The sequence below is a fragment of the Schistocerca cancellata genome, chromosome 1 (genome assembly GCF_023864275.1).
Source record: "Schistocerca cancellata isolate TAMUIC-IGC-003103 chromosome 1, iqSchCanc2.1, whole genome shotgun sequence".
In the NCBI taxonomy this organism is placed as follows: domain Eukaryota; kingdom Metazoa; phylum Arthropoda; class Insecta; order Orthoptera; family Acrididae; genus Schistocerca; species Schistocerca cancellata.
The window spans coordinates 307,179,295-307,323,473 of record NC_064626.1 but is presented as its reverse complement, the minus strand read 5'-3'; the positions used below and the strand labels follow the sequence as shown (position 1 = coordinate 307,323,473).

General features: G+C 43.6%; 1 protein-coding gene and 1 pseudogene across 1 annotated transcript; one reads left to right on the top strand and one right to left on the bottom strand.

Moving 5' to 3' along the window:
• Positions 1–43,143: 43,143 nt before the first annotated feature.
• LOC126172668 (alpha-1D adrenergic receptor-like) lies at positions 43,144–115,707 on the bottom strand. The gene is made up of 6 exons (XM_049920903.1): positions 115,557–115,707; positions 99,629–99,765; positions 68,915–69,058; positions 57,807–57,839; positions 57,489–57,731; positions 43,144–43,671 (listed from the first exon to the last, which is right to left on the bottom strand). The coding sequence occupies exons 1-6, from the start codon at positions 115,705–115,707 to the stop codon at positions 43,144–43,146; spliced, it is 1,236 nt and encodes a 411-aa protein (XP_049776860.1).
• Positions 103,237–103,354, top strand: LOC126100617 (5S ribosomal RNA; annotated as a pseudogene).
• Positions 115,708–144,179: the final 28,472 nt, after the last annotated feature.

Below are 144,179 nucleotides of genomic sequence, written 5' to 3'. Positions count from 1 at the left end.
TTATCATTTTGTGTTAAATAACAACTACGATCTGTTACTTTGAAGAGGAAATCATGAATACGACGAACTTACTACGTGCATTACCTATCTGACGTAATAATGAGAGTGGCAACGTTTCAGGTATGTCATTTATTGCAATAAATGTGAGCTTACAAGCCTTAAGGACAGTCTTATCTGTGATAAGGTGTTCCCTGGTATTTGTAGTATCGTGGTATTACTTTACGTGTTCAGTTATTGCGATACAGAGCCGAGTTTTCTGGTGGTGACTTGTTGGAGCCATTTCAATAGCCAAACGACTGTACCAAGAAGCGATTAGAGGACCTGCTAGACAGCTGCGTTATGTGGGTTGCATGCGAATCAGGCGAAATGCAATTCAGGTCGTTCGTGGCCTATGGACCCCAATAAAGATTGGAAGGAAAACTGAAGTCATCTGCCTAGCCTTTGACGATGACCTTGCAATTCTGACCGACAGTGAAATGCAATACATCAAATAGAAATACTCAAGGACTGCGCCGAGGAGGCTGGCTTGCAAATTTCTTTTGAGAAAACGGAATTTATGTGTACACTTTAAACATTCAGAATCTCACCACAAAATATGGACGGATAAATTGAGTTCCACATTTTAAATACCTGGGGAAATTTTGGAACCCGCTGGACTAGAAAAAAATCTCAAGAAACTTGAGCACAGAAACTAAAGAGAGCCTACGGTCGAACACACCAATTTTACAACAAAAAGTGCATGTCTATGCATGCAAAAATCAGGCACTGCAGCTCTGTCATTAAACCCGCGGTGCTATACGCAACAGAAGCCTTGTCACTCCATAACAAAATGCTGCTACAAAAGCTACAAAAAGAAGAACGAAAGATCATTAGGAAAATCCTTGGACCACGAAAAACTGAAGCTGGATATAGACTAAAAACCAACAAAACTACAGAGAATATTTCAAATATTGCTGCTGACATTAGAAAAAGACGCCTAAAATTCTATGGACACATACACAGACTCCCTGAATATAGACTCACACGCCAGATACTCACAGCCACTGAACACCTTAATGGTAAGGCATGGGCCAAACAAGTACAAAGAGACCTTACTGATGCTCAACTCACCATCACGACACTGTAGACAGTAACATCTACAGAAGAAAAATAGACAAGTAGGAAGTCCCGACAGAGACAAGAGCCGAAAAGACCGGTACAAAGTTGGCGGGTGAAAGAAAGAATGCCATGAGCGAAAAAATGAAGGTCTCATGGAAAACCGAAGGAGGAACTGTAGAAGTTTCACGTGATCCACAAAGGGTCTATTACGTGTATAATAAATAAATAAATAATAATCATCCATATAAATTCCTTTAAATGATGATTTTTTTCTGAGCCATCAATCTTCTGACTGGTTTGATGTGGTCCACAACGAATTTTTCTCATGTGCCAACCCTTTCATCTCGGAATAGCCCTTCCAACCGTCGTTCTGAACTATTTGCTGTATGTATTCCAGTCTCTGTTCACCTCTACAGATTTCATCCCCTACAGCTCCCTCTGCTATAGTTCGCGCAGGATATGGTGGCCGACGCTCAGTGTCCAATTTTCGTCCAAAGCGCTAGGCGAGTTAATTCGTTTGTTCGGAAGGAGAAGCCGGCAAGTGTTTGCCACATTTTGGCCGGTTGGCGGTGACAGAATCGAGGCGCTCGCTTTGAGCTATTTCTCAAACGATTTTACAGAAACTATTTGGTAAAAAAAGTTCATTTTTGCGTTACGTATAGCTTTAGGTGTCAGGTTCATGATGAAGGTCCTATCTTTTCGTTAACGGTCATAGTTATTGTGATATTTACATGGAAGTTACAAACTGGGCGAAATTCGAAAACTTTGAATTGAGAAACCGAGGTCACTATGATTTTTGCGTTTGGTGCAAATTATACAGGGTGGTCCATTGATCGTGATCGGGCCAAATATCTCACGAAATAAGCATCAAACGAAAAAACTACAAAGAACGAAACTCGTCTAGCTTGAAGGGGCAAACCAGATAGCGCTATGTTTTTTTTTTTAAATAGGAACCCCCATTTTTATTACATATGCATGTAGTACGTAAAGAAATATGAATGTTTTAGTTGGATCACTTCAAGCTAGACAAGTTTCGTTCTTTGTAGTTTTTTCGTTTGACGCTTATTTCGGGAGATATTTGGCCCGGTCACGATCAATGGACCACCCTGTATAATATGTTGCTGTTTATGAAATGTAGCTAACATATCGAATTTTCCTTTAGACGTATCTGTCACCAATCTCGAGAAAACTGATCTGGTATAGCACACTCATTTGCAATCTCGCTGCGCCAGACATGAATCCAGAATGAAATACCCACAACATTCCTCATGTTTCATAAACGGTTTGAGATATCGACATGAGATTTTGGAAAAAGATAGCACACAAAGAGGAAACTATTTTACTGCATGCTATTTACGCAAAACTTCGTTACCTACCTTGTTGATCCACTAACAACAGACATTTTCAAGAAAGAATGTAATTTTTAGGGACGATCGATAGCTGCTGAAACGAGAAAGGCCATAGGTTTTAGTACAACATAAGTGAAGACAATATACGTTTATTTTGTACCAAGGATGTGCTTTTTTATAAGCTAGTGAACTTACTTCCCTGAGTTCTACGCTTAATAAACTTAATAAACCACTGTTACAGAATTCTCGCGCATTTGTGTCTGTACAACATGTTGAAGAAGCGATACTGTGTATTCCCGCTGTGTTTTGGCGAAAGAAGCAAATTTTAACAAGGCAACCAACGAAATATTTAGGTTTTACTCAAAATTAGCCACTCATGACGCTTCTCTGAAAGTTACTAGTGGGTAAGAAGCCAAGTGAAAATAAATCGCTGCATTATCAGTCCATCTAATTTTCAAAATTCGTCTGTTGCACTTCTTCCCAAATACTTCGATTCTCTTCTGTTCCTGGTTTCTCAAAGTCCATGTCTCACTACTATACAATGCTATACTCTAAACGTATGTTCTCAAAATTTCTTCCTCCAGTTAAGGCCTATGTTTAATAGTAGTTGACTTCTCTTGGACAAGAATGCCACTTTTTTTTAGTCAGCTTTTTATGTCCTCCTTGTTCCATCCATGCTCCTTGCTGCCTATGCATCTTGACGTTAAGTTTCAGCGGATTCTGTAATTCTTTTCCACTTTCACTGAGGACAGCAATTTCATCAGTGAATCCTATCTTTGATATCCTTCCACCTTTAATTTGAATCCCACTCTTAGACGTTCCTTTTATTTTCGTCATTGCTTCTTTGATGTATAGATTCAGCAGTATGTACGAATAACTATATCATTGCCTTACGCCCTTTTTAAACCACGCGCATTTGTCTTCCACCCTTATTGTTTCCTCTTGGCTCGTGTGCAGGCTGTCTATCACCCGCCTTCCCCTACAGCTTAAAGCTATTTTTTTCGAAATTTCTAACATCTTGCACTATTTCATAGTGTCGAACGCTTTTTCCAGGTCAACATAGCCTATGAAAGTGTGCTGATATGTCTTTAGTCTTGCTTCCATTAGCAGCAGCGATTTCAGGACTGCCTCTCTGGTGTTTTTACCTTTCCTAAAGCAAAGCTGATCGTCACCGAAACATTCTCAACTCTCTTTTCCATTCTTCTGTATATTATACTTCCAGTGATTTTAGAATTTCCGACAGATGCTTATCTATTCTTGAAACATGGACGATAACTAGTTTGGACAAGAAGAGAATAGAAGCTTTCGAAATGTGGTGCTACAGAAGAATGCTGAAGATTAGATGGGTAGATCATATAACTAATGAGGAGGTACTGAAAAGAATTGGGGAGAAGAGGAGTTTGTGGCACATCTTGACTAGAAGAAGGGATCGGTTGGTGGGACATGTTATGAGGCATCAAGGGAACACCAATTTAGTATTGGAGGGCAGCGTGGAGGGTAAAAATCGTAGAGGGAGGCCAAGAGATGAATACACCAAGCAGATTCAGAAGGATGTAGGTTGCAGTAGGTACTGGGAGATGAAGAAGCTTGCACAGCATAGAGAAACGTGGAGAGCTGCATCAAACCAGTCTCAGGACTGAAGACGACAACAACAACGCTTATCTATCCCTTCTGCCCTATTCGATCTTAAGCCTTCCAAACCTCTTTTAAATTCTGATTCTAAGACTTGATCCCCTATCCCTCCTGTATCGACTCCTTTTTCTTCTTCTATCACGTCATTAGACAATTCGTCCCCTCATAGAGGCATTCAATATATTCTACGTACCCGCTCTCTCCTTTCGTTTCACTGTGGAGTTCCCACTGCACTCTTAATGTCATCACCTTTGCTTTTCATTTCACCAAATTTTGTTTCGTGTTTTCTAAATGCTGAGTGATTCCTCCAGACAATCATTTCTTTTTTGATTTCTTCACATTTTTCATGTAGCCTTAGCTTGCCTGCACTTTCTATTTGTTTCATTCCTAAGCGACATGTATTTCTGTATTCCTGAATTTTCCTGAACATATTTGTACTTCCTTCCTTCGCCCATCAACTGAAGTATTTTACCTGTTACCCAAGGCTTCTTCGCGGTTACCTCCACCTTCTGAAATTGCCCTTCTTAGATTTGTACGTTCCTCTTCAACTCAACCGGTTACTGAGCTTTCCTTATCGCAGTACCTATAGCCTCAGAGAACTTCAAGCAAATCTCTTCACTCTTTAGTTCTCCCGTACCCCCACTTCTTTGTGCACTGGTTCTTCATGACTAATCTCTTAAACTTCAGCTTATTCTTCATCAGTAATAAATAGTGAATTGCGTCTATATCTGCTCCTGGGTACGCCTTGCAATTGAATATTCGATTTCGGTCTCCCTATTTGAGCAACTGAACTCTTCGTATATCTCCCAGACTTTTCGAAGTATACATCCTCCTGTTGTGATTCTTGAAGACAGTATTTGCTATTTCTCGCTGAAATTTATTGCAGAACTTAATTTGCCTTTCACCTCTTTCATTCCTAGTACCAAGCCCATATTCTTCCATAATCCTTCCTTCTACTCCTTCCCCTACAACTCCATTCCAGTCCCCCATGAATATTAGATTTTCATCTCCCTTTACATACTTAATTATCCGTTAAATATCCTCACATACATTCTCTATCTCTTCATCTTCGGCTTGCGACGTCAGATTGATACATGAATTATCATTGTCGGTGCTGGTTTGCTGTCGATTCTGATGGGAACAGCCCTATCACTGAACATATCGCAGTAGCTCACTCTCGGTCCTACCTTCCTATTCACAACGAGTCCTACTCCAGTTGTACCACTTTCTACTGCTGTTGATGTTACCCTGTACTCGTCTGACCAGAAATCCTTGTCTTCTTTCCCTTTCACTTCACTGACCCCACTTCATCTAGATTCACCCTTAGCATTTCCGTTTCCAGATATTCTAGCTTTCCTACCAGGTTCAAACTTCTGACATTCCACGCCGCAACCCATAGAACGTTATCCTTCGGTTGGTTAATCGAACTTTTTCTAATGGTCATCTCCCCATTCGCAGTCCCCTCCCGGACATGCGAATAAACGACTCCTCCGGAATCTTTTGCCAATGGAGAGATCATCATTACACTTTTTCAATTACAGGCCACTTGTCCTGTGGATCCACTTAACGTGTATTTAATGAAGTAGCTTCATTGCGTTTCGCATCCTCATGCCATTGATCATTGCTGATTCTTCCGCATGTAGGAGCAGTTACCTACCCCACCGCCACTTTAACTCTACCCCAAAAAAAACTAACTATTCGAATTCAGGCGTTGCCACTAACTATCCCCTAGTCTTCTCCAAAGGTGATAGGCTCCACGGGTCTATAATTTCTTCCTTTTTATTTATTTATTTATTTATTTAGATAACTATTAGTAAATATGTTCGAATAAAAATAGAATGTTACAATAAAAATATGGTTCAAAGTATAAACTAAAATAGCTATGTGTATTGCTTGCGCTACTTCTTCAAGAAATGGTGCTACTGGTGTTTCCATTTCCAACAATACCATCTAAAATATCTGCAACAGACTAATGCTGCTTTGCTAATGTCTCAATGGATGTAGCTTACCTTGATTTAGCCAATCGCTTTCATTTCGCTCTGCTTGCGATTCGTGTCACTCTGCCTTCGATGTGATGCTGCGCGGTATGTTATGCTGAGTCTGGTTGTTCCCAATTAGGGGGAGGGGTTTACGAAAACACTGCGTAAATAATTCACAATAATTCCGTTCCAGAGTGTTGTGAGGGTTTTCCAGGTACCACCAGAAGTCAAGCTCCACTTTCTCCCCTTCAGCGAAGATGCAGTCGATTGTCATACGGTTGAATCATGTGAGCGCATGATATTTAGTGAGGGGAAAGTAGTAGTCATCCTGACACAGAAGGGAACGAGGTCAGTAGTGTCAGGTGTGTTACGGAGGTAACAAGGTAAGATTTTCTGTGTCAATCGGCACACATCGGGCGACGACCCGCACTTCAAGAGATGTTCATCGGTGTCCAGGAAGTGAGAGTATGGGTTGGGAACACAGAAAAAGAGCAACAGTGTATGTCCAACCACATTCTTTTTTGTATTCAGAGTACCTTTCTACACTGTGAATGATTGTTCGATGTTGACGGAAAATTTACAGTTCTATGTATTTGTCGATCACAATGCAGCAAAGCGTAAACTGTAAGGAATTTTCTTCAGAAATGCTTCTCTCCATCTTTTCTAAACACTACAGTAGTTTAATGAGCGAATATACTAACCGAAACAGCCTCATACATTTACTTTGCGAGGCATGTCACGTGTAGTGTAGAAGTGGTCTGCGAAACATGTTGTGGGTGGCAGTTTCGAGGGTACTCGCATCAAAGTGCTTCGTTACTATTTCGCGTCGTGTAAAGGAAGTTTCTGTTTGCGTGCGAGACAATAAATCAGGAGGAAAGCATCCACATCACCGAACTATACAAAAACTATTCACATTTGTGGGATTCCTAAGTAAATGTGTCTGGTAGTAGGGACAAGATGGTGGATGTGTCGAAGGAAATGAGTGTGAGCTTTGAAATAAAAAATGAAACGTCTGTTGGGAAGCTACAGAAGTGAAATACAGACGGAAAAGAGAAGCATGGATATTCAATTCAGTTTACAGATCATGTATGCGTACTTATTATGTATACGCATAATGTATATCGGCAATGACAGGAAAGGTGTCTCTGAAGAAGAGAAATTTGTTACCATCGAACATAGATCTAAGTGTTGGGGAGTCTTTTATGAAGATATTTGTATGGGGTGTGGCTACGCTTGAAAGTGGAAAGTGGACGATATATAAATTAGACAAGATGAGAATAGACGTTTTTGAAATGTTGAAGATTCGACGGGTAGATCGAGTAACTAATGAGGCAGTACTGAATAGAATTGGGGAGAAAAGAAATTTGTGGCACAAGTTGACTAAAAGAAGGGATCGCTTGATAGGACACATTCTGAGACATAAAGAGATCACCAATGAAGTACTGGAGAGAAGTGTGTGCTGTAAAAATCGTAGAGGGAGTCCTAGAGATGAACACAGCAAACAGATTGAGAAGGATGTACTTTGGGATCGTTATTAGGAGATGAAGAGGCTTGCACATGATAGAGTATCGTGGGAATTCCATCGAATCAGTCTTTGGACTGAAGACCAATACGATAACATAGCATTATTTTATAATTTTATAGAATACATGTCTATTAATTTTTATGACTTACTTATTAGTAAAAACGAATCTTGGTTACAGGTAATAAGAATCTACATGATTCAAATGCAAGCACTTCTGTTTTTTAAAGGACAAGGTGTACTGTGTCAAGATCCTGGAACTTTCACAATGTTCTAATCCCCTTATTCCCAGCTAAGTGGTTGCAAGTGAGAAGATTTACTAGTAAAGTAATATATATTAATTTAATTTAAAATTCGATCGATAATTTTATTTATGTCTTATACTATTATGTGTAACATAGAATAAATTTCTGATTTTTCACGTTGATCGGACGAGCGACGTAACATTTCGATGGCTGTACCTGCAGACATTCACGCTGAGCAGCCACCGCTACAACTTAAGCGGCAGCCAGCGATTGCAAAACACCCTGTTATTCAGTGTTGCAGACCTCCAACTCAATTTTGTTACTTAAATTTCAGATGTAATGAAATAATGTCTGAATGACTAATATGAAACACGTTGTACGTTATGTCAAGCTATCCACTTCCTTGTCTGCCTCACGAATAGTACACGTGGTGTCTCAGGAGGAGTGGTCAATTTTCTGCGTTATGAGAGCAGTTATCACTCGAGGCAAAAAGACAAATAAATAGCAGCTGTAAAATGCAAACCTGAAGAGCTACGAGCATTTCAACATCTTTGCTTCTGTGACACACATCTCATCTAGTGAACAAGTGTTTACAGCTCTTAATGTACACAGTTTAGAGCCGAGGTTAACTAAACAATTTTTTCTTGCTTTGGTTCATACTATCTCCGCCCAAACCATGCAAAGCAAAGAGCTTGCAGTACAAGAGATATGTTTCACAGTGTCGAAGATAAAGACGTTCTCATAACTCTTAAGGTATACCTTTTACAGCTCATCTACTAGACATTTTTGCTCCGAATAACCGTTCCTGTCATATCCGTGAACATTGACCGTTCCACCTGAGAGACCTTCTGTATATACAGTGTGCCAGCTGAGACATTTCACCCCAAATACACCCACAATGAATAAATATGTAGAGATGCGGCTGTCCCCAAGTTATAGTGCATAATATTACGAATTTCGTGACGTTCGCAAGTAAATTTTATCTTCTATAATTGCCGAATTACAACGCTGATTTTCTTGTTTTTTTTCTATCTGTTTGGTTTCTAATAGGACTATACAGGGTGGTCCATTGATAGCGACCGCACCAAATATCTCACGAAATAAGCATCAAACGAAAAAACTACAAAGAACGAAACTCGTCTAGCTTGAAGGGGGAAACCAGATGGCGCTATGGTTGGCCCGGTAGATGGCGATGCCATAAGTCAAACGATATCAACTGCGATTTTTTAAATAGGATCCCCCATTTTATATTACATATTCGTGTAGTACGTAAAGAAATATTAATGTTGTAGTTGGACCACTTTTTTCGCTTTGTGACAGATGGCGCTGTAATAGTCACAAACGTATAAGTACGTGGGTGGTATCACGTAACAGCCGGCAGGGTTGGCCGAGCGGTTCTAGGCGCTACAGTCTGGAACCGCGCGACCGCTACGGTCGCAGGTCCGTATCCTGCCTCGGGCATGGGTGTGTGTGATGTCCTTAGGTTGGTTAGGTTTACATAGTTCTAAGTTCTAGGGGACTGATGACCTCAGATGTTAGGTCCCATAATGCACAGAGCCATTTTATCACGTAACATTACGCCAGTGCGGACGGTATTTGCTTCGTGATACATTACCCTAAAATGGACCGTTTACCAATTGCGGAAAAGGTCGATATCGTGTTGATGTATAGCTATTGTGATCAAAATGCCCAACGGGCGTGTGCTATGTATGCTTTCTCGGTATCCTGGACGACATCATCCAAGTGTCCGGACCGTTCGCCGGATAGTTACGTTATTTAAGGAAACAGGAAGTGTTCAGCCATATGTGAAACGTCACCAACGACCTGCAACAAATGATGATGCCCAAGTAGGTGTATTAGTTGCTGTCGTGGCTAATCCGCACATCAGTAGCAGACAAATTGCGCGAGAATCGGGAATCTCAGAAACGTCGGTGTTGAGAAAGCTACATCAACATCGATTGTACCTGTACCATATTTCTGTGCACCAGAAATTGCATGGCAACGATTTTGAACGTCGTGTACAGTTCTGCCACTGGGCACAAGAGAAATTACGGGTCGATGACAGATTTTTTGCACGAGTTCTATTTATTAAGCGACGAAGCTTCATTCACTAACAGCGGTAACGTAAACCGGCATAATATGCATTATTGGGCAAAGTAAAATCCACGATGGCTGCGACAAGTGGAACATTAGCGACCTTGGCGGGTTAATGTATGGTGTGGCATTAGGGGAGGAAGGATAATTGGCCCCCATTTTATCGATGTTAATCTAAATGGTGCAATGTATGCTGATTTCCTACGTAATGTTCTACCGATGTTACTACAAGATGTTTCACAGCGTGACAGGATGGCAACGTCCTTCCAACTTGATGGATGTCCGGCACGTAGCTCGCGTGCGGTTGAAGCGGTATTGAATAGCATATTTCATGACAGATGGATTGGTCGTCGAAGCACCATACCATGGACCGCACGTTCACCGGATCTGACGTCCCCGGATTTATTTCTGTAGGGAAAGTTGAAGGATATTTGCTATCGTGATCCACCGACAACGCCTGACAACATGCGTCAGCGCATTGTTAATGCATGTGCAAACATTACGGAAGGCGAACTACTCGCTGTTGAGAGGAATGTCGTTACACGTATTGCCAAATCCATTGAGGTTGGCGGACATCATTTTGAGCATTTATTGCATTAATGTGGTTTTTACAGGTAATCACGCTGTAACAGCGTGCGTTCTCAGAAAAGATAAGTTCACAAAGGTACATGTACCACACTGGAGCAACTGACTAAAATGTTCAAAAGTACCTACGTGCTGTATTTTATTTTTAAAAAACCTACGTGTTACCAACTGTTCGTCTAAAATTGTGAGGCATATGTTTGTGACTATTACAGCGCCATCTATCACAAAGCGAAAAAAGTGGTCTAACTATAACATCCATATTTCTTTAAGTACTACACGAATATGCAATAAAATAGGGGTTCCTATTTTTTAAAAAAAGGCAGTTGATATCCGTTTTACCTATGACAGCGCCATCTACCGGGCCAACCATAGCGTCATCTGGTTTACCCCTTCAAACTAGGCAAGTTTCGGTCTTTGTAGTTTTTTCGTTTGACGCTTATTTCGTGGGATATTTGGCCCGGTCACGATCAGTGGACCATCCTGTATAATTTTTTCTGTCGCATTTGAAATACGCTTCTAAGAGAACTTCAACGACATATCGTGCATGGGAATTGATCAGCGTCGCAGACGAATCTTGCACTTTCGGTACAAGAGATTCCACAAACGTCTGCCCTATTACACCAAACGTAGCTAAGCACGTAATTCGGATACAGTTCATGCGTTTAGTATTACGGCTGTCATACGAAGTGCTCGAAACGCTGATCTTGAGCATTGCTCGATGTTATAAAGTGGTTCTGAAAGAAGATACTGCACGTTGAATTTCATCTGAAGTTAACAGCATCACAGACCCATATTATAATTCGTTTCATGTTCTCGGAAGTCGTCGGTGTTCCACAACAAACTTCTTGTTTTATTTGTCGCCACAGATGAAAATACAGAAGCGTTATGTCTGGCGAGTGTTCAGATCATCTTGCATTTCCTGAACGACCATACCATTTCTCTCCAAATGTTCTCTCAAGCGGGTCTGTCATTACATGTGCAGAGCGGGAGGGACATACGTCATGTTGGTACCACACTGACTGTTTCACGTCCAGTGAGATGTCTGTCAATAACTGCGGTAGCAGCATATCTTACAAGTGAAACTCCCCGTCGCTAATCCCACAGATTTAGTAGTAAGATGGCACACTGGGTAGTCCGTCAAAAACTGAAGACGGATCAAAGATGAAAACAGGAAGAAAGTTAACTGAACTGTGAAAAAAGAAGCAAAATAAAATAGAAACAGTGAACGGTCCAACCTCAAGATGTGCAAAATAGAACGAATCTGAATACCGATAGCATCGTGGTTATGTTGTCACGATTTTGGACTGCGAATGGGGAGATCCGTTTTCAAATCTTCCTCAAGCTCCATATATATTCATTGACATTCGCTGTATTCAAATTTATTCAATTATATTCTTAACAAATGACTCATATTCTATAACCAGTGTGTACTATGACAAATGGCAAACTACAGAACAAGAACAGACACGTCAATGACCGGACGGAAGTTCATAATTTAATAAAAAAAAAAAACGGGGTCACGAGGAAGGTTTGTAGACGGATCTCCCGCTCTGTAGTCCAACACGGTGACCGCAGAACCACAACGCCTTGGTTTCTTGCTTTTCACTCGTTATCGCACATCCTAAGGGTGGACCGTTCACAGTATGTGTTTTGCTTCTTTTTTCACAATTCAGTACAGCTTCTTCTTGTTTCCATGCTTGATCTGTGTTCCTTTTCGGATTAAACCTGAGAATGGTCCGATGGGGAGTTTCCCTTCTTAGAAATTCGAGATACCTATTTTGACTTACATCAATAAAACAGGGACCGATGATGCGGGCCTTGAAAAACATGCACCAAATATTGACTGACCAATAATATTGTTTTTACCCTCCCCATCTTTGAGTCAGCATTCTCAACTGAAGATTAGTTCATATTGCGAAGATTGATTTGCCCGTGGTTCGTAAAAGACGCATCTTCCTCAAACAAAACTTTGCTTACATGCACCGCATCAATCTTAACTTTTCGTCGATAACATTCGGAGAGCCGTAAGCAATTTTGGAACTCATTGCCATGAAGATTTAGATGCAGCGAAATGTGAAAAGATGAAATGCTATGGGATCTAGTGTTCGCAGAATACTCGTTTGGTTAATCCATCTCGAACTTTCCGAGTGCCTCTAGTGGCATTTGTATGGCGTGCTGCGAAAATGTTAGTTTCGTTTCTTTTTGCTTTGTGTATTTGCTTCTCCACACAAGCTGTTTGTATAACATCTGTAGCGGCGGGCTGACCGCTAAGGGGGACGGTGGTAGCGAGGAGCGAGGTTGGAAGGACTTGCGCGAGCGGCATGGAGAGACGGTAGTCACGTGTCGAAGGAGTGAGCAGAGCGGTTGATCGTTGGCTCTGTTTAAATTTGTGCACCGCCCACGCCATCTGTCTTGTATAGCGGCGTGTTGTCTCGCCCTTGTATTGACAACCGTAATTAAAATGCTTGCATGTCTTCTTCTTGTGGGCCAGGTCTATTTGATCCAATGAGTAATTTAGTTTCTTTGAAAACCATTATCTTGAGGTTTCAATATCTTCTTTTAAGGCTAACTAATATCAACTCAGCAGTAGGCATTGTTACCGTCACAGTTTTAAACCGTACTTGCTTCCCTAAAGGGTGCCGCACATCATGTCCAGCTAGTGTATTATTTGGGACTGTTTCAATTTAAGGTGTTGTGCTTTCTAAATCCTGTTGTGACATATGTGACATCTAAGACATATTCTATCTTTTGAGTGTGTTTAATTAAATTTTTGTTTTCTTAAAAGTGGCATACGTTACGCTTAAGCTATAATATATCGTTGGATCCTGTTTAAACATATTTCTGTTTTCTTAAAGGTGACATATGTCACATTTAGGCATATTATACCTTTTCATTCTATTTAAGTAAATTTATTTTTTTCTTAAAGACGACGAACATCATATTCGATCCAGTCTCATTGGGGTTGTTTGGGGGAAGAGACCAAACAGCGAGGTCATCGGTCTCATCGGATTAGGAAAGGATGGGAAAGGAAGTCGGCTGTGCCCTTTCAAAGGTACCATCCCGGCATTTGCCTGGAGCGATTTAGGGAAATCACGGAAAACCTAAATCAGGATGGCCGAACGCGGGATTGAACCGTCGTCGATTCAGTCTCAGTAAGTCTTCTCTTTCTCTAGTGTGACATACGTCATGTTTTTCTAAATCGTTCCGTTTAATGCTGTTCCAGTTAATGCCTGTTTTCCGTTTTATTTAAGATGATACACATCACGTCTGAACTTTTGAACATTCATGTATGCTAGACCTTCGAAGACTTTGAAGTCAATGGCCTGAAATTATTGTAATTTTGCACTGTTTCAACGGGTTAGCGTGATTAATGTATTATTTGTGAATCATTACCTTCCCTCTCCCCATACGACTATCCCCTCATCACTACCATGTGAAATATCAAATGTTAGCAAAGACAGATCGCGAATTAATGGCACGATATGGATACTCTGCAGCATACAACCACACCGCTGCTCAAATAGTATAGCGATGTTCGCTATAAACGATGAAAGCTGTGTGTACATAATTTTATAGGTAATTTTCTTGTTTTTTGACGTCTTAGGACGTGCGTGTTTTTTTTTTTTTATGCACGCGCCACCTAGTCACAGATGCCGCACTGCCAACAGCCTAATTACATCACATTGGTTCTGCGAAGATGCGCAGATGTTTAGTGTTGATCGCGAGGAGAGGAGATAGAGTTGTAGTGGAGGTCGTGGCAGTGATCTTGTACAGAAAGGAAGCAGGACTTGCTCCCGTTGAGAATTATTTTATTGACCTGATGGAAGATGTTATAACAAATAGATTGTTATCTTAATGCATTAAGTGAGATGGATTTACTAATGTAAATACTATTTTGAGAAGACTAGCATTTAAGGTAAGGATTAAACATGCTTACGTTATTGCGGTCGCATTTAGTTAGATATTTTTGGTTCAACACAGACATCCAAATCAGGAATTTCTTTCTACTTTTATAAAGTGTTGTCACAGTCAGTGCTAACGGATTTGAAAAGACTGAAACAATTTAATCATTTGTATGAGGACTTTCGTATTAAAATAAATTTCCATGTTGAGTTACGTTTTTTATTTTCTCCAGTGTTGATCTTATGTAATTGTAATCTGTAATTAAATTTTTTTTGTTTGCTAAGCCCTCAACGGTGAAGTTTTGTAAATGGAATAGTATAAAGTAATTTTGAGACGAATTTTTTCAATATTGTTTCTTGAGAAGAATTTTTTCTAGAGATTAACTCAGATTATCCTACTCCATTTTCCAGCTTCCATTACCTAACGAACATTCTTTTTTGTGACGGATAAATGTTACGAAAACCTAGTTTGCATTGCATGTATTAAAGAGATCGCATTGCACTACAGCGATTCTCTGTATTAGTAGCAGTTCAGAAATTGAGACGTGCGTTTTCTTCCTTTTCTACAAGAGTAGTTGCATGGTGTCTTCCATTGCGACACAGGAAAGTCATCTACAGGAGAGAAGACTTATCAATTTTACACGGTCAATGAATAGTGTCGAGTTTAATTATACTCGTTAAAGTTCAGAGAGACAATTTCCTTTAAAAAAAAGTTTTGGTTCAGTCGGGTCATATTTCATTTACATTCTCACAGTCAGATTTGCTCTTCCTTCTCGCAAAAAAATTTAGTTCTTAAGTGTAATCATAAAGCTAGCTTATGTACAAATTCAATTAATGGAATTTTTTGGTAGTTAACAGCTTACATTAATAAAGAGACAATACATTCGGAAATAGACAATCCAGGAATAATGCAAACAGGTTAAAGTTTACATACTCTTCTTTATCTTTTTTATTTATTCAAATAACTTTCAACGAAATTCGCTTTTTCGACCGTCGCGTAGATTGTGAATCTCTCAATAGCTTTACTGCTGTTGCAGCAATCAGAACAAACAATTATGGGTGACAAGCGTACAAGAGTCATATCTGAGTTACGTGTATGATTACTTTTGATACAAAAAGCCTAGATCTGTTGAACCTCTTCCCCTGGCGATTAAAAAAACGATAAAGATCACTTGAGAACACCAGAAAATTGCCCATATTGTCCGCTATAACGATATACATGGTGAGTCACTAACTATTGCCATCAAGAATAACTCCGAAAGTATGATAGGAGCTCAAATGTTTGTGGGACAAAAGTTGCTTAGGGCAACGGGGGCCATAATATGACGTTGGTTTTTTATTTCTAGGTGGGCTCGCTTCAGAGATATGAAGGTCAACTTCTTTTTTTAATGGGATGCTATAGTTTGGTACGTATTTTCCGAGAGCGGCTATCGAGACGAATCCAATGATATATAACAGTAAGGTCTTTGAAGGTCATCGAAGGTCAAAAAGGTGGCATGAACGTCCATGTACAGAAGGTGTTCGAAGTGATGACAATTGGTATCAATACAGTGATACAGTCTTCTTATCATGGATTGAGTGGAATTCCTCATCACTTCGGTACTTATCGAAGCACAGGCTCTGACAATTCTCTCTCGTATATCGTGCAAGTAGTAAATATTGGCGGAATACAGCGTATCCATCTAACGTGCCATTGGCATGTAAACACCATTCGACGTTTTCGCAATACAATACTAATAGGAACGGTAAGACTAGTATTTTCTCATCAAGCGAATTTGAATGATGTGTTTCTTTGAAGAACAAGTCGATATGCTTCTCATTTACGGAGACTGCCAACGAAATTCAGTGAGAGCTACAGACTTATACGCTGAAAGATATCCTCAACGTACTCAGCCTACACGTCGTAAATTTAAATATGTGTATAATAAATTGAGAACAACTGGCTCTTTAACGCATCGGAAGCATATGCAGCAAAGGAAAGTTACTAACGAGGAAACGGAAATTAGTACTCTTGTCACTGTGGTTCGAGATCCCTGTGTTAGTTCGCGTCAGATCGAAAGAGAATCCGGTGTAAGCCAGGGTAGTTTTGTTCGTGTTCTACATCGATATAAATATCATACTTACCATATCAGTCTCCACCAAGAATTAACCGGTACGGATTGTATGTGTCGCATTGAATTCTGCCGATGGGATCCTCTACTTCATATTCAGAGAGATGATACATTTATTAATTTGATTTTATTTACTGACGAGGCTACATTTACGAACCATGGAAATGTTAATTTTCATAACATGCATTAGTGCGTAACTAAAAATCCATGTTGGCTGCGGCAAGCTGCATGTCAAAAAACGTGGTCGATTAATGTATCGTGTGGGATTCTGGAGGACAGAATTACAGGACCCTATTACATCGAAGGAACTCTTAATGGTAGGAAGTACACCACATTCCTGCAAGGAACATTAGATCTGTTATTGTAAGAAATACTTTTAGGAACAAGTAACAGAATGTGATATCAACACGATGGGTGTCCGGCACATTTTTCACTGATGGCGAGAAATGAGTTGCAGAGACAATTCCCAAATCGGTGGATTGGACGCGAAGGAGATGTTCATGTCTCTGAGGCGACTCCAACTAGCAACAAAAAACCAATGTCATACTAGTATTGGCCCCCGTTGTCCCTTGCAACATTGTTCCCACAAACTTTTCAGCTACTATCATAATTTCGGAGTTATTCTAGGCAGCAATAGTTAGTGACTCACCCTGTAAATATTCATTTTGAATAAGCTCACTGGACAAAAAATTAGTTACCCTAGCGCGCACGCACAGATGGATCGTTAAGCGATTACAGACGGTTCAGCTATCGAGTCACGTGCTCAAGTGCACTTGCTCTGGCTCTACTTGAGCGGCAAGGAGCGAATAGTGAGACATTTACGATTCAAGTTGGCATTTTACTTAAACGTGGGTACAGGTAAGGATGTGACAGAGTGGTAAAAAGGGAAATCGTGTTTTGTCATGCCCAAGGCCATATGGTTTGTGAAGTTGCTGATATTTCTTAGTGGATGACGACGATGATGATGATGTTTGTTTTAAGCTCATCTGCGCGGTCATCAGCGCCCGCACAAAGTCCCAATATTTACACAGTCCAACGTAGCCACTGACACGAATGATGATGATGAAATGATAAGGACAACACAAACATCCAGTCCCCGGGCAGAGAAAATCCCCTGTCCGGCAGGGAATCGAACGTTGGACCTCGTGAACCAGAGGTATCAACGCTAGCCACTAGACCAGTTTCTTAGTGGACCGTCCAGCCTTACTGCAAGAGGCGGTGTAGCACACGTAATCATGAAACACGAATTGTGGTCGGAGAAAGACCCTGGCCGCGCGGGATTAGCCGAGTGGTCTGAGGCGCTGCAGCCGTGGGCTGAGCGGCTGGTCCCGGCGGAGGTTCGAGTCCTCCCTCGGGCATGGGTGTGTGTGTTTGTCCTTAGGATAATTTAGGCTAAGTAGTGTGTAAGCTTAGGGACTGATGACGTTAGCAGTTAAGCTCCAAAAGATTTCACACACATTTGAACATGTTTGAAAAACCCTGACGGAGAGGGCCGGGAGATGCGTTTCGCGGCTCGTGAATCAGAATCGCCTCCAAACTCAACAGGAATTGCTGCAGGCAGTGTATGAAGATCCAACTCCACCTGTTCCCAAGAGGACATTGCGACAGCTTCTCGTTCACTGATGCAGAAAAAATGCTCCTTCCCTACCTCACGCTCTTAGGCGCTGATTTTCTTTTTACTGCCTAAAAGCCCCTATGTTCTTACTCATGGTAAGCTATCTGAGTACTAAATTTAATTGCTATCGGCTCAGCGGTGTAGTCGTGAAAATGTAACAGACGGAGTTACTTTCGCAGTTAATAATATATATTACACGTTGATCATTGTATAAGCATTGTATTGAACCGTATTACGTATAATTCATCACTCAATAAAAGCATTTTTTTAAAATGATGAAGCTCAAAAGTGAAAGAGTAAGTAGTTTTCACAAAGAGTAAGCATTTTCGCTAATCCGCGTAATATTCTTCAATCAATGAATATCCTGTACTCAAATGGTTCAAATGGCCCTGAGCACTATGGGACTCAACATCTTAGGTCATAAGTCCCCTAGAACTGAGAACTACTTAAACCTACCTAACCTAAGGACATCACACACACCCATGCCCGAGGCAGGATTCGAATCTGCGACCGTAGCAGTCCCGCGGTTCCGGACTGCAGCGCCAGAACCGCTAGACCACCGCGGCCGGTACTATACACACTTTCTAAATGAGCCTGCATACCAGATTCGTTGAGACAGGTATAGCGGTTTAGTCGTCAACACGTAAGAGACAAACATAGCGTCATGTTTATAATATTAGTATGGATATGAGGATTTTAATTGATTTATTTAAGATTTAAATTCATATTGAGGCAATATATGCCTAAAACCTTAAAGAAACATATGATGAAATTAAATCATTTTCAAAGTATATATATAGCGAGCTTATAAGTTCAAACTAAATGCTTGAAAAATTTTAGCAGCGTGTTATCACACAGTGAATGGTTACATACATGTTACAGCGGAAGGAACCTTCTTTTTGCTCATTAATGTGTACAAAGATCTTACGAAATCGATAATATTATAAACTATAATTCAAAGAGAAGTCTGCACATTGCCGATCAGAAAATGGGTGGAAAAAATTGTGACCTACATTCTGGAGGAAGTTAATATTCCGAGCACGGTCATAGCAAGAGTGATAAACAAGTTTTTGGAGACCCAAATGTGTCACTACAAGGAATAACAAGAACGCACTTGACGGAAGTATCGCCATGAGACAGAAAGAATATGCACCAGCCGGAGGTAGGTCAGGGCACGCTGTCGTATTTCCCTCTTCCAAACGGCCACCTCGCTTTACAGCAACGAACAAGTGTACTTCGAAGCCAGTCATGCGTACTGTAAAGGCACCTTTAGAAGCTCACAGCGTATAGGTCGCGAGTGAAACGAAACATAAATAGCCGGAAGCTAACCGAATGCAGAGATTGAGAGTGGAAAAGGCTGGCAGCCACCAGCATAGAGAAACAATATTGTCGGTGCACGGTGACTTCCACTGAAACAGAAATTGGATGTTGCGAGACTTCATTTGAAAGTAAATATAAACAGTTCGAACGATATACTGGTAGTTTAGTGCCGTAAGGTTGACACAGTTTCTATCCAGCAGTATTTTGTCTTTTCCTGTCTCAATGTGGCAGTAAATCATATAGTTATCAAAATATGAAATATATTTTACCACTTACGATAAAGTAAGACAAACGATTAGATTATTCTCTGCGCATTCTCTTGTACCTCGTTTGAAACACCGAGACGATACAGGACAAGTTAGTTCTAGTTTGTCATTGAAAGCAATAAGATGCTTTGTGTTTACAGGGCCGCCATTATCAGATATCTGCAACTGCAAGGACAAAATCAAGAAGCGGCGGCGTAATTAACTTTACTATAAAAGAAGACATGTATTTAAACGCAAAAACATACTAGGAATAATATTATGAAGGAAGGAAAATAAAAACACTAAGGCAATTTGAAAAGTTATTCTGTGTCTTCTATCCATTAACATAAAAGAGTTTTATGTTCCCAGAAACATATTCCTCTCCATAGACCGAACGAGGTAGCGCAGTGGTTAGCACACTGGACTCGCATTCGGGAAGACGACGGCCATCCTGATTTAGGTATTCCGTGATTTCCCTAAATCGGTTCAGGCAAAGGCCGGGATGGCTCCTTTGAAAGGGCACGGCCGACTTCCTTCCTCATCCTTCCCTAATCCGATGAGGCCAATGACCTCGCTGTTTGGCCTCCTCCACCAAATCAACCAAACCCAACCTCCCCATGGACTACCACCCTAACGTAGGAGGGGAGGTTTGTATGTCTCAATGATCCATTGCGCTACACCAGTGGGTACTATGCTCCTGCTAGGTACACTCAGGCCAGATTGGTCACTAGGTGAGAAAGCAGACAAAGAGTAGGCCCCCAAGGGGCCTCCCTACTTGAGAGTATGTAGCTGACAACCACATGGGCCCTTATCTGAGACTGACATTGCTTCCACCTACATGTGTCAGGCTTCTTCTGTTTGCCTTCTGTTAGGTTTAGAGGTTTGAGGATAGCCTCTGTTTTCCTTTTATAACACCGGAGGCAGAGGGGAAGATGGACTTTGGTGCAAAATCAAGGGCAGAAGAGGAGATGTTCCCAGGACGTTGGCTACAAACACCATCTGACTCATACTGAACCGCTGAATTCGGCCTGGACAACCATCTACGGGATACTATCAAGAAGCACATCGTAGCGCTCTCTTTGTATACGAATCCAGAAGCTAAACTTCCATTTAACTGGGTCCCCGGGATGGGGTTATAACTAGATCAACTACAGAACTTTTCAAGAAGAATGAAGAGGGAAAGAGAAAGAGGGAAGGGTAGTTAAGGATTGGAGCATGGAATGTGCTCACACTATTGCAGGTTGGCTAACCGGAAAACGCCAAATAGTAAATGAAGTACAGACTGGATATATTAGATATGTGTGGAGTGAGATGAGGGAGTAAGAGACAGCTGGACAGTGGTGAACACAAATTATTTTACTCAGGTACAGTGAAGATTGGTAGCTATGGTGTGGCAATTATCATAAGAAATCGGCTGATGAAAAACGTACTGAAAGTGGAGTACACAGATGAAAGACTGATGATGATGAGATTAAGAGGTGACAAGAAGGATGTCATTTTAATACAAATGTACGTGCCAGCAAGTCATCACATGGCTGGTCAAGTAGAGAAATATTATGAAAAGACTGAAGAGATTATTAACAATGTGCAATTTGAATGCAGTGGTATGAGTGGGAAAAGAAGAGATAGCGGTTGGAAGATTTGGATTGGAAAACAGGGTGAAAACGGCTGGTTCATTTCTGCAGAGAAATTTCTATTGTGATGGGAAACACACTGTTTCAACACCACAAATGACGAAGATATACGTGGATATCTAGGGTGAATGACGACAGATAACAAATTGAGTATATCATAATTCAAAATAGGCTCAGAAACTGCCTAAAGAATGCCAGAGTACACCTTGGAGCAGACAAAGATTGGAAGAACAACTTTGTGGTTGCGGATGTGCAAATAAAGTTGAAGAGAGTGAGAGGAGGAAAGCCAAGAGAGAAATTTGATCTAGAAAGTCTAAAACAAGAAGACAAGGATACTGAGTTGGAAAACACATTTATGTTAAAATGAGATAGAGGCTGCAATGAAGAGATTGGAAACAAGAAATAGAAGAGAATGAGAAAAAACCTTAAGGAATCTGCAGAAGAAATTGCAGGAGTGAGGAAGTTCGAAAGAATAAGGAAAGAATAGATAACAAAGACAGTGCTGGGTAACATGGAAAAAAGAAGGTAATCGAAGACAGTAGGAACGGAGTAAGGAGACAGAATGTACAGGAAGCAGAATAATGAATTGAGGAGAGCATCAGAACAGGCAACGGAGGCATGGATGAAACAGAGATGCAAAGAAATAGAGAAACTAGAAACGGAAGGTCAATATGAAATTATGTATAGAATAGTTGCTGAACTAGTATTTGAAGCGAAGGAAAGCGGGAGAAATATGGGAATAAACAGAAGGAATGTTCAAATGTGTATGAATTCCTAAGGGACCGAACTCCTGAGGTCATCGGTCCCTAGACTTACACACTACTTAAACTAACTTATGCTAAGAACAACACACACACACACCCATGCCCGAGGGAGGACTCGAATCTCCGGCGGGAGGGGCCGCGCAATTCGTGAAATGGCGCCTCAAACAACGCGGCCACTCCGCGCGGCTGAAGGGATGGTACAATGGTTCGTAAAACAGACAAAGTGCTGGGACAGTGGCAAGAATATGAGCAGTACTCATATGAGGATGATCAAAAACCAAGCGATATTGAATTAGAAGAGGTGATGAGGGTTATAGAAGAGAACAAAGGATGATGCATCTTGGAAGGAAGAAGTAGAAACGATTTTAAGAGAGATGAAAATCTAAAAGCATTTTGAACTGATGAATTACCAGCAGAGTTGTTGAAGGCCTTTGGGAGAGTTGATGTTAAAGAGTTAACTTATCTATGTAATAAGATATTTGAAAAAGGTGAATAGCCGGATGACTTTCTTTTGGGATTAATGATACCGATTCAGAAGAAAAGAAGTGCCAAGGAGTGTGAGGATCTTAGAAACATGAGTTTAATATCTCATGCAGAAGAAGTCTCACTAATGACGATAAATAGAAGACTTCACGGAAGATTGGAAAAAATTATTACAGAGAAACAATATGGAGTTAGGAAAGGGAAACGTATAAGTGATGTGATTGGACTGTTGAGAATCATACTTGGAGAAAGCCTTTGATAGAGTACGGTGGTATGAATTAACGGACATTCTAGTAAGGAGTCCACTAGAGGGACAGAAGACTGGGAAAACACGGCTGGAAGGGGAGTGAGGCAAGGCAGCTCTCTACCCCCAGAACTGCATAACGTAAGTTTGGAGCCATCCCTAACCTCACACTAACTCGCCTCACAGCTCCATCAAGGTGTGGTCGATCATGACACCGGAACCGCTCAACGAAGTGTACGTTGGTGCCATGAGTCAGGGAAGCTATCTTGTCTAGGTCACCACCTATTTCATAAGTCCCATCCCTGTGTTTCCCGCCCCACCCACTATCACTACATGGTCCTCTTTTGTAAAGTCCTTACATAAAGACTCTTGGTCCTCTATCACATGACTTAGCCCTGCATTTGGCTTGAAGATACTGCTGGCCTGGTACGCTGCCCCTAAAGTTTCCTGTAAATAAGGGCCTACACCTAGCCCATGGCTACTACCTAGCAGCAGCACTTTCTTCTTCCTAACACTATGTACATTCCTAGGCTTCTTGGCCTCGGTTGAAGTGTGCTGCACATTTCTTGCTCCTCGTTCTACCTGAGGCTCCTCCCAACTTAACTCTGGCAGTTGTAGATACCTGTTTTTCGTGCTGATGATAAAACTGTCAGACCGCATTCTCTTTCTTCCTATCCTCCTACCAGCGGCCAGTTCCCAACCACCCTCCTCCCCCCTATCTTCCTTGATCCTTATGAGTTCTTTCCTTGCTTCCTCCAACTGTGCTTGAAGAGCACAGATTTTCCTTTCCTGTTCCTCAATCAAAATGTTCCTACTGCATGCTCTGCAGTTCCAGGAGAGAGCCTCTTCTGTTCTCCAAACATTCTCCCCACTGCATCCTCCCCCAGTGAAAATATTTCCTACAAGATTGGCAAAAAATCCATCTACTCACTACCCTACAACAGCGCCCATATTTCTCACTCATTGTTAGTTTTGAAAGAATAATTAAGCTTAAAGAATGTTTTAAATTTGTCAAGGACGCGAGATTGGCAGTGTGTAAATAAAAAACGACACAAAAATCTTATGTGCGGTGGTTTTTGTTTTTGTACTGATTTAGAGATACAATGACAAAAGAATGAATTTGTAATTACTTTGTTTTTAGAGAATTTACATTATCATGCGCGTTTGGTGAGGTTTTTAAAACGTTTATAACTCGGAAATTTTAGGCCCAGATGGCGTCTATTTAACTAGTAAACAATACAAAATGTGAAACTTCCTGGCAGATTGAAACTGTGTGCCCGACCGAGACTCGAACTCGGGACCTTTGCCTTTCGCGGGCAAGTGCTCTACCAACTGAGCTACCGAAGCACGACTCACGCCCTGTCTCACAGCTTTACTTCTGCCAGTATCTCGTCTCCTACCTTCCAAACTTTACAGAAGCTCTCCTGCGAACCTTGCAGAACTAGCACTCCTGAAAGAAAGGATATTGCGGAGACATGGCTTAGCCACAGCCTGGGGGATGTTTCCAGAATGAGATTTTCACTCTGCAGCGGAGTGTGCGCTGATATGAAACTTCCTGGCAGATTAAAACTGTGTGCCCGACCGAGACTCGAACTCGGGACCTTTGCCTTTCGCGGGCAAGTGCTCTACCAACTGGGCTACCGAAGTACGACTCACGCCCGGTTTCACAGCTTTACTTCTGCCAGTATCTCGCCTCCTACCTTCCAAACTTTACAGAAGCTCTCCTGCGAACCTTGCAGAACTAGCACTCCTGAAAGAAAGGATATTGCGGAGACATGGCTTAGCCACAGCCTGGGGGATGTTTCCAGAATGAGATTTTCACTCTGCAGCGGAGTGTGCGCTGATATGAAACTTCCTGGCAGATTAAAACTGTGTGCCCGACCGAGACTCGAACTCGGGACCTTTGCCTTTCGCGGGCAAGTGCTCTACCAACTGAGCTACCGAAGCACGACTCACGCCCGGTCTCACAGCTTTACTTCTGCCAGTATCTGTGGAAGATAGGTCTGAAGATGACCACAGTAGTGGTCGAAACCGGTCACCTTGTTAAATAAATCGTGATCAAGACTGTTTTTAATAGTAATCATTCAATAAGTGCCATATAATGTCATAAGTTGAAAAAAAATTTGAATTATTCAAGAGTTTTTTTTACTCAGATACATGGATGTTGTAAAATTCTAATGCAGAATTATGAGCTATAATCCTTGTGAAGATATTCATCGATGGAGTAGAAGGAGTTGGCCAACAGGAAGTTCTTTACTTCACTCTGAAACCGATTTTTATCACTTACAAGACCTTTGATACGCTCTGGTAAGTCATTGAATATATGAAAACCCATGTATTTGGCTCTTTTTTGTAATAATGTTAAGCTTTTATAGTCCTTATACAGATTGTTGTTGATTCTGGTATTATAATCATGTATCGCACTATTTTGTGTAAAAAGAGACGTGTTGTAAATGACAAAGGACACCAATGAGTATATGTACTGAGAAGGAGTAGTTAGAATATCAAGTTTCTTAAAGAGGTCTCTGCTTGATGATCTAGGCCTGACACCAGATATAATTCTAATGAATCATTTACGAATTTTGAAAATGTTTTCTTTGTGAGAGGAGTTTCCCCAAAAGATGATTCCATAACTCATTAGTTAATGGAAGTAGATGGAATAAACTACCTTCTTCATTTTTAAATCACCTATTTCTGATATCATGCTTACTGCAAATGGAGCTGAACTAAAGCGTTTCATTAAGTCTACAGTGTGAGTCTTCCAATTTAGGTTCTGGTCAATTTGTAGGCCTAAAAATTTAACACTGTCTACAGCTTTAATTTCATTGTTTGAATACACTATACTTACAGGGTCAGGTGCACTTTGGGAGGTACTAAACTGTATGTACTGGGTCTTGTCAAAATTCAGTGACAACCAATTTGCTGTGAACCATCCATTGATATTTCACTAGCTGATTGCTCAGTGAGATCACAGGTACTGTTTTTTATAACAGTACTTGTATCATCTGAAAATAAGACACAATTTGCAAGTCTGTGACACTGCATATGGAAGGTCATTAATATATAATAGGAACAACAAGGGAACTAAAATAGAGACCTGGGAACCCCTTGCCTGATGGTTTCATGTTTTGAATGACTGTTGTTATGTGGTAAGCCTGATACAGGCTTTCTATTAGAAAGATAAGATGAGACCCATGAGCCTGCTACTCCTGTTATCCCATAATATTTTAACTTTTGTATAAGGACATCATGCTTAACACAAACAAAAGCTTTAGCCAGATCACAGAATATTCCAAGAGGTAATAACTTTTGATTTATTGATTCTAATATATCATCTGTAAAACTGAATATAGCTTGATCAGTTGACAATCCTTTCCGAAATGCAAATTGATTGCGAATGAGAATATTTTTCTGTACTAAGTGTTTATAAAGTCTATTGTACATAACCCTTTCAAACACTTTTGAAAATATTGCCAGTAATGAAATGGGACAGAAGTTTTCCACTGATGATTTGTCTTCTTTTTTGTGTAATGTTTTGGCAATAGCATATTCAAGCCTACCTGGAAAAGTGCTACTGTGGAGGGATTCATTACATAAGTAACTCAGTTTGTCACAGAGGAGCAGCATTTAACTATGGTAGTGCTGATTTCATTATATCCACTGGAATTTTTGTTTTTAAGAGACCTAATAATATTAGAAATCTCTTTCGGTGGGATAGGATATAGCTGAATTTTGTCAAACTTCTGTGGAAATGCATTTTTTAAATATTTTAAGGTGTCTTCTGGGGAACTATGCAAACATAACTTGTCTGCTACAGAAAGGAAAAAGTTGTTGAAAGGGTCCAATTTCGGAGGCATCTCTAATCAACTCATTATTTACATTTACATAATTGCCTCAGTTGCCTGATTAGTTTTTTCACATTTTACTATGTTCCATAGTTTTTATCTTGTTATTAGAGGCATTTACTTTTTCTTGAAAATAAATATATTTTGGGGTTCTGATTACTCTGTTTAGAATTTTACAACATAATTTGTAATGTGATTTAGCTCTGTAGTCATCGTTTTCCCTTGACATTAAGTACAGTCTTATTTTTTGTTTTGCAAGATACTTTTATTCCATTTGTAATCCTGAAACATTTAATCTATTTGCTTAAGGCAGCAGTTTCCAATGTGACCTAAGACTGTAGTAGAGAAAGTTATATTTTTCATTTATCCCAGGTGAATTGTGTGAGGTAACGGGCGAGTTGTAGCGCCCTGGAAATATGTTCGGAGTTGCGGCGGCTTCACGGGCCGCTCGGCCAGCCGGGGCCCGGAAGCAAACATGTGGTGGCGAACGTTAGCCGGACGAGAGGGGTAGCCCCAGCGCACGGTCCAGCCGCGTGGCTCAGAATTCCGCTGTGACGAGGACGGTGCTTTCTGTCGGTGAAGGAGATGTCTATGCGCGGAGTGCCAAAGATGACGGACTTTGTGAAACCATAATCGCAGACATTTCATAGTTCGTACAGAAATTAAAAGTAGCCAGGTGAATCATGATACCTCAAAAATATTTGCACGACGATTATGATGGTGTAATCAGATTTTCAATATCTTTATTAGTTTAAAGTTTAGTATCTGACGGTAAATTATGCAAGTAACAACCAGCAACGAATTTCCAAAATATAAACGCTTCAAACGATTTTGTCGATCACCATGTCTTTAGAAAGCTATTAGTGTAAACCTAAATTGGTATAAATTACAGGCATGTAACTTAAATAGTACATGATTTATTGGATGTCAAATTGGTCAATTGCTATCGATCACGTCAGGATATAAGTGCTCCACAGTTACACGAAAAAACGGTAGCAGCATGCTTATAAATTTATTCATCTATGTCTTTGTTTATATCCGATATATACTATTCATGAAGAAATTGGTTAAATATTTACTGTGTTTTAGAAAGCACAGAGACATAAGGCTACTGACCTACCTTTTGCTTCTTTTCTTTTGATATATGTTTATTTAAATGTTAATGTATTTAATAATGTGTGTTAGAGTGTGTTTATGGTCCAGCCTTAGGAACATTTAATTAGTTTCAAGTATTTAAATGTAGATCCAGTATTTCTAATACGTTTCATTGTGTTTGTGCGTTGGTTTGAAAACAAGGTGAGAGCGCTCTAGCCAATCAAATCGATCGTTGCAAAGGGACACGTGGAGAGTCTATGTGGAAGTGGGGAGGAGCATCGTTTCCGGAGTTCTGAGCAGGGTGGCAGTTCTGGACGGTACGGCACAGGACAAGGGAGTGAGTGTTGGACGCAGACAGTACAGCGCGACGGACGCACAGTCGGCGGAAAGACTTGGAGTGTGGAGAGGTTTGCGCGTGGTCGCAGCATATAGAAAAAATTCGGAGTGCCGACTTGTGCACTTGTGAGCCTTCCGTGGCTTCTACAGTGAAGACGTAGTGTGCGTTTAGAAGTGAATATCTCGCGAGCTATATTGTTGTTCATGACTAATTACGTGCAGTAGGACTCTATTGTTTCCCTGTTATTCAAAAAATGGCTCTGAGCACTACGGGCCTTAACATCTCAGGTCATCAGTCCCCTAGAGCTTAGAACTACTTAAACCTAACTAACCTAAGGACATCACACAAATCCATACCCGAGGCGGGCATGCGACCGTAGTGGTCGCGTGGTTCTGGACTGAAGCGCCTAGAACCGCTTGGCCACCACGGCCGGCCCTGTTATTCAACTTATACACTCCTGGAAATTGAAATAAGAACACCGTGAATTTATTGTCCCAGGAAGGGGATACTTTATTGACACATTCCTGAGGTCAGATACATCACATGATCACACTGACAGAACCACAGGCACATAGACACAGGCAACAGAGCATGCACAATGTCGGCACTAGTACAGTGTATATCCACCTTTCGCAGCAATGCAGGCTGCTATTCTCCCATGGAGACGATCGTAGAGATGCTGGATGTAGTCCTGTGGAACGGCTTGCCATGCCATTTCCACCTGGCGCCTCAGTTGGACCAGCGTTCGTGCTGGACGTGCAGACCGCGTGAGACGACGCTTCATCCAGTCCCAAACATGCTCAATGGGGGACAGATCCGGAGATCTTGCTGGCCAGGGTAGTTGACTTACACCTTCTAGAGCACGTTGGGTGGCACGGGATACACGCGGACGTGCATTGTCCTGTTGGAACAGCAAATTCCCTTGCCGGTCTAGGAATGGTAGAACGATGGGTTCGACGACGGTTTGGATGTACCGTGCACTATTCAGTGTCCCCTCGACGATCACCAGTGGTGTACGGCCAGTGTAGGAGATCGCTCCCCACACCATGACGCCGGGTGTTGGCCCTGTGTGCCTCGGTCGTATGCAGTCCTGATTGTGGCGCTCACCTGCACGGCGCCAAACACGCATACGACCATCATTGGCACCAAGGCAGAATCGACTCTCATCGCTGAAGACGACACGTCTCCATTCGTCCCTCCATTCACGCCTGTCGCGACACCACTGGAGGCGGGCTTCACGATGTTGGGGCGTGAGCGGAAGACGGCCTAACGGTGTGCGGGACCGTAGCCCAGCTTCATGGAGACGGTTGCGAATGGTCCTCGCCGATACCCCAGGAGCAACAGTGTCCCTAATTTGCTGGGAAGTGGCGGTGCGGTCCCCTACGGCACTGCGTAGGATCCTACGGTCTTGGCGTGCATCCGTACGTCGCTGCGGTCCGGTCCCAGGTCGACGGGCACGTGCACCTTCCGCCGACCACTGGCGACAACATCGATGTACTGTGGAGACCTCACGCCCCACGTGTTGAGCAATTCGGCGGTACGTCCACCCGGCCTCCCGCATGCCCACTATACGCCCTCGCTCAAAGTCCGTCAACTGCACATACGGTTCACGTCCACGCTGTCGCGGCATGCTACCAGTGTTAAAGACTGCGATGGAGCTCCGTATGCCACGGCAAACTGGCTGACACTGACGGCGGCGGTGCACAAATGCTGCGCAGCTAGCGCCATTCGACGGCCAACACCGCGGTTCCTGGTGTGTCCGCTGTGCCGTGCGTGTGATCATTGCTTGTACAGCCCTCTCGCAGTGTCCGGAGCAAGTATGGTGGGTCTGACACATCGGTGTCAATGTGTTCTTTTTTCCATTTCCAGGAGTGTATTTTATTTAATTGCTGTACCATCGACACCAGTCAGTGTTTTGCAGAAATACACCGCATTCTCAAAAGTACTTCAACTGCCGTACTCATCATTTAAAGTCCTTAAGACAGTACCAGCAGATTTTCAAAAATGGTTGAAATGGCTCTGAGCACTATGGGACTTAACATCTATGGTCATCAGTCCCCTAGAACTTAGAACTACTTAAACCTAACTAACCTAAGGACAGCACACAACACCCAGCCATCACGAGGCAGAGAAAATCCCTGACCCCGCCGGGAATCGAACCCGGGAACCCGGGCGTGGGAAGCGAGAACGCTACCGCACGACCACGAGATGCGGGCCCGCAGATTTTACTTAACTGCAATCTTTCATTTATAAAATTCACAATTGCCGAGTGATAGGAACCTTCGAGCATTAGATCCATGTGTGTATTCTTATCGTATACTGTAGACTCAGCAGTATTTGGCCTGTAATGCGGCAACAGGGTTATTTGGTAACCGTGATAGCGTTACGGAGATGTTTAACCAACTCAAGTGGCAGACTCTGCAAGAGAGGCGCTCTGCATCGCGGTGTAGCTTGCTCGCCAGGTTTCGAGAGGGTGAGTTTCTGGATGAGGTATCGAATATATTGCTTCCCCCTACTTATACCTCCCGAGCAGATCACGAATGTAAAATTAGAGAGATTCGAGCGCGCACGGAGGCTTTCAGACAGTCGTTCTTCCCGCGAACCATAAAGGACTGGAACAGGAAAGGGAGGTAATGACAGTGGCACGTAAAGTGCCCTCCGCGACACACCGTTGGGTGGCTTGCGGAGCATATATGTAGATGTTGATGTAGAACTGCGTATCCCAGCCCCTAGACAACGAAACCAGCCAAAACTTTTAATATTGCAGCTCTGAGTCTGAGGGAACGTAGTTGAGGGCGACCACACCACACCAACATCATTCCATTTCATTACTATTATTCTTATCTGAAAGCCCGCAATTGTATATATCTTTCCAGTCTGTATTCCTCAAACAGTTTTTCATACCTTCAATTCCTGTTTCATTTATTGTTCATGTAGTTTCCCACTTCCTGTTATTAGTTGAATCAGACCCCACTCTATTAGATGTAAGCAACTGAAAGACCAATGAATATTGGATTTATACTATGATTTGCTAGTGTGGTAATATCTATGAAAATGTTATCAACAGCAGTGCTGCTGGTACCCATAATCCTGATTGGGAACTTTACTAAGGGGATGAGATAATAAGAAGTGGTAAGAGACCCTAGTATGGATCTTGAGTAACTACCCTCCAGAAATTTAAATTAAAATCTCCACTTAGTATTAGTTCATTATTTTTAGAAGTTAAGAAATTCAATACTGCATCAAGCTGTTTAGCGAATAGCTGTAAATTACCAGTTGGAGCCCTGTGTATATAATTATTTTTCTTTTGTGTGTTTCTACTTATGTGGCACACGCTTCAAAATGCTGACCACTACAGTATTTAAGAATGTCATTGTTTTTATAATTGTGACCCTTTCTAATGTAAGTGGCAACTCCTCCTCTCTCCATCTCTTTTCTACAATACTTTGATGCTAAGGTATACCCTTCCACATCAAACATTTCAGTTTCACTACCTAAAAGATGTTCAGAAATATAAATAATATCAACAGAATTTGTAGACTGTAGTTCAAATAAATGGATCTGAAATTCATTAACTTTGTTTTTTAAACCTCTGATATTTTGATATAATAAATTTACTATTAAATTTTTTGTGTTCACAAGTATTATGCTTAACATTTTCAGATACATCTTGTTTCAATATTGAATGTGTAGATAATGAGCTTAACCTAAAAAAGAACTACTTCCGTGAGTTGCAGTGTCCCCCCTTAAAGAATTTGCTATCAACCTATCCAATATGTCTTTCCCTATTCTACTGAGATGCAGGCCATGAGAAGTAAAGCCCCACCTATCAATAGTGTCAACAAGAACCAAACCAATCCCTGACCCATCACCAGCCCGAAGCAGTAAATCCAACTCCGTATTGACCCTTTTCACAGAGCTGTTCAACTGGGATCGATCGTACCGCTTGTAAACAGGCGCAAACTCAACATTAGTATGCTTCGTTGCTAATGCTATTTTTACCAGGTCACTCTCGATATTGTAGCCCTGGTCCCTATTGATACTGTTCCCTGCTCCACCATTATTACAACATGATCCTCCTTGGTGAAACCTTTACACAAATGTCCTATGCCCTCTATCACTTGGCTGAGAGTTGCACTAGGTGTGAAAAAGTTTGTGACCTTGTAGCTGTCACCTAATTTTCCCTGCAGAAGTTGGCTCACACCTCTTCCATGACTGCTACCCAACAGCAGAATTTTCTTCCTACCTCCTATTTTTTTTAAGTAAAAGGCTTCTTAACTGAATTCTGCTGTGCATCAGCTACATCTACATGAGGCTCTTCATTACTTAATTGTGGCAGCAGGGCAAATCTGTTTTTTTGTGCAAACGATGAAACTGTCAGATACTGTCCTCTTTCTGTGGCCCCTGTTCCCTGCTACCACTTCCCACTTCTCTTCACCCTTCTATCCCTTTAACCTAATTTGTTCTTCCCTAGTTTTATCCAATTCAGCCTGAAGGGCTCTAATCTTCCCCTCCCGTTCCGCTATTTTCATATCCCATGAACACATCCTAGTACCTAGGAAGAGTCTCATTTTGTTCCCCAATTTCCATGCCACCCGCAGTGAAACTGTCTCAACAGTTGCATAGCACCCCAGAATTAACTACAGCAGCTAAAACACATCACAGTCACGGTTGTTTACAATATAGGCCTACGTTTTAAGCTTTCGCTAAATAAAGATAATTTACTATTTACAATGCACTCTAGTGCTCTAATATAAATATAATATTAATGTACTTACGTAATTACACTTCTAATCGCTTAACTTTCGCGCACAAAATTTAGGCCTAAAAACGGCTGTTAAGCGGTAACGGTTTTATGCTATTTTCTTTAAAAATGCGGCACAGAACTTAAAATCTTCACTTCCCCGTACAGATATTACACTACTGAGCGCAATTAAACCTAATAAAATCTAGACAGTGCACTTAATACTGACAAAAACTTCAAAAGTAAGCGCACACGGAGTAGGCGTAAAAACGGCTGTTAAGCGGTAACGGTTTTACGCTATTTTCTTTAAAAATGCGGCAAAGAACTTAAAAACTTCACTTTCTCAAACAGTTATTACACTACTGAACGCAATTAAACCTAATAACACCTCGACACTGCACTTAATACTGACTAAAACTTCAAAAATAAGGGCACACGAAATATCAACATGACCGGTCTGTCCAAAGAGCTTAATCTAGAGTGCAATACGGTCCCTTCCAGGACTATTAGTCCTTCTATTCATGAAGGAGAACTTCTGTGAAGTTCTGAGGGCACTGGCGAAAGTAAGGCTCTTGAGTCAGTTTTGGATAGCTCAGTCGTTAGAGCACTTTCAGCAAAGTTTCTGGTTTCGAGTACATGTAGAACACACAGTTTTAATCTGTCAATAAGTTTATTTTAATTTATTTCTCTGAGAATGTAGTCCATTAAAGTTTGTGTGTGTGTGTGTATGTGTGTGTGTGTGTGTGTGTGACGAAATATTTAAACATTTGGGTGTGGGGAGGAGAGGAATTCACACACACACACACACACACACACACACACACACACACACACCTATCGCAAGATTTACTACGGTTAACTTCGGGGTTTAAAGCACCATTGCAATAAAACTGAATTAGCAATAACTTTAATGATGGTATGCGGAGTCTATGATAGGAAAACGGACAGTTTTAACAACAAAGCGAAGAGTCGAAAAACAAAGTGAACAGAGATTGACTAGGTATTTATTGACCTCAAATGTAATATCGTTAACACAAAAATGCTCTCAGGCATTATGAACTAAAGGGATATCCACTTCCACAAATAAGTGCATGAAAGAGTTTACACAAAACACACCATTCTCTGTAGAAATAAATGGCAAATAGACAAATTCCAACACATTAAAGAATGGAATCAGAGAAGACTGTAGCGTATCATCCACATTTTTCATACACTCGCATACACACACACACACACACACACACACACACACACACACACACAACAGCAACAGCGCCCTGTTTCAAAGTTCCTTTTACAAGCAGGCGATTTTACTCTGTTGAAAGGAAGAAAGAGGACTGCTTACAAAAAGGAATCTATGTCCTGTGGAAAACTTTTAAGGAATGTTAAATGAAAATATTAGCGAAACCGAACTATAGAACAAGAAATAATTTTTGGGGAATAACGAATGTTGTGAATAACCGAAGTATAGAAATTATTATTAATAATTATTATTTATTATGAAACTGACTGAAAATGACTACGACAAACGGCTACGTAGAAAGCTCCAGAAGGTCGCAAATATCGCACTCTAAAACGTAAAACACGGATGAAAACAGTCGTGGTTATTATTTTATATGTAAACGAATTAAGAGTCACAAATAGATAACCAAGAGCATCAGAAATATTTTTGAGTAAGGTGAAAGAAAACAAACACAGCGAGATTAGAAAAGAAGTCAATTAATGTAGCTGTAAGGCGGAGATAACAAAAGAAATCTGAATGAATACATGGTAATAACATTAAATATGAAAGACTGCTTCTCAAAGTCAGGAACTACAAATCAATAGAACGCATCATACCTGCAGTGAAGGATAAGAAAAATAAATTCTAGATCAGTAAGCGATCAGATACAGTTACTGAAACATTTGACATTAAATGTAGGACATAATCATAAAAAGATAGACGACATGGTTGACGGTATTAATCAGTATATCACACAGACTGACAAACTGAATGCAATGAAGAAAACATATACAATATGTTGCTTAGAACGTTGGTAAGGTTTATAAAGCAACAACTTTTCACGAGGTTACATAACGTGAGCGACTTTTCTACTAACTTGTCACTTGGGTGGGAGGGGGGGGGGGAGGTGCATGTCGTATTTCACGGGAGATTTCATGCGTCGTTGCTATGTGGCGTACCTTTGTCAACGATCAATCAGAATGAACATTCCCGCTCGTTCTATATATGACGTCAAAATTTCTTTTGTTTTTATAAAGCCGTTTTACAGCTCGTACTGTAGAGTGTAAGCTTTCTAGTTTTTTATCTTGTATTCTAGGAAAGTGATGTGAGCTTTATATTCTCATTGGACGTTTATACTTCGTATCTGTACACTAAACATTTTTCAAAAAGTAGCTTAAATAGTCGATACACTATGTCATCAAAATAATCCGGACACCCCCAAACACATACGTTTTTATAATTGGTGTATTGTCCTGCCACCTACTGCCAGATACACCATATCAGCGACCTCAGTAGTCATTAGATATCGAGAGAGAGCAGAATGGTTAGCTCCGCAGAACTCACGGACTTCGAACGTGGTCAGGTGTCTGTACGCGAGATTTCCTCACTCCTAAACATCCCTAGATCCACTACTTTCGATGTGATAGTGAAGTGGAAACGTGAAAGAAGACTTACAGCACAAAAGCGTACAGGCCGACCACGTCTGTTGACTGACAGAGACCGCCGAAAGTTGAAGAGGGTCATAATGTGTAATAGGCAGGCATCTATCCAGACCATTACACAAGAATTCCAAAGTGCATCAGGATCCACAGCAAGTACTATAACAGTTAGGCGGGAGGTGAGAAAGCTTGGATTTCATGGTCGAGCGGCTGCTCATAAGCCGCACATCGCCCCGGTAAATGCCAAATGACGCCTCTCTTGGTGTAAGGAGCGTAAACATTGGACGACTGAAGAGTAGAAAAACGTTGTGTGGAGTGACGAATCACGGTACACAATGTGGCAGTCCTATGGCAGGGTTTGGGTATTGCGAATGCCCAGTGAACGATATTTGCCGGCGTGTGTAGTACAAATAGTAAAATTCGGAGGCGGTGGTGTTAGGGTGTGGTCGTGTTTTTCGTGGAGGGGGCTTGCACGCCTTGTTCTTTTGCGTAGCACTATCACAGCACACGCACCTTCATGCTTCCCACTGCTGAAGAGCAGTTCGGGGATGGCGACTGCATCTTTCAACACGGGCGAGCGCCTGTTCATAATGCACAGCCTGAGGCGGAGTGGTTACACGACAATAACATCCCTGTAATGGACTGGCCTGCAAAGGGTTCTGACCTGAATCCTATAGAACCCTTTTGGGATGTTTTGGAACGCCGACTTTGTGCCAAGCCTCACCGATCGACATCGATACCTCAATGCAGCACTCCATGAAGAGTGGGCTGCCATTCCCCAAGAAACCTTCCAGCGCCTTATTGAATGTACGCCTGCGAGAGTGGAAGCTGTCATCAAGACTAAGGGTGGGCCAGCACCACAATGAATTCCAGCATTACCGATGGAGGGAGCCACGAACTTTTAAGTCATTTTCAGCCAAGTGTCCGGATACTTTTGATCAGATAGTGTGTTACGCCACAGAGGTTCTGAAAAGATACATTGGCAGTGGTATTTTCGTTGCAGTAGGCATTCTAAGCTAAGCTAATGAGAGAGTCGGGTGTTGGCTATGCTACTGAGCCGATGAAAATAGATTCCAGAGCAAAGACATAAGGAAACAGAGGATGAATAGAATCACGTGAAGATTAGTTGGGCATGTGAAGAATAGAGGTTATTGTTGTTCGCTATTTGTCGAAAGTAGACATTTTGAGAAACGTGGCTGTTGTACTAAGGTTTATAATTTATAAAAGAACAGCTACCAGCCACATGTATTGTTGTTGCTGCATTGCTTGCTTGTGCGTAATTGTGATGTGTTTGAAAACCATAATATCCTATTGGTTTAGGTTAGTTAGTTCGTTGTTCAGACAAGAGCAGGTAAATTTATCAGTTCACATGGCCAGTACTGAGAGATTATAGATTTTACTACTCCTTTACCATTTCCAGAAATTAAAAATTAATTGCTTGACACAAAGAAATTGTTGTGAGAGATAAACTTTTGTAATGATGGTTGTGAGAGTTTGACAATGTGTTTCAGTAATACCATACAGTTTTTTAAAGCTCATTTACTTCAATTATTTAGCTAATTCAGATTCCACCAACGTGTCCTCATAAAAGAATTTTCGCGTTTTCTGTTTATGCGTGTCGCCGCATTGCACAGAGCAGAACAGTTTCTTATAAAGTAAAGCATGATTTGTTTGTAATAGTTGCACGTCCTTGCATTGGACTGCGGAAAGCTTCTTCTTCTCTATTTACCTTGCTTGCTGCTGTCATGCATATTTTATGTTCATCACCCCAGCAGTGCTGAGGTCCCTTTGCGACAGGTATGACATATGAAATTTCTTAGAGCCAGTTTTACATTGTAGTCAGGTTACAGTTACATCATTCAGTTTGGTTTGCTTTCCAAATTACGTTATCAGGTCAGTTTAGGTAAAATTCAGTTCAGATTTCACATGCAGACAGTCTTATTCTCAAATTCCAATGTTATATTTGCGTGTGTATTATTCAGTATTTGGAAATTTAATTAGTCGGCTTACGAAAAATTTACAGAGCATTTTTATGAAAACATTTTGGTGATTTATTCTTTAAAAGTTTCATCAGTAATTCTATAGAGCATTTTCTTTCTTCTGTTAGCTTGTTTGTTGTAACTGCAAGTCATGTATTGTGACGTCATGCATTGAAGCACTGCTCACGCCTGCAAAATACGTAGTTACACAGTATAACTTATTTACTTTACAGGTTTGTTTCCTAATCACTTGGGCGAATTTAATTAAAAATACGGTTATATAGCCTCAGTTTTAGCGACTCATTTATTAAACAGAGTTTCCGTAATTGCACTATTTGCGTCGTTTAGGATTACAGGAAACAAAAAATAGCAATTCAGTTCACAAAAATAGACAGGTTGAAAAGGTACAAGGGATTAGCATGTCCCTTCTCTCTCTCTCTCTCGCTCTCTCTCTCTCTCTCTCTCTCTCTCTCTCTCTCTCTCCCCCCCCTGCCGCGAAGGGTAGCCGCACGGTCTGAGGCGCCTTGTCGCGGTCCGCGGGACTACCCCTGTCGAAGGTTTGAGTTCTCCCTCGGGCATGGGTATCGTCCCTAGCGTATGTTACGTTACGTTAGATTAAATAGTGTATAAGCTTAGGGACCGATGACCTCAGCAGTTTGGTCCCATAAGACCTTACCACAAATTTCCAATTTTCTCTCTCTTTCTCTCCCTCTCTCTCTCTCTCCAGTAGTGGTAATACTCAACTCCTCGGGAAGAAGATGTGTGTACAACAGTGTCACCACACCTTGAATTTTTTTTGTGTGTGTTTTTACAGATTGATACTGTCCTCTTTCCTGCTCGTTCAGTTATTGGTTTTGTATCTACGGAAGCAGTGTTTACTGAAGTACAATGAATCAGATCGGCGTTCGCGAATAAAAGACGGTGCGTAACAATTCAATCAACAGAAGAAGCTAAACCCACACAGTTTCTTCCATCTTAGTTAAGTTGTTTAAGAAGCAAACGTGAGATTCTGACAGTGATCCGTACCTCGAAAGCTGCATCCAGTAGTTGCTAGAGAGTAACTGCTGAACACAATGTGTCACATGAAAGCGACGAAATATTACGTAGAGAGATAATCTGGCCGGTATTTGAGAACTTAACTGAACATAAATGGCACGACCAGTTCAGACGCTTTGAAAAGTCAGTAACAGCTGAACGCAGCTTTACCAATTTCGGTATCGCTATCAGACAGCAGTATGGAAATCGTGACTATTGGCACCCGACCGATGGCGCTAACAGTGCGAGTCTGCAACCGCCGCAGCAATAGTCGCTATTGCAAAGACTTTATATGGCATAAACCAGATCTAAACCGACAAACTTTCAGAGGTGGTGGTGTGAACCAAAACAGGACATAGATGTCTAGTAAACATGGGCTCGAAAGAGCACACTTAAAGAGCTAAGAGCATCGTTGTTTCAGAGGGCGTACTATGGACCAAAACAAGAAATAATTGCCTAGTAAACACGGGAGCACTTGTTCACGTTCACTGCTGCGAATGATATCTCTTCTACAGAAAAAGTGTCCACAGCTCTTGAAGTGTGCACTTTACATCCATGTTTTCTTGACTTATTTCCTTGTTTTAGTCCACACTACCGTCTCTGAAAGTTTGTCTGTGGCGTTCCGGTTCGGCCAGTATGCAGGCCCTGTATATAGGCATGTCTCTGATCTGTTTTGGAGACCTCTGGCTGCGACCTGCTCAGCAAAGCTCCGGTTTTGCATTGTACAGTCTTTTAAGCGAAATCATCTCTAGGTGTTACACTCTCCAAAGCTGATACACTGTATATGTTGTCATAGTTAACACAAGCACAGGAATCGTAGCCAAAATCTGGCTACCCACTGCTACCTCAATACCAATAGTGAAATCAAAGTTACAACCACGAAAAAGAGCAGGGCCTTTAAATCTTTATTTATGTAATATTTAGTGCTGCTAATAAACCAAACCTTCAATCTCGTTAGCTCCTAAGAAGCCATGAGGATTAGGTCACTTCAAGTCTAGTAGTATGTGTCACTTTATACATGAAGTATGATCTCGTATTCCTGCGTCAAATGATGTTCAGCAGTCGGAAATTAAACATTCCATAAAACAATGTATAGCTGTAGTCGATACGCTATAAAGCGTATCCCTGACAGCTCGCAGCGCTTGACCCAGCTTTTAGTTACGTGGCGCAGGTGAAACAGTAGGCATTGCCGTAGCCACGTTTACGAGATCGCGTTACGTCATTGGTTGAGGTAGGCCCGCGAAGCTGCCGCGCCCAGCCCACTTGCAACTGTCAGGGGTCTACTTACGCCAATCAACTAATGAATTACTGTTTCCACTGTTACGTTGTAGAGTCCACTGGAACTTTCTGACAAGAAATTCTTTTTTTGCTCTCAGTGTGGTATGAACACTTCGTCAAGAGGAAAGACTTTCTGGTATGACATCGGTGGTTCGACACCAATAGAGTGACAATGTGTAAACATCTAACATCTCATCCCCCTCGGTTACATCAGGAGCCATTTTTCCTGGAATGTTCCTGGAGAACACGGCTGAAGATGCCCGATCCCTGTCTGTCAATTATACTCAATGTCCTCGACTAGCCGTTTGTGAGACATCATAGTCTCTTGACCACCTTCATCGTTAGAAAGGCCTCATATTGATCTTGTCATAATTCCTTGTGATTTTCCTTCATCCGCAGCAGTCGTTGGAATTTGCTAGTCCGTAATATCTGATGAAATGTTTTAATTGCACTTACTTCCCCTTTCTTGGTCGACACTCCCTGTATTTTGTTTTTACTAGTTTTAGACCATAAATATGGTATTCACTAGAGTATCAAGCAAGTACCACTTTTCTTCATTATGGATTGTACTACATACAACATCTGATTTTATACCCATTTGCTGTCTAAATCCAATATATTGACCAGATTCAACAAAATATGGTTAGGTGTGTCTGTCAATGAACAATATATATTACCATATAGGGTGGTCAGAAGCAGTCTGAAAAGCTTGTAAGGGTGTTACAGGGTACATAGTGCAGAGGAAAATAGTTAAGAAAAAAATTCAATACGTTGCGCCCTTTCCAAGTTAATTAGGGTTGAAGTTCAGGCAGTCACGCGCAAAAGTTCAAGCGGTCCGCAGATACAATTAATGTCAGTTGTTCTCATAGAGTAGGTGATAACACACGAGACTGCTCAGCCTTTGGCTAGGGATTTATCTTTACTACGTCGCGTGTCCAAATTTTGTATGGCTCTCTTGCTCGGTTCTAGGAAACTAAGCTAAGCACGCGTTTGTTGACACTATCTCTGGCAGGCTGCTTGAATTTGCGCACACAACGCTAGTTTACTCGGAAACGGAGACACGTATCGAAGTTTTTTCTTAACAATTATTACTCCGCGCGATCTACTCAGCAGCGCTCGTAAGCTTTTAAAACTGTTTCTGATCACCCTATATGAAGGCGAGACGTTGTTTAAGGTTGTTATCAAAAATCTCGTAAAGTTACTTACCGATTTACTTCAAATTTCCACACGATACTCTAGTAAGCTTTCCGACCGACACCTGATACATATTTTAATACATAAATACATCTATCTATCGGTTTACTTAGAATTTTTACACAACGCTCCAATAAACATAGACAGACACCAGCTATACATTTTTAATATGTTTATAAAAGTAAAAGTGTTTATTAGAGCACACTGCGAAAATTTGAAATACGTCGGTCAACAACTTCACGAGATTTTTGTTAATAAACTTAAAGTCTTGCCATCATACAGGCTGATCAGATACGGTCTGAAAAAGAGGAGTTGTCAGAAAAAATATCGAAAATTTCTACACCGATTTATTTTAAATTTTTACACCATTCTCTAATAAACGATTCGACGAACGTATGTAACATATTTTAATGTAAATCATACATACAAATAAAGAGGAAATACTACTAGAAAAATCTCGTACAAATCGTTATCAATTTACTTCAAATTTTCACACCATACGTTGATAACCATCCGGACGGTACCAGCTGTTTATTTTTAATATATTTAACATGTAAACATGTATGATATATATATATATATATATATATATATATATATATATATATATATACATATATATATATATAATAGGGAAGCTTTGTTAGCAAAAATTGGAAAAGTTCTAGACCGATTTACTTCAAAATTCTACACGATATATTGATGAACATGCAGACGGGTTTAGGCCATATGTTTCTTTAAGTAACAATGTGTAGGTTTTAATTAAAAGTGACTGCGAGAAAGAAAACACTGTTGTGCTGTGAAATGCTCGGTTTCGTGTTCTTTCTCGCGGGTTAGTTTTAACAACAGTAACAGGACTTTTCAACCAAATTGTTTCTGCTTATATATCCTACCCTGTGCACCAATGATCCCAACCGATTTATCCATTCATTTTAAGAGTTCAAATTCCAATCAAGGTTTCGTTTGCAATAATAATAAACAAGGTCCAGCGTCAGAGTGGGGGGGGGGGGAGATGGAGAGAAAGGAGGAGAGGGGAAATGGGCGTAGATAGAGAGCCTGTATAGGGAGAGAGTGGCCAACCGGACGATACGGCGGCCATTTTTCTGCCAAACTGCGGGCGGGACTTTTGAATGGCCAGTAGTGGAGTACACACTCACCGAACCAAAAGCACAAGACAATATGGCGAAATCATTCGTTAAATGCCTTTGTTTATAAGAATAATGTGTTACAATAATTTTCACACAGCCAATTTACAGGTCTGTTTTCAAATTTAACTATGTATATTGCAAGTTGTTTTATATGCAGTGAAAAGCAAAAACGACTTACTTCGCATAGAGTACTTGGTTGGTTTGCACAAGGCTCCTGTTTGATTTATGTCAGCCCACTGCTTTCGTCTTTCTTCATTGCGTGGAAATGCTAACATGCGAAATCCACCTTCGCCTCTCTTGGAACAACCAAATGCAGCACAACCTGGCATCGTTTACGAACGTCTGCGGAACGAATTACAGATGTCAAAAACAGTACTGTACAACTACTGACGTGTTTACTTCAAACATGTAGGCCTACCGACTTCATCACAAAACGCTTCGTTATTTCAACTCGTATTTAAGATCGCAAACGCTAATTACGTACTAAAAACGATATACAACTAAATCGAACATGCATACACAACGCATAACAAGTCTCTCAATAATTCAAATACCTTTTAATCGTTTCCAAAAGTCCTCTGAACTTCAATTCAACTCAAAAGCACGGCGAACATAGGAAGAGCGAGAGACGTTTGGCGTCATTTTTCTGCCAAAGCTAATCAAACAATCACGGGCAATTTCACCTATGGCCACTCTCTCTGTATACAGGCTCTCTAGGCGTAGAGAGGTGAAGGAGGAGATGGACGGAGAGTGATGAATGAGGAGATGGAGTGAGAAAGGGGAAGGAGATGACGGACAGAGAAAGGTGGTAGAAGGAGATCAGGTTGTAGGGCTATATCCATTCTCCATACATATTTATAAATTGCGAAGCATTGTCGGGTTTGCTAGTTCTGCATAATTACGCAGCATATGGGGTATGTACCGTAAGAAAGATGTATCATCCCTTTGCAGAAGCTTACTCCAGCTCTGGAGTCAAGGGAAACAACCCCTATTACGTCATCAGTATCAGTGAATGAACTCAAAATCCATATCAGTGAATGAACGCTCGAAGAATAACCGTGGTTGCTTTGTGGTATTACAAGAAATGTTCATATGTAAAACGACCAGTGAGGAGGGCGGCCGGCCTACCTTGCCGTCGGCGGCGTCGTGGGCGGCGAGGGTGCCCCTGCGCGAGCCGGGCGCGCCCAGGTGGACGCGCAGCGTCACGGCGGAGCGCGTGGTGCGCTGGCCGGCCTGCAGGAAGGCCTCGTGGCGAGAGGCGGCGCGGTACACCAGCGCGTACAGCGCCAGGATGACGAGCGCGGGCAGGTAGAAGGAGCCGGCCGCCGAGAAGATGACGTAGCCCAGCTGCTTGTTGACGTGGCACTCGCCGCTGCCGCCGGCGGAGGCGTCGCCCTCGCGCCAGCCCAGCGGCTGCGCCACGCTGATGGCCAGCGCCAGCAGCCACGTGGCGGCGATCAGCGCGCGCACGCGCCGCCGCGTCAGGATGCGGCCGTACGACAGCGGCCGCGACACGCCCACGTACCGGTCCACCTGCGGGGCACGGCGCACGGTACACACCTCTCTTTTCTTTTCTTTTTTTTTTTGGGTCATTAGTCTATTGACTGGTTTGATGCGGCCCGCCACGAATTCCTTTCCTGTGCTAACCTCTTCATCTCAGAGTAGCACTTGCAACCTACGTCCTCAATTATTTGCTTGACGTATTCCAATCTCTGTCTTCCTCTACAGTTTTTGCCCTCTACAGCTCCCTCTAGTACCATGCAAGTCATTCCCTCATGTCTTAGCAGATGTCCTATCATCCTGTCCCTTCTCCTTATTAGTATTTTCCACATATTCCTTTCCTCTCCGATTCTGCGTAGAACCTCCTCATTCCTTACCTTATCAGTCCACCTAATTTTCAACATTCGTCTATAGCACCACATCTCAAATGCTTCGATTCTCTTCTGTTCCGGTTTTGCCACAGTCCATGTTTCACTACCATACAATGCTGTACTCCAGACGTACATCCTCAGAAATTTCTTTCTCAAATTAAGGCCGGTATTTGATATTAGTAGACTTCTCTTGGCCAGAAATGCCCTTTTTGCCATAGCGAGTCTGCTTTTGATGTCCTCCTTGCTCCGTCCGTCATTGGCTATTTTACTGCCTAGGTAGCGGAATTCCTTAACTTCATTGACTTCGTCACCATCAATCCTGATGTTAAGTTTCTCGCTGTTCTCATTTCTACTACTTCTCATTACCTTCGTCTTTCTCCGATTTACTCTCAAACCATACTGTGTTCTCATTAGACTGTTCATTCCGTTCAGCAGATCATTGAATTCTTCTTCACTTTCACTCAGGATAGCAATGTCATCAGCGAATCGTATCATTGATATCCTTTCACCTTGTATTTTAATTCCACTCCTGAACCTTTCTTTTATTTCCATCATTGCTTCCTCGATGTACAGATTGAAGAGTAGGGGCGAAAGGCTACAGCCTTGTCTTACACCCTTCTTAATACGAGCACTTCGTTCTTGATGGTCCACTCTTATTATTCCCTCTTGGTTGTTGTACTTATTTTATATGACCCGTCTCTCCCTATAGCTTACCCCTACTTTTTTCAGAATCTCGAACAGCTTGCACCATTTTATATTGTCGAACGCTTTTTCCAGGTCGACAAATCCTATGAAAGTGTCTTGATTTTTCTTTAGCCTTGCTTCCATTATTAGCCGTAATGTCAGAATTGCCTCTCTCGTCCCTTTACTTTTCCTAAAGCCAAATTGATCGTCACCTAGCGCATTCTCAATTTTCTTTTCCATTCTTCTGTATATTATTCTTGTAAGCAGCTTCGATGCATGAGCTGTTAAGCTGATTGTGCGATAGTTCTCGCACTTGTCAGCTCTTGCCGTCTTCGGAATTGTGTGAATGATGCTTTTCCGAAAGTCAGATGGTATATCGCCAGACTCATATATTCACACTAACGTGAATAGTCGTTTTGTCGCCACTTCCCCCAATGATTTTAGAAATTCTGATGGAATGTTATCTATCCCTTCTGCCTTATTTGACCGTAAGTCCTCCTCTCGTATGACGTACCATTTCCTGACCGCTACTGTGTGCTCGTCCAGTTCGTTGCTGTGGATGTCAGGAGCAATTTCGTTAGAAGGGGCAGGTGGATTTTATCGACATGGAGATAATCGACCCAATCTTTCCCTAATTTTCTTAACTGGGCTATCTGTACGTCCATCTTTTTAGAGATGGTTGCGGAACTCAGCTGTTCGATACAGTATGTCAAATTAAACACCTTCCAGCAGTCTAGATATTTCAAAAAAGGTATCGCTATAGCAAGTATCTACTAATACCAGTATTGCTGGCCCCTGTTTAGATCATGGCCGAGGTAGAATCTCCCTACAGGTCGGTCAGGGGCCTGAAGATGGCGTAGTATAACGCTGAAATTGATAGCCAAATAAAATAAGTTTGGAAACTAGACAGCTGAAAAGTGTTTAATTTGACGAGCTGCAATTGGGTTACGGTATCAGCTTACTAAGCTGTCTTAAGGGAGAGAGAAGGTCCCCGACCCATGCGCAGCTCGTGTTCGTGCCGTTTATTGTTTGTCATCTTCTCGTACGGTACCGCCGCATCGTTTTCTTATTCCATTTAATGGCGTCACTAACTTCCTGCCTTACTTGCCTGTGAGCGGCAGCAGCAGCGCGTATCGATAAGTGCACTGTCGTACCATGTCTGGAGCGACCGATAGTATTTCCGGGTCGTCGTGTGTCTGGAGTTCAGTCGGGACGCAGCAGCAGTAAAGTCGGGGAAAGAGCTCCTGTGAGGCACGGACACAGTGCTCACCGACTGCTGGCGACACACTTCAACTGTCCGACGGAAGGAAACTGGAGCCGGAACGACCGTTGGTTGGTCGTTCGATCAGTCGCCTCATCGGCTGACGTGTATTTGTCCGTTTCCGGGCCTAGGCAGTCGGTCCGTTGGGGTAGAGTAGCGAGGAAGTCTCCGTGGTGCGTCGTCAGGCCAGATCTGCTGGCGGTGTGCACGGGCGGTTGGAGTTGTGAGGCGCTGCTTGCGAACGTTACGAAGTTCGTCGCCCACCGATCCTGGACACTAAAGTTGAGTGCTCACTTAACCTACTATCAAGCCTCAACTGCTATCACATCTCTTCGTTTGATCCGTGTTGTCGCTATCTGGGAGATTCTCGCGAGCAATAACGTGTGTGCGTTGAAGCTGGCTAGAATTGCAGCCATCTTTCTGTGTGGCGTTTAACTTAATTTAATTCATTCCTTCATTAATGAAGTGTACCAGCGGTATCTTCTGCCTTGTGGCCATTGTTTTCGTTCCGGAGGCCAGCCCTGGTCGTTGACGTAGTTTTCGGCAGTGTATTTTTCTCGTCGTGCTGCTGCTGTCCAGCACGGCGTGTAGTTCGACAGCTGAGGCGTTGTTGGTAGTTTTAGGCGCTTAATCTGACTTGGCTCTATAGAGCACCAATATCCAGAACGTTGTGCTATTGACATTTGTCGTTTTGCTGGTCGGGTGGAGCAGAACCTTGTTGGTTGGTTCGTCGGCTGGCTTTCGGTTGGGTTGCCTTCCGATTAAGAGGTTGTCGGTCTGGCTGCCTGTCTCACTTAAACGTGCGTTAGTGTTACCTTCCCAGGCCGGTCCTGGGAACCTTCTGAGCGTCGCTCCTTGTGTTTTACACAGTGATTTCCTTTCTCTGTGTGGCCTTCAGGCGAGTTTTAGCTTATCAAAATTGCAAGGCTTTTCTTCTTAGGCCTTAAGCCGTGAAAGAAATTGTTTCTTGTTCGGCATATGGCCATCAGCCGAGTTTCAGCCTTTCAAAATTAAAACTGAAAATTCCTTGCGCCTAGGCCTTAAGCCGTAAATTGGTTTCAAGTTGGTATGTGGCCTTCAGCCGAGTTTTCAGCCTTTTCAAATCAAAAGTTGGATAATTTTGTCTAGACCTTAAGCCATAAGAAATATTTTCTAGTTTTATGTGGCCTTCAGCCGAGTTTTCCAGCTTAAATTAAAAACTGAAGATTTCTTAGTCTGGGCTTTAAGCCGTGAGATTATTTGGGTTTCGTATGTGGCCTTCAGCCGAGAGTTATGTGAAGCATTTTATGATAAAGCCTTTAGCCTATTTTAGTGGATATTTAGAAGCTCTTCTCTTTAGGCCTTAAGCCGTAAAATTGTTTTCTGCATGGTGTGTGGCCTTCAGCAGAGTTTTAATCTCTCTTAAATTAAAACTTCAAAATCCTTGTCTTGCTCTTATGTCATAAGATTGTTATTCTTTAGTATGAGGCATCCAGCCGAGTTTTACACGAAATATTTTAAGATAAGGCCTTCAGCATTTTCAAATTGAAAGCTTTCTACCTATGCCTTAAGCTGTTAAATTATTTTGTTGATATGCGACCTTCAGCCGAGTTTTCAGCCTATTTAGATTAAACTTTGAAAATCTTTGTCTCGGCCTTAAGCCGTAGCACTGTTCTTGAATAATGTGAGGCCTTCAGCCGAGTTCTATAGGAAAAATTGAAGCTAAGGCTTTCAGCCTATTTATATTGAAGATAAAAAATTTTTTTCTAAAGAAGTGAAACCTCCAGAAGAACTCCTGTACTTCAATTCCTTGCTTAGGCCTTGCATTTTCGATCTGGCCTTCAGCCGATCTAACTTAAATCAAAGGAGGTCTTTCGTTAAAACCTTTAGAGTTTTGATTCTTGCTTGTGTGACTGTGTATTTTAAGAAATAAAGATTACATGTTGAGTGCAACTGACAGTAACTTATTTTGGCCCCTTTCCACAAACATAACCGCATCTGCTGTGTCCTGCTAGCCCGGGGATTTCAGTCCCCTCATTCATGGGTTGACTGGTCTGCTGTCCCATTGACTTGTATATGGGCGATGAGCTCACGATAGTTTTCACAGTTCGGGTGTTTCGTTTCCACCATCCAGCTCCTACCTCTTACAGTTCCAATACATACGCGGACTGGTCCGCCAACCGACTCTTCAAGCAGGTCAGCTCAGCCCCGACCTGGTCGCCTGTGTATTTGTGATGGGCTCATGGCCAGGTCCGTGGTCCAGGTCTGTCGGCTCCACTGGTGAGCCTTTATGTATTGTGATGACTGTTACAAGCCAGTCAACACCTCGTCAGTACAGCCAGATAGAATTTGCCAAGTATTCGATGGTGTCCACATAACGCCAGACAAGTTGCGACTGTGGTTGTAGAGTGAATCAGTGGAACAGACAGGGTGTGACTGGATGCTTTTACACTGACTGCTACCTACCAAATTACACTCTGTCAGTACAGCCAGCTAACGTGCATGAAGTGGTCGCCAGCATCCACACACAATCAGACAGTTCGTGGCTATGGCTAGCGAGTGGGTCGCTCGACCTGTGAGCCTGTGAATTGGTGCCGTAAGTGTCCCACGATGGCTGGCTTTTTTTCTAAAGAAATTCCAGTAAAGAGGGCCAAAAATGCCAGTGGAATTCTATTCCTAAGGGTGATTAGCTGAAAGAGCCAAATAATTTCTTGGAATTATCTGGATGCGATATAGAGGAGTCGGCCTGCAGTCGGCGCGGGATTGAATTAACAACTCGTTATCCATGTAGGGCAGAGTCGGTGTTTTGTTGTATTCAACTGAAGTCAGGAGCCGTGGAATTCTGTTAAGTCCTCCTCCGACTTTCTAGGCGATTGTTGTCTTCCTGTGAACGAAGAGGTATCTTGCTTCAGAGCGAGCAGCCGTTAATTATCTGGAGGTAAGGTTCTCTGAACAAAGCCAACACGGAAAGTTTTAATTAACGCTAATGAATTCTATTTTTTCTGTGAAAATTTGAATAACGTGTTTTTGATAGTGTTCTAACCTTTTGAATTTGAACTGTATTCCTACTAAGGTTTTGCCAACATTATCGGCGAGCCGTTTAGAGCCAAAAGAACGTGGTATATGAGATGTTAGCGATGCACAACCTGATGAAAAGTATCTATGCACCTATTAGAAGACATTAATATGAGCTGTGCACTCTTCGCTTTGTGAGGGCTCAGAATCTGATGGAGATACTTTCAGCAATGTGTCTCAATGTCTGAAGAAGTGAACCAGAGGAAAGTGATGTAGGACCCTAGGGTCAGGAGTGTAGTCGACGGTCCAACTCAACCCAAAGACGTTGAGCTGGCTTCAGATCAGGAGTCTGGGCAGGCATGTCCATTTGAGGAATGTTATTGTCCACAAAACGTTGCCTTACAAATGCTGCTTTAGGCGCACAGTCATTTTTACAGAAGCAGTCATCACATTTGAGCTGTTCCTCTACTGTGCACAGTACACAGTGCTTTAGAATCTATTCATATCCTTGCGCTCATAGCGTTTTCTTAAGTGCGGTAAGAGAACCACACTCTAACTACGAAACACACCCCCATATCGTTACACAATTTCCCCCATACTTCACTGTTGTCACTACACATTATGGCACGTATCGTTCTCCAGGCAGACACCAAGTTTCTCGTTTTCAGTTACCCACTGTCCAGAGACGTCAGTCTTTACAACAACTGTTGCGTCGCTTAGCACTGACGTAAGAAATGTGTGGCTTATGAGTAGCTGCTCGACGATTGCACCCCGCCGTTTTTAGCTCCAGACACAGTCATGTGCTGTCTGGGCTGTTGGTAGAAATTTGGAACTTACGAGTTATTACTTCCACTGATTTCATGCGACTTTTAACAACCACCCGCCGCGTTGCCTGACGGTCCCTGTCCTTAAGAACATGAAGTCGACCTGGTGTTAATTTAGCCCCAGTTGTTCCTTCCTGTTTCGCATCACATCACGTTACCAGCAGCCGATTTAGCCGTCTGTAAAAGGTCTGAAATGGAAATGTTTCTTAGGTGTCATCCAGTAATAAGCCCACGTTCGATATCACTATCATGTCTGCGCAACCCGGTCTAATTTTACTGCTTCTCCGCTAAGAGCACAACAGCCCCTGCAGATCTTTTTATATTGGCAGCTCCACCACTTGTGGCCTTTAATGGTCAATCAGTTCGAGCAGTACAAAGTGATGTACCGATACTTTTGATGAGATAGTGTGTTCCACTCCACTGGTAAAATCCTACAATCTTTCTGAAAGTTGATTGGTTGTTATGGAGCATTAATTATTGATTATGGCTTCAAATGGCTCTGAGCACTATGGGACTTAACTGCTGTGGTCATCAGTCCCCTAGAACTTAGAACTACTTAAACCTAACTAACCTAAGGACATCACACACATCCATGCCCGAGGCAGGATTCGAACCTGCGGCCGTAGCGGTCGCGCGGTTCCGAACTGTAGCGCCTAGAACCGCTCGGCCACATCGGCCGGCTATTGATTATGGAATAGTGGGAAATTTGCTACTGTCCGGGAGCCAAAGAGAGGCGGTTGACCCATCCTTAGACTGATTAGATAGTGCGCTATTGCAGAAAATTTGTCCGTATCCGCCAATATAAGATTAAATATGCCTATCAGTAGTTCGCGTAATTCTTTTCGCCCGCCACACACCGCCGAGAGAGCGTGGATTCTGGCCGACATCGCGACCTTGACTCGGGGAGACGTGAGAGAGGCTTCTAGGACGGACGAAATGAACGTTCTACTGTTAATGTTAAAAACTACATAATTTTTTAAGCAAATATCGAAAGAAAATGAGATATTTGGCAAAATTTTGGGGCCGTTCTTATCAACGTGTAGTAGATAGCGTTTCGATATGTGGAGAAACACCTTCTGCAGAAACCACGGGCAACGAGCAGACGAAAATTTTTCTTGCGTTTCATTTTTGGTCAATAGCTTATTCGATCATCAACGTCAAATGGTTCTCGTTTATAGGAATGACCTTCGGAAGCCTCCTGTAGTTGGAACAGATAATCGGTACAATTTAAGGAAGGGGCACACCCTAAATTCCCATACAAAGAAAAGTATGCCACACAACCTCAAACTCATTCGCCAGTTACCGCTGCTTGGACAAAACCAGAGGAAGTACAGAGGTTCCATCGTTACCATCAGTTTTCTGTTGATTCCAAGTGAAAACTTTCAGCATGTTCTAATCAATGTGATTAGTTCAGATAATGCGGCTCTGACGAAACTTTTCATATGAAATCATTTTATGTATGAATTAATTCGTTTAATGTTCTTCCGTCTTGTCGTTTATGTTGGTCATAAAAGTAACTTTAATCGATGCATATAATAATTTATGTAAAAGACAGTGCGTAACTTCAGTTTCATTCAAAATTATCTATGCATCATTTGAGATTCTATACAGATCAAAATATCGCTCTGTATGTTACAAACAATGTTACTATATTCAACGCTATGTTTCGGAGCTCTTACGGTAGCAACATTTGTAAATAAAGTTACTGGCTTCAAGTCAACCTGTTATGCAATCAACTGGTTTTTATATAAAACCAAGAATGTTCCAGGCTCTTTGTGGCATCCTCAGTGGTTTCTTTTATTGTGTTCTTAATTTTTTCTGTACTTCTATATAGGACCGTCTTGGTTGTCCGGATGGTGTTTTGGACCAACAGAGTATCTTTCAGCGCTAATAAAACGATTATCAAGTTAATATTGTCGCAGAAGAAGCTGAGTAGCACCGTCACTGTGGTGTAGCGGTTACGTTCCTAGACTGATGCATGGAGGGTCATTACTCAAAACGTATCTAAATTGTAAAATATTAATCTCTATATTCGGTTCGACGACATTCTATAAGTATCCACAAATGTCAAGAATCATTGTACTGGAATGTACTGTAACAGTGTATATACCGTATGTGTTCTGGCCGGAGGCAGGTCGCTCCGCGCTCTTGTATGTGCAAGCGCTGAATCAACCTTCGTTAAGTGAAGTTAGTGTTCGTCATTCATCTAAATACGTCTTCTTCTAAGTGACATTATTCTGATGGAGGCGCTGGGTATTGGAACTTGTGATAGCGCACATTATCGACGACACAGTGGCTCCCATCAGGCCACGACAGAGCCGCAATTTACGTGGTGAGAAACTCGAGTTTGAGCCATATTCAACAGATCGCAATCTATCGGAGACAGAAGAAGAAGAGGACATTATGATGACAGCAAATGTGTGCCACCACAAGCGACATCCTTCCGGGTTCTCTGGTGACGATGGTCAAGATACAAACAAGAGGCTGAATGTATATGAGCGTATAGCCAAATTTAACAAATGAGTCCATTTCGTCTAGTCAAAGTAGTTTGAGAGTTGATGTATCTTTATCGAAGTTTTAATTAATTAATATCAACTAAAAAAAAGGTATTTCAAGTGGTAAAACATCTTGTAATCGATGCAGCAAAACCAGGAAAAACGTGAGGGAATGTTTTTCAAAATTACATTCAAAATATCTTACTAGTTGCAGAAATTAATTCATTGCTTTAGTTAGACCCTTCGCATTTCTGTGACGACTACAGGGAATTGACAATCAGCTGTTCCGTTGTCAGTAAAATATACATTATTCAAAAATTATCATAAGAACAGTGGTACAGGAATTGTTATTAAATATTTAATGTTAACAAATTTAAGTCCTGATTGACGGAAGTTGTCTATAATATAACGTCATACACTGCCTTGATTTTGTTTCCTCTGCTAGTCGCTTTTGTAACAGGTCAGTCTGCAACAGTTTCTCTCATGATATGAACTTATCCAAAAAATTAATGATCTGAGAATTTTTGGTGTAGCTTAAGTGCTTAAAATTCGCGTTTGTGCACTTCGGGAACCAAATACGGAAACTACAACCACACTAAGAAAGGTTATAACGTAAATACTAATAAAAATTTTGAAACTAAAAGAGGCAGATAATTTCAGAAAGCTTTATGCAATGGCCGCAAGTACCTGTTACCTTACGTCAGGACCAACTACTATTAAGTAAAATTTAAAAGGAGTTTTCATCAAAACCAGTCGATTAGATGTAGGTCCAGAGATTGTACTGGATCCTAGACTGACAAGAAATGCAGATAATTGAATAGAATAATATTAAAAATGTCAATCTGTTAGGCATACCTTAGTATACTTCTTGTTAATGTCTTCTTCTCTACCATATACAGGGTGGTCAGAAATTCTTGTTACAGACTTCTAGGACTTGTAGAGGGGAGTGAGTACATCGTATTTTGAATAGGAACCCATGTGCGGAAACGTCATCCAACGAGACTATAGAGCGTCAAAGTTATAGGCGCGGGCGTCTGTAAATGTACGTATACACGGGGTGATTCCGTGATGATGTTACAGACTTTCTAGGGTGATGGAGAACGATAAATGTATTAATTTGAAGTAAGGATCCCTGGACCGGAAATGAATGAGTCGAAAGTTATAAACGAAAACTGTTCTGATACGTCTGACAAGAACGAGAAAAAAATGTCCAATAAACGTGGGCTCTAAAGTGCGAACCTTAACGGCTATGAACACTTGCTCAGTAGAGGAGACGTGTTTCACATTAGCGAAGATGAAGGAAAGCAATTTAGAGCAAACGTTTATTGGACATTTTTTCTCGTTTTTGTCCACACTACCACCACTGAAAGTTACCAGCCCTACACTCTTCGCAACACAAGAACCGGTACATGTATTCAACTGTCAGACGTATCAGAACAGTTTTCGTTTATAACTTTCGACTCGTTCGTTTCCGGTACAGGGATCCTTATTTCAAATTAATACATTTATCGTTCTCCATCATCCAAGGAAGTCTGTAACATCACCACGGAATCACCCCGTGTATACGTACATATACAGACGCCCGCGCCTGTAACTTCGACGCTCTGTAGTCTCGTTGGATGACGTTTCCGGAAGTGGGTTCCTGTTCAAAATATGATGTACTCACTCCCCTATACAAGTCTGTAACGGGAATTTCCGACCACCCTGTACGTATACACCACTCGCAGACTATCTTCCATGTGTACACAATTTGTTTTATTAATCCTGTCGTCTGATTTCATTTTATACCTTACCCCTTTCAAAAGCTGTGTGTGAATGTGCATAGTAGGAGTCAGTGTTACTCTGACTCAGCACTTCTAACATACATTGACTTCCAAACACAGATTTGCGGCAAAAATCATCATCATTGTTGTTGTTGTGGTCTTCAGTCCTGAGACTGGTTTGATGCAGCTCTCCACGCTACTCTATCCTGTGCAAGCTTCTTCATCTCCCAGTACCTACTGCAACCTACATCCTTCTGAATCTGCTTAGTGTATTCATCTCTTGGTCTCCCTCTACGATTTTTACCCTCCACGCTGCCCTCCAATACTAAATTGGTGATCCCTTGATGCCTCAGAACATGTCCTACCTACCTATCCCTTCTTCTGGTCAAGTTGTGCCACAAACTTCTCTTCTCCCCAATCCTATTCAATACTAATTCCATTAATATTAATTCCATAATATTGTCCTCAAGTACATCGCCCTTGTATAGACCCTCTATATACTCCTTCCACCTTTCTGCTTTCCCTTCTTTGCTTAGAACTGGGTTTCCATCTGAGCTCTTGATGTTCATACAAGTGGTTCTCTTATCACCAAAGGTCTCTTTAATTTAATCATCATAGCATAGCAAATTTCATGTAATATTTCATTAGTAGATGAGAGGCAACGTGTTAAATGGACGGCAACATTCACCTGGAAGATGGAGAGTTTTCCAGTCCTCTCACAGAAGAGGAGCTACGTCTACACTACTGGCCATTAAAATTGCTACACCACGAAGATGACGTGCTACAGACGCGAAATTCAACCTACAGGAAGAAGATGCTGTGATACGCAAATGATTAGCTTTTCAGAGCGATCACACAAGGTTGCTGCCGGTGGCGACACCTACAACTTGCTGACATGAGGAAAGTTTCCAACCGATTTCTCATACAGAAACAGCAGTTGACCGGCGTTGCCTGGTAAAACGTTATTGTGATGCGTCGTGGAAGGAGGAGAAATGCTTACCATCACGTTTCCGACTTTGATAAAGGTCGGATTGTAGCCTATCGCGATTGCGGTTTATCGTATCGCGACATTGCTGCTTGCATTGGTCGAGATCCAATGACTGTTAGCAGAATATGGAATCGGTGGGCTCAGGAGGGTAATACGGAACGCCACGCTGGATCCCAACGGCCTTGTATCACGAGCAGTCGAGATGACAGGCATCTTATGCGTGTGGCTGTAACGGATCGTGCAGCTACGTCTCGATCCCTGAGCAACAGATGGGGACGTTTGCAAGACAACAACCATCTGCACGAACAGTTCGACGACGTTTGCAGCAGCATGGACTATCAGCTCGGAGACCATGGCTGCGGTTACCCTTGACGCTGCATCACGGATAGGAGCGCCTGCGATGGTGTACTCATCGACGATCCTGGGTGCACGAATGGCAAAACGTCATTTTTTTCGGATGAACCCAGGTTCTGTTTAAACAATCATGATGGTCGCATACGTGTTTGGTGACATCGCGGTGAACGCACATTGGAAGCGTGTATTCGTCATCGCCACACTGGCGTATCACTCGGCGTGATGGTATGGGGTGCCATTGGTTACACGTGTCGATCACCTCTTGTTCGCACTGACGGCACTTTGAACAGTGGACGTTACATTTCAGATGTGTTACGACCCGTGGCTCTACCCTTCATTGGATCCCTGCTCGAATATCATGTCGTTTTTGGAAACTCAGAATCTACTATGTAGGAATCAACATGGATTCCGGAAACAGCGATCGTGTGAGACCCAACTCGCTTTATTTGTTCATGAGACCCAGAAAATATTAGATACAGGCTCCCAGGTAGATGCTATTTTCCTTGACTTCCGGAAGGCGTTCGATACAGTTCCGCACTGTCGCCTGATAAACAAAGTAAGAGCCTACGGAATATCAGACCAGCTGTGTGGCTGGATTGAAGAGTTTTTAGCAAACAGAATACAGCATGTTGTTATCAACGGAGAGACGTCTACAGACGTTAAAGTAACCTCTGGCGTGCCACAGGGGAGTGTTATGGGACTATTGCTTTTCACAATATATATAAATGACCTAGTAGATAGTGTCGGAAGTTCCATGCGGCTTTTCGCGGATGATGCTGTAGTATACAGAGAAGTAGCAGCATTAGAAAATTGTAGCGAAATGCAGGAAGATCTGCAGCGGATAGGCACTTGGTGCAGGGAGTGGCAACTGACCCTTAACATAGACAAATGTAATGTATTGCGAATACATAGAAAGAAGGATCCTTTATTGTATGATTATATGATAGCGGAACAAACACTGGTAGCAGTTACTTCTGTAAAATATCTGGGAGTATGCGTGCGGAACGATTTGAAGTGGAATGATCATATAAAATTAATTGTTGGTAAGGCGGGTACCAGGTTAAGATTCATTGGGAGAGTCCTTAGAAAATGTAGTCCATCAACAAAGGAGTTGGCTTACAAAACACTCGTTCGACCTATACTTGAGTATTGCTCATCAGTGTGGGATCCGTACCAGATCGGGTTGACGGAGGAGATAGAGAAGATTCAAAGAAGAGCGGCGCGTTTCGTCACTGGGTTATTTGGTAACCGTGATAGCGTTACGGAGATGTTTAACAAACTCAAGTGGCAGACTCTGCAAGAGAGGCGCTCTGCATCGCGGTGTAGCTTGCTCGCCAGGTTTCGAGAGGGTGCGTTTCTGGATGAGGTATCGAATATATTGCTTCCCCCTACTTATACCTCCCGAGGAGATCACGAATGTAAAATTAGAGAGATTAGAACGCGCACAGAGGCTTTCAGACAAGTCGTTCTTCCCGCGAACCATACGCGACTGGGACAGGAAAGGGAGGTAATGACAGTGGCACGTAAAGTGCCCTCCGCCACACACCGTTGGGTGGCTTGCGGAGTATAAATGTAGATGTAGATGTAGAACCCTACATTTCAGCAGGATAATGCACGATGGCATGTTGCAGGTCCTGTACGGGCCTTTCTGGTTACAGAAAATGTTCGACTGCTGCCCTGGCCAGCACATTCTTCAGATTTCTCACGAATTGAAAACGTCGGGTAAATGGTGGCCGAGCAACTGGCTCGTCACAATACGCTAGTCACTACTCTTGATGAACTGTGGTATCGTGTTGAAGCTGCATGGGTAGCTGTACCTGTACACGTCATCCAAGCTCTGTTTGACTCAATGCCCAGGCGTACCAAGGCAGTTATTATGGCGACAGGTGGTTGTTCTGGGTACTGATTTCTCAGGACCTATGCACCTAAATTTCGTGAAAATGTAATCACATGTCAGTTCTAGTATAATATATTTGTCCAATGAATACCCGTTTATCATCTGCATTTCTTCTTGGTGTAGCAATTTTAATGGCCAGTAGTGTATTTTTTAAATAAAAATTGTAGTTAAGTGTGTAGAGCACTTAGTGCTGATCGGAATGAATAGGTCGGTGCTCACCGAGATGGCGCAGAGTGAGAGTATGGAGGCGGTGCAGCAGAGGACGTCCAGGGCGGTCCACGTGGTGCAGAGGGCGGCGCCCAGCGGCCAGGCACCCCAGAGCTCCCTGGCGGCAGACAGCGGCAGCACCGCGGTCCCCAGCAGGAGGTCCGCCACCGCCAGGTTAGCAACGAGCGCGTGAGTCGGCAGCCGCAGGGTGGGCGACCTCGCCACCGCACACACCACCAGCAGGTTGCCGCCCACCTAGCAGGGCCCGCACCAATGCACAGCGTCAGTGTCGCCCTTACCAGTGAACTTACTCACTGAAGGTATAAGTACTGTAATTAACAGCATTAAGGGATGGCTTACTATCTTTTGGTTCAAAAAATTGATTTTTAAAATTGCATTTTTGGATCCATAAAAGTGTTTAGAATCCACCCCTGAAACGGTTTTACCGAATACGGAAAGGAAGTGTTTGTTATGCGCGGTTGAACAAAAAACTGCACCTACCTGAAATCGGCCTTTTTCACGCAAGATCTGTGAGCGCCTCCCGCTAAGACTCATACAGGAACATATTACCAGACAGCAACTTCTGCCCGATTTCCAATTCAGGTTCCGGCAGAACCACTCTGGCCACAACATGTCATGAGAGGGGTTGAAGCAGCCACAGAGGGCTTCAACCACAGAGGCTACTGCGGGATAGTGCTACAAGACGTAGCCAAAGCTGGCATAGAGGGGTACTCTACAGGTTGTACACACAAGGGTTTCCCGGGAGCATAGTTAAGCTGATCAAAAGCTATCTCACGAATTGAACTTTCTCCATCAAAGTAGAAACTGCCACCTCCACCAAAAGGCGTATTCGTGCTGCGGTGCCACAGGTATCGGTTCTGGGGCCCATTTTGTACAGTCTGTACACTGCGGACACACCAACGGCCCCACTGGTGCACACTGCACAGTACGCAGACGACACTGCCTTCTACACGAGAAATTCGAACAAGGACCTGGTCATCTGAAGGCTACAAAGGGTTAGATGACACAGAAACTTGGGCCCGCCGCCGGCGCATCGTCATCAACTATGAAACGACGCAGGCTATGCTGATTACCCACAGGCTTGGAAGGCGCGAACCTCCTCAACGCCTCCATCCACCCCCCCCCCCCCCTCCATTTTTACCTAAACGGAACTCCCCTGGCGCAGAACCGCCAAGCACCTTGGCGTAACGTTGGACTCTCGTCTCACGTGGAAACCCCACATAGACGAGGTCCGCAGGAAGGTCTGCGCCAGAATTTTCATCTTATACCCATTCCTGAAGTCAACTAGCTCCCTTCCCTGCCCAGTAGGAGTAAATGTGTAACAGGCCCTGTTCCAGCCAGTAATGGAATATGCATGCCCCGACTGTGGATGCTCGGCAAAGCAGCATCTGGACAAACTCCAGAGGCTGCAAAACCGCGCCCTCAGGAGGGCACCGCACCTACCCCTTGGATTCCGCACTTATGATCTGCACACCGCTGCCGAAAACCCACTCCTCAAAGAAACATTCCAAACTCTGGCAAAAGCTTTCTACAAGAGCTCTTCCAGATCTGGAAACAACCTCATCCACTCCTTAGGTCGGTATGACATGTCCCGCGACAAGCATGAACGCCCTATGACGATCTTCGACGACTAAGCCGAAGAGATCATCTCTATATCCAAACCCTAATCCTCCTCCCGCCCCAAAAATAACAATCATCTCGCCAACCCCAGGCAAGTACCAGACACACACAGAACATTCATCACATTTCACAGACACCAAAAAATCACAGATAAATTCACACACACAAGGACACAGAGGAGTAAAAGCCGCAAGGCTACAAACTCCCCTACACGCTTCCCCAAAGAGGGGAAAGTATTAGAGGAGAGCAGAAGCGGCAGCCGCAGCGTGGGCGACCTCGCCACCGCACACACCACCAGCAGGTTGCCGCTCACCTAGCAGGGGGCCACACCAATGCACAGCGTCAGAGTCACCCTTAACCAGTGAACTTAGTCACTGAAGGTATAAGTACAGTAATTAACAGCATTACGGGGAGGTTTACTATCTTTTGGTTCAAAAATCGATTTTTTAAAATTGCATTTTTGGATCCATAAAAGTGTTTAGAACCCACCTCTGAAACGGTTTTTTCGAATACGGAAAGGTAATGTTTGTTATTCGCGGTTGAACAAAAAAATGCATCTACCTGAATTCGGCCTTTTTCACGCACCAGCTTTTTTTTTCGGGAATTTCGACTTTGTAGCAGCGAAAAATTATTCTGTGTGCTTGACCATGACTAAAACTGATAAAGTGATCAAGGGGCTTACGACGTACTACGGGTTGGCAATCCGACGGCATTCCAATCCGGTGGAACAGACGAAGAAGGCAATTTGGGCAACGTATTTCCACAAGTGTTCGATGGATGACCACCCACAACACCATAATTGTCCGGCTGGGGATACTAGTCGGTGCAAGTGGCGCATTGCAGAGGCTACCGGACACCTGGATGAATATCAACACGACCAGCCGCTCTCCAGATAAGTTCAAAAAGTGATTCATCCGATCTACGAGGCCCTTTCAGAGGACGAGTTATTGTACCGGTGCTTGGGAAGAAACACACAAAATTCAAATGAAAGTTTGAACGCGTGTGTCTGGAAGTTAGCCCCCAAGAATTTGCATTCTGGTGCGAAGACTGTGGAGAGTGCGACTTTCCTGGCAGTGAGCACCTTCAACGAAGGGTATTCAGCAATTCTGAAGACCATGACAACGGTGGACGTCACCCTGGGACTCAATTCGACGCAGCTCGCCAAGCATTCGGACGACCACCGGATTCAAGCGGCCGAAATCCGCTTGTCACCGGCCGTACGATCGGCTCTGGAGCAGCGCAGGATGGCCTAGATCGAGCAGAACGCCCTCTATGAGGAAGAGGAAGGACCAGTTTATGAACCCGGAAAAGCAGATTGAAAGTAAGTTGCATAATATTCCATTTATATGTAGTCAAAACTTCAAAAGCGTTTGCCGGCCGCGGTGGTCTAGCGGTTCTGGCGCTGCAGTCCGGAACCGCGGGACTGTTGCGGTCGCAGGTTCGAATCCTGCCTCGGGCATGGGTGTGTGTGGTGTCCTTAGGTTAGTTAGGTTTAAGTAGTTCTAAGTTCTAGGGGATTTATGACCTAAGATGTTGAGTCCCATAGTGCTCAGAGCCATTTGAGCCATTTTTTCAAAAGCGTTTTTCTCGAAATGACTTTTTTTTATCGCGCGGTATTGTAACTTCAAATCTACTGAACCGATTAGCATGATTCTTTGTTTCCGACGAAGGTAACTAAATTGTCTAGGAGCTGTACCACTTTTATTCCGATCCATCAACTAACTTATAAATATTTTTACTTGGCCGACGAAGTCGAAAAATTGATGATTTTTTTTCAAATGACCGCCATTTTGTTTCTTATAGTCCAAATAACATAAGGGAGGTACAACTCCTAAAGAATCTTACATACTTCGCTAACGTCAACTCAATTTTGATTTCAGGCGAGCCTGCTGACCTGTGACATACCGCGCGTCCAGGTCAACATCGAAATTTTGTTTCGTTCCGACGGCACTTCCTTCTTTGCTCTTCGACATTTCCGGTTGAAAAAAATCCAGTTTGTAGAGGAAATATAAATAAACATTTTGATCAAATTTGACACTGATATCTACAACATATCCCGAGAAACGATTTCTTAAAGAACAGTCTTTTTCGGACGAAAGATTGTAAACTTCCCCTTAACATGATTCCAGTACTGTAACAGTTTAATAAGTTTGAATGAAACTATTTTATTTAGTACTCTTGTAATAGATGTTATAAAAGATAAACTCTTAGGTTTCTAAGTAATGGAGTGGCGAAACAAATACGTCCAGTAACCCACTCCATCTACTCTATCTAATGTAAAGCGAAATCGTCAGATGTTAAACCGTTATTAATTGCTCCCATTTGTCCGATAGATACCCTCTGCCGTCCAAACACCTCCTTGCACCAGGGCCGGCCAAATGCTGCACACTGTGCAGAAGTGCACAGGTACGCACATCTCAGCCAGCGGGTAAAGCGGAACAGCGACATTTGTGGCTAGTCACGTATAACAAATGAACAGCGACAGTTCTGCTTCCTTGTTTACGGGCTACCAGGAGGACCGAAACACACCCAGTCTCTCTTCCCTCTGGCGACTGTGGCCTTACGTGAGACGTACTGAGAAATGACGAGTATTGCAAAAGAAGCAAAGAAAGGGAGATCTGTGTTATCAGTCTTTGAAATACGACTGGGAAGAGCAATTCTACTTCACAGCAGTAGGTGAAACTCACAGTGTTTGTCGTGCCGCATAATAATAGACGTCCAGTGCAGGTTCACGATTGCAAGACACTACAACTGATGTCATAAAGAAGAGTGTGCTATATTGAATAGCGGAGAATAACACTCAAAATTAAGTGCACTCACCAAAATGGATGAGGCGCATCAACAGAATTTTAATGTAAGTCATAATAATTGACACCTCTTGAACTCTTCGTTTCTTGTTTCTGTTTTACTGTACAACGTACTGTTTTCAATTTTTCAGAATGAGAGTCACAGTATATCCCCACCATCGGCAGCTGTGGCCGAAAGGTTCTAGGCGCTTCAGTCTGGAACTGCGCTGCTGCTGCGGTCGCAGGTTCGAATCCTGCCTCGGGCATGGATGTGTGTGATGTTTGGTTTAATTAGTTCTAAGTCTAGGGGACTGATGACCTCAGATGTTAAGTCCCATAGTGCTTAGAGCCATTTTAACCATTCTGAGCATTCCCAAAAAATGGTTCAAATGGCTCTGAGCACTATGGGACTCAACATCTTAGGTCATAAGTCCCCTATAACTTAGAACTACTTAAACCTAACTAACCTAAGGACATCACACACACCCATGCCCGAGGCAGGATTCGAACCTGCGACCGTAGCAGTCCCGCGGTTCCGGACTGCAGCGCCAGACCCGCTAGACCACCGCGGCCGGCGAGCATTCCCACTGCGAGCAAGTTTCATAATTGCATTAAGAATAGTAAGATCCGGGAAGCCTTTTCCCGAAGGGGAGTATGTAAAAGACTGTCCCACTGATGCTGCAGAACTTTTGTGTCCCACGGATGTGTGCAGGTTTCGAGAAATCGTCCTTACCAAACAAACAATGACACGACGTATAAGCGTTGTGGCCGGCGACGTGCACAGCCAGTTAATAAATAAGGCTAAGGTGTTTGTTGCTTTCTCTGTTGCGTTGGGTGTAGCATCAGATCTTACAGATACAGTTCAGGTAGTGACATACACTCCTGGAAATTGAAATAAGAACACCGTGAATTCATTGTCCCAGGAAGGGGAAATTTTATTGACACATTCCTGGGGTCAGATACATCACATGATCACACTCACAGAACCACAGGCACATAGACACAGGCAACAGAGCATGCACAATGTCGGCACTAGTACAGTGTATATCCACCTTTCGCAGCAATGCAGGCTGCTATTCTCCCATGGAGACGATCGTAGAGATGCTGGATGTAGTCCTGTGGAACGGCTTGCCATGCCATTTCCACCTGGCGCCTCAGTTGGACCAGCGTTCGTGCTGGACGTGCAGACCGCGTGAGACGACGCTTCATCCAGTCCCAAACATGCTCAATGGGGGACAGATCCGGAGATCTTGCTGGCCAGGGTAGTTGACTTACACCTTCTAGAGCACGTTGGGTGGCACGGGATACATGCGGACGTGCATTGTCCTGTAGGAACAGCAAGTTCCCTTGCCGGTCTAGGAATGGTAGAACGATGGGTTCGATGACGGTTTGGATGTACCGTGCACTATTCAGTGTCCCCTCGACGATCACCAGTGGTGTACGGCCAGTGTAGGAGATCGCTCCCCACACCATGATGCCGGATGTTGGCCCTGTGTGCCTCGGTCGTATGCAGTCCTGATTGTGGCGCTCACCTGCACGGCGCCAAACACGCATACGACCATCATTGGCACCAAGGCAGAAGCGACTCTCATCGCTGAAGACGACACGTCTCCATTCGTCCCTCCATTCACGCCTGTCGCGACGCCACTGGAGGCGGGCTGCACGATGTTGGGGCGTGAGCGGAAGACGGCCTAACGGTGTGCGGGACCGTAGCCCAGCTTCATGGAGACGATTGCGAATGGTCCTCGCCCATACCCCAGGAGCAACAGTGTCCCTAATTTGCTGGGAAGTGGCGGTGCGGTCCCCTATGGCACTGCGTAGGATCCTACGGTCTTGGCGTGCATCCGTGCGTCGCTGCGGTCCGGTCCCAGGTCGACGGGCACGTGCACCTTCCGCCGACCACTGGCGACAATATCGATGTACTGTGGAGACCTCACGCCCCACGTGTTGAGCAATTCGGCGGTACGTCCACCCGGCCTCCCGCATGCCCACTATAGGCCCTCGCTCAAAGTCCGTCAACTGCACATACGGTTCACGTCCACGCTGTCGCGGCATGCTACCAGTGTTAAAGACTGCGATGGAGCTCCGTATGCCACGGCAAACTGGCTGACACTGACGGCGGCGGTGCACAAATGCTGCGCAGCTAGCGCCATTCGACGGCCAACACGGCGGTTCCTGGTGTGTCCGCTGTGCCGTGCGTGTGATCATTGCTTGTACAGCCCTCTCGCAGTGTCCGGAGCAAGTATGGTGGGTCTGACACACCGGTGTCAATGTGTTCTTTTTTCCATTTCCAGGAGTGTACATGCGAGGTGTCGATAACGCTCTGCGTGTAGCAGAAGGCGTTCTGGACTTAGTGCCTTTCCAAGGGACTACGACAGGTGTAACTTATTCCAAGCTGTCGAGAAAGCGATTGATGGTGTCGGTACGGATTGGAATCGGTTAATCCTAGTGACCATGGAAGGATCATCGGCAATGCGAGACCATCAGGGGACTCAAAACACTGATGCGCGAAAAGCTAGGACGCGCAGAGAGACATTGTATGGAATTCACTGCATTCTACACCGAGATGCGCTTTGTGCAAAATCTGTAACTTTAGAAAACGTCAAGCAAATTGTTGTGCCTACTGTAAACTATGTGAGGACACATTGGCTTACGCATCGCCAGTTTCGGGAGTTCTTGGAGGAATTAGGAGAGGAGGACAACGACATATCTTACCATAACGATGTACGCTGGACCAGTCAGGGTAAAATGGTGAAAAGAGCTTTTGATTCACGTTTGGCCGTAGCACATTTCTTCCACGAGAAGGGAAAGAGTGAACCGAAATTAGAAGCCCCTTGCTGAACATCATACCGTGCATTTCCCGTGGACATTAGGTCTCACTTAAACAGCCTGAATGTTGTTTGAAAGGTGAAAATAATTTAATTTCGAACATATCGGAAAAAGAAACTGCCTTTGAAAGGAAGCTAACTATCGTCTGAAAATACTGCACATTTCCCTACCACTGTTTTGGTCCACGGTATTGTTAGATTTCAGGAATATGTGTCAATAATTGTAAACATAAAGGAGCAGTTTCAACACGATTTGTAGACATTACTAGTGTATCTCCTATCATTCGTTACTTTGCGCGGCCGTTTTCAGCATGAGCTGAAGGTGCTCCGAATCGCCTACAGATGTAATTGATCGACGTGTAGTGTAACACACGGATGAAGGACAAGTTCTTTGCAGTACGAAGTACAAAATAATTCTACGAAAATTTTCGACATCAAAAATTTCCACTCCTGCAACCGAAGCTGCTAGAGATACGTCCATATTCGGCTATACTTATGTGTGTGAAGGATTTTTATCCATAATGAAAATGAATAAATGGAAGTTTCGATCGACTATCAGTGACGAAAGTCTTCGAAACTGCTTGCGTTTATCAATGTGGGGCGCTTTTGTGCCCAACATTAACTTCATCGTTTCTCATCATCGATGATAAATATGTTTCAGATTTCTTTCTGTTTTTTTGACCTAGAATTGTTATTTATTAGCTGTTCCCCATCCTCCTTTACGTTACATAGGCGAACACAGTTATCTGAAAAATTTGGTATTAAACTGGTTATTCAAGGTCTACTTACATGCTTAAAAATTATCCGTCAATTATTGAGAGACATGTTTGACAGACACGGTGCAGCAGAGGGCGTAAGGCAACGCACTGCATTGCCGCAGCGGACGCCTCTTAACTGACACGGTATCTTCTTGCACGATACCCGCCACTAACATAACCTACCCTTGCATGAACTGTCACAGTCAGCAAGACATCCGCTACTGCTCTGACTACTCGACCTAACTATCGCAGAGACTTTTTTCCCCTTGGCGCTTGCCTTGGCACTTTTTTCCCCTGTGCCCTTCAAACCGATACCCTTCGTTCGACTTTCGATCCAATCTATCTCCAGATGAGAGCATATAAATGTTTAATATTAACCAGACGTACGCAAACATCGCAGTACCCACATCCTGCGACGTCTCACTTTAGTGAAAACTAACCCTTTTGCAGAGATGGCAGTAGACCATCATGCCGGTGTGGGCGTGGAGGGTCTCCACCTCATTATAATAATAAAAAAATCCATATTTGACACCCTTGCCATGGAACGTACTTAGGTACAACCAATCCGGCACAGTTAGCACCATTCCCATGATTGCATTGCACGCTGTGAAAGAAGCACAAGGGTGCTCCAGGTACAGTGTATCCCAGCTAGTGAGTAAAGCGAAGCGGCGTCATCTATGTTTAGTGCCATACACTAAATGAGCGGTGGCGGTTCCGTTTTCCCGTTTACACGTCTGGTAAGTATGCACACTGTGAGCAGGAATTTGCACATGTGCAACAGCTCCGCACGTGTGTAGTATTCCTAGCCGGCCTTGCCCTACATCTTGTGCCCTCTACCACAGATATCATTTGCTTCGTAGCCATAGTACTTCAAAACATTTATTGTTTTGAATTGCCTTTACATCAGTCCCCTTTCACTTTGAATGCTACAGAGCCAGAACCAAGTTTATGTCACCTTCTGTTGCTTCAGCATCATAGTTTGAATCTGGATACCCTCGGTAAAATTACAGCTCCTTTCCTACTTCCATACTCGGCCCAGAAACACAATGCTGTATTGTCTCATAATTTGTGGACGTGTCCAAACTTTAGCCTACATACAGAATTTTTGCAACATCCAACATTAACCAGTAACAGTATTAGTTAAATAAAGTTAGCCAAAACTGAATTTTATGCCCAGAAGCTAAACTGAGTCCCCATTGTGATGCACAAAGGAGAACGAATGGAAAGTTAATAGAATTACCTGACTTCTTCCTGGCAAATCATTTATGTAAACTGCCGATAAAGAGGAAGTCTTCATATTTGCCTGTTCTTCTGGCTGCTGTCAGTATTTCACACGTGAAAGCTCTAGACATAATGCGAATCTCTCATTCAGTGCCGAGAAACGACCCGTAGATATCTCAGCTTTTCTCGTTAACGTTGTAAAAATAATTCTTTCAACATAAATAACAAGTTCTCCACCACAGTATTCCATAGTGATGTCATTCTTCAGAGCACCAAAGAGTTTCATGCTTGTATTGCAGTTATCCAAGTACAGCGTATATACTGACGGGAACCGAAAGCTACCAAACTGTTACTCTAGCAATAACATGCTTGTGAGATATGTTGATTAACATCTCATCCTTGAGAGAGCTTGTTTTCAGTTTCACTAAATTAACCATTACTGCAGAGCTGGGTCAGAAAATCGTCGCAGAGAAGTCCACGTGCGGCTTATTGCCATGTTTCGTACTTTGTGGGAGATCGAATCTTTAACACGAGGGACACAGGAGCATGATATCGATGGATCGCACAGTTGGCTGTGGCGAAACGAATGCAAGAAGAATGGTGGCGAGATGGATTCATGGAAACATTGTGGCAAGGAGAAAAGGCATGGGTTCCTCCAGAAGGACTCAGATCAAGAAATAAACTTAGGATTTTTCGACTCGCCCTGACGAATGGATGGCCCTGACGAATGGATGGATGGTCACAAATGAAATCTGGTTAGAGATTAAACGCAGAGCGTTACCGAGAATCGTAGAGTCAGACTGCTGTAAGCTGGCCTGAGTTCTCGAGTTGCCTTGTGTCAGTTGCCGCTGACACCGTACCACCGACAACAGAGACTTGGTGTCGAGCCAAACTCCACTAGGACACTGATTTACATCCTGTGGTGTTCACAACTGAGTCTCGCTTCAATCTCTGGGGGTCAAATGGACACCAATGTGTCCGTAGATGACATGGTGAAAGGTCGCAGGAAACAGCGACTCTCGAGACCCATACCTCTCCAACTCCTCGAGTCGTTCTTAAGGGAACTGCGTGATACGACAAAATGGCCGACATACGATGTATAGATGTATACTTGCAGCCGAGTCACAACTCACATATCGATATGATGTTGCAATGCCAAAGATCTCCATAACATCGTTGACTTTGAAACAATTATGGTAGTACCACCTTAGCCCATAGAGGGCACACTGACTATACATCGTCTGTACAGTTATTTTAAAGTTTTTAATTTATATTTTATACAACATTTAAGTAATTCCATGGTTGTAAAGAGATATTGTAAGTAACTATTTTTATGTTATTACTGTACTTTGTTTTTTTACTTTTTGACGATTATGTGAACCCATTTTTATACTTATTGGTTGATGTGAGGTGGAGGGAGAAGAGGTAGGTGGAGCATCTTCGTACTTAAGCGTTTGCTCGTCACTTGCTGGTACCAGTTCACATCAGAGCAACTGAGAAGAATGCTCCACCTACCATCTTTGAAGGATGCCGTGGGTATAACATGTATTATTGTATTATATCCATACAAGCATTTTGTCTTATTTTATTGTAAATCTAGTAAGGTTTCTATTACTTTCTAAATTAAATTACAGGTCTGATGATGGTCAAGTGATATGACCGAAACCGGTCACCTATGTTCTTGTAACATACGTGGTGTGATTAAGACTGAATTTTAAAAACAAAAAATTTTAAAGAGTGTTAAACCCTGTTGTCTCACCCTTCATGACCAAGTTTCCAAACATCATACTCCTTATAGTACATGTCCTGATGTGACGGAAAGACAGATACTGCATGTCTTTCAGTCATGCAAAGAAATTCCTCAAGATGACATTGAGAGGTTGTTAGCTCCCGTGCTACAATGAATACAAGTGTGTCTTCGTGCCTGTAGAGGTCACGTCCCATATTGATACTAATGATGAACATCAGTTCCGAGCAGAATGAAAGTTTAGTCATTTGATAACCCATTATTTGACGGAATTCCCAAAAAGATAAATACAGTACTGTGCATCACGATGTTACATTTCCCATTTCCGTCACTGAAACAGTCGTGACTTTCGTAGGCTCTCTAAATTACTGCGAATCACAACTTAGGAGGTGCCATTCTAGAAAATTAACAAAATCGAGTTTTGCATTTCAGTTGAGCAGCGCAGTGGAATACTCACGGTGAGGGCTATGAGCAGCAGCAGCGCGCCGCCCTCGGCCCACAGCAGCAGCGAAGCCCCCGCCGCCTGCGGCGTCGCCTGCACCCCCGGTGACATCCCCTTACCGTCACCTGACGCAGCCTCCTCCGGCAGCCGCCATCCTTCCTGCGAACAGCGGCAAAACAACACACAGACCATCACCCCGCAGCACCGCGCGCCAGCAACACGACCCGTCTTATCAGTCATAGACAGGAAGACTCGGAGCATTATGTTGTAATACAACAGACCCATTCGCGTGCTTACACAACAGTAACGATTGTAGTTCTGTTGTGTTGCCCAAACTAAAAAGAAATGTCTACTAACGGATCAAAAGCACAGGGACACCTATTAAGGGACATCAACACTACGTATGTCCACCATTCGACAAAACAAAACAAGACAAAACAGTGACTTCATACCAACAGAGATGAGTTGAAAATGTAAAATTAAAAACATCTTCAGCCATCTATATCTTGAATGTAGTTTATTTCTGCAACCAGTTTATTACATGCAAAATATAGATAGCTGATGGTGTTTTTAATTTTATATTTTTTGCTGAAGAGCCGAAGCCCCTCAACCATCTTGTACAAATACAGACTTACAGACAGAGATGAGTAGGTTCACATTGATCGCAAGTCTCAGCAGCAATGAGTAACGCACATGTTCTCAAAAAATATTCCACAGCTTTAGCACACGAATCAAGTTTTGGAATAAACACCGAACTAGAATTCCCGTTCTCATACGCAGCACACTCCAGTGGAGGGGGACAATCCATAAAACACTACCCAAAAATTTAACTACAGGAGGAAAAGATAGATCGTTGTTCACCATAAAGATAACACACTGAGCTGCAGACAGGCACAACTAAAAGACAGTTACTCATTAGCCTTTGGTCAAAGCTTTCGCACACATTCATTAAAATAAGCAAGCACACCTCAAACGCACATGACCACCACCTCTGACAACTTGGACCAGAATGTAACTGTCATGTAGTACTGAAGCTGCAGACTGGAGGGAGTGGGGAAGGGGAAGGATAGCAAGACAAGAGTGGGGTGAGAGAAGAGTGCCGTCTGATGGAGCATGCAGGGACTAGACCGCCGACCAGTATAGCATTGGGAGGCTGTTGGGTAGGGAGGTGTGGGGGTGGGATAGGCAGCAAAAGAGGAGAGAAGCAGGGAAGGGGAAAGGCAGGTAGATTCATTGGCAGAGGGCGGCACACAAAGAGGGTAGTAGGCGAGAATAGGGAGCAGGTGATAGTACAGAGGGGGTGGAGACTATTGGGTGAATGGTGTGGTGACGGTAAGTTACCATAGTTTGAGGCCAGCATAATTCTGGGTTATAAGGACAACTCTCATCTGCGCAGTTCGAAAAGCTATTAGGATAGGGAGGATACAGAAGGCTTGAGTAGCCTTTAAAATCAAGCATTTTATGTTCAGCTGCATGTTTTGCCATTAGTTTGCTCTTGGCTTTTGTTTGGCAGTGGCCATTCATCCTGGACAGCTGGTAATACATCATACTAATATTAAAGGCTGTGCAATGATAGCAGGAGAGCTGGTATATGATTTGGTTGCTTTCACAGGTGGCCCAGCCTCTGATGGGGTAGGATAAGCCTTTAACAGGACTGAAATAGGAAGTGCTGTGGGTGGATTGGGCAGGTCTTGCATCTGCATGGGGCTGGGACAGGGAGTGGTATATGGATGAACTACGGTGTTGTGGAGATTTATGGGGCGATGGAACATCGCTTTAGGAGGGTTGGGAAGGCTCTTTGGCAGTATATCCCTCATTTCAGGGTGTGATGATAGGTAATCAAAGCCCTGGCGAAGGATGTGGTTCAATTGTTGCAGCCTGGGGTGGTATTTGGTGATGAAGGAGGAACTTGTTTGTAAGTTGGTTCTTGGGGGTGGAGGAAGAATTGGGGGTGTAAAGAGATATGGCATGGTAGATCCGTTTGCAGAGTAGATCTGGGGATAATATCTGTCAGCGAAGCATAGCATAGTGGATGAGAGAGTTTCTGTCACAGCAGATACGCTGTTCCCTGGTGGTCAGGCTGTATGGGAGGGATGAGACCTGTCTAAATGCAGGTACTGTTGGTGTTTGGTCTGTTTAATGTAGACAGAGGCGTGAAGGAGCTATCAGAGAAGAGGAGGGCACTGTCCAGGAAGGTGGCACACTGGTTTCAGGAGGATCAAGTGAAGCAGATGCGAGAGAAGACGTTGAGGCTATGAAGGAGTGAAGATGAAGTGTCTTGGTACTGAGTTCAGATCATCAAGATATCGTCAATGAACCTGAATCAGACAATGAATTTGTAGTTTTAGGAGGTTAGAAAGGTCTCCTCTAGATTGCCTATAAACATGTTGGCATAGGAGGGTGCCCTGTGGGTGCTGTTGTGTGTACCAAAGATTTGTTTGTATACCCTTGCTTCAAAGGAGAAATAATTGTGGGTTAGGAGAGAGTAAGATGTATGAGGAATGGGTTATTGGGTTTGGAGTCTGTAGTACGTTGGGAAAGGTTCAGTTCAATTGCAGTAAGATCATGGGCATGAGGGATATTGGTATATAGGGAAGTGGCATCAACAGTGAATAGTATTGATCCTGGAGGTAAAGGGCTGGGAATGGTTGAGAACTGGTGAAGGAAGTGGTTTGTATCTTTGACATGGAAGGCTATATTATGGGCAACTGGTTGGAGGTGATTGTCAATGAGCGCCGAAATTCTATCAGTGGGGTACAGTAATCAGTTACAATGGATTTCCAAGCTTGCTGGGAGTGTGGATTTTGTGGAGATTGTAGAAGGTTGGTTTGCCTGGTGTCATAAGAGGTGATCAGGGAAATGGATTGAGGGGGGAGGTTCTGGGAAGCGCCTAAGGCTTTAAGCAGAGCTTAGGGGGCTATGTTGGACTTCTAGGATGGGATCACTCTTGCAGAGTTTACAGGTAAAGGAGTCAGATAATTGACAGACGCCTGATACCAGGTAGTCATTATGATTCATAGCAACAACAGTGGAACCTCTGTATGCAGGTAGGATGACTAGGTCCAGATTTGTTTTTAGGTTCTGTATTGGTGTCCTGTCTTCTGCTGTATGGTTGCTGTCTTGGGCAAGGGAACTGGGGATAGATGGTGAGGCGTAATTGGAGGTAAGGAATTCCTGGTAGGTGACCAGGAGACTAGTTGGATGGAAGGAAGGGAAGAGAGAAAATCATGGTTGAATGGAGGTATGAACTAGGAGAGGCAGGGATCAATGTTCGGTTTATTTCATGGGATTGGAGGTAAAGAAGTCCTATCGAAGGGCCTCACCCGAATTTTACCACGCTGGACTTTTCAAAGACCTATTCTCCTTTTCAAAATCCCTGCAATGGTCACACTTTTTTGCTTAGGGCCAAGTCACCCTATCTTCATTCCTTAACAACCTTACTACCTTTTCTTCCATCCACTTCATTTGGTCCTTCTCAACCCAGTGTGCCATCTTCCTGGACGTTGGCCTCCTTCTCTCTTATAGCTCCAATCAACAGCTTTCATTTCCCCTGTCCTGTCACCACCTTCCTGTTCTCATCTCCCACCCTGATTGTGTGTCACCCTCTGCAACACATCCATCCATCTTCCCCCTTCCTCACGCCTCTCCTTTTTTTCTCCCTATTTGCTCTCCTAATCCCCTTGTCCCTGTTCTACAACCTCCCAACGCTGCACCCCTTGGCAGTCTACTATCTGCCTGCTTCGCCAGACAGCGCTCTTCTCTCCCCCACTTGTCTCCTGCTATCGTTTTCCCTTCCCCAACCCCTCCAGACTGCTGCTTCAATTCTGCACGAGAGTTGCATACCATTCTAAGCTGTGGAGATGGCGGTCATGTCTGCATGAGAGCTGTGTGTGTGTGTGTATGTGTGTGTGTGTGTGTGTGTGTGTGTGTGTGTGTGTCTTTTTCCAACAAAGGCCGTGGCCAAAGGCTATTGTGTAAGTCTAACAGTCTTGCCTGTCTGAAACTCAACATGTCATCTTTAAAGTGGGTAGCAATCTATCTTTTCAATACATTCCCGATATTCCGTCTTGGAGATTCCATTGTTTAAGTGTGCCCAAAACACTGACATAATGTTGACGATATCTCAGAATCAAGGTATGAATATCTCGGAGAAACTTCCAAAAATCAAGGACGCTCTTGCTACTATCTTGAAACAAGTAATGAACTGACAGTCCTTTGATCCAATTTATTTCGTTTCTCTTCGTGTGTGGCAAGAAAGTCTCACCCAGGAACAGAAGCGACTGTGGCATAACAGCAACTGTTGCAGCACATAGACGAAAAGCAAGTATTTTCTGAATCTACAGCCACAACGCTGCGAGGAGGTCCACACACCACCTGAAGCTCATCTTTGTCAAGCAAATGATGCTGAGGGCAAGGTGGAGAATCTCCCACATTATTGGCATGCAGCTGGAGTGATATCATGTGTTTCTCAATGAAAACCACATACCGGATCACTCGAGTAAAGAGAGTATGGTGCACAGAACATAATATCATGGATAATGTGATCTCAGGAAATGGCTCTACACCACGTTCAGGTGTGATCCCTCATCATTAAGTAATAAATATCACATACTGTAGAGTCCTTGTGTGTACCTAGTCAATTGCGATAAAAATGTTCTTCTGGTGTGAAAAGGAAGTAGAAAAAATCGTTACTGCAATGGGCAGCACTCAGCAATCAGGAGTAAGTTCATCAGTCAGGGCTTCCAACAAACCAGTCATATAGTGGGCCCACAACTTGACATAACCATCATGCAGATGTAGAATCAAGCCATTCAAAGGGGGATGAATAAGTGTTTCATAGCGAACTTTAAAGATAAGACCTCTGCTCACGAAATAGCCAAATACTGCCAGAAACATGTTCGCCATCACTTTCAGCGCTGTTATGACATGGCCCAAATACAGTATCCTAGATGCCAGACGAGATTTGACAACATCAAACCATTGTACCATTTCCATAGTTGGCAGTACATCACTACAGTGCCCATGCGAATCACTTGAATGGGGTCATTATTGTTAGCTGCCACCATTCTCCACATGTCAAGTGTGAAGGTAATTCCCAAACATTTGAGCATGTCCATTGACCACAGTGGAACAACACTCCTTTCCAGAAGACCCTTCTCAATGTTCAAAGCACAAGACTTCGTCAAATTTATATGACTGCACGCATCAGTTCCATATCGAATGATCCATTCCAGCACCACACACACCTCATCCCTCGATCAAGTCAAAACGGTCATTTGCATATGCCCTGAACAGATAAATGTATGTCTCCTCCAGTTAACTGCCTCTGTAATCCGTAGCTCAAGAGCAATGGCATAAAGCATCATCAACAATTGTCATCTCTACCAGACCAATCACGAAACAATGATGGCGCCCACTGCGCACCCACTGAATAGCACCCATGACAAGGCACATCAGAGGAATCACATGATGATATGTATAATGTCATGGGGGAAGGCCATCCAACACATCGCTTCTACAAGATAGTCATGGTTCACCTTGTCAAAGGTGTAGCCAAAGTACAACACCAAGGAGGTAGAGCGATAACATTGTGATAGTCACTAACCTCTGTCTATATGTTATTGTTCCCACCAATGGACTTTGATCCATAAATATAGCTTTGATACGCTGTGAGGAGCTGAGTAAAAATCTTGAAATCAAAATTAATCATTGTCAATAGTCAGTAATATATAACCTCCAACCTCTGGATGGCCTGGTGACCAGAATAATCCGACCTTCCACAAAGGCAGGAGAGAGTGGACCATAAGGTGACGTCAGTTCTTAGTAGATACCAATCCAATAAGGACCGTCTTGGAAGGTGCGATAAAACTGCAGTGGGAAACCATCTGGGCCTGGGGGCTTGTTCACAATCGCATTACAGAGAGCACCATCGAAGTCATCAGTGCTAACTAAAGCCGTAAGGATCTCCACAGCATTCCCATTAAGAACACCAGACAAACACTGGTGGACTTCATCCATTGCTGTAGCATCCTGGTCCACTTCTGTATGGAACTATTGATAATGGTTCACAAAGGCACTCGCAGTATCTTTCTGGACTTAAATCGGCGACCATCCAGCGTGTTAACCGCTTGCACCAGTACTTTCTAGCACCATTGTTTCTCACTACCAAAGCGGTTCATTGACATGGTTTCCTGACGATCCTAGCGTCTCCACACGTATCCTTTGAGATGGAGACATGTGAGCGGAATAATCTTCTCTTTAGCCCTCTGAATTTCAGTCTGTTGACCAAGAGACGGTGCTTGGCCAGAGAGCTCCTGGAGCAGCGTGAAACGAAATTCCAACTTATTACGATATCAATACATCTTGTAATGTTCATATTGCATCATCATGCGATACAAAGCAGGCTTAGCACATTCGGACTGCCACCGAAGCATTGACGGGTTTCAGAAGGCGTCTTTCATAGGTGGTCCAAGCTGTCTCTGTTAAGTGGGTGCAGTATAGATCCTGGAGATGTGAGACATCAGCTTTCACGTTGACATTCAATTTTTGCCATTGGAGAGAAACAGTGAATGAGTACACGATATTCTCAGAGAAGACCGCAGGCCACAACTCAGTATGAATTGTCGCCGCCATGAGAGCACGGGAAACATAGATACGATCACAGCAACTTGTCGAATGGCTCATAACATATGTATATACACTTCGTTCACCATGCACAAGTTCCCATGTGTCGGCAAAATCAAATTCTGCACCAGCAATTGTAGTTCTTGGCGTGGAGCGTAATGAGGAACTTCATCCTTCTGTGATATTACACAGTTGAAGTCTCCACCAAGAATCAAATGGTTGTAGTAGGCCACAAACAAAGATGTGACTTCTTCCAAATAAAACTTCGACTGTTCCCATATCATTTGTGAGCCAGAGGGAGCGTAAACATTGATGATCTGGTCACCATCGAAGATCACCGCGAGACCCTAACTGACAGTAGAAAAATGATATCTCCATATCTCCTACCACTATCCCTTCCCGTAGGAATACCGCCATCCCTCTATCGCCTTCAGCACATGGCATAACATAGACATCGCATCCATAGAAAATCTAAAATTTGTAGAGGCAAACGTCTTGCAGGAGAGCAATATCGATGTCTGACACTCACAACATTTCCCAGTGCTAGAACTGTTTGAACTCCGTCCCAGTTGTGGTGACATTTATGGAGGCAGTTCTATAAGCCTGCCCTGTTATTGTAGTCACAGAGATGCTCAATGACGCAAGAAGACCGCCAGTGTCCATAAGTGCCTCTCCATCCAAATCCCCAGTCGATTAACGGTCATGGATTGCTGCAGCGGCAATTGCAATTACTTCAACTTTTGTTGGTCCATCTTCAACATTATCAGACCACACAGTAATTCGTATGCTCATATAGTCCAGTACAGCCTCTATGGCGCCCGAAAAGAACGGTGTGGCGTCGGAGGAAAAATGGCGATGGCCCTGGGAGGTACAGCGATAGCTGGTCGCAATGACTGTTCTGTATCCGACGGGAGACGGGCATTATGTTGAGTCACGGGATCATCCAACAAGAGAAGGTCTTGGCAGATAGGGTCATTATCGTCCATAGACTATGGCTTGCTACTGTCTGGAGGAGTAAGTCGACTTTTCTTATGCGTCTTCAGCGACTGTTGTTTGTGCATATGTGCTTCAGTATTTGAAGACGCCAGTGGATCCTGATGGCCAGGAATGAAGATGACAGTAGGTGCGATATTTGAGTCAACGCCCATCTGCCTTGTCGGAACTCCAAATCATCTGTTAGCATAGGCGGAGACGACGTTCCCTTCTCATCTCCCAGATGAGATCATAGTCAGCAAAGATTCAGTAGTGGGAGGCGGTGCAGACAGTCGCCTGGAGTCATTCCAGAGAACTTTGTCATACGTCAGTGGAAGCGTCGTTGGCGTATTCAAAACCAGTGCATCGTCAGGTAGCAGTTGCGTAATTCTCCTCTTCATGTCCACCGAGAAAAAATATCCTTCTCGGCCACAGCCCATGCACTTCTTCAGCTGGCCATCATGTATTACAATGGTGTGATATCCGGAAATACGCAGAGCGAATCACCTAAAACGTGCACGGCAAATATTGCGGAAATGGAACTTGCTATTGATCTGACGTTTTCACACAATCGGTTGGTAGTCAGGGACTCGTATTGTTGGCCGATCAACAGGTAGTAATCATACTTAGAAAGTGTAGTTTTTGTGCAAATGAACACTTTTTAAATGGAATAATACCTATTGACATTACTAAACTAAAAGTAGAGTAAATTAGAATGTCAGTGGTTTTTGCTACAGGATTCTGGTGCGAGCAGTTTACAAGATACCGTCTTTTGAAAAGTCCCCAAGGCTTCCCTCCAGTACTAAATTGGTGATCCCTTGATTCTTCAGAATGTGTCCTACCAACCGATCCTTTCTTGTAGCCGGGTTATACCACAAATTTCTCTTCTCCCCAGTTCTATTCAGTAGCTCTTCATTAGCTACGTGATCTATTCATCTAATCTTCAGCATTCTTCTGTAGACCCACATTTCAAAAGCTTCTTCTTGTCTAAACTGCTTATCGTCTGTGTTTCATATCCTTACATGGCTCCACTCCATACAAATACTTACAGAAAGAATTTGACACTTAAATCTATTCTAAATGCTAACAAATTTCTTTTCTTCAGAAACGCTTTTCTGTCCATTGCCAGTCTACGTTTTATATCCTCTCTGCTCCGACCATCTTCAGTTACTTTGCTTCCCAAACAGCAAAACTCATCTACTATTTCAAGTGTCTTATTTTCTTATGTAATTCCTTCAGCATCACCTGATTTAATTAAACTACTTATCATTATTCTCGTTCTGCTTTTGTTGGTGTTTATCTTGTATTCTCCTTTCAAGACACTGTCCATTCCTTTCAACCATTGTCCTTTGCTGTCTCTGACAGAATTACAATGTCATCGGCGAACCTCAACGTTTTTATTTCTTCTCCATGAACTTTATTAATTCCTACTCTAAATTTTTCTTTCGTTTCCTTTGCTGCTTGCCCAATATGCAGATTGAATAACGTCAGGGATAGGCTACAACAATGTCTCACTCCCATCTCAACCACTGCTTCTCTTTCGTGCCCCTCGACTCTTATAACCAGCATCTGATTTCTGTACAAATCGTAAATGGCTTTTCGCTCCCCGTCTTTTACCCTGCCACCTTTACAATTTGAAAGAGAGTATTCCAGTCAACACTGTCAAAAGCTTTCTCTGACCTTCTATGAGAGGTCATAGGGGTAGTATTGCCACGGGTGTCCCTGCATTTCTCCGGAATCCAAAGTGATCTTTCCCAAGGTTGGCTTCTGTCAGTTTTTACATTCTTCTGTAAAGCATTCGTGTTAGTATTTTGCAGCTGTGACTTATTAAACTGATAGTTCAGTATTTTTCACACATTTCACCATCTGCTTTCATTGGAATTAGGTTTATGATATTCATCTTGAAGTCTGGCGGTATTTCCCCCGTCTCATACGTCTTGCTCACCAGATGGGTGGCTCCCTCAAGACTATCAATAGCTCTAACGCAATGTTGCCTACTCCCTGGTCTTTGTTTCGACTTAAGTTTTCCATTGTCAAATTCTTCACACAGTATCTTATCTCCCTTCTCATATTCCTCTACGTCCTCTTCCATTTCCGTGATATTGCCCTCAAGTATATCTCCCTTGTATACATCCTCTATATTCTTCTTCCACCTTTCTGCTTTCCCTTTTCCACTTAGGACTAGTTTTCCATCTGAGCTCTTAATATTCATGCAGGTGGTTCTCTTTATTCCAAAAAGTCTCTTTAATTTTCCTGCAGGCAGTATCTACCTTACCCCTAGTGATATATGCTTCTACATCCTTATAGGCCTATTTGACCTCTAACCATTCTTGCTTAGCCATTTTGCACTTCCTTTCGATCTCATTTTTTAGATGTTTTTATTTCCTTTCGACTGCTTCGTTTATTGCACTTTTATGTTTCCACCTTTCATCGATTAAATTCAATATATCTTGTCTACCCAATGATTTCTACTAGCCCTCGTCTTTTTACCTACTTGATCACCTGCTGCCTTCACTATTTCATCTCTCAAAGCTACCCATTCTTCTTCTACAATATTTCTTTCCTCTGTTCTCGTCAATCGTTCTCTAATGCTCTCAATGAAACCCTCTACGACCTCTGGTTCTTTCAACGTATCCAGGTACATCTCCTTAAATTCCTGCCTTTTTGCATTTGCTTCAGTTTTAATCTGCAGTTCACAACCAAGAAATTGTGATCAGAGTACACATCTGCCCCTGGAAATGTCTTACAATTTAAAATCTGGTTCCTAAATCTCTGTCTAACCATTATGTAATCTATCTGAAATCGTCCGGTGCCTCCAAGTCTCTTCCATGTATACAACCTTCTCTCATGATTCTTAAACGAAGTTTTAGCTATGATTAAATTATGCTTTGTGTAAAATTCTACCAGGCGGCTTCCTCTTTCATTTCTTTCCCCCCAGTCCATATTCACCTACTACTTTCCCTTCTCTTCCTTTTCCTACTGTCGAATTCCAGTCCTCCATGACTATTAAATTTTCGACTCCCTTAACTATCTGAATAATTTCTTTTATCTCACCATACATTCCTCAATCTCTTCGTCATCTGCGGAGCTAGTTGGAATGTAAATTTGTACTACTGTGATGGGATGTGGGATCTTGGATACAACAATGCGTTCAGTATGCTGTTCATAGTAGCTTATCCGCGTTCCTACTTTTTTACTCGTTATTAAACGTACTCCTGCATTACCTCTATTTGATTTTGTGTTTATAACCCTCTATTCATCTGAACAGAAGACCTGTTCCTGCTGCCACCGAATTTCACTAATTCCCACTATATCTAACTTTAACCTATCAGACTGATTAAGCGATCTGATCTTCCACGTTCCGATCTGTAGAACTCCAGTGTTGTTTCTCCTCATAACGATGTCCTCCTGAGTAGTCCCCGGCGGTAGATCATTAATCTCCGGAATATTTTACCCAAGAGGATACCATCATCATTTAACCATAGAGCTCCATGCCCTCGGGAAAAATTACGGATGCAGTTTCCCCTTGCTTTGAGCCGTCCGCTGCACTAGCACAGCAAGGCCGTTTTGGTTGATATTACAAAGTCAGATTACTCAGCCTGAAAAGACTCCTGCTGTTCTTCAGAAATCACAAGTTTGTCTGGCCTCTCAGCAGATACCCTTCCATTGTGGTTGCACTACAGATATCCCTCCATACCTACAATACGGCTATCTGTATCGCTGAGACACGCTAGCCTTCGCATCAACAGCAAGGTCCATGATTCATGGAAGGAGAAAAACGTCTACAGGCGTCAAATCTGTGAAAATGGACTAGCCTAGGTACAGGTCCTCTGCGTCCAAACTAACGATTTGGAGACAATTCGAAAAGACATGCTGTAGTACTTCGTGCACTATGGCCTGGGCAGATATCATGTCGGTACGACAGGTTCCTCCTGATCCGCAGAGGAATGTCTACTAGCATCCGCGGAAGATATTCTGTTAGGAGACTGCGATAATCGCGCACGTTCAGTGTTCCGTCTACGGAAAATGAGTTATGAGCAGATGGTTCACTATCCTACACCACACGTTTACACTTCATGGACTCTGACGTTCCACCTCACGAAACCAATGGTGATTGTCAGCAGACCAACACTGTATGTTTCGGCGGTTTACCTGTCATGGTTGGTAAATGTGGCTCCATCACTAAACAAGATACGTGATACATTTAGAGTATCATGTCTTAAAGCCAATGTCAGAAGTTGACACGATTCTCATAATCGTTGCTATACAGCTCTTGAGAGATGTGGTACGGATGGAGGCGATGTCGATGGAAAATGTGTAGGTCCGTTGCCTGCCTCATTCCACTTCCTCATGCGATGGCATGGGAGCTAAGGTGCGGATCAATTACAACAGGAGCAAGAACATGAATTTCTCCCTCTCCTGTCGTCGTTTGTTTCTTTCTGTTACGTTTTTAGGTATCTCACGTAACTGGTTGAAGAGGTTGATAGACAATTGTCAAGATGGTTGAATTCTAGTGGGATATCTTGCACATACCCCTATAAAAACAAACTACATTCTTCCGACACATTCCATACGTTATGACCATGTTGGCCTTTTCTGTGTTGGTAAATCCCATCGTCCACCCACGACCGTCAACACTAACTGACTAGCATGTCGCAGTGCCTACTGTATAGATCTCCTCTCCCAGTTATTTGATAGCACAACGGTGGGACTGTTTAAGCACACGTTGACATCGTCGTATTTTCTAAATGGCGGCCAGTATTTCGACCAGTTGGACGGCGTGGCTATGGGAAGCCCGTTATCTCCATCCATTACCAACCTATTTATGGAAAAATGTGAAGACATCGCCTTGGATACGGCTCCAGCTAAGCCAAGGTGCTTTTATCGTTACGTCGATGACACTTTTATCGCCTGGCCCCATGGTCGTGAAAAACTGGCAGAATTCTTACAAGGGACCCTCCCCATCGCAGCCCCCTCAGATTTAGTTGTAAGTTGGCACAGTGGATAGGCCTTGAAAAACTGAACACAGATCAATCGAGAAAAAAATAGACAAACTGAGTAGTCCATGTGCAAGATAGGCAACATCAAGGATAATGCGAACTCAGGAGCGCCGTGGCCCCGTGGTTAGCGTGAGCAGCTGCGGAATGAGAGGTCCTTCGTTGCCTATCTTACGCATGGACTACTCAGTTTGTATATTTTGCTTATTTTTTTCGTAGTTCCACACAACTTCTTCCTGTTTTCTCGATTGATTTGTGTTCAGTTTTTCAAGGCCTATCCAATGTGGCAACTTATGACTAAATCTGAGGGGGGTGCGATGGGGAGGTTCCCTTCTTAGAACACCTGAACAGCATTCACGGCCACATCAAGTTTACGATGGAAGTCGAGACAGATGGTGCATTGCCCTTCCTTGACATCCTCGTTCTACGGAATACCAACGGGCACCTCAGCCGCAGTGTCTACAGGAAACCGACACACACAGATCGGTATCTGCACGCCCTCAGCCACCACCATCCGGCACAAAAACGTGGCGTTCTGAATACCCTCGTCCATCGTGCTAAAGTCGTCTCAGACGCTGAAAGTCTGCCACTAGAACTGAGCCACCTCCGAAAAGTCTTCTGGGAAAACGGGTACAGCCACAGGCTATATCTGGTGTGACACGCAAGAAACACATCAACAGAGAAGAGAACACCACCGAAGAAGAAAGCAAGAAACTTGTGTTTTTTGCCCTTCTGTGGTACAGTGTCAGGAAAGATTAGCCGGCTCCTGAAGAGATATAACATTTCATCAGTGTTCAGGCCCCCAGCAAAAATTCGACAGCTCATGAGGCCTGTGAAGGACGATCTAGGGCTTAGAAAGCCTGGAGTGTACAATATACCATGTCAGTGTGGCTGTTATTACGTCGACCAAACAGTACGCACTGTGGAGCAACGCCGAACGGAACACGAGAGGTGTTTAAGCCTACGCTATCATGAAAAATCAGCCGTGGCAGAACACGCCTTAGAAAATGGATACCGAATTCTATTCGACGAAACATCTGTCGTTATGAGGACGAAGGGATTTTGGGATAGCGCCATGAAAGAAGCTATTGAAATAAAAATCTCTGAAAACACCATCAACAAGGACGGTGGTTTGCAGCTCAGCACAGCCTGAGTTAAAACGGGCGCGGCGCACAGCCTGCAGTGCGGCTATATAACGACGCGGCCACGGCGACGCAGCAGTCAATCTTACCACTTGACAATGACTGACGAGAGCTCGGTCAAAAGCTCGTGGGATTTTAACCAGCTGACGCGGCTGGAAGCCCGAGAACATTTTATTAATTCACATGGACGCGAAACTATGCATTCATACGTATCTCGTAAATGACTCGCACTAGAATCCCGCAACAAAAATACCATTGAGATTTTAATGCCAATAGGCATTGCTCCATTTATAAAAGTCTATGTTTTCACAAAAAACGCTTTCGAAGTATTATTATAAACTGTTGAGTGACTAACAATGCAAGCCGCTGTCTACCAATCCATTCTGTGAACCACCCTTTACAAATAGTATGGCATGTGTTTGGTCAATTCAGTACAGATCTGCCGCACTACATTCTGGAACAGGTATATGGTATAGTGAATCCACTTCTCAGCCATGAGGCTGATGACCTCCCTGTATGGATGGAGCATGCAATCACTGTCTTCGGAGGTACTTCAAATGGGAGTTCAGAAACACTATTATCCGGCAGTCCAAGTCCCGCCTGATCTGCAGCCACGCCACCAGTATTACCATCTGAATGACGGAACTTGTGACCAGAACCTGTTAGATGCTGTGTTGTTAATTAACTTGACATATACCACACTGCTCACTGTGGATAGGTGAATGGCACAAAAACCTTATAGTCAATCTTACCATGATCTCTGAGAAAATGTTCGATTTCTTGTACTTTCACTTGAAAAACTGATCTTTCATTTTCAGTTTATGATAAGAAAAAAATGGCTCTGAGCACTGTGCGACTTAACATGTGAGATCATCAGTCGCCTAGAACTTAGAACTAATTAAACCTAACTAACCTAAGGACATCACACACATCCATGCCCGAGGCAGGATTCGAACCTGCGACTGTAGCGGTCGCTCGGTTCCAGACTGTAGCGCCTAGAACCGCACGGCCACTCCGGCCGGCTTATGATAAGAGTAGGCCATTCTTCTTCGAAAGGAAATACAGCCCAGGTAGACGGCTGAAGCACACAGATAACCCCGAGCGCGAACTCTGCGCCAAGGACGTAGACAGAGACGACCGTGCTGCTACACTGCCGAAGGCAAACTGGTCGTTTAGGATATCCGAGCGCATCTTATGTCCGACCCAAATTTCCAGTTTCTTGCACACTAAGGCTATAGCGCCCCTTCTTGATTTTCCTCATTGCTCGCAGCATCTCACATGATTCCCACAAGAGACCAGATCTCGGGTGTATCCAAATTGAAGATATCATTAACTTCCGTCAAGATTTGGAAATTACTATTATACAGGGTGGCAATTATTGAACTATATGAAAAAAACTTAAATTAGTTACAAACTGTGGCTTGGACACACTTCGTTCAACATGTAAACGTCACTTCAGATATTCGGATTTAGGTTAGGGCAAGTTCGATATGCCTGCTATCATTGGCGATGATGTGGCGCAGACAAATAGCGAAATTCTGCATGAGCCGCTGAAGTGTCGGACCATCGATGCTATCGATGACCTCCTGGCTGGCTGCTTTCAGATCAGCAATGGTTTTGGAGTTACTGCTTTACACCTTGTCTCTAATATAGCACCACAAAAAGGAGTCGCATGTGTTCAGATGCGAACAATATGGTGGCTAACTGAGGCCCATGCCAGTGGCCTCTTGGCACCCCACAGCCAGAATGCGCTCCCCAAAGTGCTCCTCCAGAACATCACTCTCCTGCTTCGATGGGGTCGAGATCCGTCTTGCATGAACCGCATTTTGTAGAAATCGGGGTCACTGTAGATAACGGAGATGAAATCATCTTCTAAAACCTTCACGTACCGTTCGGTAGCCACCGTCCCATCAAGGAATATCGCACCTATTATTCCGTGACTGGGCATTGCACACCACACAGTCACCCATTGAGAGTGAAGAGACTTCTCGATCGCGAAATGTGGATTCTCTGTTCCCTAAATGCGCCAATTTATCTTATTGACGAGCCCATACAGATGAAAATGGGCTTTGCCGCTAAACCAAACCAAACAGCGCATACTAATTCCCATCATGCCATGAAGTTTGAGCGTTCTAACGCAAAACATTCAGAAGCTATGACGATTTTATTTTATATAGTTCAATAATTGTCACCCTGAATGTGTGGTGTCTGTTCTTTCGAACATGTCCGAAAGACCACGCATCACGAATATAATAATAAGATCACTTATTTATCGAAACATTCGTGCATGTATCGTAGAAAGACCATCTGGGGCTTTACTTGATTTCAATAGTACATATTATTTTTGCGACATGCGCTAGAATACATCGACATACAACTCATTTCATCACTATCCCTTGTTGGACCTCGACTGTACCTGACCGCAAAAGTACAAGACTGATTGTCATTATTATCATTATTATTATTATTATTATTACTACTACTATTACTGTACGCCCCGATAGGTGAACGGGCAGCGTGACGGATTGCAATTCTACGGTCCCAGGTTCAATTCCCAGCTGGGTCGGGGATTTTCTCCGCTCAGGGACTGGGTGTTGTCTTCATCATCATTTCATCCCCATCCCGCGCGCAGATCGCCCAATGTGGCGTCGAATTGTAACGTCGCAGCTATTTACACGGCTGCAGAATTTTGCAGTAAGTTTTATCTTTGTCAAAGATATTTGACGGTGTAATAGGGAACTCTGTCAAATGTCGTCCAATATTTGATCAATTCTAGGGCCTCGCTGTAGATGTGATCAAAGAAGTCGCTTGTCTTCTGTTCACTGCAATGTGACATTTTACCACATGGAGCGCTAGTATCGCTGCAGCGTTCTGTCGTCTGAAGTGTATTTATAAACATTGCCAGTAAATACAATTCGTGTATGCTGACAACTACAAAATTAATAGAGATGTAAGCCTGTGAAGCTGATGAGGCGCTTTACAACGTGAGGCACCCTGAATACAAAAATAGATTAAGAAGATTGGAGACCTAACCTGACCTAACCTAACCCAACCCTCTCCTGTAGCATAGAATCGGAATGTTACAATGAGCTTGTCTTCTGCAGATGTAGCAGTTCTTAAGTGAATATTGTGCTTTGTGGTACGAGGATACACTTCACTAAGCACATACAGAAATGTATGCTCATCCATTCTTAAGTAATTGATGTATGACTTGACGTCCTCCACTACAAGCTCATGTAACAAGTTTTTTTGAATGCTTTTATCGTGTCGTCGTAAAACCCATGGCTTCACCCTGGTATGATTCCTTTTTTTCCCCGGCTTCTCTTCCGCATGTGCACACAGTGCACCTGTGGTACATGCAACTGCTGCGGTTAATAACAAGTTGTTGTTGTCAGCCATCTTGCTCTTTGACGAAAAATATGATGATAGCGTAATACCCCTTCTTGCGCTACGTCAAAGATCTTTGTCAAATATATTTGACGGAATATTTGATCACATCTTTGATCAAATCTTTGACAAAGAAATTTGATAGTGTAATACCAGCCTTAGGTCACGCTGTACTGGAGGCTGGCAATGAAGCCTCCAGCTCCAGCCGTTATGTAGTCGGCTGCTGGCGTCATAATGCCATCTGTCGCGGTGTGCGGGCCGTGAGAACTGCGCTGTGTGGAAACGAACTAAGATCACTTATTCATCTCACCCAAGAAACTGAATTACTATAATAAATATGATCTGTTTGTTTTCAAATTTGGTATACGAACTTTTATAATTTAGAAGAACAGTGTGTAAAATATTCATGCGATAACTTTAATAGTTTTGGAAACATAAAAAACCCATTAAAAAGTTCTTAACCGACGCTTAGTAAAGTAAATTCAGATAGGAATCATGACAGTTTAAGTTTCTTTGTTATTTGAAGATATTAACAGCACTAACAGTGCGCACAAGTTATTTTTAAAGACTTTATTTTTAAAGACTTTTAATAATTTTGCTTTCGTAAGGAAAATAATAGTTTAATAGTTGATTTTTATATTTTGTGTTAGGGTGGGAGTAGATGAGAGTGAATGTGAGTGTGTATGTGGGGAAACACATCAAATTTCAATTTTATAATGTATTACACCATCCATAACTAGCAAGTGTTACGTAACCAGCATGTCCCGAAAGTGGTGAATCCCCCTAACTGGTGGATGACGTATATCTAGGAGCGTTTGCTTTTGTAATAAGGCAGCCAGAAAGATAGTAAGACGATACTTAGTTCTAAAGTATATTTCAAGCATAGTTTTCTTTTAATTTTCGTTTCGTTTGGTTTTGCGGAACATTTTGTGAAGTTTTGCAATATGGAATGACGTAGATGCATGTACGAATGCTGAATGGGGTAAAGTGGTTTGCGCGCGAAGTTGATCATGAGAGGTTAATTTGATTGGATCATCGTTTTGATCAACCAATGAGAGAAGAGTCTTTCCCGCGTAATTGAACGAGTTATATGCTCTGTGAGGGACGGCATTTGGTCAGTCGTGGTGTCGCTGTCAGGCAAGAGGGTCATGTTAAATGTGTCCGAAAAAATTAGCTGTAAGATGAAGGAATGGCAGTTGAATCGCTTTCGGTTTATATCGCCGTGCTAGCAGATGCAATTACGGACATTTCGGTGAAGTTTTGAGAAGTTTTGGAATGTTAGTTGCAGACGAAACCGCGTGTGAAACGGTCGGCCTTTGTGTATAATTCTGCGTGGCGTGTTGCGTATGCAAGTACGAACATTTTGGCGAGCACCTTCTTTCGAAGAATCCACTGAAAAGGACCGAATGCGAACTCGTTTTGTAACAGAGTATTGCCTGAGTGAAACTCGTAATATTTCGGGTTGGATTTAGCACATTTCTGGCTGTCTTAAGTGTGATACAAGCTGCACGAACTAGTAGTAGATGTACTACCAACGTAAATGTGGGCTTGATGACACCATAAATGAAAAAGGGTCGTAATAAAACATTAGTATCTACAAACAAACATTTTCAATGAAATGAGGAAGCACCCACTTTGCCCATTATTAACATTGTTACTTGAGTTACGCGGACTTTCTAGTCGTAAGTATGGACGGTGATTTTATTCAACGCTGCTTTTCTCATCGTCTACATAGTACCTAGGAATGCAGAGCAACGAGTGGTGAATGGACGCTATACTGATGTAGGTGGACATTAAATAAATTGCAAAACGAGTCCCATCAACCCCACCAGGCCGCAGAATGTAATAAGCCCTGCACCAAGGCGGCCGGACCTGCCCCGTAAGGGGCCTCCCGGCAAATGACGCCAAACGCTCATTTCATTTTCATTACTATTACTCACGGAGATGCACTGAATACTGCCTGCGGCCGTCACATGCATGGAGAACGTGAAGAAACCACAACAACTGAGTCTCATTGGCTGCACTCATACCTCGACATCCAAAACTAAAGAGCCATCCATGACGAACGCCTCTCGTTTCGGTTGCTTGGGTTCTCTATATGTCGGTAAAATATTCGGTTACTGGTTTTCTGCCTTACTTTACACTTTGTATATTTGTGAATGCTCACTGAATTTGTGTGTACTCTGCTGTTGAAAGCTTTTGATTTGTTGCTGAATTTGATTCTTTTCAGACAAATCCCAATGAAGTGCGACTGGGGAAAAGTTTTGCTACTTAGATTATTTGAGAGCACATCGATAGGTCCAATATTCGATTCATAAGCTGAGAAACCGTAAAGCTTGGGCTGAAGAGGATAAATCTGAATTTGTTTTTGTAACAGTTCTGCGGAGGGAAAAAATGGGGTTTAACGTCGCGTTGACGATTACAGTTGGTTCCAGTGTGGGATGACAACAACAGTGTCACGTAGAGCCGTTTTTCTCAGAAAATTTGTGTTCGTGAATTAGAATTGTAAATTTTGTTCTACCTTGAAAGATTTCTTCAAAGAATAATAGTTCTTTCAGGTCTTCATTAACTTCTGCTTGCGTGTATTTGTCGGTCTCGTAAACTGAGACATAGGGCCGAGAGAGCGATGTGCTGACCGCATGCCCCTCTATATCCGCATTCAGTGACGCCAGTGGGCTGAGGACGACACGGCGGCCGATCTCTAGCGTTGGTCCTTCATAGAGTGTCCCGGCGGAGTTTATGGTTTTTATAGCTTAGAATAAATTTGGAATTTTCCTTGTGAGCTTGTAGTAGTCCATTCTAAATAGGTGCCCGTAACGCCGTTTCCTGGTAATATCTGTCATTTATTACGGTAACTAGATAAATGTATGATTACTTTGTCATCCAAATTGCATTTTCAGATTTTGGTCCTAAGATTTTTCGTAGACTTTTCTTTACTGTTTTTCAAAGTTTTTTTTTCTTTTGGAACTGCCACCAATTATAATGGTTTCAAATGCGAGGTCTTCTGTTCTAACAGCTGTGTCGTAATGTGACTTTCCCCTTTTATGATAAACACATGGTATTTCATTGGGAACAGTAAATATTTTAGGAAGTGGTTCTATAGATTAATCCAAATATATAATTGCATGTAACATGCATGCAATTTGTATTAGTTACAGAGACAAGTTTTCATTTCTCGTGTCGGTACTCTATACTCTATTTGCTACGAGTTTGCTGTCAGTTTTGTTTTTGAAGTTCAAGTTGCGAAGTTGTGCTTGAATTTTTATAAATGAATTTCTTAATCGTGATTGTTTTTTGTTGGCCCCTTCTGCTACGTATTTAGCCATGCCGCAAGTATTTACAAATGCTGAGTACGTCGATACGGTTCTTGTGTATAGATTTGTGCTGGAAAAGTTACCGCTGCCTGTACGCCGTAGACGATTTTCTAATTGCAGTATACCAGAGTGCCTAATGCCTAATTATGTTTTACTGTACTGTAAAATACTGATGCAGTTCCCAGCAGTCATACTTCTTCTTGCGTGCAAATGAACAAAGTGTAGATGAAGCAGAAGACATTATTCAGTTTGCAGAACGTAAGACTCCAAAAAGCACACGTACAATTTCTGCCTGTAATGTGTCGTATACAACAATATGGTGGACGCTACATACGAACTCTACCCGAGTCATTTACACCGGATTCCATAGCTTCGAGGAGGAGGTGACGGCAGACGATGGGAATTTTTTTGTTGGCTACTTGCAAAAACGGTTCAAATGGCTCTGAGCACTATGGGATTCAACTTCTGAGGTCATCAGTCCCCTAGAACTTAGAATTACTTAAACCTAACTAAGCTAAGGACATCACACACATCCATGCACGAGGCAGGATTCGAACCTGCGACGGTAGCGGTCCCGCGGTTCCAGACTGTAGCGCCTAGAACTGCTAGGCCACCCCGGCCGGCAAGGCTACTTAAAAAATACCTAGTAATCCCTCTAATATTGTTTACTGATTAAGCCACTTTCACTTATTATGGTATCAATTATACTAGTAACTCGCATCCGTAGTCCGACGGAAACCCTCGCGGCTTTCTGGGGACATATCTTCAAGAACAATTCACTCTGCTTTATACGAAATAGAGGATGTGGAAGGAAAGTGAAAGGATGTGTAGGAAACTCTTGACTTCCAGCGGCACAAGTCATTGTGGTAATGGAATGGGGAAAGCTGAAGATTTGCGCCAGATCGGGACTCGAATGCGGATGCTTCGATCTCTACAACGGTTGTCTTAAGCACCCTTTTCTTCCAGTGCAACAACCTCCTCATCCACCTAATTTTAATCAAAAATTTTAAAATAATAAAAGAAAAGAAAAAAATCAAATCTACCCCTACTTCACACCACCAATTTTACCCTACCGTAAAAAAAAGAACTATGCCTCTTCAGGCGTTGCCCCTAACTATTCCCAAAAATTCTTTAGTTATATTTTTACAGCATGATTATAAATAATAAAAGTGTACAAAAAATTCCATAAAACACAATGGTAGGGAAATGTGACTCTTAGGATAAACTAAAATAGCTTTGTATATTACTGGTACTACTTCGGGTAAAAGAATTTTTCTTCAAGATATGATGCTACTGGAGTTTTGTTGTATCCTGTCATTGCGGTCGCAGGTTCGAATCCTGCCTCGGGCATGGATGTGTGTGATGTCCTTAGGTTAGTTAGGTTTAGGTAGTTCTAACTTTAGGGGCCTGATGACCTCAGATGTTAAGTCCCATAGTGCTTAGCGCCATTTTTTGTAATCACGTCAGATGTGACGCGGAGGTAACAAGCTAAGATCTTGTCAGTCAACAAATGCCGACCGACGACACGCACCTGAACCGATGTTCGTCACTGTCTAGGAAGCGACAGTCAGAGCAAAGTGGAGAGGCCATTTATGCGATAGCTTGGAGCCGGTGACTCGTCACATAATTTTTGTTGGTGACTTGATACCACATCGCGCGTACGGTGGTTGGCAGAAAGCGGTGGTGTAACGCTGTCCACATTCGTGGCCAATTGATAGTTCGGTATTTGGTTTCTAACACGTTATGTGCAGCTGCCTGCAGAAGGGTGGTGTAAAAACCTTTTGCCTTCAACGGGCACGTAGTGAGTAGATCCGAGATCACGTAGTTCCATTGCACAATTAATGTCGGTAAGTGAGTGTGTCGCGACTTGGACCACCAGTACCGGTAAAACAAAGGCGTTTTTTGCTGCGACAGGAGCTTCTCGTGAAGTTTAAATCAACAATTTTCTCCTTAGAGTGTGAAACTATTTTGTTGGCGGCCACCCACATAGGGAGAAATGATCGTCATAATAAAATAAGAGCCCGCATCTCGTGGTCGTGCGGTAGCGTTCTCGCTTCCCACGCCCGGGTTCCCGGGTTCGATTCCCGGCGGGGTCAGGGATTTTCTCTGCCTCATGATGGCTGGGTGTTGTGTGCTGTCCTTAGGTTAATTAGGTTTAAGTAGCTCTAAGTTCTAGGGGACCGATGACCATAGATGTTAAGCCTCATAGTGCGCAGAGCCATTTGAACCAATAAAATAAGAGAAATCACAGCTCTCACAGAAGATTAATTGCTCGTTTTTCCCGCACGCTGTTCGAGAGTGGAACGGTAGAGAAGTAGCTGAAAGGTGATTCAGTGAATCCTCTGTCAGGCACTTAATTGTGAATTGCAGAGTAATCATGTATATGTAGTTGAATGAGGCGTGTGAGATCGGCATCAGTATCTCCAATAGATGACCCGTGAGCGAGACGTGTTGACTGGTCCATCGATTCCACGTGTTACTCATATAAAGGGCAGCTCCCCATGCACAGATATTAACCAGTCCCAGCCCTACATCACACATGCGGAGGATGAGAGTGTCATAACGTGTTTTAATCGAATAGGAAATAATCGAAGGCCACCTAAAGTCTGCGACCCATCACTGCCAGTAGGGGGAGGATCAGTGGCACGTGATTTGAGTGTGGACGCCAGGTAGACGTTCACGCATTCCACACGATGCGCTGGTAAAAGTTCCAGAGCAGCTTCTGGGGCACCATCTGTAGTGACCGTCGATAGTTCGCCGCAGCCATTCTGCACACATGCTTTGTAAACATGGCTCCGAAATATCCTAGTTCAATAACTGGCGGGAGAGGGGCGACAGCGCCGCCGACTTACACTATGTGATCGAAAGTATCGGGATACCCCCAAAAACATAAGTTTTTCATATTAGGTGCATTGTGCTGCCACCTACTGCAGGTACTCCACACCAACGACTTCCGTAGTCATTAGACATCGTGAGAGAGCAGAACGAGGCGCTCTGCGAAACTCACAGACTTCGAACGTGGTCAGTACGGCAAGAAAAAAAGGAATAAAAGTGAGATAGTATTGATACTTTCATCCTTCTATACCTCCTCTGCATTACTGCAGATGACGTGTCACTGAGCACATTTGTACTGTGCATGCAGTACACGTGAGGTGCCTAGTTGTTTCCACTGCCCTGTGTGGAATACATCAGTTCTTGTACACTTCACTAACCTATTGTCTTCATGATGATGATTTCCCCAGCGCAGAAAATAGCACGCAGGTTGTGGATTCTTTTTCTTGAGGCTGAAATTAACTTCGCAAGGAACTGCTGCTACGAATAAACTATAACTCATTTGGGATGCCACTCGCGTTTTTATTGATATAGACACGAGAAACTATTATTGATCAGAACGTATTGAACATATCTTTCCACAGTCATTATATCTGGCTAAAATAACATGAAATACATCCTGCCGCAGACAACGTGTCTGTCTACTGGAACCGTCAGAATTGGAGAATAAAATTACATGAATCAAATACTACTATTACAGACAACATGTCTGTACTTAGCGACGGTCGGAACTGTAGTAAATAAAATTGCATGAAACAAATACTGCTATAACAGACAACATGTCTGTCTACTGGAACGGTCAGAACTGGAGAGCCGGACTGCCCGAGACACTTCGCGCGCCAAGCCAGCAACGCGTGACCCGAGCGCCACCGATGTGCATCGGCAGTAATATCATCAGTCTTTTGTTTCAGTAATACTTTGATTTTAATAATTTTGAAATGACTGATTCATAGCTGGCTGTTGAGAGATGTTTATTTAAAAAAATGAAGTAATTTGGATGACAGGTTTAATTAATAATAGCAACTAAAGTTTAACGTTTTGGCGCCCTACCGCCGAACACAGCAGCCAATCACAGAGCAGCCGCATCATGCAGGCGGTCTTTCTCACGGGAATGGTACCGAATCTAACATGTCACCGGCACCTCATCCCACATTGCGTCATCTCCATGCTTCTTGCATCTCCACTGCCCTGGGAATAGCTTCCTGGAGCCTAACATGATGGCTGAATAAGCCAGAAATATTACATCAGGTAATTGGATGTCACTTGTGTCATACGTCTGTACGTGAGATTTCCACACTCCTAATCATCCCTAGGATTACTGTTTCCGAAGTGATAGTGAAGTGGAAACGTGAGGGGACACGTAGAACACAAAAACGTACAGGCCGACCTCGTCTGTTGACTGACAGAGACCGCCGACAGTTGAAGAGGGTCGTAATGTGTAATAGGCAGGTATCTATTCAGACCATCAGGATCCACTGCAATATACTAGTTAGGCGGGAGGTGAGAAAACTTGAATTTCATGGTCAAGCGGCTGCTGATAAACACACATCACGCTGGTAAATGCCAAACGACGCCTCGCTTGATGTAACGAGGGTAAACATTGGACGACTGAACAGTGAAAAAACGTTGTGTGGGGTGACGAATCACGGTACACAATGTGGCGATCCGATGGCATGATGTGGGTATGGCGAATTCCCGGTGAACGTCATCGCCAGCATGTTTAGGGCAAACAGTAAAACAGGCGGTGGTGTTATGGTGTGGTCATGTTTTTCATGGACGGGGCTTGCACCCCTTGTTGTTTTGCGAAGCACTATCACAACATAGGCCTACATTGATGTTTTAAGCACCTTCTTGCTTTCCGCTGTTGAAGAACAATTCGGGGATGGCGATTGCATCTTTCAACACGATCGAGCACCTCTTCATAATGCACTGCCTGTAGCGGAGTGGTTACACGACTATAACATCCATGTAATGGACTGGCCTGCACAGAGTTCTGACCTGAATATCGTTTGGGATGTTTTGTGCCAGGCCTCACCGACCGACATCGATACCGCTCCTCAGTGCAGCACTCCGTGAAGAACTACCATTCCCTAAGAATCCTTCCAGCGCCTGATTGAAAGTACACCTGCTAAGGGTGGGCCAACACCATATTTAATTCTGCCATTACCGTTGGAGGGCGCCACTTGTAAGTCATTTTCACCCAGGCCGCATACTTTTGATCTCATAGTGTAACTCAGAAGACTGCCCACAGCGTTCAGCATTGGAAGTGGTCAATGGACACTGATCGATTGCACTCAGGTTGGGTTATGTGCCAGTATGAGAAGTCCTATGACCAAGATAGGTCGTACTGTGCAGACCGGGAACATAGGCCCTTGCAACATTGTTACCCACACCAGGGCATCGTGACGTCACGGAAGGTCCAATAAAACTCGACTAGTTATCTGTCAGGTCCTGGAGATTTATCAACTGCACCTTCGTCCAAAGCATCCCCCAACTCCTCTCCATTATTGCGATATCTGTGCCTCGTCAATAGTGCCTGTCACCTGTTGTACAGCTTTCACAGTGAGTGGTCGTGCCGTCTATTTCTTTCCTGGTAAAGACGACGAAAATCACCCTGCATGTCTTTTATCTTGGTTGCTTGCATCGTGCAGTAGTGATTGTCTCACGTCGTAAGGCATGTGATTAACTGTCGGCAGTGTCGGCGCGTATTTTTCACAATGTGGTGCATGATGAATATCTATGCTGCCGTTCAGTTGTGTCACCGCGAGTAGACTATGGCGCGGCGCCTTGTAATCTGGGCTTCGTCAACGATAGTTTGTGAGCCTCCATTGGTGTCGTTCTCGATGTCTGTCTGGCGATGGGGGTAGAGTATCGAGGTCTCAGAGCGTCGCAAAGTCCAGGGTCTGCCACAGCCACGCAGCCATGTCCTTGCCAAACTGCATAACTGTCTTGTGAATGCCAACTTGGAACAGAGGAGTCTAAACGCCAAAGTAGAGTAGTATCAAGCGCGATGTCGTTCACAGTTGGCACACGGTTTGGCAACTTGCTGACGGCAGTATGGATCCTGGAGGTGTGTTATGTTCATCCTCAAAAGCTGGCTACTGTGCCAGATCTGTTGAGGACAGATGTACACACTGTCATCAGAGCAGGCCAGAGGCCATTGTTCGGTGGCCACCATTCCCTGTGTAAGATCTTGTGACACGTATATGCGACCAAGTAAGCTTGCTGAATGACTTCTAAGATGTGTCCACACTGTGGCCTTGTCGCATAAATGAAGATCGTGAATTAGCATACTTAGTTCCAGACAAGGGGTATAGTGTGCGATTTGGTCCTCTGGATGGAGGATGAAATTAAAATCTCCAGCAAAGGCGCTGTGTTCCTATTGTCCTCAGAAAAGGGGGATTAAATCAACTGAGTAGAACCTAGCCCAGTCACGACGTTTGGTGTTGCCCTATGGTGTATAGACATTAATGATTTGGGTGTCAAGTGCCACGACTGCTAATTCCCATGTGTATGGGAGGTATGTGATGTCGGCTTCAGTGACTTCGATGCCGTCATGCATTAAAATCGCCAAGCCGATGTCTGTGGGTCCATCAGGTGAATGTAACGCCACTTCCATCAGCAGTTGGATCTTGACAGCGAAGCTAACCATGTTGATATTCATATTGGCCAAGCAGTAAGTCTGGGAGTGAAGTGGTTGGGCATGGCTAACCATGGTGATAGTAGAGAGAAGTGGCATCGCGTGTGACGTCAGACCCCGCCGACCGCGGGCCCTCCTGGTGTTGTTCACCACTCAGCACATCGCGGATCAGCTTTGTGACTCGTTTCGACGTCATCCATAAAGTGGATGCGAAAGGCTGTTCAAGTTGATAGAAGGGACTGAGCGGTTTCGCAGCCTGCACTGGAACCTTCTCGCTGACTATTCTTCGTCACAGAGGACTGGAAGACGGGTTCCGCTCACCCTGCTGTCTGTTCTACAGGGGTAGAGCCAGTGGCAATGGCGTCAGCCTCATGGTCGGCGTACTGCACAATTAGCTCTTATTCCAGCTGCTAGTGGGACCTGCCATGTTCTAGCACGGTTCTGTGGTGTTGCTTTCGGCGTTAAAGTAAACGCTGTTTTCGTTCGTGGCCTTCCGTGTCGGACGATGGCATTGACTCACACCTCACGAGCACAGAGTCTCTGTTGGTACGATAAGTCTGTCGATTGTCATACTGTTGTTGGCGATGCCTGCGGTGTTCCATGGTACTGATTATGTCGTACACAGTTCTGCCACTGGCCAATCTGACTGATCAGGCAGGTATCAGTCTCCAGAGATTGGCTGAAGTACTGCAGCGTCGGTCTACTTGATCTGGACAGACGCAGACGTCGTGAGGGCCACTGAGTAAATTACTCAGAGGATTGCCAGTGTTGGTGGACGTACCACGACCTGCAGTGGATGTTGTGTGATGTAATCTTGGGGGCACTCGGGGCGTAGGTGACCTTCCTCACCACATTTAGAACACATTTTAGGCTGGGTGTCATACATAACTATGGCCAAAGCAGCCTCCTATTTGGAGGTATGACGGTACGTATTGTCAGAGTTCAGTGTGTACCTTAAGGGTACGCTATTGAGGACTGGATATATCTTAAATAGGGGCCACTTATCTGCCACATCTTTTTGTACTGTACCCTAGGGACAATACTACTGCATCAGCACTGTAGCAGATCTCAAGGAACCGACGCGCTCGTACAGAAATGTATATATCCGAGTGGTGGGTGCTCGTCCAACAGACCCACTCAGATATATACATTTCTCTGTAAATGTGTGGTGTGATATGTCAGACAATTAGTTGACAGTGACTGTCGCAGAACCGCATCGCCTTACAGGGCTCCATTACCGAGTCTGTCAAGCAAATGAGCTTCCAGCATTACCGGAGTAAGTTTCTTTGGCTGCAAGGATGAGTATATTCTCCCAGCATACTTCAGTTGTCAGATAGTACATTATCTAAGCCTAACAGTCCCCACAAGATGGATATGCAAAAATGGTCAGTTTTTTTTGCTACTAAATGTGTGGTGTCACCGCCAGACACCACACTTGCTAGGTGGTAGCTTTAAATCGGCTGCGGTCCATTAGTACATGTCGGACCCGCGTGTCACCACTGTCAGTGATCGCAGACCGAGCGCCACCACACGGCAGGTCTTGAGAGACGTACTAGCACTCTCCCCAGTTGTACGACGACTTTGCTAGCTACTACACTGACGAAGCCTTTCTCTCATTTGCCGAGAGATAGTTAGAATAGCCTTCAGCTAAGTCCATGGCTACGACCTAGCAAGGCGCCATTAACCATTTCTAGAGAGAGTCTCACTTGTATCATCAAGAATGCTGTATACAAATGATGGATTAAAATTAAGTATTCGAGCAGTTACGTACTTTTCTTTATAGCATTCATTACGTATCCTGTTTCAGACCTCACGCCCATCTGCGTGAGCTTAACGCGTGCATTTCGGCTACTTCCGAGTGGCGTGGCTGTCTTGTCACGCCACAACAGTTGGCGACGAGGATGGGATTCTTTAAATACAAGCACTGTAAGGTTAATGGTATTCAACATCTGACGTCCGCGCCGTTTTCGCCTCAGTCAAACGGTGCCGCTGAACGTTTGGTCCGGACTTTCAAGTCACAGATGTTGAAGTTGAAAGAGTCGCATTCTCGGGAGGACGCGTTGTTGCTCTTTTTGTCCTCGTATCGCTCTCAGCCACGGGATGGTCGCTCGCCGGCTGAGTTGCTCCATGGTCGTCCTCATCGAACCTTGATGTCTTTGCTGCATCCGCCGCATTAGGTTCCTGTGCAGCGGCAGACTCCTGCTTTTGCTCCAGGCGACGTTGTATTCTATCGCAACTATCGCGGTTCACGGCGTTGGCTCGCGGGGCGCATTCTTCGCTGCCTCGGCCGCGCGATGTATTTGATTTTGGGGGCCTCTGGTGAGGTGCGTCGGCATCTCAATCAGCTGCGCCTCTGTCGTCGCACGGATTCTGCCGCTCCCCGTCTGCTTTCAGCGACGGTGCCGTCCGGTCAGCGCCCTGGGGACCCATCTACTGGCTCGCCTCATCCCCAGGTGTTACCGACGATGCCTTCCATTTTGCCCCATGGCGACGCGCCGCCGCCGCCGCCGCCGCCTGTTCTTCTGCCGGCGCCGCCCGCAGTGGACGCTTCGCTGCAGCCGCCAAGCGCCTCCCAGGGTCACGCGCCGCCGATCGCTTCCCGTGGCCAGATGTCCTCCGCCATGGAACTCTTGCCCGCTCCGGACCATCTGTCGTCTTCGCCAGTCGGGTGCTCCGACTCAATGGAGGTCGACCCTTCGGCCCTTCCTGTCTCTTTACGGGCGCATACACCGCATGTTGACGTGCACCCTGGACTAGGTTTTCAGGCGTTTCCTAGCTCCCCTCGGACCGAATGGCCGGGTGCGGTGGCACAGCCTCGCCTGTTGTTAGGCTCCCCACCTCATCGCATACATCAACATGGGGCCCTCCCCACGGCGGGCGGAAGCCTTATAACACGACCGTTCGCCGATTTGCGGGGGAGAAATGTAGTGTCACCGCCAGATACCACACTTGCTAGGTGGTAGTTTTAAATCGGCTGCGGTCCATTAATACATTTCGAACCCGCGTGTCGCCACTGTCAGTGATCGCAGACCGAGCGCCACCACACGGCAGGTCTTGAGAGACGTACGAGCACTCGCCCCAGTTGTACGACGACGTTGCTAGCGACTACACTGACGAAGCCTTTCTCTCATTTGCCGAGAGATAGTTAGAATAGCCTTCAGCTAAGTCCATGGCTACGACCTAGCAAGGCGCCATTAACCATTTCTAGAGAGAGTCTCACTTGTATCATCAAGAATGCTGTATACAAATGATGGATTAAAATTAAGTATTCGAGCAGTTACGTACTTTTCTTTATAGCATTCATTACGTATCCTGTTTCAGACCTCACGCCCATCTGCGTGAGCTTAACGCGTGCCTTTCGGCTACTTCCGAGTGGCGTGGCTGTCTTGTCACGCCACAACAAAATGTCCCTTTGTATTTAGTTAAAAGGCCAATTATGCAAAGAAGAAGTAAATACAAGAGAAGAAATAATCTTTAGGATTATAAATAGTTCTTTCAAGGCGACGTCAGAAGATCTACACCCGGTGTTGTCAAGTAAATTCGAATGTGAACTGAGAACGGAGACAGAATTTATGAAAATCAACATTGAGCTTAATTATTCGCCTTTTCTTAACAGCGTATACCAGAATTTCTTGGGGTTACATTCTAACAGCTGTATGTCTGTAACCGATAAAACGTGAATGCATGTCACATCGAATGTTTTATTCGAATTAGCCTGTTCTCCCATCTACTGAAATAAATATACCGTTAGTGTAAAAGAGAAAGGAGAGAGAGAGAGAGAGAGAGAGAGAGAGAGAGACAGAGAGGTGAGCAGGCTGTACCTGTTGGCAGTGCAGGTCCCAGCAGGCCTGCAGGCATCGGGACGAGGCGGCACACGGTGTGTTGTGGCATCCAGTTCCAGTTCCAGAGCCTGAGCCGCAGCCAGAAGCGCTTCCGCAGTCGAGGCACGCCGGCCACCCTGCACACAACAAAGAGGAGCCGCCTAACGTAACCTGTACACCTCTCAGCTGCAGCCACCGCGCCCATAATGTGTACATCTTAGATCTCAGCAAGAACGCGTTCAGAGTCAGAGTGGGCTAACATGTCTTGTTCACTATACCTCCCTTAGAAAAACAAAAATGTGCAGTCAACATACTCCCGATTGATATTAATGCGTTTAGTCCACTGGTATCGGAATCATTTTCTTCACAAACAGAAAACTATTTTCCGCAAAGAAAAACTTTTCCCATTTAACATTTTACTTAGTTTTTGTACGAAGTGACTTCCCAATTCAAAGAAAATTATTTCCACAGTAACCCTCTTTTCGTAATGTTTGGAAATGGAAGCAAGTTACATGTGACCAAACTTGGGGTACAGACTCAGAAACTGTTTCGATTACCAAGAGCAGAAATAAATTAATACGGATCCAATCCCGTGTTTCTGACCAACGTTGTTGCTAGGCTTCCCTTGATAGTAAATTGCAATCGGAACTGGTAATTACCTCTCATTTGTTCCCTGTCTGCCGCGCTCAATACTCAGTTATACTCATTCAACTGCCTATGAGCTAAATATACACAACTGTCTTCACTTCTTGAGTATCTTTTCCAGTACTCCATCACCCACTCAGTCAGTCTTGCCCGCTCTTATTCCGAAAATTAGGTTTAAATGGTTCAAATGGCTCTGAGCACTATGGGACTAAACATCTGTGGTCATCAGTCCCCTAAAACTTAGAACTATTTAAACCTAACTAACCTAAGGACATCACACACATCCATGCCCGAGGCAGGATTCTAACCTGCGTCCGTAGCAGTCGCGCTGTTCCGGACTGAGCGCCTAGAACCGCTAGACCACCGCGGCCGGCCCGAAAATTAGGAACAGGATCATTTGGGAGCTATTTCGATGTCCAAGTGCTGCGCATTTGTATTGTGACCGACAATATCTGGGCAGCAGCATTATTCTTTCAGTGCTAATCTACACACATCAAAATACGTTTTTGCATCACCCCGGTTCCCAGAACTGAAAATAGACGTTGACTGTGGATATTGTATTACAGACACAGTCTAACCGAGCGGTCTAAGGCGCTGCAGTCATGGACTATGTGGCTGGTCCCGGCGGAGAATCAAGTCCTCCGTCGGGCATGGGTGTGTGTGTGTTCCGCCTTAGGATAATTTAGGTTAGCTAGTGTGTAAGCTTAGGGACTGATGACCTTAGCAGTTAAGTCCCATCCGATTTCACACACATTTGAACAATTTTTTTGACACAGTCCCTTTGACTGTTGAGAGATGTCACTAAACCCGCCCAAAGATGTAAACAACCATGCATGAGCAGCGCCTAGAGAGGGGGTCTGACAGTCAATCAGTTCCAGTCATTCCACCAGGAAGGAGATACACGGCTAGTGTTGTCTGTAGTTCTACCATGCCTAGACCGTCAATACAGCGGTTCGATGGCGTCCTCATTGTTACCCTGTGCCAGGATGGGCCCTCAACAAGGGAAGTGTCTAGTTGTCTCGGAGTGATCCATAGCGGTGGTGTTCGGATATGGAGGAGATACAGAGAGACAGGAGCCGTCGATGACATGCCTCGCTCAGAGCACCAAGGGCCACTACTGTAGTGGCTAACCACTACCTACGGATTATGGCTCGGAGCAACCCTGACAGCAACGCCGCCATGTTGAATAATGCTTTTCGTGCAGCCATAAGACGTCGTGTTACGACTCACATTGTGCGCAATAGGCTGCATGATGCGCAACTTCACTCCCGACGCCGGCCGCGGTGGTCTCGCGCTTCTAGGCGCTCAGTCCGGAACCGCGCGACTGCTACGGTCGCAGGTTCGAATCCTGCCTCGGGCATGGATGTGTGTGATGTCCTTAGGTTAGTTAGGTTTAAGTAGTTCTAAGTTCTAGGAAACTGATGACCACAGATGTTAAGTCCCATAGTGCTCAGAGCCTTTTGAACAATTTCACTCCCGACGCCCATGGCGAGGTCCATCTTTACAACCACGACACCTTGCAGCGCGGTACAGATGGGTCTAACAACATGCCAAGTAAACCGCTCAGGATTGGCATCATGTTCTCTTCACCGAAGAGTTTAGCATAAGCCGGCCGCGGTGGTCTAGCGGTTCTAGGCGCTCAGTCAGGAACCGCGCGACTGCTACGGTCGCAGGTTCGAATCCTTCCTCGGGCATGGATGTGTGTGATGTCCTTAGGTTAGTTAGGTTTAAGTAGTTCTAAGTTCTAGGGGACTGATGACCACAGATGTTAAGTCCCATAGTGCTCAGAGCCATTTGAACCATTTTTTTGTTTTTTTGTTTAGCATATGCCTTCAACCAGACAATCGTCGGAAGCGTGTTTGGAGGCAAATCGGTGAAGCAGAATGTGTTAGACACACTGTCCAGCGAGTGCAGCAACGTGGAGGTTACCTGATGTCTTGTGGTGGCAATATGTGGGGCCGACGTATGCCGCTGGTGGTTTTGGAAGGCGCCGTAACGGCTGCGCGATACGTGAATGCCATCCTCGAACGATAGTGCAACCATATCGGCAGCATATTGGCGAGGCATTCGTCTCCATGGACGAAAATTCGAACCCCCATCGTCTACATCTTGTGTATGACTTCCTTCAGGATAACGTCGACTTGAGTGGGGCCGGCGGGTGTGACCGAGCGGTTCTAGGCGCTACAGTCCGGAACCGCACGACCACTACAGTCGCAGGTTCGAATCCTGTCTCGGACATGGATGTGTGTGATGTCCTTAGGTTAGGTAGGTTTAAGTAGTTCTAGGGGAATGATGAGCTCAGATGTTAAGTCCCATATTGCTCAGAGCCATTTTTTTGACTAGAGTGGCCAGCATGTTCTCCAGACATGAACCTATCGAACATGCCTGGGATAGATTGAAAAGGGCTGTTTATGGACGACGTGACCCACCAACCACTCTGAGGGATCTACGCCGAATCGCCGTTGAGGAGCGGGACAATCTGCACCAACAATGCCTTGATGAAGCCACGACGAATACAGGTATGCATCAATGCAAGAGGACGTGCTTTTAGGAATTAGAGGTACCGCTGTGTACAGAAATCTGGACCACCACCTCTGAAGGTCTCGCTGTATGGTGATACAACATGCTATGTGTTGTTTCAATGAGCGATAAAAGGGCGGAAGTGATGTTTATGTTGACCTCTATTCCAATTTTCTGTACGGGTTCCGGAACTCTCGGAACCGAGGTGATGCAAAACCTTTTTTGACCTATTTCGCTTCGTGTACAATCCACTATCAAATGGTTCACGGGCGTTGTGTAATACCTGTCAGTCACTGATTGAGCCTTTTCAAAAAATACAATGAGTCCAAATAAAAAATCGCCAACCTTTTTCGGACAACAAAGAAGGTTAGTATTTGTGTGGTGCACTTACAGCTCAAGAAATTCTAACATGACTACATTTTTGTCTGCTACGTGTAATGGTGGGCCACAGCCTTGCCGCAGTGGATACACCGGTTCCCGTCAGATCACCGAAGTTAAATGCTGTCGGGCGTGGCCGGCACTTGGATGGGTGACCCTCCAGACCGCCATGCGCTGTTGCCATTTTTCGGGGTGCACTCAGCACTCGTGATGCCAGTTGAGGAGCTACTCGACCGAATACTAGCGGCTCCAGTCAAAGAAAACCAACCTAACGACCGGGAAAGCAGTGTCCTGACCACACGCCTCTCCTGTCCGCATCCTCAGCTGAGGATGACACGGCGGTCGGATGGTCCCGATGAGACACTTGTGGCCTGACGACGGAGAGTGAATAAGAGCTTCGTTTATAGTCACATAACGAGGACAGAATTCGTTACCATTATACACTACCTGCTTCTGACGTGGTTGTGAAATATCCTTCAACGTTTCTGGTCTGTATTCAAAAAATCCTAACGGTCATCGTGCATTGAGCATGTACGAGGGCAGTTCAATAAGTAATGCAACACATTTTTTTTCTCGGCCAATTTTGGTTGAAAAAACCGGAAATTTCTTGTGGAATATTTTCAAACATTCCCGCTTCTTCTCGTATAGTTTCATTGACTTCCGACAGGTGGCAGCGCTGTACGGAGCTGTTAAAATGGCGTCTGTAACGGATGTGCGTTGCAAACAACGGGCAGTGATCGAGTTTCTTTTGGCGGAAAACCAGGGCATCTCAGATATTCATAGGCGCTTGCAGAATGTCTACGGTGATCTGGCAGTGGACAAAAGCACGGTGAGTCGTTGGTCAAAGCGTGTGTCATCATCGCCGCAAGGTCAAGCAAGACTGTCTGATCTCCCGCGTGTGGGCCGGCCGTGCACAGCTGTGACTCCTGCAATGGCGGAGCGTGCGAACACACTCGTTCGAGATGATCGACGGATCACCATCAAACAACTCAGTGCTCAACTTGACATCTCTCTTGGTAGTGCTGTCACAATTGTTCACCAGTTGGGATATTCAAAGGTTTGTTCCCTCTGGGTCCCTCGTTGTCTAACCGAACACCATAAAGAGCAAAGGAGAACCACCTGTGCGGAATTGCTTGCTCGTCATGTGGCTGAGGGTGACAATTTCTTGTCAAAGATTGTTACAGGCGATGAAACATGGGTTCATCACTTCGAACCTGAAACAAAACGGCAATCAATGGAGTGGCGCCACACCCACTCCCCTACCAAGAAAAAGTTTAAAGCCATACCCTCAGCCGGTAAAGTCATGGTTACAGTCTTCTGGGACGCTGAAGGGGCTATTCTGTTCGATGTCCTTCCCCATGGTCAAACGATCAACTCTGAAGTGTATTGTGCTACTCTTCAGAAATTGAAGAAACGACTTCAGCGTGTTCGTAGGCACAAAAATCTGAACGAACTTCTCCTTCTTCATGACAACGCAAGACCTCACACAAGTCTTCGCACCCGAGAGGAGCTCACAAAACTTCAGTGGACTGTTCTTCCTCATGCACCCTACAGCCCCGATCTCGCACCGTCGGATTTCCATATGTTTGGCCCAATGAAGGACGCAATCCGTGGGATGCACTACGCGGATGATGAAGAAGTTATTGATGCAGTACGACGTTGGCTCCGACATGGACCAGTGGAATGGTACCGTGCAGGCATACAGGCCCTCATTTCAAGGTGGTGTAAGGCCGTAGCATTGAATGGAGATTACGTTGAAAAATAGTGTTGTGTAGCTAAAAGATTGGGGAATAACCTGGTGTATTTCAATGCTGAATAAAACAACCCCTGTTTCAGAAAAAAAATGTGTTGCATTACTTATTGAACTGCCCTCGTAATTTAGGATATAATACACCCGTGTTTCCGCTCTGCGATAAACTCTTCCTCTCGGAGTGTCATTTACACTCGACTCTGTGACACGACGTACTTTAAAATGAGCTGAAGTGATAGTTTTGGTTAAGCGTAGCGGTTGAATTGCACACTGATAGTTTTGGTAAACGTAGGGGTTGAATTGCACACGCTGTGGCGGGGTGGCTGGCGCGTCTCCGACAGCTGGCTGCACGGCGCGGTGGCCCGGGACCAGCGTGACGGGGTCACGTGGAACTGTCAAACTGTCAAACCACAACGTGGCGTCACTTTCACCAGGGCACAGGCACAAAGGGTTGAATGGCTTTGAACATGTTTGTGTAAGTGCAGTGCAAACTTTTGCTATTACAATAAAGCACGATATACCATTTAATGAAGGAGGAAGGGACGAATCTGTGCGTATGTAGAAAGGCAATGGAGATATTACGTGGAAGAAGTTACAGCAACAAGAATATTCTTTCAAGTCAAATGTAGTAAATAATTAACAACTGTTGTACATTTCATTGCGTAAAAAGAGATTGACCTATCAAATAGTAGTGTTCGTTGCCACATCGAGTGGGCTACTTACCTATTATATTACTTAAATAATTAAGCATTTGTTTAAACATTTGTTTAAAATCAGCATATTTTATAAACCAAGACAACACTAACAACAGAGCAATGTGTGTAGGCAGACACATATACATACCACCATTTACTTTGTAAGATTTAATACATTAACTGATTCTTAAATAATTGTTCAATATTTTGCATAGTTTCTACTTAATTTAAAAATGGTTAGAGCTACTTAAAACCTGACTGCAGCAAGGAAAAGAAAAGGTCGGTTCCCGTAAAAAAGAGATGCCAGAAATTTATACCCTCTACAATAATTGTTCAATGCGTAAAGAGCATAAAGTGAATGCTACCAGTGCAATAAAAACATTGCATTTGTTTGACTTTAATATGTGGACAGACTACTTTATGTCAAATCAAGCAAAATCGTTATTATGCTCTGTGCTTATTATATAGAAGATTGTATTGGGATATACAAGTACATAGTCGTAAAGACAGTTGATAGTAGTTTTTCGTAGTGACTAATTGGTAATGAGAGTAGACGTGGAACAATGTTTAGCTGTATGCTACGTGAGTGATCTGAATTAAGCCTGTGAGTTGTGTTAGTGTCATTTGGTTAACTGCAGAAGCTGTAAAGCTACGTCTACTGTCTTTTCCTATCAGTGGCCAAGGACAATGTATTGTAACTGTTATTCTGGGTGATAAATTCTTATTCTGTTGTCTTTTTTTAGGCCTCTTTTTCAATAGTTTCAGATATACAAGTTGTCTAATTTAATTGTTGTTTTTTGCAACTGTAATGAAAGTCTTATTACGACCAGCTGTTTCGCTTTAGTCTGAAGCCTCATCAGTGTCACTGTAACAATATGGTTTTTTTCTCTTACAGTTCTGTTTGCTAGGATCACGATAAGTTTGCTTGCTTTACTTACTACACCGAGAAACTGGACTTCCATTCAGGAGGATGACCGTCCAAACCATCTTCCGGCCATCCTCATTTAGGTTTTCCGTGATTCTCTAAATCGCTTCAGGCATATTCCAAGATAGTTCCTGTGAAAGGATACGGCTGATTTAGTTCCCCATCCTTACCTAATCCGAGCTTGTGCTCCGTCTATGATGACCTAGTTGTCGTCGAGGGCCGGCCGGTGTGGCCGAGCGGTTCTAGGCGCTTCAGTCTGGAGCCGCGCTACCGCTACGGTCGCAGGTTCGAATCCTGCCTCGGGCATGGATGTGTGTGCTGTGCTTAGTTTAGTTAGGTTTAAGTAGTTCTAAGTTCGAGGGGACTCATGACCTCAGATGTTACGTCCCATAGTGCTCAGAGCCATTTGAACCATTTGTCGTCGATGGAATAAACACTGATCTCCTCTCTCCTCCTCCTTCACTTTCTACTATTAACAATTTTAATTCTTATCATTACTCTCTTTTTTCGTTGTTTACTTCATTACTGTTGCTCTTCTATATATATTGGAAATTCAACACACAGCCCTTTTACCACACTAAATATTCACGTTTCTGTGTTGACAAGAATTGCTGTCATTACGCCATTTCGAGTATTTGGTTTTGCTATTGTGGGAAGCATTCGCCTTTTGTTCCTTTTGGTAGTGGTGGAAGCATCTGGTGTCACTCTGTGAGTGTCTGTATTTTCTGAGTACAAAATTTTGTGTGCATGTGTTTGTGTGTGTGTGTGTGTGTGTGTGTGTGTGTGTGTGTGTGTGTGTTAAGGGAGTTAACGTGTGTTGGCTAATGTGTGTGTAAATTATTCCTTTGCTATGTTACAGTGGTGAATAGTCTAGGGTGGGGATACCGCCTAGTTTGTGATATTATTTTGTTGGTGTCTAGGGAAGTTGTTCTTTCTCTACAATATGTTTTATTAGTTTAAATAGTGTCTGACTGCAGTTTGTCTGGTCATTTATAATGTGTTTCTTCTCTGTTATTGTTTCTTGAATTTGGAAGTTCTCTTGTAGCTTTAGGAGATTTTCCTTGTTGCCAAATCTGACTATTTTCATGTCATTTTCTGTTTATTAGTGTGGTGGTTTTCTTGCCTGATGTGTTCTGCAATTGGCGAATGGCTGGTGCCACATTTCCATGCTCTTTTGTGTTCCTTATACCTTATTTCAAAAGTTCTGCCTGTCAGTCCTAAGTGTAGAGCAACACAAAAGAACTAATAAACCACGGAAAAGGCTTATATATTCCAGATACAGCTATGCTGGTCTCATCTAATGTAGAAAACATGTACCCTACAATCCTAGTCAAAGAAACAATCAAGATCATAAATAATACCTAGATACAATCAATTACCACAGACACACATAACAAAGGTAAACATTCTTTTGTACCTCATTACTTACCAAAATCACTTTGAATTCAACAAAGAGTTCTACCAACAAGAAGAAGAATTGCCAATGGAATAACCAATTTCAGGAAAGTTAGCAAATATCTTCGTGAACAAAACAGAAGAAACAATTTGTAGAAAATATTACCAGAAAGTTATAACGTACTGTATTGGCAGACACACAAACCAGCGTACACACACACACACACACACAAACAAACAATACGTATTTCAACACACACACACACACACACACACACACACACACACACACACATACATACATGCAATTTCTAGCTGGAAAATATAAACATTCAGTTCCCCCCCAGTACCAAAGCGAACTAAAGACGGACGCACCCCGCAATAGCAAAACAAAATAGTTGAAATGGCGAATGACATTAGTTCTTCTCAACATAACAATGTGAATATTTAGTGCCGTGAAAGTGCTGTGTGATGAATACCCAAACATATACGTGAAAAAATAACGAGACTGAAGTAAACAACAAAAATACCGTCAGTAACCACAAGAATTAAAACTGTTTAGAGTAGTAAATAAGGCACGCGAACTGTTCATGGCCTTAACAAACAGAATTATAAGCGAAAAAAAACACACTGTTACAGTAACCACTGGAGAAGCTTTAAAACAAAGCGAAACGCGTCTCGTCTTTTATTAAGACTTTCAATACAACTGCAAAAGATTGTAATGAACCTACACAACTGGTGAATCTTTATTATGTTTCAGTGGGTGGAATGGGCTTTTAGTGTTCATTTCTTGTTTAAGGTCTTCTTTGTAGAACTATATTGGGCAGAAAATTTAGTTCCAAACCCCATTCCACACAAATCCTACTTTTCAGATTTTTGCTCTTTATGATTCTCTTGCAACTTCATATGGAAAGTGGGTCCTATCTTCTGAATAAGACTATCCAGTTGCAATGCACCATTTGATTCATAGGTTCGAAATGAAGTGAAATTAATTGCCAGATGACAATTTGCTGCTGCCTAACAAGTGGTGGGCAAGCACACCACCATTTAAGAACTCGAGTGGTTTATCTGTTAACATATGTTTCTGGTCGTGTGCTGCTGCATCGTGGCCTTTAGAAATTGTTTAAATAAGAATAAACCAGCCTAAGGAACATCAATGAATGTAAAGACATATAAATAATAAATACAAAATAAATGAAACTGGAATTGTCTCTTAGGATGTACCCCCACACAAGAATTACATTCAATGTCGAATTTATTGAAATTTAAAGAAACAATTTATCTAAAATGGTGGTCTTATAATCATGATAATATACACAATAATTAAATACGATTTTAAAAAATATTGCACTTAGAGTGAGCAGAGCATACACTGGCGACGCTTTCTGTGTGCCAGTGGCACTGTACAATGCACTCATTCATTAATCTAAGCAGATTCCCACATCTAACCAGTACACTGAGGTAAATAATTGATTCTCAACACAAAGCTCAACGAAGTTCACTATAACAGTTCATACTAACACACTACAAGGCATATTTCCAGATTTGCAGACTGTTCTACTGAAACGACTCAGTCCAACTTCCTGCACACCACATTATAATAAGAAGCTCATAGGCAGCACAAAAATCTTACACACTCGATGGACAATAAACAAAACACCCCCAAACATGCTCTGCTCCGTCCGTCATCAAGTATGTAACGTAACTACTACTGTAGTCACGTCAACTCTAAACTTCTGTACGACCATTGTGGTTATTTTCAAGATTTAAACACATTTCATCTTAAACGCAATATGTACAATATGATATTTGTTTAGATTCCTTTAATGCACAATTATGTCTTTTAGATAACCATTTTACGCTATAAATCGGAACTAAAGGGACCAAAAGCCTTTCTTTTCCGTGGTCCTGCTGTGCTACTCTAGTCAACTAGTGCTCTTACAACATATTAGTAAATTTTATTATTAATGCAGATAAAGAGTAAAGTACAGTAGTGTCAATAGTTCATTCACGGGCTAACCAGTTAGCGTAACTATGGAGAATTTATGTTCTGGCATCCCTTAACTATAACATTTTATTCCTTTCCTGTTTAACAGAAAGTCGCAATGGCTCATTCTATAGCTGTTTTCATTATCTTTTTGATATCATATCATTTACTTATGAACTTGGGTTTATTCATGAACTATGAACAGTTTTTACTTGGAGGTATTAATAACATTGCTAATATTGGTCCTACCTGAGTGGCGAAAATTGCATTGGAATTATCTTTTTATTACGAGTTGAAATGTGTATTCACAATTCCTGTATATTATGTCGCGAAATTTTAACCCTGGGTAGCTGATGCCAGTAGGTCGACAACGCACCATTTTTAAACTACGGAAACTTGGCGCCAGGAGCTCCGATTGGCCGTGAGATTGCCCTGTAGCCATTCGTCCGTTGACGGGCAGCGCTGTGGTTGTCGGTTCACACAAGCAAACGTCCGTCGCCCCGTCACTGCCCCAACGTGATACGCACACGTGCCGAATAGGTCTTGCTGTTTGTCTCCACCTCACGTCAGAGGCATTCACACATAAGCTTCGCTTCGGAGCACACACACGTCACCTACAATTTAGTCATACAGTGGGCATGACGGCACAGTATTCGTTTGAACAACAGCGAGATATGGTTTTTGTTTATGGACTGGCCGACGGTAATGCGCATGAAGCTCGACTGTTGTATGAGGAACGGTACCCAGCAAGACGCCACCCACACCCGCGAACGTTTACAGCAATTTACCGGCGACTTGGCGAAATAGGCTTGTTAGTGGGATTTCGTGGTGATGCTGGAAGACCTCGGACACGACGGGATGCTGCATTTGAAGAGACTGTTCTCGAGCGCTTCGAGGAAGCACCTACGACAAGTACTCGAGCGGTTGGACACCACATGGGGGTCACTCATCGGTTAGTATGGGAGGTTTTGTGGGATGACGGCGAGCAACCATTTAGTTTCTACCCTGTCCAAGACCTAAATCCTGTGGCTAGGACTAGGATTATGCCGGTGATTTCTGCGACGTCTCGCACGAGATCCCGACTTCCCCGCCATTGCGTCATTTTTATTAAGATGGTATCTGTTCTTTCGGACATGTCCGGAAGAGCAGATCCCATCTTAGTAAATATATAGTTAAGGCTCACCGGCCACATGACCATCTTCTTTTTCTGTGCGAGTGCACAAACAGTGCCCGAACTCTTACGGGAATCGGCAACTCGCCGCGAGTAATGAGTATAATGGGCGGGGCACTACGAATGTAGTGCGGGACATTACGTTGAGAATGTGGGTTTCGCGGGAGGCGTGCCAAAGATAAATCCCTGCAGTCGCGCTATGCTTTTGTGTTCTCGGTGGCTCAGATGGATAGAGCGTTTGCCATGTAAGCAGGAGATCCCGGGTTCGAGTCCCGGTCGGGGCACACATTTTCATCTGTCCCCGTTGACGATGTCAACGCTTGTAAGCAGCTAAGGGTATTCATTTCATTGTAATTGTGTTATTTACCTACAAGTGCACCTACCATCGTGATGGTCTTTACAACACTCGAAACGTTCATTTCTGGGCAAGGGGAAATCCTCACATCACATACGCCCACGGACACCAGGAACGATTTTCGCTCAACATTTGGGCAGGCATTGTGGCTGGCCATCTGACTGGGCCGGGCCGTCTACCTCCTCGACTTATTGGGACAAATTACCTTCAATTTTTGCAAGAAATTCTACCCAGCGTGCTGGAAGATGTTCCCGTGGCAGACGCCTACGCATGTGGTTGCAGCATGATGGGGCGCCGCACGTAACAGTCGTGCTGTGGGTGGGTATTTAAATGAACTCTTCGACGGCCAGGTAACTGGCAGAGGCGCACCTAAGACATTGGCCCCGCGTTCACCAGACCTCACGCCACCATACTTTTTCCTGTGGGGATTCTTCAAGGTTCTAGTTCACCCACTCGGACTCGAACCACCTAGAAACGAAGAGGAATTAATGGATCGCATTCAGCATGCCGCCGATTACGTCAGAGCAATGGCAGGAATCTTTGAAAGAGTTCGGAAAAACACCGTTCGACGTTACCAAGCTTGTGTCGTGTCAGAGGTTTGCCAGTTCGAGCACCTGCTTTAAGTAAACAATCTCCTAGCTACAAAAAAGGCCCTTTTCAGGGCCGACAATTTTTTTTAAAAGACTTTCTGTACGCGAACTAACAGCTGTTGACGGGTTTGTTCCCTGTACGTATCCAGGGTTAAAATTTCGTGACACAGTTTTCTCCACTATATATATATATATATATATATATATATATATATATATATATATGTGTGTGTGTGTGTGTGTGTGTGTGCGTGTGTGTGTGTGTGTGTGTGAGAGAGAGAGAGAGAGAGAGAGAGAGACTAGGTACTGCTTGCACTGTTACAGCGCCCAATGCCATGTGGAGCTATTCACTGAAGTCCTTACACATGTCAGTTCATCCTGTCCCCTCTTGTAGTTACTGGTCTCCAAGTATTAAGTATTGCTTTCCTGGCCGTTCCTGCAAGGAACTCTTTAATTCGTATTGTGTGCGCCCACTCAATACTCAGTTTCCTTCTGTAACACCACAGTTCAAACGTTCTGCCCTTTTACGGTTTTCCGTCCGCACATTATTCATGTCAGCACAGTGCCGTGCTCCAGGCGTGTCGTCTTACAAGGGACCCTCCCCATCGCACCCCCCTCAGATTTAGTTATAAGTTGGCACAGTGGATAGGCCTTGAAAAACTAAACACAGATCAATCGAGAAAACAGGAAGAAGTTGTGTGGAACTATGAAAAAAATAAGCAAAATATACAAACTTAGTAGTCCATGCGCAAGATAGGCAACATCAAGGACAGTGGGAGCTCAGGAGCGCCGTGGTCCCTTGGTTAGCATCAGCAGCTGCGGAACGAGAGGTCCTTGGTTCAAGTCTCCCCGCGATTGAAAAGTTTACTTTCTTTATTTTCGCAAAGTTATTATCCGTCCCTTCGTTCATTGACGTTTTTGTTCACTGTAATAAGTTTAGTGTTTGTGTTTTGCGACCGCACCGCAAAACCGTGCGATTAGTATACGAAAGGACGTGCCTCTCCTATGGGAACCGAAAACATTTGATAGCAAGGTCATAGGTCAACCGATTCCTCCACAGGAAAACACGTCTGATATATTCTATACGACACTGGTGACGGCATGTGCGTCACATGACAGGAATATGTTGTCGACCCACCTAACCCACTTGGCGAATGGGTAAAAAGATTCTTCTACCTTGCCCGATTTAGGTTTTCTTGTGGATGTGATAATCACTCCCAAAAAAGTGAGGAAAACATAAGAGTTTGTCACATAAACTGCAACAAATGAATGTAACAGCTTCACAGTCGCACAGTTTTCCCTGTGCTCTGTCAAAACATATGTTTTTAACGTTTTCAAAATTTTCCGTGTGTAGACCGTTAAATCCTGCATATGTCCAAGCAAATCTGAACATGTCCTGGAATTTTGGAGAGCGAAGTTGATTATGTGTGAGTGCCTGAACTTTGATAATTGTCTGAAAATAAAAAATTAAACTTTTGACTCGAGGGAAGACTTGAACCAAGGACCTTTCGTTACGCAGCTGCTCATGCTAACCACGGGACCACGGCACTCCTGAGCTCAGGTGATCTTTAATGTTGCCTACCTTGCGCATGGACTTCGTATATTTTGCTTATTTTTTTCATATTTCCACATAACTTCTTTCTGTTTTCTCAATTGATCTGTGTTCAGTTTTTCAAGGCCTATCTACTGTGCCAACTTATAACTAAATCTGAGGGGGGTGCGATGGGGCGGTTCCCTTGTTAGAAACTTCAGCCTCAAACTAAGACCTCTGATTGATCCTAGTATCCTTATTTTAGAGAGGAATGCCCTCTTTCTCTATGCCAGTTTGGTTTCTACATTCTCTTTGCTTCGTCTGTTATGCGTTATTTTGCTTCCAAAGTAACAGAATTCCTTCATTTCGTTTACATTTCTTTGGTTTAACCTAAATGCAAGTCATATTCTCATTACTCTGTTCATTCCCTTTGATAGGTCCTGTAATTCATTCTCAATATCATCAAGAATAGCGACTGACATCATTTAATCTTATCATTGATATCATTTCATCCTGAATCTCAATCCCTCTCCTGAACCTATATTTTCATTTACATCTTTGCGTCTACGATGATCATTGCACAGTAGGGGAGATAGGGCAATATTACTCGCCTTTCTCTATAGATTATACTTATTTCTTCAAAACGTCCGGTCCTCTTGCACCACTTTATATAGTCGAACATTTTTTCTAGGTCAACGAATTCTCTGAATAAGTCTAGATTTTTCTTTTGTCAATGTTCGCACAACGTGAGAACTGCCTCCGTTAGTGATATTACCTTTCATAAATCCAAACTGATCGTCAACTAACAAATCCTCAATTTTCTTTTCCATTCTTTTCTATATTAGATTTAGCAGCGACGGTGCACGAGGTGTTCACCTGTGCTATAGTTCTCGAATTTATCTGTCGATGACACCTTGCGGATTGTGTGTACGATATGGTTCCAAACGTCCGTTGAAACATCCCCTTTGGAAAATTATGAATGACTGTGCTGGTAAACCCCGTTATTTGACTTTCAAACAGCTGAGCCAAACTGAACGTACTCAGACTATCATCATCAGTAAACTGATACACAATATTCTTAGCGCCACACAATCTGACTTTCAATAATCCCCACAAAAGAATCGCCCTGACTAACTATAACCTATACCTTTCATGAATGACTTACCTCACAAAAATCTTCGTTACTCGAACTACTGCAATATAGCGAGTGGCAATACTGCCAGCTATAGAAAAGATTCTAACCACTGAAGGCACTAACTACTGATAGGCACAGTTAGCCAATCAAAGATGTTCATAGAGAATAAACAATGTATTTACCTTAATAGTGTTCAAAAGCCATCATATATATATCAGTTCACGACATCCAGTCACAAATTTCCTCTTTCTCACGGACACACCTCAATATCGTCCGCTCTCTAAACTCTGGCATGTCTGTCCCCACATCCACCTCTGCTGGCGGCTGACCAACTGCGCAACGCTACGCGCTGTTCACATCCAACTGCCCAACACTACAATAGCGAATATTCCAACAATGCCAACCAGCCACAGACTGCACACAGCACAGCCAGTGATTTTCATACAGAGCGCTACGTGACCTTATCAACATAAAAACCTAAACAGCCTACTTACACCTTTGCTGCAGATTCTATATACTAACTTGAAAAGCAGTGGTTGGCACACTGGACCAGTCATCTCGATTTAGGTTTCCCGTGATTTCCCTAAATCGCTTCAGTCAAATGCCGGGATGATTCCTTTGAAAAGCGCGCGGCCGACTTCCTTTCTCATCCTTCCTTAATCTGATGGGTCTGATGACCTCGCTGTCCGGTCCCACCCCCCCCCCCCCCCAAAAAAAAAAAAAAAAATCAACCCACCAACTTGAGAAATCGTTTGGCTGCCACTTATCGCTATGATGTTGTGAGTTCAGTTATCTATGACTTTTGCCTCGTGTGATGGCTAGTTTCGCAGAGCTCTGCCAGCTCCTCTTACCGGGTGGCTGCAGCGGTGCAGAGCAGTTGAGCAGCGGCGAGTCCACACACAGGGCGCTCGTCTGGCCAGCCAAGGCGAGGCTGCCGTTGGCGCAGCTCGAGGCGCAGGCAGAGAACGACGTGACGTTCATAGCGCCGCCCTGCCCTCGCATCCCGCCATGGCTCTTCAGGCAGCGCGGCGCGGCTCACTGCTCACTGCTAGAAAGGTACTCAGTGTAAATATGCAGGCAGTCAACGCTAGTCCCAAACACATAAACACAAAGATACACAAGAAATACGAACATAAGTGTTAACACAGATTTGGAAGGATTACACAGTAATCTACAGCTCTATTTCAAGACATTTTCATTGAGTATAGTAGAAAATGATTAAAGGAATGAAACACTTTTCAAAACAGTAATAAGAAGTGACACTATCTTCCACAATTACAAAAATTGTAATTAGGGGAGGCCTAGTCCAATAGCTGGCCAAGGGCCTTGCCGCAGTGGTAACACAGGTTCCCGTCAAATCACCGAAGTTAAGCGCTATCGGGCTGGGCTTCACTCGGATGGGTGACCATCCGGTCTGTCCAGCGCTGTTGGCAAGCGGGGTGAGGCAAACTGAGGAGCTACTTGATTGAGAAGTAGCGGCTCCGGTTACGAAAAATCCATATCCGCATTCAGTGATGCCTATGGTCTGAGGATGACACGGGGGCCGGTCGGTACCGTTGGGCCCTCATGGCCTGTTCGGACGGAGTTTGGTTCAAATGGCTCTGATCGCTGTGGGACTTAACAGCTATGGTCATCAGTCCCATAGAACTTAGAACTACTTAAACCTAACTAACCTAAGGACATCACACACATCCATGCCCGAGGCAGGATTCGAACCTGCGACCGTAGCGGTCGCGCGGTTCCAGACTCAAGCGCCTAGAACCGCACGGCCACAGAGGCCGGCGGACGTACTTACTTCAGTTTTAGTCCAATAGCTACTACACCGTTATGGTAGTCTCTCTGTAACTTAGTTCGAGAAGTTTAATGGTAGTCCAGACCATTCCTGATGAAGATTGTGCTAAGAGTCGTTGGTATCGACAGATGAGTTCATCAATGGACCCCAACATGTTTCATTCAATTTATACATTTATTCTTTTTTATTCATTTATTTTCAATTTTGTATCCTGAAGAGTAGAAAGTGCGGCAGTGACCAGATCTTTTCAGATGAGTACCAGGCTTCCTGGTAGTGGCGCAGAGGTGATCCGAGTAGGGAATATTTTGCGATGGGATTTCCAGTTCCGGTATTTGGCTTACCTTTCGGAAGCACTGGTCGGAAATAGGGGATCGGGGCTAATTGTAATTTGTCCCTCGAACAATACATTTCGGCCACAAAAGGGAAAGTCTAGTAAGTTACTGCACAACTATCTTTCTGTATAACAAGTCGACGACTTGCTCAACGTGTGAATTGTACGAGATACGTATTTTTTTTATTTTTAAGTTCTTATTCTATTCTCCAATGCGTAGAGTGTGGTGTTTCGGATCGGGTCCATTACAGAGTCGCGGTTGTTTTCAGCCGAATATTACAGGACACGTTCTGGACAATTTTCTTTCTTAAATGAATTTATCTATTTAGACTTCTTCTTTATTCCACATCACATAACTAATGAGGAGGTATTGAATAGAATTCGGGAGAAGAGGAATTTGTGGCACAACTTGACTAGAAGAAGGGATCGCTTGGTAGGACATATTCTGAGGCTTCAAGGGATCACCAATTTAGTATTGTAGGGCAGCGTGGAGGGTAAAAATCGTAGAGGGAGACCAAGAGATGAATACACTAAGCAAATTCAGAAGGATGTGGTTGCAGTAGGTACTGGGAGATGAAGAAGCTTGCATAGGATAGAGTAGCATGGAGAGCTGCATCAAACCAGTCTCAGGACTGAAGACCACAACAACAACTCTATTCCACAATTTTTTTCGCCTTTGCAAGCCATTATCAAGTGTTTAAGAAGAAAAAGATGCCACACGTACGAAAATAGTAGCGTCTTCACATGAATTGCATGCTGGAATTTAGATTCACAAAATTTACTGCTCTCGATGATTTAACAGACGTAGCGTAGGAACATTTTAGACACATAGAGCGGGCGAGTTGGTATTGGGTCTTAGCCAGTCTCAATTCGTGTCATTACAAAGTGGATTTCCAGATCCAGTGTTTGTCTTTCGACCAAGGCAAACCTGTTAAAATCCTTGACCAGGACAAGGAGATGGGAAGCGAACTTAATTTAATTCTGGTACCGTACGCTATATGATCAACAGTATCCAGACACCCCACGTAATGCGGAACTGCTGATCATACCGGGTGATCAAAAAGTCAGTATAATTTTGAAAACTGAATAAATCACGGAATAATGTAGATAGAGAGGTACAAATTGACACATATGCTTGGAATGACATGGGGTTTTATTAGAACCATAAAAATACAAAAGTTCAAAAAATGTCCGACAGATGGCGCTTCATCTGATCAGAATAGCAATAATTAGCATAACAAAGTAAGACAAAGCAAAGATGATGTTCTTTACAGGAAATGCTCAATATGTCCACCATCATCCCTCAACAATAGCTGTAGTCGAGGAATAATGTTGTGAACAGCACTGTAAAGCATGTCCGGAGTTATGGTGAGGCACTGGCGTCGGATGTTGTCTTTCAGCATCCCTAGAGATATCGGTCGATCACGATACACTTGCGACCTCAGGTGACCCCAAAGCCAATAATCGCACGGACTGAGGTCTGGGGACCTGGCAGACCAAGCATGACGAAAGTGGCGGCTGAGAACACGATCATCACCAAACGACGCGCGCAAGAGATCTTTCGCGCGTCTAGCAATATGGGGTGGAGCGCCATCCTGCATAAACATCGTACGTTCTAGCAGATGTTTATCAGCCAGGCTGGGGATGATGCGATTCTGTAACATATCGGCGTACCTCTCACCCGTCACGGTAGCAGTTACAAAACCAGAATCCAGAATCACGCATTTTCGCGAAGAAAAAAAAGGCCCGATAACATTGTTTTTTTTTGGTCTAATAAAACCCCATGTCATTCCAAGCATGTGTGTCAATTGTTACCTCTCTATCTACATTATTCCGTGGTTTATTAAGTTTTCAAATTTATACTGACGTTTTGATCACCCGGTATATTACGACAGGCGAATCTGTCAGTATAAAAGAAGGACAAGAGTGTTGTGTTGTCGGTAGAGAAGCTGTAACAGCGGAACAGTTCAATCAAGAGAGCTGATTGACTTCGAATCTGGGCTATGTATTCGACGTCACCTGGGTTATAAACCCATCAGGATCGCGAACCCTTCTTAGGCTGCCCAAGTCGAGTGTTGGTGATGTGACGGAAAAGTGGAAACGTGAAAGAACAGTCACAGCTACATCAAGAACAGGCGGACCTCATGTGCTGATGGACAGCGACATCCAAGCGTTGCGGAAGACAGTTGTAAAAACTCAGATGAACGCAGCAGACGGAGTTACTAGTGAGTTCCAGGATGCTGCTTGCAGTCCAGCTACTACAATGACTGTGCGTAGGGAGATAAAAAAATTGGAGCACAACGGTCGAGCAGCTCCTCAAAAGCCACACAACCCTGCAGTGGATGCTAAATGATGCTTGAGGTGTGTAAAGGCAGACGACACTGGACAGAGGATGACTGGAAACGCTTCATCTGATGTTATTAGTCACGCTGTAATCCGAGACAATCCAATGGAAAGGTCTGGGTTTGGTAATTGCCTAGAGACCGTTACTCGCCCCAGGCGAACTGCCAACGGTAAAGTACGGTGGAGGTGGCTTTACGGTATGCGGCTGTGGTCCCCTTACTGTGCTCAAGAAGATGCTAAACACGGAAAGATATGGACCCATTTTAAAGCCTCGGCAATATAGAACAATATAGAACAAAAAAAAGTCCCGTTCCTCAGTTTTTTTTATAATTTTCAACACAGTAATTTTCTTTACTATTTATATTGCAATTGATATAATGGGCTAAATACGTGTAATCGGATGAATTTTTATTACTTTTACAATGTTATTTGGCAGTCTACAAATTTTTATTATCACAAATAATATAATGTTCGTAACTATTGATTAGTAAACGAGCAATTGCATAAAGTGACACTGAAAATGTATGTTTGCCCATGATTTGAGAAATCCATTGTACCTGGAAGGAGGTCGAACTACTTGTTATCTCCAAGTTTTGACCGGCACAGATGGCTTTCGAAATGTGTACAATTAATCGTCGCTTTCGACATTACGAGTGCAAGTTGCAGGATGGTATTTTTCGTAAAAACATGGAAAACAAAGATAAACGGCACCAGCTGCGTTGAATAAATACTATGTTTCCGCATACGCAAGGTCTTTTGAGGTTTTCCGTGGGAAAAGAAAACTCGTTAACATTTTCAGAAACCTCTCTTTCAGTCGATAATTTGGAAGCAAACCATGCATAACGCAGCATTTCCTTCAATATCGGCGCTGCTAAATGGTCATGCAGTATCGACTGGATTTTAATAGCGTCTTCACGAGAAGCAATTTCTCGTTCTCTTTCGATTAAATACGAACAATGTTGAAGACAAGGACAAGCATACATTTTTATAGTATCACTTTATGCGTTTGGTCGTTTACTAGTCGACAATTATGAATATTATATTATTTGTGATAATAAAAATTTGTAGACTGCTAAATAGCATTGTAAGTTTAATAAAAGCTCATCCGATTACACGTATTTTTCCCATTATATCAATTGTAATATAAATAGTAAAGAAAATGACTGTGTTGAAAATAAAGAAAGAAACTGACCAACGGGACTCGATCCAGCGACCCAACGGTTACGGGGCTTGAACGCTAACCAAATCTCATTTTGTTCGCTTTTGTTCGTTGCATGTGCTCGGGCCGGACGTCTAAGACATCCGTTTAAGTTCGTTGTTGATCGATTAACTCAGTTTTTTTTTATTACAGAGGGCTGCTAACCCTCCGACCGAACACGCTGAGCTACCGTGCCGGCTCCAGTCGGCTGCTGCCGCTTCGTGGTAAAAATACCCACTCACGGGTATATACCGCTGGATATATTTCGTAAACCACATCAAATACTGACGAACTGATTCCACAGACCGAACGTGAGGAGAGGGGCTAGTGTAATTGATTAATACAAACTATACAAAAATGCGCGGAAGTATGTTTTTTAACACAAACCTACGTTTTTTTAAATGGAACCACATTAGTTTTATTAACAAATCTGAACATATAAACAAATACGAAATCAGTGCCGTTTGTTGCATTGTAAAATGTTAATTACATCCGGAGATATTGTAACCTAAAGTTGACGCTTGAAACCGCCGACGTTCAGTCGAGTGTTGTAACAAACACGGGCATAAATTCTCCAGCCCGTTCTCCTGATCTTACACCTCTGGACTTCTTTCTGTGGGGTACGTTAAAGGAGAATGTGTACCGCGATGTGCCTACAACCCCAGAGGATATGAAACAACGTATTGTGGCAGCCTGCGGCGACATTACACCAGATGTACTGCGGCGCGTACGACATTCATTACGCCAGAGATTGCAATTGTGTGCAGCAAATGATGACCACCACATTGAACATCTATTGGCTTGACATGTCGGAACACACTCTATTCCACTCCGTAATTGAAAACGGAAACCACGTGTGTACGTGTACCTCACCCCTCATGGTAATGTACATGTGCGTCAGTGAAAAAGACCAATAAAAAGGTGTTAGCATGTGGAAGTAAGGTCCATTACCGTTCCCTTTGGATCCCTACGTAATTCGGTGCTCTCTGATACACACGATCGAACAGCGGAGGAGTGGTACTCAAGCGTCAACTTTAGGTTACAATATCTCCGGATGTAATTAACATTTTACAATGCAACAAACGGCACTGATTACGTATTTGTTTATATGTTCAGATGTGCTAACAAAACTAACGGGGTTCCATTTAAAAAAACGTAGGTTTGTGTTAAAAAACATACTTCCGTGCATTTTTTTATGGTTTGTATTAAGCAATTACACTAGCCCCTCTCCTCACGTTTGGTCCGTGGAATCGATTCGTCAGTATTTGATGTGGTTTACGAAATATATCCAGCGGTAATGTTAGGTGACTAACCCTGCATTTGACGACCGAAATAATCTTGCGATTTTCTCAATAACGCTTGAGAAGTACGCGCTGCTGCTTACACATTTTGTTTTCATAATGGAGTACTACGAGCGTACGAAGTTTGCAGTAAATCCGCGTTTCGAACGTCGTGACCTCCCCTTGTTAGTGCCAACCTAAGAATGGGCACCTACGCTCTGGCGTCGTAGCTATCGATATCGTAGCTATCGATACCTCACTTTCGGCATTGGAATGAGACGCACGTATTGCACTGAGTGAATGCAGGGCGTTACTTCCACCACACTGCTCTCAGACTAATGTTGGGCAATGTTCTTTGCTCCAAGACGATTGGTCGCCTTCTGATTTTAACTTGAGTCCTGCTGTTCACATTTACACCGATCAGCCACTATTGCATAAAAATACTAACTAAGCAATGTTGTGGAACGTGCCGCAACTCCGAAAACCGTATGAACTATTCCAAAAGCTTATAAATGTGACAAAAATCATCATTTAAATAACATTACGTTTCAGCCCATCATTGATAATGATTACTACACTGCAGTTATGCAGAAATACATGGGAATGGCAGAGATAAACGTTGAATACATGTAATTACAGTTGACAAACATCCAATACTCTGATGTAGAAAGCGAATTGCGCGAGGAGGCCGAGTTTCCTCGTAGATGGCAGCAGTGGTATTATTGCAGTATCAGCGCGGTTGTTGCGTAGGTATTTTCAGTGGTCGTTTGTCGGCCAGCGATCACGAACTCACCGTGTTCATTCAGCTGCAAGAATTCTGTTTGTCGGCCAGTGATTACGAACATCCCGTGTTCATTCAGCAGGAAGAATTATAGCAGCACCTGTGATACTCCCACATTTTAAAGACGTTGAGCAACCTGTGTGTCTTTCCACTCCTTTAGTGAAGCTAACATATTTTAATGGTTATGGACACTGATATAGTCACAAGAACCCCGCAAGCGTTGCGTTTTCAAGGTTTTACACATGTTTGTACGAAACTCCTATCAAGGACTCCGTCACATGTTAGTTTTTCCCAACACTACCGGGTGGGTTATAACACGTTCCAAACAAAAAATCTGATACGAAGTCGCTGAAAAGTCACAGTTGACTCACATTAGTGAATCCAAGGACACAGAACGTACGGATCGCTCCATTACACGCTATGTACTGACACACCTCCGTAGTAGTGCTCTGCAATTCCGCTACGATTGGTACCCGAAGAGGTGCTCTGTCAACTGATACGTAGCATTTTTCTTTATGTCTTGTAGTTTTCGCGCAATCGTCTTAAGCTCCGGAGTTACTTATAAGTAAATCTGTACTTCCCTCTCCTGGTCACATATTTTTCTTCAATATTTTATGTCTTTCTGTGTTTTGTTCTTTATTGTGTTGTATGGCTCATATGATACGGTTCCGCACTTACGTTTAGTGAAAAAAATACGAGCTTACGGAATATCGGACCAGGTTTGTGATTGGATTCAGGATTTCCTAGAAGAAAGAACACAACATGTCATTCTTAACGGTTCAAAATCTGCAGATGTAGAGGTAATTTCGGGAGTACCGCAAGGAAGCGTGATAGGACCTTTATTGTTTACAATATACATAAATGACTTAGTTGACAACATCGGTAGCTCCGTGAGGCTATTTGCAGATGACACGGTTGTCTACAAGAAAGTAGCAACATCAGAAGACTCGTACGTACTCCAGGAAGACCTGCAGAGGATTAATGCATGGTGCGACAGCTTGCAGCTTTCCCTAAACGTAGATAAATGTAATATAATGCGCATACATAGGGGCAGAAATCCATTCCAGTACGATTATGCCATAGGTGGTAAATCATTGGAAGCGGTAACGACCGTAAAATACTTACGAGTTACTATCCGGAGCGATCTGAAGTGGAATGATCACATAAAACAAATAGTGGGAAAAGCAGGCGCCAGGTTGAGATTCATAGGAAGAATTCTACGAAAATGTGACTCATCGACGAAAGAAGTAGCTTACAAAACGCTTGTTCGTCCGATTCTTGAGTATTGCTCATCAGTATGGGACCCTTACCAGGTTGGATTAATAGAAGAGATAGACATGATCCAGCGAAAAGCAGCGCGATTCGTCATGGGGACATTTAGTCAGCGCGAGAGCGTTACGGAGATGCTGAACAAGCTCCAGTGGCGGACACTTCAAGAAAGGCGTTACGCAATACGGAGAGGTTTATTATCGAAATTACGAGAGAGCACATTCCGGGAAGAGATGGGCAACATATTACTACCGCCCACATATATCTCGCGTAATGATCACAACGAAAAGATCCGAGAAATTAGAGCAAATACGGAGACTTACAAGCAGTCGTTCTTCCCACGCACAATTCGTGAATGGAACAGGGAAGGGGGGATCAGATAGTGGTACAATAAGTACCCTCCGCCACACACCGTAAGGTGGCTCGCGGAGTATAGATGTAGATGTAGATGTAGATGATTACTGTAACCGTTTTGAGATTTTTCGAACTATGGGGTGTTTTTCATCCTACCCGACAGTACTGAGATGACAAGTTTAAGTCACCAACTGCAGCTAGAGAATGATATTGCCATCTAGCGCATCTTACTAGTTGTGCAAAATGAAAGAGCTCAGAGCCTCTTGTGAAGTGTCTGAGAGCACGCAAAGTTCAGCTGGGGACCTCCAGAATGAGTTAGCCGGTCGAAGCGCTCTAAACGCCTTGAGAGCCGGGGCGTCTCACGTCCAACGTCATTACGGGCTGAACTGCGCTCGGGACCTGCCTGCACTTTCAATCTAATCTCCTCCGGTGAAGGCTCCTGCCGAGAGAGACAAATCAAATCTTGTTCGGGCTGGTGAGTAGGGGGGAGGGGGGAGGGGGAGCACTGCAAGAAGGTGACTTTGCTGGGCGGAACCGGCAAAAATGTCATGCACTCAGCGGAAATGCCTATACTGACCTCGTTGTAAACACTGACTCATCTGCCTGGAACCCGCAAAAAGTGACTGATAAATCGTGCGACAAAGCTTATGGTTCAATGTCCTCTCGGCAAAGAAATGAAATTACTAGAGAAGGACACAAGCGTATGTTGGGCAAGGCACTTAGTCAAACTATCGTAAAGGCGAGGATATGAACAATCGTTGTCTCTGCACTGCGCCATCTCATTTGATTAATAAATAACTACACTTAAACAACCAATCTATATACCACAGACGTACTTTGAATAATCCTGTACTTCCTGGGAAAGAATGGAAAGTCTTACTCGTGTGTCCAGTAACATAACACAGGAAAGAAGACAACTGTCTAGTTTATCACGCAATTGAAATATTTTTGAATGAGTTGACGCTATCTCCAAAATCATCTTCTACCAGCCACAAGTTTTTGCGTCCGTCTGTTGCTACCCTTGTGTTTGTGCTGCAGTATAGTGAATGTGTAGTGACAGCTGTTGTGGTTGGCACCGTAGTTTGGTGGTCACCACGACGTTCGTCTTTTTTGCATCGATTTATATTTCGAGAAAAAGACGAACATTCTGTAACGTTAACGATTCTTCTGGAATATTCTCTACATCTCTCGGGCATGGATGTGTGTATGTCCTTCTTAGCATACGTTAGTTTTAGTAGAGTGTAAGTCTAGGGACCGATGACCTCAGCAGTTTCGTCCCTTAGAGGAATCACACACATTTGAACATTTTGAATGATCTCTAATGTTCTATGACTTGGTCGAATACAGCTTGGAAACGGCGCATATCTCTTAGATTTGCGTTCCGAAGCCATGAGTGGAGGCACAACTCATCGAAAAAGCGTATCCGCTTACAAAGATGTACTATGTACACACTGGTTGTGTGAGCGAAAAATTTTAGTAGCAAGAAATGATGTAGTACAACAAAGAAGTCCGCGAATACCGAATATCATACCAGTAAAAGGCAAATATGGTTTATTACATTGATACAATGATAAACCAAGACGACAACGTAAATTTCCCAATAGAATGCCTACATTCTCTCAACTTTCCCGATTGCACTCGAAGAAACCTTCTAAATAACACCATAGAAGTGGAAAATTAACCGGAAAAGGAAAAGGCAAGTCAGTATTGATATCACTAATTTACCTATTTTCAGCTAAATTACCACTCAACTTTAAAAGGCTCCAACATCCGATAAGCTTAGCGTAGTGTGTGGCTGTCACTAATGCACAATGGGTAATATTCCAACTGAAGTGAAATATTAAAGAAGTCGTGTTTCCCGCACAAAAAACTACACGTAACGTTCATACAATTCAGACGATATACAAATGAAATGATAAATAAACATTTTCTTCGAGTTCAGAAAGCAAGTAGAAAAACGCCAACCGAAGCAATCCTTTTCAGCTAGTCACACATACAATTTTAGAAAAATTTGAGATATTTGGGCTGCGCTTACTTGTGCTTCAATTTAAAACCAGCTTTCTCCCTTCTCCTCTTGTATAATTTGGTTTTCTGTAGAACTCCTTTTTCAATATCGTAAATAAAAAACGCAAAGCAGCTATCACAAGAAATCTTAAACAGTGTATCATAAAAACTTACCATACAATTTTGCATCTGTTAGCTGATAGATCTGTATTTGGCGCTGACAGAGATTTGATGAATATTTATCTCACAGAATAACTGCTCCATTCCAACAGGAATTGAATTTATGTAATTTTACCAAGTAGTTTCTAAGATATCCAACTCAAAACTTTCCCACTGACCTCGAAAGACCAAAATCAATTTGTATGCCAGTGTATAGCTCGAAAACAGGCAGTAATGGACAAATATTATTAGTACCGTCTCTACATTTGTCTCAACATTGGAACGGACGTTATTGACATAACCAGTCTCATACTGATACAAACTGTTATACTTGAAGTTCTTTTAACGTTATAGCCAAGAGATCAGCAGTGCTCTTCGTATCAAAGAACTCCATCCCGCATTTGGAGAAAAATTTTAGGAATCTCTTTAAGCAGATACCTCTATTCTCTCTTTCTGTCAGATACGAACTTCATGCGATTGTGTATGAAGCGCGTGCGAGGTTCCCAAGATAATTGTTTTAAAATCGGTCTCCACCTTCTACAGCAACTCTACCGTTCTAGTCAATTGCCAAATAAACTAGTGTCTTTATTTTTCCATGTAGTGTAAAATGAATTAGTTTCTCACTACATATTGTACCTACTAGAACTTTTGCCGGTAAGAGTCTTTATTACATCTTCCACAAATATCCATTGGACCTCCTTACATTACTTCTTTGTTTGTCCATTCGGTTTTCAACATCTTTTTGTAGTATTGCGTCACATAAAATACTCCATTAAGGTCTTGAAATTTATTTCAAATTATCATTAACGGCATTAGTTTAATCATCTGCACAATTGAGAGATTAAAACGATGTTGTAGTTGAACTTAAACCATACCTTGCTTCTGCGGGCAATAATCTAACAGATAGATCTACCCCGACACGACAAAGGACTTGCCTTCACTCATTCATCTTTTCCAATACCTCTCTACTATTGACCACCTTTACGAAAGCTCTCGTGTGTAACTTTCATTTCCTTAGTGGATCTATTCCAGCAAGAAATGCATGAAAACTTCTGTGAAGGTATGAAAGTTGGAGTGAGGTACCGACGGAAATAAAACTGTGAAGGAGTCATGCCTCCAAAGCTCAATAGGTTAGAGCATTGCCCTTGAATTTTAAGGTTCTGGGTTCGAGTTCTCTTCCAGCTCATAATTTTAATCTGTCATGAAGTTTCAAAACAGCACACATTCCGCTTCAGAGTGAAAATCCATTCCTTCGATCTTCTATTGTTACTTTCGCGGCAATACTCCCTCATGGAAACCTCGCAAGTCGTGGAGAGGAGGGCAGATAAGCTGCCTACGAAATCCTGCTCCCGGGGCTGGAATATTACTGAAGCAGCATTGTGCAGGCCCTTAGTCCTCATCAATGGCGAGCTAAATTTCTCGTGCTATAGCCCAATACCGCGCTGTCTTGATTCTCTGACCGAAGATGAGGCACAGTCACGAAAATCCGAGAAGAGCTGCTGTAAATATTTTCCCCTCAGACCTATCAGCATCTTGTATTTGACTGTTACCAATTCCTAGAAATACTCCATGCCAGCCGACAATCCCGATGGCCTACTCAGCTTCTTCTAGGTGCCACCAATTCCTACACTAGTTGCTGGTCTACCAATTCCTACACTAGTTGCTACACCTCATGATTACGGAGCTCGATCTGAAACCACTAAAAGGAGGCAGTCTCCAGGGTAGCTTATTCCGGCCTCTGGGCGTCTCCAAGGGATTTAGGTCCGGGGCCTGTGCACCAGCACGCCATGCTCCTGATCGACTGTCGGAGCAGCTAGCTTTCCTGCACACATGTGCCGACTTTAGATCAAGCCCCTAACGTCAGTCTGTTGTCTGCACGGTCACACACGTTGACATCCCTCTGAATGCAGAAGTATTTTGTTGATGCCCACTTACGAGAAATCAGAGCTCGCACGGAGAGATTTGAGTGTTCGTTTTTCCCACCCAAGGTTGGAGAGTGGAACATTATAGAAATAGGGTGAAAGCGAATCGATGAACTATCTGCCAGGCATTGAAACTCCAATTGCAGAGCAATCGTGTAGATGTAGATGCCACTTCATTGAGACAGTTCCCCTGCCGCCACCAAGCACATGGCCTCGTGCTGTCCTGAAGTACCCTCTGCCGCCGGGGCTCGACACACGCCAGTGAGTCATCGTTATTAAATACTGTTTGAACGTCTTACTGAATAAAGAACAGAGCTCTTCTAATTCCACAGCCTCGAGTTCATAGATTAAGAATCTATCGTCCTGGTAAATAATCAGAGTCTAGATATCTAATCGAATTAAACTGGTGGCAGGAGAGAGCCAGTGAGAAAGAGTCACATCGTGGGGCGACATTTAGCTTCGTCATCTCAGTACGGTGGATGAGAACAAATTGTTTTTGACTGATTTTCGTTCGAGTGGTTGACAATGATTGATCAGTTGGATTGGAGGGTAAGTTGGAAGGTGAAGAAAGACTCAGTGATTTGATTGATTTTAGGAGGTGTTATACAGAAGAAAGCCAGCAGCTTTGCACCAGTTAGGAGTTCGCAGTGTAATTTCCTATGGCATAGTATTCCATGCCCCTAGACTTCAGCGGGAATCTTTTTTAAGTGTAGGTCGCCTGGATAATACGCCAGAGAATGTAAAGAATGCGTAGTCAAGAAAGTGGCGGTGATGTTATGTTTCTTCCTGTGGTATCTTTTCCTATGATATTTCTCCTATTGTATCTTTTATTGTGATAAACAAAGGCCTTAAAATGAGCACACCAGGGGACGAAAGAACTGTCTCTATGCAGACTGTTCAGAATTTGGTAGAACAGATGGCTGAAATTTGGGCAGATAACACAGACTTACAGATGCAGATCGATACATTCTTCGTCCATTGTCACTACTCATCCCACATGCCAGCCCTGCTAACCTAGTCTCCCTTTTCGGTTAAAGCGGAAAAGGATGTGTTGGTATTTGTAGATAACCTGTTGAGAGCCGCAAAGTTGGGATATTGGTTAAAAGAACATTTGTTAAATGCGGCCAATTACATTTGGTGAAAGATGTGAAAACATATATGATGTATTATGAGCTATTAAGAAACGCTCAGACATCTGAAGCTCTGGGGGGCAGGCTCAATACAGCGTTTTAAGAGAAAGAATAGTTTTAGTTGTTAGCGGGAGCAATTACATAGCGTATCACAGAAGCAGATTGAGTCCAACGATAGTTTCGTGTAGAAAATAAGGAAACGTAATTTGAATACCTGTGATATGATGAAAAGTGATGCCATTAATAAGGTTATAAGAAGTGTTACACACGTTTTGGCGAGGATTCCCACCCTTCGTATCGAGGAAGGTGCAGGCAGAGTATCTGGAAGACATAGCTGGAGCCATCGGAATAGCAATAGTATTAGAGGATATAGAGCTAGTCCACGATGGGCGGCAGATTTTCCCACAGACGTCAAATGTTACCGATGTAGTTGGTCACGCCATATATGGTGAGATTGATGTCAGCTACAGCGTAGGAAATATGGACGGGTAGGGCGTCGGGAACAATATTTTAGGCATAACATGAGGCATGCTAGAAACGCTCGTAATAGGGATGGCAAATGTGAACTGGAAAAAAAAGGGGCGGGGGTTAACTCATCGGCACTCCGCGTAAATTTTAGTACAAATGAAACGTGTACAGATGCGAAATATTGCTTAATGGGTGGAACAGCATGCAGATTTCTATTAGACATGGTTGCACACTTGTGTGTGGCAAGTTTTGACCTCATAGGAAAGAGTTAGCTAATCCCACCACGATATATGTTATGTGGAGTGGATGGTTGTGACTTGTGATCGTTAGGATTGGCAGTATTGATTTTTCAGGTCGGGGCAAGACATTTCCGGGAATGTATGAATGATGGTTACTACGCATTCTTAGGGTTAGATTTCTTGTGTGGACGTCACGCTAAAATTGACCATAGCCAGCGTACAGTGGAAACCGGTGGGACATTGTTTCATCTGGGGGAGACGCGCGGTCTTGGGCGCCTTGCCACGGTCTAGGCTCTGGGGCGCCTTGCCGCGGTTCGCGCCCCTCCCCCGTCGGAAGTTCGAGTTCTCCCACGGGTATGGTCGTGTACGTTGTCCTTAGCGTAAGTTGGTCTTAGTTAGATTATGTAGTGTGTAAGCCTATGGACCGATGACCTCAGCAGTTTGGTCCATAGGAACACAAATTTTCTTCTTGGGCGAAACTGCTGTCAGTGCAACTTTGCAGCTTCATCTCTGGTGTAAGGAGAACCAGTTTACTGAGTGCAAGACCACTAACGATTAATTCCCACGATAAAGTATCGCAAGGTACAGGGCAACTATAATGGATGAGTATAGGTACGTATTTGCCAGTAAACACGTAATGTGTGGTTGAAGCACTGAAGGAGAATGATGAATTGGATAAAGTATGGTATTTTGTTTGCAGGAGTATCGTATACATGGATAGTGAACAGGTAGTGCCCGTCGGAAGACATAATTTAGGGATCAAAGACATGGACTTTACCTAAAAGTTTGTTCGTTGCCAGATTGAAGATGATGGAGAAAGATGATCTGGATAGGATTAATTTGGCTCCTAAACATAATCAAGCTGCCAGTTTAACTGCATTATGAGAGAAACTAACTATGGCTCAAGTTTAAAAGTATAGTTGACCGTGCACTGTTTAGATATGTACCCAGTAGAACAGATTATAATGGGGGAGAGCCTCTGTATTATACAGACACTCTAAAGAAATTTCTAAAGGAACGGAGACTACTGTATAATAGATGTATAACAAAGCACTGGGCTATAAGTTGAGAGCTGCTGAATGAAACTCGTTTGACCGTCAATAGAGCAATGCTTGAAGCCTTCAGCGACCACCGGAATACAGTATTGTCAAATGATGTTTCACAAAACCAAAATAAACTCTGGTTATATGTAAAAGCTGTTAGTGGCATCAAGGGTAATGTCCTGTCACTCGCGGATGAGGCAGGAACTATAATTGAGGTTAGCATATCAAAAAGCTGAAATGCCTAACTCTGTTTTCAAACGTTCCTTTACAAAGTAAAACTCAGTAAAATTACTCCAACATAATCCTCGTAGCACTCAAAACACGAGTGAATTAACTGTTGGCGTCAGTGGTGTTGTGAAACAGCTAAAATTATTAAGAATGAACACAGATCCAGGACCCAATGAAATTCCTATCAGATCCAACTCCCAATTTGCGATTGAGCTAGCCTCTCCTCTAACTATAATCTATCGTAGGTCACTCGACCATTAAACCGTGCTGTGTAGTTGCAAGAAAACACAGGTGACGCCCATTCACAAGGAGGGTAGTAGAAGTGATTCACGAAACTACGGTTCATTATCCTTGACATCGATTCAGAATGAGATTTTCACTCTGCAGCGGAGTGTGCGCTGCTATGAAACTCGCTGGCACATTAAAACTGGACCGAGACTCAAACTACGGACCTTTGCCTTTCGCGGGCAAGTGCTCTAACGACTGAGTTACCTGTCCTCACAGCTGTAATTCCGCCAGTACCTCGTCTCCTACATTCCAAACTTCACAGAAGCTCTCCTCCAGACCTTGCAGAATTAGCACTCCTAGGAGAAAGGATATTGCAGAGACATGGCTTTGCAACAGCCTGGGGAGGTTTTCAGAATGAGATTTTCACTCTGCAGCGGACATCGATTTTTTGTAGAAACTTAGAACATTTTCTGAGCTCAAACATAATGAGGTATCTCGAACAGTATGACCTCCTCCATCCCAACCATCATGTTTTCCGAAAACACCGGTCATGTAAAATCCAACTCCCACTTTTCTTACGTGACATACTGAAAACCTCGGATCAAGGTCGTCAGATAGCTGCAGTATTTCTTGGTTTCCGAAAGTATTTGACTCAGTACCACACCTACGCTTACTGTCAAAAGTACGATCATATGGGGTATCAAGCGACATTTGAGAGTAGATTGAGGATTTTTTTTGGAAGGGAGAACGCAGAATGTTATCTTGGATGGAGAGTCACCGTCAGACGTGAGGTAACTTCGAGTGTGCTCCAAGAAATTTTGTCGGGATCCTTGCTGTTCATGTTGTCTATTAGTGACTTTGTGAACAATGTTAATAGTAACCTCAGACATTTTGCCGATGATGCAGCTATATACAACGAAGTAGGGCTACTATCTGAAAGAAGCTGCATAAATATCCAGTCAGATCTTGATAACGTTTCAAAGTGGCGCAGATATTCCCAACTTGCTTTAAACGTTCATAAACGTGAACCAAGCGAGGTGGCGCAGCGGTTAGCACACTGGACTCGCATTCGGGAGGACGGCGGTTCAAACACGCGTTCAGCCATCCCGATTTAGGTTTTCCGTGATTTTCCTAAATCGCTTCAGGCAGATGTCAATGGTTCTTTTGAAAGGGCACGGCCGACTTCCTTCCCCACCATTCCCTAATCCGATGGGACCGGTGACCTCGCTGTTTGGTCTCTTCCTCGCAAATCAACCAACCAACCAACTGTAAATGTAAAACGGTGCACTTTACAAAACGAAAAAAACTACTATTCATTCTATGACTATCAATGAATCACTTGTGGATCGGCGACTCATACAGGGTGTTTCAAAAATGACCGGTATATTTGAAACGGCAATAAAAACTAAACGAGCAGCAATAGAAATACACCGTTTGTTGCAATATGCTTGGGACAACAGTACATTTTCAGGCCGACAAACTTTCGAAATTACAGTAGTTACAATTTTCAACAACAGATGGCGCTGCAAGTGATGTGAAAGATATAGAAGACAACGCAGTCTGTGGGTGCGCCATTCTGTACGTCGTCTTTCTGCTGTAAGCGTGTGCTGTTCACAACGTGCAAGTGTGCTGTAGACAACATGGTTTATTCCTTAGAACAGAGGATTTTTCTGGTGTTGGAATTCCACCGCCTAGAACACAGTGTTGTTGCAACAAGACGAAGTTTTCAACGGAGGTTTAATGTAACCAAAGGACCGAAAAGCGATACAGTAAAGGATCTGTTTGAAAAATTTCAACAGACTGGGAATGTGACGGATGAACGTGCTGGAAAGGTAGGGCGACCGTGTACGGCAACCACAGAGGGCAACGCGCAGCTAGTGCAGCAGGTGATCCCACAGCGTCCTCGGGCTTCCGTGTTGCAGCTGCGGTCCAAATGACGCCAACGTCCACGTATCGTCTCATGCGCCAGAGTTTACACCTCTATCCATACAAAATTCAAACGCGGCAACCCCTCAGCGCCGCTACCATTGCTGCACGAGAGACATTCGCTAACGATATAGTGCACAGGATTGATGACGGCGATATGCATGTGGGCAGCATTTGGTTTACTGACGACGCTTATTTTTACCTGGACGGCTTCGTCAATAAACAGAACTGGCGCATATGGGGAACCGAAAAGCCCCATGTTGCAGTCCCATCGTCCCTGCATCCTCAAAAAGTACTGGTCTGGGCCGCCATTTCTTCCAAAGGAATCATTGGCCCATTTTTCAGATCCGAAACGATTACTGCATCACGCTATCTGGACATTCTTCGTGAATTTGTGGCGGTACAAACTGCCTTAGACGACACTGCGAACACCTCGTGGTTTATGCAAGATGGTGCCCGGCCACATCGCACGGCCGACGTCTTTAATTTCCTGAATGAATATTTCGATGATCGTGTGATTGCTTTGGGCTATCCGAAACATACAGGAGGCGGCGTGGATTGGCCTCCCTATTCGCCAGACATGAACCCCTGTGACTTCTTTCTGTGGGGACACTTGAAAGACCAGGTGTACCGCCAGAATCCAGAAACAATTGAACAGCTGAAGCAGTACATCTCATCTGCATGTGAAGCCATTCCGCCAGACTCGTTGTCAAAGGTTTCGGGTAATTTCATTCAGAGACTACGCCATATTATTGCTACGCATGGTGGATATGTGGAAAATATCGTACTATAGAGTTTCCCAGACCGCAGCGCCATCTGTTGTTGAAAATTGTAATTACTGTAATTTCGAAAGTTTGTCTGCCTGAAAATGTACTGTTGTCCCAAGCATATTGCAACAAACGGTGTATTTCTATCGCTGCTCGTTTAGTTTTTATTGCCGTTTCAAATATACCGGTCATTTTTGAAACACCCTGTACAAATGCCTGGATTTAACGCTTTGTAGGGATATGAAAAGGAATCACATTGGTTCAGTCGTGGGTAAAACAGGTGGTAGACTTCGGTTTATTGGTAGAATGTAGGGGAAATGCAGTCAGTCTACAAGTGAGATGGCTTACAAATCACTTGTGCGATCCATACTAGACTACTGCTCAAGTGTGTGGAACCCATACAAAATGGGACTAAGATGTGATATTGGACGTATACAGAGAACGCCAGCACGAATGGACACAGCTTTGTTTGACCTGTGGGAGAGTGTTCCAGAGGTTCCGAAGAAACTGAACCAGCAGACTTTTGAAGATAGACATAAATTGGGGCGAGATAGCCTACTTACAAAGTTTCAAGAACCAGCTTTAAATGATGATTCTGGAATATACTACAGCCCCTCTACGTATCGTTTACATATGGATCGTGAGGACAAGATTAGATGAATTATAGCACGCACAGAAGCTTTTAAACAAAAATTCTTCCCGTGTTCCATATGTCAGTAGATGAAAGGAAATTGTAATAATTGGTACAATGGGACGTACCCTCTGCTATGATCTTCCCCGTGATTTGCGGAGTATACACGAAGACGTAGATGTAGAATTTGAGGACCTATTTCACCCTCGTGAGTCTTTGTCTGCAACCCCGTTAACACAGTGCACAGTCCCAGCTGAGAATGGGCCACTACACTGCGTACCTCATCTCCTACAATCAACGATGAAGGAGTTCATTAACCAACAGTTACAGGATGGTATTATTGCGGAAAATACCTTGTGAAACTCTGGTGGTGTGGATGGAACCGAAACGTATTGTTTTTGCTGTGATTCCCAACATCTTAATGCTCGGACAATCACAGATCCTTATCGTATCACAGATAAAGGATGTCCCAAGAGGAACGGTCAAATTCAGAGATATGACATAAATGCTCATCAGAAGCAAAACGCATCATTTGAACATATGTCCTATTCCAGATGGTTCCCAACAGAGAACACATTTAATGTACATCTGTTTGAGGGCTATTGACGCGCATGTATGCGTCTTACCCACCTGACTTCTTTGACATTTTATTCTAGCCTATCCAGATTCGTTGCTTTCAGTCTCTTTGCTCAGGTTGTCTTTCTGCCATTGAACTAGCCACTGAACGCCCAGTTGTCCATGGTGTGTTGTGGGTGAAATAGTGCGACGGACTGAGAGTGTATTCGGTAGAAACATCGCTTAAATGTGTTTGTAAACGCACTTGCTAAAATGATACACACCTAACACTAACAACGGCTATACTGATGTGGTATGATGGTAGTGCTCTTGCTGCTGTTGAAGAATTCTGTTGGTACTTTCCGATATGTAAGATTTATAACTGCAGATTGTTTGGCAGAGTTTTCGGCACTTGCTTGAAACAAGTATTCTTCGAAGGTCTCCTTTTTCTCCTGAAAATGTAGTTCAGCAACAAGTGCAGGAACATCAACATATTGTTAAAATGGTGCAACACAGTTCTATTACCAGCACAAAGTGACTTTCTGAAGTTATCAATGTCCCACAAACACGGAAGACGTATTTTTCAACTGATTCTATGAAAAACGCATGTTGTAATGTTCATCAACTGTTGCAGATTGTATGTGTGTAACCCTGGCGGAGCACTGAATTATACAGAAGATAAATAACAATGTGTGTTAAATGTGTTCTGTCTCAGTAATCCTTCCGAATAGGACATATGTCCATATGTCAGTTTTTGGCTTCAAATTATAGTTCCTGTCATACTCCTGAATCCTGTTCACTAGCGAACCCAGCAATGCTTGACAATCTAATTTGAAATCCCGTTCGCAACGTTGTATTCCTCCGATATATCGAACAGGCCACTGCGGCCGTAGCTCGAGGCGAACGCTATTCCAGTTTTCCATTAGAGTAAGTGTTACAACGTACTACCGCAAACGTCAATACGCTTAGTGATCCGCTTTTCAAATGACGGTACACAGGGCAGAAGCGTATCTGCGGGAATGTCAGCAAAGGCGTTTGTGACGCGGTCGACCATGTCTTTACGGTCTGTTTGCACTTGTTGGTACACCTTACCTTTTAAATACCGACGTACAAAGAAATCCGACGATGTCGAATCTGGCAACTTAGCGGGCCAATTAATAGAGCCACTTCTGCCGATCCACCGATCAGTGTAAACACGGTCTAATAACACCGTGCTTCAATTGTGTAGTGCGCTGGGAAACCGTCATGCTGAAACCATGTACGTTGCCGAACATCCAGAACGAAGGAGTGCGAGCTTTCTTTGGAAAATGTTCGGCATACAAGGCAACAGCAGCCTAGACATTTCTCCTACATTCACTGTAAATCAGGTCATTTCATTTATTTTCCTTCTGTGGTTGCAACATTCATCGTCCACTTGCACGCCTGTTCTCCAAATGACAAGTAGGTGTGCACGCGATGAACACAGCGCAAGTACTGTCATGTTGAGAGCCTCTATCTGTTCTATATCTACACGATATCATACGTTTACATGCGACATATCTTCCGAAAGACGAAAACCGAATTTCGGAATCCGTTTTTCGCTGTCGTGTTTACATGTTAAGGTCCGAAGCGGATTTGTTAACCCAGTTAAATATGGAACCTGGAAAATAGCTTTTAGATTTTATGGTTTAGTCAGCACAATCGCTATTTATCTTCAGTCAGACGAGGTATAAACAGCTTCAGTCTAATATTTCTACTTATCCTTCACTGTATAAAAAGTCACTCCGTCCATATTGTCTTGTGACAGCCAGAGCGAGAGCACCAGCAGCAGCGAGTTCTGTTTGTATAAAGCGTTTATTTTGCATTTTGTTTACGACCTTCCACTAAGGAAGGGATTCTATTTGTGTTTATCTGCTCTGCATAGTAACTAACAGTTCTTGATAAAACTTTACGTAGTTTTCGTGTTAGATTTCTTAGTGTTTTCTTGATCGTTTAGAACAGAAAGCGCCCTAAAACCGTCTTTTGTTTGTTTCGCGGCCGTTAGCCACTAGTCACTTGAATCAGCAGTTGTCTTGTGACAGCCAGAGCGAGAGCACCAGCAGCAGCGAGTACTGTTTGTATAAAGCGTTTTTGTACTTATTTGCAGCGCTTAGCTTTTAAATAGTTTTTCTGGGAAAACCTAGCGTAGTTTTCGCGTCTCGTATTTCAGTGAGTGTTTCTTATCAGAGTAGCTCATCAGAAGATTATCTTCAGAATTTGTCACCGTATAGGGTAGGGTAAACATAGTCATGTGTAGGGACTGTGGTTGTTGTGAGCGGACGCAAGGAGAATTGGCCACTCTTCGGGGGCAGGTGGAGGCTTTGTCTGTTAGGCTCATCGAGCTCGAGGCGCAGGCGTCGGCTCGTAGTGGCGTTGGGGCAACTGTGGTGAGACCTATGCCTACTTCGGTGGCCTTGGAATCACATGGAACCCCTGATGTCGCTGCGTCTTACGGCAGTGAGCATCTTACCGGTCAGCCATCACTCCAGGGTGAATGGCGGACAGTGGTGGGCTCGCGCGTGCCGGGTCGAAAGGCGAAGGTGGGATCTGGCCGCGTGGCAGCTGCCTTACCCCTTTCCAACAGGTACGGGGTGCTTCCTAGTGGTGATGACATCGTTTCCGAGCCACCACAGGATGCCTCGCCTGTTGGGCCAGTGGCCGATTCTCCGGCAAGGTCCCGACAGTCACAGAGGACGGGCCTATTAGTTATAGGGAGCTCCAACGTTAGGCGGGTTATGGAGCCCCTCAGGAAAATAGCGGGTAGGTCGGGGAAGAATGCCAGTGTGCACTCGGTGTGCTTGCCGGGGGGTCTCGTCCGTAATGTGGAGGAGGCCCTTCCGGCAGCTATTGAACGCACTGGGTGTGACCGGCTGCAGATAGTAGCACATGTCGGAACGAATGACGCCTGCCGCTTGGGTTCTGAGGCCATCCTTGGTTCCTTCCGGCGGCTGGCTGATTTGATGAAGACAACCAGCATCGCACGCGGAGTGCAAGCTGAGCTTAATATCTGCAGCATAGTGCCCAGAGTCGATCGCGGTCCTCTGGTTTGGAGCCGTGTGGAGGGTCTAAACCAGAGGCTCAGACGACTCTGCGACTATAATGGTTGCAAATTCATCGACCTCCGTTATTGGGTGGAGAACTGTAGGGCCCCCCTAGACAGGTCAGGCGTGCACTACACACCGGAAGCAGCTACTAGGGTAGCAGAGTACGTGTGGCGTGCACACGGGGGTTTTTTAGGTTAGAGGGACCCCCCCTTGGGCGAAACGATAAAATACCTGACGGCTTACCAGAGAGGACATTATCATCGTTGATAAAGAACGTCCGTCCTCAGAGACCAAAAACAGGAAAAGTTAACGTAATATTGGTAAACTGCAGGAGTATCCAGGGCAAGGTTCCTGAATTAGTATCTCTTATTGAAGGAAATAGTGCGCATATAGTATTAGGAACGGAAAGCTGGTTAAAACCGGAAGTGAACAGTAACGAAATCCTAGACACAGAATGGAATATATACCGCAAGGATAGGATAAACGCCAATGGTGGAGGAGTATTTATAGCAGTAAAGAATTCAATAATATCCAGTGAAGTTATTAGCGAATGCGAATGTGAAATAATCTGGGTTAAGCTAAGTATCAAAGGTGGGTCAGATATGATAGTCGGATGCTTCTATAGACCACCTGCATCAGCAACCGTAGTAGTTGAGCGCCTCAGAGAGAACCTGCAGAACGTCGTGAAGAAGTTTCGTGATCATACTATTGTAATAGGGGGAGACTTCAATCTACCAGGTATAGAATGGGATAGTCACACAATCAGAACTGGAGCCAGGGACAGAGACTCTTGTGACATTATCCTGACTGCCTTGTCCGAGAATTACTTCGAGCAGATAGTTAGAGAACCAACTCGTGAAGCTAACGTTTTAGACCTCATAGCAACAAATAGACCGGAACTTTTCGACTCCGTGAATGTAGAAGAGGGTATCAGTGATCATAAGTCAGTGGTTGCATCAATGACTACAAGTGTAATAAGAAATGCCAAGAAAGGAAGGAAAATATATTTGCTTAACAAGAGTGATAGGGCACAAATCGCAGAATATCTGAGTGACCACCATCAAACGTTCATTTCTGAGGAAGAGGATGTGGAACAAAAATGGAAAAAATTCAGAAACATCGTCCAGTACGCCTTAGATAAGTTCGTACCGACTAAGGTCCAAAGCGAGGGGAAAGATCCACCGTGGTATAACAATCATGTACGAAAGGTACTACGGAAACAAAGAAAGCTTCATCATAGGTTTAAGAGTAGTCGAATCATAGCTGATAAGGAAAAGCTGAACGAAGCGAAAAAGAGCGTAAAGAGAGCAATGAGAGAAGCATTCAACGAATTCGAACATAAAACATTGGCAAACAATCTAAACAAGAACCCTAAAAAGTTTTGGTCATATGTAAAATCGGTATGCGGATCTAAATCCCCTATTCAGTCACTCGTTGACCACGATGGCACCGAAACAGAGGACGACCGAAGAAAGGCAGAAATACTGAATTCAGTGTTCCGAAACTGTTTCACTGCGGAAAATCGTAACACGGTCCCTGACTTCAGCCGTCGCACGGACGCCAAAATGGAAAATATTGAAATAAACGATATCGGAATTGAAAAACAACTGCTATCACTTAGTAGCGGAAAAGCATCCGGACCAGACGAGATACCCTTAAGATTCTACAGTGATTATGCTAAAGAACTTGCCCCCTTTCTATCAGCAATTTATCGTAGATCGCTGGAAGAACGTAAAGTACCTAGCGACTGGAAGAAAGCGCAGGTCGTTCCCATTTTCAAGAAGGGTCATAAATCAGATGCGAATAATTATAGGCCTATTTCGCTTACGTCAATCTGTTGTAGAATAATTATTATGACGTTCTTAGATAATACAAATCTCCTTCATCATAACCAACATGGATTCCGCAAACAGAGATCATGTGAAACTCAGCTCGCCCTATTTGCCCAAGAAATTCACAGTGCCGTAGACACTGGCGAGCAGATTGATGCCGTATTCCTGGACTTCAGGAAGGCGTTTGATACGGTTCCGCACTTACGTTTAGTGAAAAAAATACGAGCTTACGGAATATCGGACCAGGTTTGTGATTGGATTCAGGATTTCCTAGAAGAAAGAACACAACATGTCATTCTTAACGGTTCAAAATCTGCAGATGTAGAGGTAATTTCGGGAGTACCGCAAGGAAGCGTGATAGGACCTTTATTGTTTACAATATACATAAATGACTTAGTTGACAACATCGGTAGCTCCGTGAGGCTATTTGCAGATGACACGGTTGTCTACAAGAAAGTAGCAACATCAGAAGACTCGTACGTACTCCAGGAAGACCTGCAGAGGATTAATGCATGGTGCGACAGCTTGCAGCTTTCCCTAAACGTAGATAAATGTAATATAATGCGCATACATAGGGGCAGAAATCCATTCCAGTACGATTATGCCATAGGTGGTAAATCATTGGAAGCGGTAACGACCGTAAAATACTTACGAGTTACTATCCGGAGCGATCTGAAGTGGAATGATCACATAAAACAAATAGTGGGAAAAGCAGGCGCCAGGTTGAGATTCATAGGAAGAATTCTAAGAAAATGTGACTCATCGACGAAAGAAGTAGCTTACAAAACGCTTGTTCGTCCGATTCTTGAGTATTGCTCATCAGTATGGGACCCTTACCAGGTTGGATTAATAGAAGAGATAGACATGATCCAGCGAAAAGCAGCGCGATTCGTCATGGGGACATTTAGTCAGCGCGAGAGCGTTACGGAGATGCTGAACAAGCTCCAGTGGCGGACACTTCAAGAAAGGCGTTACGCAATACGGAGAGGTTTATTATCGAAATTACGAGAGAGCACATTCCGGGAAGAGATGGGCAACATATTACTACCGCCCACATATATCTCGCGTAATGATCACAACGAAAAGATCCGAGAAATTAGAGCAATTACGGAGACTTACAAGCAGTCGTTTTTCCCACGCACAATTCGTGAATGGAACAGGGAAGGGGGGATCAGATAGTGGTACAATAAGTACCCTCCGCCACACACCGTAAGGTGGCTCGCGGAGTATAGATGTAGATGTAGATGTAGATATTAGCCGAAAATTCTTAAAAACAAGACGAAACCTGACAGCCGATGCACGTTTCAAATCCAGTTGCGTTTGCATGAGAGCGACAATCGATTGGGATATTGAAAAACTGGCAGCCAGAAGCGAATTTCTAGACTCGATTTTGGAGTGTTTACATGACCACTCAGAAGTGGTATTGGAAAATCGGTTTACGAAATCTGATTTTGGGAGCCCCATGTAAACAGGGCGTATGTGAACTCCGGTCGCAGTGTAACGCCCGTCATGATACGACACAGTTCGCTACACGGCCACAATGCCCGACTCGAGTAGTCCCTCGTTCGATATGTCGGAGGAATATAACGTTGCGTAAGGGGTTTCGAATTAGAAATTATGTATTACTGGCCTGTCCTACCCTTGCAGCATGGAAGTGGGGTCCCTAGGGTCTTCGGATATTCAAGGGCCATTGAGTAACATGTAAATCATGATTGTACACCCGTTTCTATTCCTTCGATTACAGCGCGAATTGTGAGGAAACGAAGAAAATACTTTAGACAAAACGTATGTAGATTTTCCTGTTGAATCGTAATCTACAATAAAAAATGTGGGTTGCCATTGAAGATTTCAAAGTTGTAAGATGTCCCCCGCTAACCACGCACAGGATGGGGTAGGGGGTTGAGTTAAGTATCGTTGGCTGTCCCCCGAGAGAAACAAATTGTAATCATAACTTCTTTTGATCCGATGTATAGTATTCTGCAGCTCGAAGCATCGAGGGGCAAAGAAGTTCGGGGTACCTTACCAGACTGCATGTATGTGGGATTTCGCAATTCACAACACTCATAGATTTTTCAATAAAATTCTACGTGTTTCTTCGTTTACTTGTCGATGATTATAAATATGTTTGTCCTAATAATTAAATGTAGTAAGTAGTCAAATAACATGAAATTCACTAAAACCTCATGCAAACAGGCGCGGTTTTTTAAAATTGCACTACTGGCCATTAAAATTGAAACACCAAGAGGAAATGCAGATGATCAACGGGTATTCATTGGACAAATATCTTATACTAGAACTGACATGTTATTACATTTTCACGCAGTTTGGGAGCATACATCCTGAGAAATCAGTACCCAGAACAACCACCTCTGGCCATAATAACGGCCTGGGTACGCCTGGGCATTGAGTCAAACAGAGCTTGGATGGCGTGTACAGGTACAGCTGCCCATGCACCTTCAACACCATACCACAGTTCATCAAGAGTAGTGACTGGCGTATTGTAACGAACCAGTTGCTCGGCCACCATTGACCAGACGTTTTCAATTCGTGAGAGATTTGGAAAATTTGCTGGCCAGGGCAGCAGTCTAACATTTTCTGTATCCAGAAATGCCCGTACAGGTCATGCAACATGCGGTCGTGCATTATCCTGCTGAAATGTAGGGTTTCGCAGGGATCGAATAAATGGTAGAGCCACAGGTCGTAACACATCTGAAATGTAACGTCCACTGTTCAAAGTGCCGTCAATACAAACAAGAGGTGACAGACGTGTAACAATAGCACCCCATACCATCACGCCGTGATACGCCAGTATGGCGATGACGAATACACGCTTCCAATGTGCGTTCACCGCGATGTCGCCAAACACGGATGCGACCGTCATGATGCTGTAATCAGAGCCTGGATTCACCCGAAAAAAGGACGTTTTGCCATTCGTGCACCCAGGTTCGTCGTTGAGTACACCATCGCAGACGCTCGTGTCTGTGATGCAGCGTCAAGGGTAACCGCTGCCATGGTCTCCGAACTGATAGTCCACGCTGCTGCAAACGTCGTCGAACTGTTCGTGCAGATGGTTGTTGTCTTGCAAACGTCCCCATCTGTTGACTCAGGGATCGAGACGTGGCTGCACGATCCGTTACAGCCACGCGGATAAGATGCCTGTCATCTCGACTGCTAGTGATACGAGGCCGTTGGGATCCAGCACGGCGTTCCGTATTACCCTCCTGAACCCACCGATTCCATATGCTGCTAACAGTCATTTGATCTCGACCAACGCGAGCAGCAATGTCGCGACACGATAAACCGCAATCGCGATTGGCTACAATCCAACCTTTATCAAAGTCGGGAACGTGATGGTACGCATTTCTCCTCCTTACAAGAGGCATCAGAACAACGTTTCACCAGGCAACGTCGGTCAACTGCTGTTTGTGTATGAGAAATCGGTTGGAAACTTCCCTCGTGTCAGCACGCTGTAGGTGTAGCCACCGATGCCAACCTTGTGTGAATGCTCTGAAAATCTTATCATTTGCATATCATAGCATCTTCTTCCCCTCAGTTAAATTTCGTTTCTGTAGCACGTCATCTTCGTGGTGTAGCAAGTTTAATGGCCACTAGTGTATATTACCCCTCAAATGTCGTATAAATTAAATAATATGACCAGTGATGGGAAAATATAGATTTACAGTTCGTACAGGATTCGTACCTTCGCTTCATTCAAGTTCGTTTTTCGAAGCTAGTAAGCAAACCATTTGACCACCATGATCTCCACTGCCAGCAGCTGCGCTCAGTTACATGAGCACATAATAGACTAATAAAACTTATCTTGCGATTTTCTTGGAATTATCAGAGTAGTGCACCTTACTACTGACACACTGTATTGTTTTTAATGGGCTACTAAAAGTGTAACTACTGTGAAGTGAATCCCTTATCACAAC

What these genes read in the sequence shown, in the direction of transcription:
- LOC126172668 (XM_049920903.1), bottom strand. Translation starts at nt 115,707, where the DNA reads ATGCGAGGGCAGGGCGGCGCTATGAACGTCACGTCGTTCTCTGCCTGC. An exon ending in CCTTAATGCTGTTAATTACA is followed by an intron (nt 57,732 to 57,806) that starts GTACTTATACCT and finishes GGGCCCTGCTAG; the next exon opens with GTGGGCGGCAACCTGCTGGT. An exon ending in TCTCACTCTGCGCCATCTCG is followed by an intron (nt 43,672 to 57,488) that starts GTGAGCACCGAC and finishes CGTGCCCCGCAG; the next exon opens with GTGGACCGGTACGTGGGCGT.